Raw genomic sequence first — 131,508 nt, forward strand, 5'->3', positions numbered from 1 at the left:
GCTTACTTCTTATAATTTTAATATAATCCAACATTCAAAAGCGCGTGTCTACCACAAAAATTGCCTACATGAATAAAGAAATTTAAAATTTGGATTTGAATTTTAGCCATAGGACGTCAACTTTTGAGCATAGGCCTTCCCCATACATTTCCAGTATGACCGGTTGAAAGCGGCCTCCGTCCAAGATTTTCCAACGACTTTAACAAGGTCATCTGTCCGTCTCGTAATGCCCTATATTGCGTTTGCCGACCACACCAGAATCTTAAAGTTCCTAGCGGCCATCTATAATTGCGTGCTTCGTGGTCTGCCCACTGTCACTTTAATTGCTAAACAGCACGTTTCATAACGACAATTAAAATAAATAGCGACGTAAATTGCAGATGTGATACAAATTAAAATTAAACCAAGAAAATTACAATTAATGTAAGTTATGAAAGCAGAAATTGTATGAAATGATATTCAAACACTTAATGCAGGTCTTATCTACTAATTCCTGGGTCCTAGCGGAGGGGTCCGTGCGCATGGCTCGGCGAATGTCCCCGACGATGCAATAAATCATCACAAAGCCCCCACGCTTTTGTTTAGGAAGCACCGATATCAGCAATTCCTCTTGAGTCGCGCGCAAATCACGAGTTTTAATTAAAATTAATGGTTTTTTAACTATGTCTGTTATACTAGTTGTTCCAATTTCACTACAGCAAACATTGTTAATACATTAAGTTTCGTTTATTCTTTATGGCTTTTACAGTTTGGGCGGACACAAGGCGCGCGATTTGTGTATAAAATATGTATTATACTATATGTATATTAAATAGATTTCTTAATATGTACCCACTCGTCACGATTACTTTAGAACTATATGCATTAGAAACTAGAAATTTGGTACAAATATTGAGTTCACTGAGAGCAGCTAGAAAATAAAATTTAATATTTCTCTCTACATTTTACGCCTCGCAAAGCCGGCGACAAACACGTAGTAAATATAAATATATGTATAAATATACACACATGTATAGTAATATAATAATATTAACTCAAAACTTAGTGTGATTAATAATCATATCACATCTCGTTAATAAAAAAACTTTTTTATATATAACAATAAACTGGACGGACCCCTCCGCGAATCTCGTCCAATGATTGTTGTACAACTAAACACCATTCGTTTGCATATACTAATACATCTGCTGCTGCATAAGTATGGCAAACAAAAAGAAGTGTTTACGCAGACATATAAATAATATCAATCTTAATACATAAATAATTTAAAAAAATTAAATCGTCCGAATATTAACACAGCCATTAATACACAAAATTTATGAATGTTTTTAATACAATTAAAAACTTTTTTTTTTATTTTGACATATATTCTTTTTATATAAGGCAAACATACGACCTTTTTAAGGTCGTAGAAGATGCTAGATATAGGCCGCCTTCATCCGTTCGTTTTGGAAATCTATGGAGGAGGCTTATATCCAGTTATAAACATCATATGGCTACAATGATGATAAAGATGACATGTTTTCTAATATATAAAAATTACTAAATGACGTCGAAATAAAAAAAATATATGGAAAGTTTTTGTTTAATGTAAAACACCGGAAAAGAGCAAAAATGATTTTTACTTTCGTAAAAACATATTCTAAATAAACTAAAATGTTTAAATTTGATTATATTAGCACTTCAATTACAAACTTTTTCATAATAAACACTTACGGGGACGGGGGACTGTACGTACGGCGGTGTAAGTGAAATTTTCCAGCGTTCACTTTTAGCTTCGTACTCAAAATCTCGTAACGACAATAGCCCTTACGTTACGCTGAAACTGGCATTAAAGGAAATAATTAAAAACCTTGTTAGCGAGTGCAATAAGAGCGCGGCAAAGGAGCGAGCGCTGAAAATAAAACACCGGAGCCATGTTAGACGTCGTTTGAACCTGTATAAATGCAGCACATTTCCAGGCGTCTACCTCTTTATTGCCTGCTCGCAAAAGACAAAAGAACTAAAACACCGTCTCTAGAATATTAATAAGAATTTATCAAGCGCACCGACGCTCAGTACCTACTCTAGCGCTCGGTTTAAAATTGCAAAGCGCTGCCTTTATGAGCGATCTCGTTTTAATGTAATTTTAAGTATTCATCGTTAAAATAATACCGACCGGTAAAGAAATGTTTAGCTCGCACTGGGTGAACGGGTTTTACGGGGAAAGAGTTTGCACACCCTCGCTTCAAGCATAAACTACTGAAAACGGAAACCGCCCGATGCCCGGATATCGTCCAGGGAGACGCCCCACAGCGCTTCTAAAACTACACACTTCTACAAACTTTGTTCAAATTCACGTAGAATATCAATATTTGCCCACGAGATTCTCCGTCTGAAGTGTTTTGTTCGACGGTAACGTTTATACAAATGAAAGTATAATAAATTTCTAATACGTAAGAATAAATATCTAAAAATATATAAAATAAATGAAAAATATATATATTCTAATATATAAGAATCTATTACGTGGGATTTCCCCTTGGGGGAATCGCCAATGACCAAACAAGTGTACAATTGAAACGTTTCTAGCCTCTTAAATTTATTAAATTACGCTGATACACTTTTAATTTTACAATTACGAATCTAATATAGATTTTATTAATTGCCGCGTAGTTATTTATATACCTTATTAAGTCCCAATTAAAATTAATGACGAAAAAATAATCACATCTCAATAAAGTATAGTAATACTTGTTTAATTAAAAATTACACGAACGATCAAGAACTTATGTAATAATATAATAATGCATTGATTGTTTCAATCTTAACACAAGCATTAAAAAGTGACAGTGAAGTAAATATTTTAATGCGTTTTATATTTTGATTCATTTATTTATTTTGGTCTAAGAAACTTTTCCCAACAAGCATGTACTTAATGAATATCACACTGTAAAACGCATCACAATTTAATGCGTAACACAAAACCGAAATAAATAAATAAATGTCTTAATAAATAATATTTTTTAACTATTATGGAGAACCATGTCGAGGCTTGCGAAATAGTGCAATTACCTATTTTTATCTTGATTAAAATGGAATGTATCTATGTCAAAAAGCTTGTAGACTTAGAAAACACGAGAATAAAATTGTTGATAATTACTATTGGCTATATATTTGCATTTATATTTCTCAATTTGAAAGTCACCAACCCCAAATGAAAATATCATATCTGAGCTTAAACAAAGTAAAAATGTAAATGTATCTATTACATACGTTTGTGTCATTAATTAAACATGTTTGTAAAAGTCCGCCTCGAATATCAAACTAGGAAAAAAACGACATGTTTTCATGTTGTAATTGTTGTTAGGGTGGCTCGTCGCGATTGCTCTCAATTTGAAATGGCGTCACGCAGTCTGGCAAATGGCGTCGTGCTAAGCGGGAAAACGTTCGCCCGTCAACAAGAGATCCAGTTTACGCAAAAATATTTTCAAAATTATAAATTGTTAAGTAAATTATAACAAAAGATTTGTTTATTATTAAATCTAAAAGTAATAGCTTCTTTGTATGTCATTTAATTAGTTACTTAATAGACATGATAATGGAGTGTAGGTAATCAAAACTTTAACAACATGTAACAAACAGTTTTAATGGGTAAATCTTTTTATAGGGAACATTGAAGTAACTTAAAACCATTAATAAGCCTCTTACTCTATCCGTCTAAGTCAACATCGGGTTCAGGGAGTAGTGGGATGGGGGCGGGGGCCTCCGGGCACGTTGCCATGGCAACGCACGGGGGAGCGGACCCGAATTTTATTGATTCGGATACAGACAGCAGCCCGGCGAGCTTTTGCCTACGCTAACACGATTCAACGCCCGTGTTTGCAGATCTCGGAGGTTTAGCAGGGCTTTTACATTCACTAACACTGAGAACGCTTCTGTTTAAAAGGTTATATTCGTAGACTCTGTTCCCGACATTGCCACTACTAAGATGCTTATAGCTTTCATTAAATATTTTCAATTATATCTGTGATCAATTTAAAACTTTCTTATGCTCTTGTGGTAATCATAAACCAAATATAATCAATAGCATCTCATTTATTTATTAAAAAGATACAATTATTACGTACGCTAAGAAATATGTGAAACATTAGTGTTCATAAATGTAGTAAACGGTAATTTTATTAAAAAATTTTATCACGACGTTTGCATACCATGCATGCAATTCACGTTCACATTATATGCTGGTCATTTTATTATTAATAAATAACTAAAATAACGCGCACAAGCTCTAATGTTATAATGTAAGAAACATTTGTATCCAGTATTCGATAAAACGGAGACCAAAAAAATAGAGCAGTAGTTACAACACATCCAAAACATAACTCTCGAAGCGATTTTTGACTAGAGATAAAAGGGCCATGGGGTCGCAAAAGGGTTCTTCGGGCGAGAACTACGACCCTCTCTTTTCAAACCTCCCCCTGTGAATTGTTACCAGTTGCGCATATTTTTATTCGCGAAAACAATCCTTTATGTTCAGCAACAAAGAAACATGTTCACGTGTAGAATAAAAGTTAATATTTTTTATATAGTTTTGATAACAGAATATATCTTCATTTTACCAGAAGCAAAATCAAATTATGTATACCTAAGACTAATAAATATTTTTACGGGTAATTATTTCTGCTTTTACTATAAAATCCCAGAAAAAAACAGACATTTTTTTAAGATATAGCCCCTAAAAAATTTAAAGATTGTTTGTGTGCTGAGGGTAACTACACTGTAATTGACTTCATAGAATCTTCCACATAAGTACCAAGGTCTCAACCGCACATTGGGAATAATGTGTTCTACTCCAAGCTATTACAATATTAATTAAATATGTTATTTTTTTCATTCCTTTAAAAATGTATATGGTCGCGGTGAGTAAATCTAGTAGATGTTTCGCCTAGACTCAGGTCGGAATCATTTATTATTCGAACAGGAATTATGAATCTGTGTCGAATAAAGATTTTTCTTTTTAATTAGCATATTAAAAGAATCTTCTTATGCTTAAGAACATCAATATATGTTACGTAGTAATGTCGATAGGTATCTAAATAAAGAATTATTTTTTGTCTAGTCTAATTCTTCACTATGTAAGATTTTCATGTAATAATATTTTTTCACAAATTCGTACTAGATACCACAGAGCCCGATTAACACAATATCCTTAAAGATGTCGCTCGCAAAAAGAGGCATAAGGGGACAAAAGTCCGGGAACGTTTCTCATTGAGGCGTGGGCTGGATGCTTGGAAGGGGTGACCACCCTTCGCCCGACGCTCTCACAATATCGCGCTCTCCCACCGAGGTGTCCATAATTTATGCTTTCGAGTGGACCGCGAAGAATAAATGAGCATCAAAAATGAAAGATAAGAGGGAACATATTTTCTAAAAAAAAATACAACTGTCAAGCTTGACATCGATTCGTTTTGTTTATGTTACCAAACATTTGCTTTTGTTTTGTTTATATTACCAACATAATGTACTCAATTGTTGCATTCATATATAAGCTGTATTTACTACTTTAAATATTTAAGAACGTATTAAAGTAATTTTAAAGCACAGTTATGTTATAAAACACAAACGAACAACGTCGAAAAATAATTTACTAGAGATTATTTTTTTTTTCAAAAAATTCGTTATGACTATCAAATTAACATTGAACAACAGCAGCTTGAGCCATGTGCAAAACCGAGGGCATAAAAATTGATAATTATTGTCACCGCGAGCGTAAATGATACTTAGTTCTGCTATGTGTTTTTATAAAATAATGCAAGTGAATAAGGATGCAGTTACGAAAACGCAACGGTATTTGACGCCTAATAAACTCCTATTTTTTCGATGTTTTCAAAATCCATTTATATTGAACGATACTTTACTTGTAACCATAGACAGAATTATTAATGATAACTTAGTTCACCGATATTTTATATAAAAATGTTTCAGGACATTTTCGTTTGTTTAACGTGGCGGAAATTTTCATTCACCGAAAACACAGGCAGGTTATGTCAGAGTAAACGCCATGAGATTCTCTTTTATAGCTATAGCTTTGTCGTGTGCGTGACTATTTAAAATGTCAATAATCTTCTGTTCAAACCAAATATATAACTAGGTATTATTTATAATGTTTCAACATTATATACTTAGTGTTTCTTGCTCTTCATTAGTCCTCCCACATATGTAGAAGCAAACCAAAGCAAATCAACATACGATCAGTGTTCAATAACGCATCATAACATTGTAATAATTTGTACCAACTCTCGAACCACCCTCCCCATTGGAAGGGACGAACCCCGAACTTTTTAAGGTGCAATTAATGGAGATCCGAGTGCCTCTCCGGTGTTTTGATTCTTTGTTTACTTTTAAGAACGTACAGAACCTAATTTTAAATGCGATGTTCAAGCAAATAGAGGTCCTCGAAAAATCCGCACATTTTAAAATTTTTATAGCATCTACGTAATAGTGACCGGTATCCTAAATATTTTTAATGTCTTAAATATTAAGCACGCTGTAATATTTGCGATAAATATAAACAGATGTCATATCTGATATTCTTAATACTCCGTTTCATAAATAGGTAACACGGTGATAGACGTCTCATTAAATATAAGTGAGACCTACATAAATACTGAATATATTAATGAGAAAGGAAAAAAATCTACGGTGAGACTTTAATATTATTAAAAACGGAGATGATCTTAAATTTATTTACCCATTCATTTATAAAAAAAAATGTGAAAAATTGACCACAAAAAGGAACAGCCCCGCGGCAAAGCACTGAAACTCGCAAACTCAAGCCTCGGATTCGATTCTCGGGATACAATATTTTATAATTATTGTTGTTCGAATATTTTTTATTGATGTCATGATACAGTCTTATATAAAATTAATACTTTTATGCGTTAACTACATGGAATTGCCACTGCTCACAAGCAAGTTCCCAGAGGATAAGCAGCAGTGTCTTCTGCTATATATACCATAATATAGCAGAGGAAATATACCATAATACCACACTGCGATCACTAACCCGGCTGCCAAGCGTGGTAATTTTGGATATCTATGGTCTGAAACGACGGCAACAACCATAAAAAGACCCGTCCATTTTGTTGTGCGCTATTCTCAAATCAGGGCTCATTTGTAACTCTCATAGTTGAATGAAGTAAATATTGTTAGGAGAGAGTTTAATCTAATTCTAATTTCTAGCAATTAGGACATTGGATGTAAGTTTACAACTCGTTAAATAAATATTTAATTTACCGTACGGCTTTCAACAGCAGTAACCTGTATTCTTTAAAGAACAACAGAAGGTAAACTGAAATGACCAGGGCCGATTTGTCTTATATACGCATTATTCAAGTAATGAATTAAACTATTTCATTTGTTCTATTTCTCTGAAGCTGTATATCGGACTATGCTTCTACACTTGGCTCATGTAAATAAAAAAAATAATGCTTTTTAACATTGTCATACTCATTTTAAAACTATAAAGTGAGAAAAGTTTCATTTCAAATTACCTATGGAAATTATACCTTATATGAATGTAACATTAGAAATAGAATTTTTATTACATAATTACAGTTTTAATATCATTACTTCTACGATAATTATGAACGTGTTTTACACAGTGAAATAAGCGCGGGTAATGTAACAACACCTTTACCACTTTTGGATTTAACACTACGAGAACTTAGGTATATGACGTAATCGGCTTAGCACGTCGACACGTTAGAGCAAAGTAAATAGTTTATTGTTACCATTGAACGGTAAGCTGATTATGACGCTTTAAAGCAATATTATTTAGAAAAGATTATTCTTTTCATATTTCCTTATTCAAAAAAAGCAATTCAGTACAGAGTTTTGTAATTTGATATCCTACATGAAACTACATAAGCATTGATTATCTTTAGATCTAAAATAACGGCAAATTACTTCATTATTACACTAATTACGATAATTTCAAACTTGTGGAACGCTTTTATGTCATATTTTTACAAAAAATATTGTGTCACGATTGCGTCTAAACTTTAAAGAAATAAATGTATAACTCAGGTTATAACTAATAACCCAGTATGACGACTACGTGTGACGACTTTCTCGCCCACTTAATATCTCTGAACGAAGCATACTTATAGTCCCTGACGTCACTCTTTCAGGCGCGCTTCAAGACAGACGCTGGAAATATCGATCTGATATATTTTCTCGGAGATCTGTGTAACCTACGCCACGTATTACATTATATAAGTCAACGCCAACTGTCCTGGTTTCATTCCATCAAAGCAGTAGACAATATCCTAAACTACGTATTGATTATTAAAAAAATTACATTTAATTTCAATCCTAAACAAACAGAAATTATTTACTTCCTAAATTCTTGTTTCTTTCTCTTCCACATTGTTAATACAGTTTATGCTTTGTTTTTACCTTATGACGAGTTAAGCCTCAAGGCGTTTAATGGTCAGTAGCGTTTGAGCAGTGACTTGAAATAAAATAATGTAACCTTCTAAATTGTATTGTTTATATGTATAAATTTTTGCTGTATTTACCTATAAGAAAAATTGTAAATAATGATAAAACGCTATTGTAACTCGCAACTAGGATAAGAAAGATTCGTATCAAATAGCGGCAACCCCTTTCCCAAGTGTTTGCGCTTAGCAAAAGCAAAAAAAAAATTGTAAACAAAACACTAGTTATACAAAATAGAATTAATAAAAAAATATGACGAGTATGAAGGCCGCTATTTTGTTACTTTTTTTACGTTATTCAGAAATGTCATAAGTGTGAAGTTTAAACCGTGGATTCGGAAATTAGTAAAATTGACTTGTCATTCTTTCGTTTACAAACTACGGTTATCTACATTAAGAAGTCTTGTGTGATAAAACCGTCAATTGTATTTTTAAACATGTTATTGTAACTCTGTTTCTGCTTTTATTATTACGTGTACATTCCAAAACAGGTTCCTAAAGAAAAATTATGATGACACTAAGCAAATTCTATGCAACTTCTTGTTTAGTTATCCCTTAAATGCATATTGTTGTTTTTAAACAACGTACTAAAAACCAGAGTTAAAATTGACCTTCTTTTAATTTTTTGTTAAATTTGACAACCAGTTCTTATTTGTGAACTAATTTTGTACATTTTTTAATGTTAGCACTATCCAATGTTTATAAGCATTGAAAATAAGTTAATATCAAATGTCACTTTGAAGAAAACTTTTCTAGTGGCGCGAAACTAAGTTTTGTAGCTGTGTTTGAACTGATAAAATATCATGTAAAAGTATGTAATATATTTTTATTTGCTTGATTATATCTTCAATTAAATGTTCACGTTGTAAAACATTGAAAATCACTTGATGCTACAGTCGAATAGGGCGGAATGTGGTACGTTGTAGGAAAACTACAATGCGCAATGCCTGCTAAATAAATGCATGTTTGGTGAAGGATTTTTCTTTTGGTTTTTACCATGCTGCGATTACTAGAAAGCAAAATTACAAAGTATTTAGAAACTCTTGAAGTCTTGAACTCTTGAAACTCGCACGAGATGTTCTTCGAGACCTTGAAAATAGTGATGACGGTGAGAATGCCCAGCCTGCTGAAGTGGATGCTGATCCTCTTCTCGTTATCGACAACGATGAAAATATGCCAGACCCTCCTATTTTGGAAGCCGAAGAAGCAGCACCCCAGAGTAAGTCACAAGGGATTCCTAGACGACCTCTGGTTTGGCGAAAACGAAACCTTGTTACTGCTGAAGACAGCCTTATTTTTAGGGGAGAAACTCAGATAACAGAAGCATTTATGTCTTGTAACACGCCGTATGTTTTTTTTTACATTTTATTTTACATCAGATCTAAAAAATAAAAATGTAGAACAAAGTAGCTTATACGCAGCCCAGAAAGAAATCTACTACTGCAAATGGCGCTAAACGTGGTCGACCTAGTGGGACTTGTAATGAAGAAGTTCCGAGGACCAGCTCAAGCAATTCCTTTGAAAGACGTCAGATTGGATCAGACATGTCATTGGGCAGTTTGACTAGATAAGCAGCAGCATGTGCAAATTTCCAAAATGTTCAGGCTTTACATTCAAAATGTACCAAAAATGTCGTGTATCTTTATATGATACGAAAAAAAGCAATTATTTTTATAAATATCATAATGAAGCATAAATAAATACTTCTCAAAAACAATATCCACTCTTATTTTACCCATACTTGCAAAATCTCAATGAATGCGCAATGTAGTTTATAAACAACATTCACATTATTGCAAAAAAAGTATAGTAAATTCATGTCTAGATTTTTCAATCATTTTTCCTACGCTGTAATACATGTCTATTAACAAATATATTTTTTTCAAACGTGAAACAAAAATCGTCCATTTAAGGGTTATAAGGCATACACAAACAAACACCACACATGCACACTAATACATATAAAAACACTAATACATAGAAAATATAAATATATTGGGTAATTGTATTACTACATGTAATACAATTTTAAGGAGAATTTTCGTTATTTATGTAATACATTTGAATATATCGTTTAATAATTTAGCTATGTATAGATAATAATACTGACGCCTGTAACAGTTTTTAGTTATACAACTGCCAACGTCATATTATAATTATTTATCCTGTAATTGTATATAATAAAGAAAAGGAAAAGCAACAATATATAAATAAAGGTTTTGGCCCCTGCTATTGGAGACGTCTTGTTCCACCCCCTACTTTGTTGGTTTTGTTGGGGCAATAATTTTTTCAGTTCTCTATTTATTTTGCAGTTTCTTTTCTTTTCTTTCGCTTTTTAACATTTGCTCTATTACATTTTTCATTTATCTTTATTCCTTTTATTTCGCCATCTTATCCTCAGTCATTATAGTCTGTCTATTTTATTGTTACAATATATTACATTTTTACTTAGATTATTTATATATACATTTCTACAAGTTTATCTTTAGTTTCTTTCATTTAATATTTCATTCACATTTTGTTTTGTATCTTATTTTATATATAATCACATTTAAATTATTATTGATTATTATTCTTTATTATAATAATCGTTGTCGTAAGTCGGCTTATAAGCCGACCGTTTTAACCTAAGTTTTATTTCTTTCTTAGATATTTTCTACAAAATACCTGCAGAAACTGAGGTAAGGTGTTCTACTTTCTTCATCTGCTATTATGGAGGCAATTCTCGCCTCCTCAATCTTATAAATAAATGTTTTGACATTAAGCTCCATTGCAACATTTTTGTAAATAATCGGAGGACGTGCTAACTAACCTACGTAGACAATATAGTGTAGGCTCTTTCAAGTTTAGCTTCTGAAGTTTCTTAGTACAGATATATCGTTTTGTCAAACTCTGTTTCATCTATTTATAGTAACACATTATCTGGCTTAAAGGTCACGAGTCTTGAGCAACGTCAGAGGATGTCAGGCATGTTATTTCCCTTTTTATTTATTGTTTTTGACGATATACTGACGTATGGAATTTGATGTTTATAGATAAATGAAGTATATAAAAATGCATATGAAATTATTCGTTCAATGTTATGACTGTTCGTTCTTGAACGTGTGTCATAATGTTTTTAGAAAAACGCACAAAATTTTCTTCCAGTTCACCCTAAATTACAAAAAAATAACAGCTTTTATATGAGTATGTTTAGGATTAATTATTTTTAAATATTGAGGATTATTTTTAATTTGCTTTTCAAAACCGATATTTCAATTAGTCATTGAATCAATTTAACACTGCAAATATAGTCTGAAGGAAACATTACTATTAGCAAGAAAAATTTTAAATGGCTATTTGTACAATGAGCCTATGGAACACCAACGCACCGCAGCTCGTTCGTGGTCATGCTCTGAATAGGTCTGCTATACACACATTCTCGCACGTATATACGCGCGCCACACACACACACATGCACAGAGTGCGCGCGCGCAGCACACAAACACTCATACTACTCTCTTTATTTCATTATTTTCAATTTAATACATAGTTTATCTTGATACCTCATTTTTTAAATAGTTTTCCTAATTGCTGACCTAGTTTTTATGTCTAGTAATTTAATTAGGATTCAGGTTGTTTTATTCATGTTAATTATGTATCATCTATAGGCAATAAATATATTTTTATTTGTCCTAAATAAAATGGAAATAAAGAAAACTACCATAAATTTTATTAAAATTTTATGAGAAAGAAACATGATTGAAAATTATAACTTAATATTAAGTTCTGTTAAAAACACACTAATAAAACTTGTCGCAATTTACAGAATAATTGACATTTGCATTGTTTCTAGATAGATTATTAAAATCGACAAGAGTAATGTTGTTTACATAATTGTACAAGAACTAAGACAAAAATATAAAAAAGGAGTTAAAATATGACAAATGAAAATCCATAAAAGAATGAAAATTACTCTCTTAACCCAGAGGCAGGCTACATACCACGTAACTGATAACTGGTGCCTTGAGGTTTTGGAGTGAAGAATATTGACCGGTAAGCGCAGTGTAGGATTTCCATCTACAAGGACTGACTGCCAATAAGCATTTACTAACAAGTCCCAATGAAAATCGGGAAGACTATGTCCAGAACTGGACATCCTACAGCTGAAGTCAGGATGATGAGTTAAATCTTGTTAATTACAAAGATGAAACTCGTATACATACCGGAGCTTGCGACCATGACCTTCTACCACATGCCCCAAACGTTCGCCTAAATTTTTATTATATATTGGTAGACAAGGGATAACTTGAAGGATGCAGGCATGTAGACACTATTTATATCAGTCCAAACAGATATTAATCATATTTGATATCACCATATAGGTGGTAAATTGACGGCGTGACGTCATAGAGGTCACGACCTTCAAAATTGAGAACACTAAGAATGTGGGGTAAAATTAGGTCACAATATAATATGGACCCGAACTAACAAGCCTGTCGTAACTCAGGAATAACCTTATTAAGAAATTCGCTAAGACAGTCGAACTCTCGGTCAATGGCGACATTAAACCACAACGCGTTGTCCGCGTCAGTACCTGGCGTCGTCTCAACTTGTACGTAAGTGTATGGCGCGAACGCCAAATGACTTCGTATGTTCAACTTCGTCCCCACGTCGGGCACCGCCCGTTTTAGCTTCGCGATGGTTTGCGGATGCAATTTTCTAAATAACGAACTATCCACGTTTGAACTGAGGAAGTTGTTCCCGTATAAACACGACGTAATGTCGTTGGTGTAGGCTTTCATCTGCTTAAGCTGTTGTTCTAGGTTGACGTTTCTGTGACGAGAGCTCTTGAAGACAAAACTTTTTCTATACCTGTGAAAATAAAATAAAGTATTCTAATTTCACATTGTGATGACATACATATATTGAACCAAAATCACCGACATAGCTCGAACAACCACTCGTCTGAAGTGGCAGTGGACGGATCACATCGTTTGTGCAACCGATGGCCGTTGGTGCCGAATGATATTTGAGTGGCGACCACGAGCCATAGAAGAGGTGTGAGATCCATGCAGCCCACTAAGTGCACCATCGACATAGTTATGATCTCGGGAGTCGCTAGACCAATCATGACAATCTTTGAAGCAGACCTATGCCTTGCTGTGTGCATCTATAGGCTCAAAGGTCAGGATCAATTTGTAAAGATATTTAAATTACTTTCATATTGTGTGTCCAAATTAAAATAAAAACATGATATAACAATGTCAACAAAGGTTTGTTATACAAACTTAAGGATATAACATGCGGTTTTAAAATGTTATTTATTGCGCTACTCAAATTTAAAAATTTTTGGATTCTCGTAATCGATTACATTTGCTGCTGACGCCAAGATGAGTTTACTACCTGTACAGATGATAAATGTCACACACTTCAAAATGGGCGGAAGAAAGGTAATATTTTTTTTTAAAATTACATAATTTTTTGAAAAACTTTGAAATAGCCTGTAGCAAATAAATTAGTCCAAAAATGTGATATTTTCTATGAAGTCATTATCAATTCTACTCTTCTTAAAATATTGTTTTTTTTTCTATTCTAGCATTAGGAACTTTTTATATATCAATGTATATATTGTCTGTAGCAAAAACTATTAGGTCCAATCTTTAAAACATTTTTTTCTTCTGATTCTGATAAAATCATGACATGATTAGCCAAAACCCTCTGTCATAAGGAGACAACTAAGAAGAATTGGGAAGCAACAGTTGATATTTTGATTACTTTCGATTTTTCTCTAGACTATAATTCAGTGTTTTTTTTTACTATTATATTGAATGTTTGTGGTAATTAATGTGTTAGAGTCAATGTGTCTTTCAATGTATATTCATTTCCTCAAACCCAGACAGTGTGCAAGGAATAACTTCGGAACATATTCGATAGGCGTTAAGCGCTGTTAGCGTTTCTGGCTTTTACAACATCATCGGGCTGCAATCCTCTGTGGGACATTGTCACATGCGTGCGTCTGACACTACCGCGCTGAGCCCACGAAATACGCACGGGGCAGCGAATAGGGTACCTCATCCTATGCACTATCCCACTGTGTAGATATGGACATATTTATATGTCTACTTTCAGTAAATAGGTTCTAGAAAAAAAGAATTCTATAAGAATAAATTACAGAAGAATGAGAGCGGCAATGATGTCAATGACTGCTGCAGAGGGCGACAATAAAGGCAGGGCAAGCGACAGTTCGCGTGGAATGCAGCCTACAGGCTGCCTGCACGACAACTCTGCGCGGGCGCATCGCTCAGCCGCACATGTACTGCTGAATAACACGCACATATCTTCTGCAAAAATATAAAAATATTAATGTATTTGTGACCCAATTAAGCTTTCTTAATGGAACCCCAGGAATTGTCATATTGTCATTTATATAGTCAGCAAATAAGAGACGGCAGAGAGCATGAACCTCTACAAGACAGAAGCAAGAATAACTAGAACAATAAAACTATGTCCCAGCGAATTAGAAAGTTGAAGGCAGTGGGCAGGTGCCATGGTGCACCGAAACGTTAGCCATTAGGGTGTCGTCGGAAGACGGTATATGCGGACAGCTTCCGACTGGTATTATTTGAAATCTATGTTGAGCTATATATCCAACAGAGACATCCTACGGATGAATTGATGAACAATGATGAGAGCGGATGAATTGATGAACAATGATGAGAGCTCTGAAGACGCCTAACATAAACCACAGTTTCAGCTCGAGGGTGTCCTCAGTAGCCTTGACTCGAGTCGTCTAAATAGATTTTTTATCGAATTAAGACATAGAGCGTATACGTCACTTGGGCAGACACTGCAAAGATAGACGAGGCGAGAAGGAATCTCCGCATGTATCGAATCATTAATCCATATATCTTTGGAGTAGCATTGGTCAGGCCACATGACTCAGAACAAATGGTCTGTCTCTAACAGTGGACCTCCTACAGCTGAAATGATAAATGATGATGTAATTAACATAACGGACATACCTGGATTTATCTGTAGTCCTTTGCTGTACATATCTGTTAAGTTTTTAGCCACATTTCTTAAAATTAGTGAATAGTCTATCGAAGATTGATTCTTTGACATGAAATGACGATATTTTCGTGTACTGGAGTATACCTTAAACAAAAAATATTAAATAAACTTTCTATTTCTGTTAATTCGTCATACAAATTGAATAATATAAGGGGGACCGGAAAGTTATGTTACTTAAGTTAAATTCTCACGATTACATTTTTAACAAGTTTTTATTTGTAATCAACAATATATTCACCTTTGTTATCAACAACTTTATTCCGTCTAGAATACAAATTTTCAATGCCGAAACTGTAAAAATTAATCGGTTTTTCTGTAAAATATGTCGACAGAATCGACATTACTTTTCGGTCTCCCTAATACGTTGACAAAACAACCAGATTGAAAAATCATTGACGACTGAACAATTTAGTTAAGTTTTTTTTATATGATTTGTTTAAATAAAAGTCGTAAAAGACATAAAGTTAATTAACATAAAGTTTTTTTCAGTAATATTTACTTACCAAATTAGCATACATTGTAGATAAACTTTGAACTATTGCACACTGTTCTATAGGCTTTGCTCTATAGTATATCTTCATCAGAAATTCCATTATAGAAGTCATGTCTTCCGGACTGTCCTCACTTATCCATTCAACTAATTCCAATATCTGTAATTAAAAATTTTACCTCATTATTTCATTCCATAATTAATGTTATCCCAAAATTCAAAATAATCTATGAGTCATATTTAATAAAAGTTTCCGAAAACATATTCTCATTCCGAATTATAAGCAAACATTTTTATAGTAAATTTATCAATATTTAATTATTTTTAATTACCTTAATATATTTCTAATACCAAAAAAATATTTGACACTAATTGTTTACATAAATGTGTAATAAAGATATTTTTGGGTGCTCGTCATATTTAAATTAATGAAGAAGAAATACATTAATGAAGATAGTATCATTAATGTATCTCTTTGCCCTCAAAAAGTGGAACAACTCCCTTTTGTACATAATAAACAGTTTAGAAACAAATATTATCAAAATTCTTACAATTGTTTAAAACTAGAGAAATAAACTATATTACCTCACCGAAGAAGTCTTTTTCATTCCAAAATGGCAAAAACTGTGCAAGAAACCTGGTCACTACGGGAATTCCCTGAACAATAGTCCGCTGCAACACAGCCAGTCTGTGTAATAAATCTTGCTTCATGGCATAGTTATGTGGCGATACATCGAAGAAACCTGAAACCAAAACACATATCATTCAAGACGAATCATTTTATTAGTATAAAACTTATCATTTCATTATATGTACACAATACTTTGCAGTATCTTATTAATGCATGGAAAAAATACTATATTTTATAAACCAAATAACATAATTCAAAATACATAAATCAATTAGTTTTCTAATTTTAAGAAAAGGTAAAAGTTAATAATGAACATTTTTAATTACGACTATCATGCAAAAATATAACAAAATCACTATTTATTAAACTTTGTTGAAAAAAACTGTTCTAAAATACCATCTTTATCATAAAACAAAAACTTAACAATAAATAAAATACGTGTTCATAGTCTAGAAAAGAGAAAAAGAAGATTTAAAAGATTTATATCAAAAAGAGAGAAGAGATAGAAATAATCATAATAAGATAACAGTCACATTCTGCTAAGCAGTGCATTGTAGTTACTATCAAACAATAAAATATGTTTTACTCACTATTATATTGTGTTTTTTTGTAATCCTTAGGAATAAGCTAAGCAGAAATTTTTTTTATCAATGGTTACATTGTCAGATAAGTGAATGTTATTAAAGCAAATATCTATTAGTGATAAATAAGTTGTAAATAATTTTGTATGATTTCTTCATAATGACTGCAGCACCCATAGTCGAATAGTGGTAGCCCAGGGGTACAGGACTGAAACTTACGTACAATTCCCGTGATATAATCTTAAATAATTCACACTTTTTTAATTTAGGATTGCCCGTGATCACAAAAACAAATTTTCAGGGTATACACAGCAGCGTCCTCTAGGTACCTACGACACTGGTATTGCCAACCCGCCCGCCGCGTGTGAATATTATGGTATATGCCCCATAGATATCCCCCCCCCCCCCCCCAAGATATATTTGTAGTTTTGTGGGAGACCTATGCCTTGCAGTGGGCGTATTTGTATAATGACAATGTATAGACAAGCGAAGCGTTCATTATTTAGTAAGGAGTAGTCTTTGCCAGAAGCAGTAATATTGTTAGCAATGTCATTATTTATATGGAAATGAGTTAAAATTGTGAAATGTGCTAAAGTAGTACTATTTCACAGTGAGAGTTTCCGCCAAAGATCAAATGTACATGATATATTCCAAAAAAGAAGCCCATAAAAGAGCTGTACCGCCGCCTAGAGGGCGCTGAAACTTTTCAGAGGCGGTGACGAAAGTGCATTATCCTATTTTTAAATACCTATTTTAAATATCTCTATTTTCATGATAAAAAATTTTACCTCAAATATTTATTATTACAATGAAGTAAATAAATAATAAAACATTTAACCAATTGACCAGAAATATAGAAAGATAATTAATTTATAAACTTTAGTATAACAATAGTAAATAGAAAAAGCATTAAATTTGAATTTTATACTATGGTAGCTGTAGTTGTTATTAATATTATCCCGGTGTACACAAATGTTTATTATTAGTGAGAGTGGACAATAATGCTTGTTATTCCAACTCACAGTTTGTTAGTAGATGTTGCAAGTCGTGAGAGAAGAATTCATGGTCAGAATTGGATCCTATAGCCAACAATGTGAATCCACTGGCATTGCACAGCATTGAACGAAGTCTCGCCGGTCGTCTTGTTACATAATGGATGCTGTACTCCAGGAGCGATGTTGGACTGAAAATTTTAATAATTATTTACTAAAACACACCTTCATTTCAAAAATGTTTTCATATTTTACAAGCAAGTTAATAAATAGTATATCATACATGAACTAAATATCTATGGAAGGACCACAACCAAGGAGCCAAAGGATTAACTGGCAGCAATCACAACAATCTAATGTGCAAGCGAGGGAGACACTACTGCTTGTACTCGCATTGGCCCTGACGTCTTATAGTCCAGAAATTCAAAATATTTTAGGCATATTTTCTAATAAAGAGTCAGTTTCAATGTGGACTATGCCTAAAACCTTTAATATACTTGTACCACCTTCTTACGAAGAGGTCATACTTTCGTCATAAATTAATATCATATATCAGGGTTGGCCAAACTGCGGCTCGCGACCCACATGCGGCTCTTTGAACGATTATTTTGCTCCGATTGATTGTCAAATTACTTCAATTATTTTTATTTATATAACCCACGCCCGCTCCTGAGAATTCAAAACAAATTATTGGTGTGTATAATTATTATTATTGTTCCACCATAAAATTAGCGAAATCCAAACACCGATCATAATTAACTAACCGGCATCTTAAGTATTATTAGGAGTGCTGATATATATGTGTGCCAGTATATCTAAATTCAATGTACATATTTTGTACTTTTGTCATATAATTTCAATAAAAATATTTTTTGTAAAAAAAATATATTTGTCTGCCTTTTTTTAAAATGCGTATGAAATTACGGCTCGCGAAATATTTTAACTATAAAGAGGCTTGGCCACCCCTTTCCTATATTATAATAGCATTAATATGTAATGTTAAGAGAAATGACAGTTTAATAAACAACTCACTCTTCAAAATCGAGATAATTTTTCTGCGTCACTTTTTCAGCATACTGTTTTGAACCAATGTTGAGAAACTCCATGTTAGGCACCAATGGGTCCGTTTTTTTATTTCTTGAAAATTCCTAAAATACAGTTGCATATTTAATTATTCATATCTATTTTAGAATAAACGTGATAAAATACAGAAGAGTTCAATTTGAAAGAAACTAGAATCAAATTAAACTCCCTTATATATATAGAACTTACAAATATTTCGCGAAGAGGTTTGCAAACATACCCTGATCTGAGTATAGTCTATAACTAACTCCGAAGGGATATATATGATCACTTCCACAAATATCTTTAATACAATAGTTATGGCAATTGACCTATTATGGTTTAATATCATCTATAGGTACAAATCTGTTGCACTGTAGTAGAACGTTCTTTGTGGAGGATGTGTCTCTCTTGATTATGCTATCAGAAAGTTGGCAAGAAACGAAAGGGTGTTGCATGTTCCAGTAATACTTTATTTTGGGTCCTTTTTCTACAATCCCCCTACTTACATCCAAAATCTCTTACTATTACTATTTACATAAGCCTACCGCTTTGCTACCTTTACCAAATACAAAGATATTACTATGTTTAGCTACCACACTCCTTTAGCTTAAATACAGCCCTGGTGTGCAATGTCTTTAAGGTTTTTGCATACAATGTAATATAAATTTATTGCATGATAATACAGATACAGAGCTTTAAATGAGAGTTTACTGCAAAAACACACAATTCCCACATAGGAGATACTTATTTTTACCCATATACTATAGAATTTTTTTAAAACAAAATAATAATCATGTCCTGGTATGAAATACACACTAAATACATAAAAACTATTAAATACTTAATTGTAAATAATTTAAAAGACAACTTACACAATTAATAGGATTCATCCACAACAGGTGCTGTTTTGTGCCACAAGCATTATCTCTCTTATTCTGTAATCAAATATTTTATATTTCATAAAGGTTCTATTATTAAAGATGGAAATGTATCTGTAAATGTTAATAACTACGCTTTTTATTTTTACTACTCTGTATCATGTTTTTAGGATAGTCTATAACAGGGGTGGCCAAGTTCCATTATAGTTTAAACCATTGTTCGAAATTTGAAATCTTTTGCGAGGCACAATTTAATACACATTTAAAACACACAGAAAATTTTTTTTTTTGCAAATTTTATATTTATTAAATTTATGTGACAAAAGTACAAAATATGTTTACTGTAGTTAGATAAAATGACACATGTATATGATAGCACACCTAATAATACTTAAGATATCGGTTAGTTATTTATGATCGGTGTATGGATTTCACTAATTTTATGGTGGAATAATAATAATGATTATTCACATCAGTAATTTGTTTCGATTTGCCATAGGGTTTATAAATTTAAATATTGAACTAATTTGACAATCAATCGAAGTCAAAAAATAACTGTTCAAAGACCCGCAGTTTGGCCACCTCTGGTTTATAACATCTGATCAGTGGTAAAGAAAATGCTCTACTGTGCATTAGGCATATGCGCGGGAAGATTGGAGGAAGTACCAACCACACCATTCCATCATTTGGTGATGCTCATACTCTTATTTCCTCAGCCCTACCACCCCGCATTTTCCTACTTCCCTTTTCCTTGCACAGTAGAGGTTTCAAAAGCATTGTAGCATAGTAGTACTAATTATTTCATTTATTTAATGTATGTTAAATAATTTCTGACTAGTACATACCTTGTATATTGTAAAAAAGTGTAGTAATGTTGGATTTATTTTTTTAAAAGAGTTATGTATAGATATAGATGGAATATTTTCTGGCACAGTCTCCGGTTTGTATGATTTGAACAGACCCAAGAGAACTTGAATTTGTCGATATAAATTCTGTAAAAATATTAAAAAGCTAATGAAAACAAGGTCCATATTGTGTCTTGTGGAAATACTATAAACGTGAAAACCGTGTAGGCCTTAGGTATACGCGGGGTGAGTTGAAGGAGTTTCATATAGAATAAAGTAACTGATACATATCAGCCGCTCCATTCCGTCTGTCCGACATCAATGTTCGTGGCACAGGTGTTCATGCTTGTGTTTGCTCCACACCCTCCACGTTGCACCTTCCCAAGGCGCGGTATAGCGATTTCAATAGCAGATTATTTTTTATTATAAAATGATTATTTTATTTTATATAAATGTAAAAGAAACAAAAAATAAGTTACTTAAAAATATTGAATAAATAATTTTTGAATGGGTCTTATTACAACTACATAAGATTTTATAGAACAAAAAAAATCTTGATGTGTGTCTACAGGTGATAACATTTCTTTAGACTCTTCAGTTTTAACAATAAAAATTATGTATATGTAGTGGCAAGTCTATTGGCAAAAACCAACCATAGTTACTGCTAAGGATGCTCATAAGCATAATTAATGTGTCTTTTTAATATGTTATGCTGACTTATAATAAACGTAAACAGTTTACTTCACAGTATTGTAGTACAAAATCATGTGTTTGAGACAGTTAGGACTATATATATGTATGTATATATATGTAATAACATACACAATAAATATTTTTAGAACATTAGTTGCAAAAACCATGATATATGGGACAACATTAATAAAATTTTTTGTACCTTTTTAGCTTCTCTTTTCTTAGCATAGTCCAATAGTTCTAAAACCCTTTTCCTTGTTACATCTACAGGCTTTGTTAAATTGTACACAAGCTTCATAACATGTGCCGTCTAAAAAAACCAAAAACTTATTTTTAATATAACTTAAATTAGAATATAAAGGATAAATATGAACATTTACTATACTTACCAATGCTTCATATGCCAACATGGTATAGAATAATTCATATCCATGGTCTAATGCTTTAATATCTATTGCATAACAGTCCATAGCAGCTAAAACAAATATTTTTTAATAAATATTATTACTTAAATCTAAGACCATAAGAGTGAAACTTCTGCACAAACTTAATGATTAGTTTCAAACACAAACATGATATTCAGTTTTTTTATTATACATTTACAGATGCTATTAAACATTGGAAATAGCAACTTCACTGATTTTGAGCTGGCAGAGTGTTAAAAGTATTCCTAAACTTTTGTAGAGTAATTACGCGCAAGGTTCTTTAGCAGACACTCTTTGAAATTATTCAAGTGTACAAAGGGAAACTGAGATGATATTCTAAACTCATTTAGCATTCCAATCCGAGTGTGGAAGAAGATTAATCCATGGCTATTTTGGTTGCTATGAACAAAATACTGGCAACATGGCCTGGTCATCTAAATCTGTTAGCTAATGAATATGATTAAGTTAAAAGCTACAATTTTTAGTAAAATTTTGATTAATTTCAATTAAAAGAGAAATAAAAGTGTATACAAAACCATAACAAATTATAAAAACTGTTAAAAATAATTACCTGTCAACCAATCTAATAAAAATGCTATTTGTGAAAAATTTGACTGATTATAATAATTGGCGAGAAGCCACCGTACCGAGTACTCGATTGTACGTTCTTGGATTTTTTCTTGAGGTACCAAACAAGCGCCTAAACTTATCCATTTAGATATAGCTGTAACGAGAATATAACATATTTATTCTACAAAAACATGTTCTTCATTCCATTGCAGTCAATACTTACGAATGTTTAAGTTTAACCATATTTTAAACAAAGAATGAAACTCGTTATATTCGAGGCCTTCGTTTTCTACGATAAACGATAGTTCCTCTATTTTACTTCTAAAAAAATCCTTGTCGAATCCTCTTTTCAAAGATTTAATGTAATAGATAATGTCATACACATCACCCATCACGACCCTGAATTTATTCCTATAATTTTTAAATTAATATCAACAATAGACTAATGTACAAACAAAATTTCAAAACAAAAATCCGTTGACAAACGACAACTGACATTAGCATAGACTTACATGACATAGATATGGCATAAATTTATTACGTTGTTAGTTATGGAGTATTCATTATTATAAAATTTTATTCTGTTTTAGATTTAAAAAAAAATATTTTTATAAAGTCATTATTTTTAATAGCGAAGTATAGTAATTTAATAAAAATTAATTTCGTTAGGTTTATAAAACTATTGTTAAATATTGTCAAAAAACCAAGTTTATAAAGAACGTCATGATTTATAAAAAATAATGAAGTTAAATAAATATAATTTCCTAAAATTTCTTAATACGCAAATGTGATGGAATAAGTAATCAAAAATGTAATATTTTTTATAAATATATTAAATGTCACACTCAAAATAAATTAAAATTTAAAAATACGTAACTATTTTAATATGTGGTAACCTGCTCACATTTTGACTTCAAATTTACTTAGTTAAAATTTTTTTTCCTAGTTTTGGTAATTATTAATGACAAGACAAGACATATTGTCTTTTTTAATACCTTATTGAAAGCGCTCTTTGTAAACGCGAGACATTTGATTAATTATAATGTCTATGAAAGAACTCGTTTCAGGATAGCAAATAAATAATTTCTCCTTGAAAATAGGGAAAAGCAATAAGAACAGTTTCCGACAAAAAAAGAATTGTGTTTTTTATAGGCAAGGATTTTGGATAAATATACGAATTTTTAACGATAAAGTTATGTTGCAATTACAACATAATATGTATTATTTTATTATTATTGTCAAAGATTTCACCCGAGATCAACTTACGTTCAAAAAAATAAATTTGCGGACTACTGTTTAATGAAAGATATAGAGACTATCGTTATAGGTTTAGAATTATTCTAGACCACTATTAGCAAAAAACCTTTAACATTAATTGCTTAACACCAAACTTTAATGCTGAAGAAAAATTTTGTGTGTAGAATCTTCGCCAATTTAATGTCTCTATTCCCCGCGACCTCAAGAGCAAATACAGTCAAATTTCGACATATAGTTATGTTATGCGAAACAAAGGATATGCGATGGGAAACTTCTTACCTGGGACTAAGTAACAGATAGGCTCAAGATCTAAAGATTGTCTCACAATTGATACATCCAATGAAGGTCTTCTCAAAATCACCTACAAATCAGTCCGTCTAGAAATACCCAGTGTTAGAGAAATGAAAAGAAAAGTTAAAAAAGCCTGCTTCACGGCCACGACTGCTCTGTCAAAAACAAACCCATAAGAAGAAATTAAATAAAATAAAAAATTGTTTATATTTTTAGGCAATATTGAAAGTTTACACAGGCGTGCCTTAAAATCATAGACAAAATTCAAGCCATCCGTTATTTTTTCGCATCTCTACTTGAAATGTCAAAATGAACGAATTGTCGTTTGAAGTAAACAGTATGGATATTTGCTAGTTTAGTATTTAATAAAATATGGTCAAATTAATATAATCCAATAGCTCCCGATTAGTGAATATTTTAACAGCCGCAACATGTGGCCCATGTTATTAAATATGACCCGCGACGAATGTCGCCAGACGCTAAGGAGACTTGGTATATATTTAGTCTTATGGCATTCATTTTCCCTCCTATGATTTTCTTATATCGAACCCGCTCAATTATGTTGATTAGAAGTGATGAAATGTGTTTAAAGAGAACTTCTCGTAATATGCAGTTCATATTTTCAGAATTAGAAGCCTACTCGAAAATGATCAGTGTGTTAAGAGCACAAGGGGCATTAGAGGAGAATAGAAAAAAGTTGCTCGAGGAGCTGCGCGCGGTTTTGCACATAAGCAATGACCGCCACAGTGCGGAGGCGCGTCGCGTGTCCAACGATGAACTATTAGCAACCATTGCAGATCAGTAAGTTATATTTTAAATTTGTTTTTGCTTCTTGATTTATTTTTGTAACAATGCTTCTCAAAGTCAAAGATGGCAGATATGTTCAGTGTAACCAATTATCCTAAGTTTCATGCATCAAAATAATTTTATCTAATTCATTGGTGCTTGTTAAAAGATTTATGAAAATTTTTGACAAATATTTATTTTATTTTTTTCTCTTTGTCATTTGTTTATAGTGTAGATGTAGCTTTTTATTTATTCATGTAAGTTTTTGATAGTATGTTTTGAGGCTATCACATGAATTTTAAGGACATATTTGTCTTATTTAAATAATTATTTTTTATTCTAGTTTGACAGATAACCTAGAGAAACTAATTAACTGTACATAATTCTAAACATTATTTTTTATTCTTGTGATTACTTGATTGTAGATATGTTTCAATTCTATTAAATCTTTTTTGTACATTTATTTATTTACATAAAAGATTGATTGAGTATATTTCAAAGTTTTTAAAGAGAACCATTTTAAATAAACAAATACAATGTATTGTTAAATAAATCTAGTATTTGTTATTTAATTAAGTTACTAACCACTTTTATCATGATTATGTTCTATTTCAAACATTTCTGATTATTAATAAAACTATGAAATATTAACTTGTTATTATAATAAGTATAAGATTTGCAACTGAAGTCATTGTTTATGTTTAACTTTAAAACTTTCAAATAGTTTATTTATTTATTTTTAGGTGGTATTACAGATATTTGTTAAGGACCAAACTTTAGTGCATAAAAACTTTGTGTTTTCCGATTACATAATTTTGTCAAATCTACAAAACCTACTCTAAACTTTTTTAAATTGATTATATGGTATAGTTTGGTAGTCAGATCTATTATTGCTGATGTTGCTGTGTCTAAATTTCATTCTAGATATGGAGTTGTCAATTTATTTCCTTTTTTATAATCTACTTCTAATTCTATCTTTTGGAATAAGATGAAGATATTTTTTATTAACACCCATTTAATTCTTTTGTTTCTTAAGAGAACTTTTTTTTCTGTTACATAATTAAATTTTAGATGTGAGTAACTTACTATTATTACATATAATATTAATGTAAATAAACATGTAGTTACAATTAATGCACTTATTGTAGCAGAAAAATTAATGTTTTTATAAAATAGCATCATATAACCATTAATTAAAGTAACAGTCCAATCCTCTATAAATTATTTCACATGAAGTTTATAAGCAATGTCTTTTATTTCACAGGTTAGCCGGTCCAAATACAGGATTAGGATGGATCAGCGAAGGCAGGAGAAGGATACCATTGTTGCCACGAGGAATTCCACAAACCGCATACACAGAAATTGCAGATAAAGCGGCAGAAGCAGCTGCTTCCGAAAATAAGGAATTGCAAAGGAAATTGGAAGCTGAGAAACTTGTCGCACCAAAATCTAATGAGGAAGAACTTCCAAATCCTGAAGGTCAAACGGCTGAAAGTGCACTTTCAACAAATGAAGAAATGGACGAGTTGTTATATCCCCCTATTGCCATGGAAGATGAAACAATAAAAGTATTTTTTTGTTAATATGTCCTCCGTATTATAATAATTTAAATTTCTTGAACTACTAAATGGATAATTAAATTTTTCATTTTCAGATGTGGGAAACGGAACTGATTTGTCGGAAAAGAAAAGTTCCTGAGGGCGGTGTAATACCTGATGATGAAACTACGCCTGTCAAAAATATGAGGAACATACCAATTAATACAAATCAAAAACACCTTAACCTATCTCAAATATATTCTAAGTTCTCACAACCAGCTTCAAGTTAGTCATTTTAATTTATAGTTATTATTTATCTATGTATCTTTTTAATAACCAAAAAAATATTTTTTGCTGTCCAAATTGTTTGTTGGGATATAATACACTTAAGTTTGGGGCAACATGTGGCTCTTTAAGTTATATTTTTTGGTTTCAATTATTTGTTGAATTATTTCAATATTTAGAACTACATACTTAACAAACAGCTTTAAACAATTAATCATCAAATTTTAAAGAATTATTGATACAAGTTAAATAATATTAAATTCCATATTATACAAATTTATTTTTAAATTCAATACCCATTTTGTATTTTTGCGTATTTTTACAATAAAAATAAATAACTTTGCTTACTTATTGAACTCTATTGTCCTAAGGACATTAAGAAAGGCAGCCCCATACATGACTGCTCTGGATTGCCAATCTGTCTTGTCATGTTGTTAATTTACATTATTAATGTGTTGCAGGTAAATCTTCTGGCCAGTCAAAACACTCATATAATCAAGTAAGCAAAGTCTCAACAAGTAAATCAAATCAACCCAATACATCCAGATCATCACATAAACACAGGTCACATAAATTAAGTTCTAAGAGTGCTGTGCACGCAAAGTCTAACCAACGGAAATCGCAAGAACTACCAATGTCCCCTAACAAACAATTCAATCACAACCCGTTACAGTTGGAATACAGCGGGCCCCCCAACTCGTTTCAAGCGAGTTACGCTCAATCAGTCTTAGGTGGTAAGTCTAAATCGGAATTCGTGGATGAAATTAAACCTAAAGTTATGTCGTCACCGGGAATGGTGACCGACTCGCCGACCTTGCAACTCCTCACGCAGCCCGCGACGGTGCCGCACGAACTGGCCGTGTCCGACAACGCGCATCCGGACGACTCTGCCTCCCTACAAGCACAAAGCACTCCCGTGTCCAAACAAACCACCAGTGGAAAACCTTGCCAACTCATCATTAAAAAGCGCGGTGATGTACCCACAGATAAAAAAGTACAAATGTCAGAATTCAAAATATTACAAAAACCTTCAGAGAACGTTAAGATCTTATCCAGTCGACAAGTTGTGGTCGCTCCTAGCTCAACGCAAAAAGCCTTGAACACGGGTAAACTTGTTGCCACAAAAGTTATAGGTTCTGCAAATAAATGTAGAACGCCAAGTACACCCATAGTAACCGATAAAATGATTGTCGTGTCCAAACCGACGATGGAAAATAAAACATTAACTAATTCTAAAATAATCCTGACGTCAACTCCTAATACTCATAACAAAGATGGCCATGTTATCAGTACAAACAACGTAACGTCCAAAGTTTCCGAACATCTCACGCCCAAAGGCATCCCTGCCACAGACCTAAAGGTCTCTGCTAAAACGATCGTTTTAAATTCTAAATCCGGACAAAAAATGGTTGTGTTACCCGCCAAGGGTCGAACTAAACCCATTGGGGAAGTTCCGTTATTACAGATAAAGGGAGTACAGACTGCGATGAAATTAGTACCGGTTAGCTCCCAATCGCTTAATCAAGTCACTAAGTCAACTGCGGTGACAGTGGTATCCAAGCCCGCGACGGTCAATACGATTCCTTCCAATGCAAAAATAGTAGGCGTCGAGCCAATCAAAACGGCAAACCTTGCCGACATTGTCCCCGTGAAGGGCCTTGCTCCAGTTTCTTCCCCGAAAATAACAAACCCCATAGTACGGCCCGCGAGCTCCAAAGGCAGTTTAATAGTAGTACAAAAAGGTAGCACGATTGGCAAAGCATTAACGTTTACTAAGAATGGAAACGACATGTCCAAAATAATCATGGGCAAGAATGTCAATCAACTCTTACAAGCTTCTAAACCGGATCAAATGGAAGCAGACAAGTGTACCGGCAACGTCATAGTGCTAGAACTAAACAATGAACAGTCCGGCAGGCCAACGACCATGTCTGAAATATTAGACAGTCGCAACACCAGCTCGCCCCGTTCAACGGAATTTAAAAAAGCCCCTCATCAGCAAATTACACAAGACACCCCAGTTCTTTTCGAAAGCCACATGACGGAGGAAACCTGTAATCCTAATAGTTTAGACTCGACGACCGAGAGCATAGGAGATATGATGCCTCTGGAAGAAACCGGTCTTCCCATCATTCATAAGAGCAAAAGTAAAGCTTTCGATAAGAGCACGGAGGGCGGTAAAGACTCGTCTAGTGTGACTGACTGGGAAATGGAACTGGAGACCGTTTCCAAGGATAAAGACGAAGACGACAAACTAAATTCGCTGCATTTAGACCTCGGTATGTCCAGTGACAGCGACAGTGAGTACATTGTGGACCCCCACAAAAAGAAAAACAAACTTTCCGCCCCGGAGAGCATACAACGAGCGACACCTAGCGGTAAGTTTTGTTCTTAACATACGGTGTCGATTTTACGTAACGGGTGATGCTTTAATATTCGTGCAATTTTTAGGGGAGGGCAACGAAATGTACAGCGGGCCGGGTGCTCTGTCCCTAGCCACGCGTACTTTACTGAGTCAGTTGCAGGACGAGGGGTCTTCCAGCAACGACTCGTCGTTTGTGTCTCTCAGGTCCAAAATATCCGACAAGTTAAAAGAGTGCGATATCAAATTCGATAACACGGAGTCGGACGCGCTGACGAAAGCGAAGGAGAAGCTGTCCGAGAAAGTGGCGGATGCGAAATCGCTGCAGAAGAGGATAGATATATACAGCACAGCAATAACTACGTCCGAAATCAATTTAGACTCGTTTTCTTACTTAGACGAGAGCATGTTGGTTGGAGATGACGTGTTCTCGACGGAGAGCAAGCGCGAAAGTCGACGGACCGACGAACTGGACCAGCTCTGTCGGTTACACGCCGAAGACTCCGCCAACTCGACTGATTCGCAGAGTGTAAGTGAATGTTTGCCTTCAAATAAACCGTGAGCAATAAATTAGTATTAAAATTACATGTGGAAGTTTGGTTGAAACTGTCTATACAGTCTGAAATTAGGATAAGTAAGAACTTGTGAAGTGAAGTGTAACTTGACATAGGAGGAGCGCATCTATTTCGACTTAAGTCTAAACTGGTGAGGTTGTGGACATGTTTGTGTTATATGTTATGTTGTGTTATATGTCACGGGTGTGTTTAATGAAGAGGCTAAGAGTAGCAGCGGCTTCGATGTTAGGAGACGATTCCTGTTATGGCCCGCATGAACTAACTTGATATCCATTTTTTCAAAAGTGCATTTGTGAATCTAAACACCTTGGCATGTTTCCTCTTATTTGATACGATAATAAATTTTCTGTTTAACAACCCATATTTACTGAAGAAATAAACATCGCATTTATGTGCAATAACAGACAAATAGTACATGAAAAATGAAAATGTGTCAAAATATGTATTTTTAAAGTTTAGCTTAACTAATGAGCAAATGTATAACGGCCAATAAAAATTGCCGCTATTTAATATATTAAATTAAAATGTGTTGTAAATAGATTGTTAATGATTGTAATATTTTTTTAATAATGCTTTGTAATGTTTTTATTCTCTATAACCTTTTCATTTTAGAATATTACTTAGTTATACACACCACTGTATTTCTTTATAATTATTATAGTAGCAATATTGTTATTGATGAAATATATTTGTACACGAAGATAAAATCAAATACTGTTGACTATTAAATAAAATTATTTTGTTCTAAATTATACATAGCATTGATTCTCATAAAAAATTTACTTTCATTACATTTATGAGCTGAGTGAATAGGTGTTCTATTAAAAGATGTTATACTTTAAATTTTTACATGCAAATGAAGATGTTTGAATACTTGTTTATATCTATAATTCAATGTCACGTATTTTTATTTTGTATCAGTTTTTTAAGGTCCGGATTTTCTAGAAGTTTCAATGCATGGTTAAAATATAAAAATGTTGATAATTTGCTCGTTAGTTAAGCATTTGGTATGCACATATTTTGTATTATTTTTTATTTTACTTACATAACATTTGAATATATATATTCATATTTATAGTAAAATTTAGGCATGATTTAAAAGAACATAATACTCCCTGCAATGAATGTATGCTACAAGATTTATGGGACTATGCAAAACATTTAGTACAATAATAATTTACTTTGAAAAATTAAACAAAATCTGCTATACATTTACACAATGGTATAACTGGATTATTTTGCTTAATGGTTTCGTCCTAAGAGTAGATTTCAAGATTTAACGAATTTATAGGTGAATATGAAAATATTACTAATTGAATAATAATGACCACAGCAATGTTTAATTTGTAGTTCTATGTATATGTCGTATCAATTTAGTTTTATTTATTTAACATTATTGTATCCAACACAAGAGAATAATAATTATGAATAATTATACAATTTGGATATTTTTTTAGTGCACAAGTGTTAGGTTTATTTAATCACCTCATTGTATGTGGACATATCGAAACAATTCTAAATAGATTTATGTTCCGAATGATAATTCATTAAAATATTTTGCATAAAAATGTACAATGTGTGTGTTTAAGCTGGAAGCAAAAGTGCAATTGGAACATACAAAACTGAACTGTAATACGCTGTATAAATCGAAAGATTATTTTGAAGAGTTATTTATGTAAATTTTGAATATCAAACCAAGGGTTCTAGACACCATGACGGGCAAAGTTTTCTAACACAATGTGATGTCTAAAATATCAGAATTTACATTATTGGTTATAAGTATTGTAATAAAATTATACCTTTTAAAATATATCTAATACAATTTTTAAATGAAAATTTACAAGCACGCCGTTCAATTTATTTAATTAATGACAAATGATAAAATGTATCTCAATATTCATCAATACATCTGTTACCAAGTTGAGAAATGTGTAAATATTATCGTCTAATAACAGAAACATTTTTTGTATAAATTTGTTTTATTACTCATTACATATAAGGTATTATTTTTTAATTGATATTGCAAATATTAATAATTGTCATGTTTTAATCTATTAGTAAACAATGTTCGTACTGTGACGCACAAATCAACATAGTCGTTTGTTTCATTATTATTTTGTGTTAATTATGAATTACTTTATTAAGGTAGAATAAGATTATATTTTGCTTTAAATATGTAGTCAAATATGTTACATAGTTTTCATATATATAGCAAAGGGTTATGTAGCAGGATAATAACATAAATATATCCATTGTTATATACTAGAAAAATGCTTTGCCTTACGTACTTGCAACAATGCGACGTGTTTTACACTAAAGAACACCTATAGAGTGACTGTATATATGATACGATTTTACTTCAACATATTATCATTAAATCGTTCTTAACAACAAGCTTTGTATCTCCAATTTTTGGTGACACGCAATAACGAGGTATTTATCACAATAAAAACCTAAATCTTATCTCTATATAAACAAGGACCATAATCGTAGTGACAAATTATTTTTTAGTGTACAATTTTTATGTATGCTATTTGTTAATTATATTAATATTGCTTTCAAATTTATTTTTCAATTAGCATACGTAGCAGACAGACAGCGCGACAAGAGAGATTTCCAATGCATTTTGTCGTATTTTATTATAGTTATCCCAAGAACTAAATACTCAATTAGTGTGACGATAAATCTTTTTATGTGGTGTTTTTATGTGGGACGTATATAACGAAATACAACGTAACGTGATAATTGTAATAATTGAAAAACTATTACGGCGTCTTCCAATGAATTGGTACAAAGGTATAAGAAGTAAGTTGATGTAGTTTCTCATTAGATATTTTATTGACATTGGCCGAAAAATGACATAGAAAAATGTCATGTTTTTTGTGAAAACCTGTAAAAAACACTTTAAGGTCGTAGTAGAATCAAGTCATGCCTTTGACATGTAAACAAAGACCAAAAATCTTATTAAAAATTAGAAGAAACTAAAAACTGGCAATGAATCACAGAATAATGATTTTTTGGATAATAAAAAAATGTTGCACACCTTTTTAAAAATAGCGACGCGTAAATGCATGTTGACTTTTATCTCTAATTGTCACATCCACGTTTTAAAAAAAATTCGGTTGAAAAGCGCTATACTAACTCTGACCTACGAATATAGGGTAGCTCGGTTCATATTATGTATAAATATGAACGAAATTTCCAGTAAATGCTCTACATACTCTAGAAGGTTCCTTACTAAAAGAGCAAGTGGTTAGTATTAATTACACTTTTTTTAAATCGTGATGGAGGAAGCTATCTATTGAATACCCCAGCGGCTATTACAAGTGATAAACGTTTGTATGGCCATGGCCGGAAAAAAAGTATAGTTAACAAAAACAGTTCTCAATTTAAAATGATACGAGTGTTAAATCTGATCTTGCCTATAATGTAATTAAATTTACAAGCAGATGTTTTTTAAATGGATCATACGTGATAATTATATATCACAGGTACAGTCACCTCAAATGTAGGTGCATATTTATCTATACATTTCCACAAAAAAAATTATAAAGGCGACTTCAAAAAGTTATGCATAAATTAAAAAGGAGGTTATTTTGTGAATTCACTTGCATTTAATTGCATCCGGTGTATTTTTAAAGTGTTATTATCAACCTTATGCATCCCAAGATCCGATATGTCATAATACATGTAATTTGCATATATATGATTTTAATATGCTATTATGCTTAAAATCGCGTTAGTAGTAGCAAAGGTTATAATGAAGAAAATTTGGGTTACAATTCTTATTTGCATTATCAAGAGACCAGCTTGTAGCATGAATTTCAAATATAAATATTATCAGTTTACTTTGAATGCAAAATAATACAAAAGAAATATAGTGCTACAGAAACTGCTGTACAGGTAGCAGTATTAAAAATCGTTGAAAAACTTTACGTTATCAAATTTCATTATTTAATAAAACATGGAGGGATGACAAACGTGAAATTTATTTCATCTTTGCGTATATAATTAATGACTATGTTATGCTAACATACAACCTATGGACTGTATTTCAAATTGTGTATTATGTTAAATTTTAATTTATATACGTAATTTATTTGAATTTTTTTTGGTTAAAACATTATAATATCGCAATATTTTGTATTTCTATGTTACAATGTTATACTTTATTAAAACGAAACGATTATCGAAGTAATAATAAAAAAGGCCGTGAAAGTTCCAAAAGTCCGTATCATGTATAAATATATTTAATATTGCTGGCTGGAAAAGAAAATAAATATAATTTAGCCAGTGTTCATTAACAAAAAATGGTACATATTTCTCGTTTTGGAATGACGTTGCATTCTAAAGAAATTGTGCCATGTATAGCGTAATTATCTATGACAAATTTGTAAATATTAGAATACGGTTTTTATCAATGGCATTTATTGTCAATATATACATTATGTATTATAACATAATAAACTATAAGAAATGTACAACTCACATTGTTTTGATGTGTTGTGTATATTCTAAATAAATTTAGTTGGGTTGAATGTTATAGTTATGATTTTTGGATTCAGATGCAGGTGAATAAGTTGAAGGTTGTTATCACCGCCAGTAAACTGTGTTGCCATTATAATGGGCGTGGATATTTGTATAAATATAACATATAAAAAAATATTTTTTTAAAAGCAATGTTAACGATTGACCTGCATCATTTTATACATAGAATAAGCCATTAATTTGTTTGTCCGCTGTAAATATTTTGCGTAGAATTTAGTTCAGTCATAGAATCACCGAAAAAATGTTAATACAATTTCTGTGTTTTGGCATCAACTTTATTTTATCTACTTATTTTAACAATAAACAGTTTTAATTATACACGTTATTTTAATTATGTTCTGCCTTATTTAATGGGAGGAAAATAAAAAATCCAAATGTAATATTTACGTTTTAATTACATAAAAAATAATAACACAATTTAAAAAAAATAAAAGGTTACAAATCAAGTAACATTTATCGAAGCATAAATGGTCTAATTTATAACATTCGCATAAATACTGTACTCTTTTGTTACTAAAAGCATTATCTCTTATGATTATGGCAGTTATATTTGATATTCGATATTTCGTTTAAGAGGTCACCTTGTGTATGGCCTCGGCGATGTATTGGACATTCTTAGAGGAGATACCCGCGACAGAGATTCGTCCGTCCTTAGTCAAGTAGATATGGAACTCTTTAGTGAGACGCTCAACCTAGAAACATTAAAAGTCACTTAATGTATGCAATTATGAGACCCTTAGTTGCTTCTGATGTAAAACAAAATGTAAATAAAAGAAGAATACATAAAAAGCTTGTGATGAATTTTCTATATGCCTATTTTTGAAATCGTCAAAAACTGATTGGCTGTTGGCATTTACTGTCTTACAGAATTTAAGGTGGCAAAGACCTGGATATGTTTGGCCTTTTAACCATAATTAACATCAATGGCTGCCTCAGGAGCCTATAAGAGAACTTTGAGGAAGGCTTTTGTCCAGCAATCGACGTACAAAGAGCTGAAATAATGACGATCGTCGCTACTTAATACGAATAATAGGTAATGGAGACTGCTTTCGGCCAGGGAAATCTATACTTGCAAATGTACAAACAAAATTTTCGGACTTGATCAATAGTCTATTGATGTTATATGATAATACTTTAAAACAAGAATAATTGATAATATGGATATATAATCCTTGGTTTTCATTACGAAGGCACCTCTTAATTAACACAAGCTCTTACATAAAATTTACATAATATGGTTTGCATTGTGTTAATGTACCTAAATATCATATGCCTATAAGCATGCACAACTTCATACAAGGTAATGTGGTCAAACATACAAGTCTTTTCAGGGGTATTTTAAAAATGTGTAAATTTGGCTATGGGGTTCGGAGGTATCATTTAAATTTGGAACCTAGTCAATGCAGACACTTTGTTATAAAAAGTGGGCAACATTAATTCATTGTGAACTGAAAACCATTACCACAATAATAATTGAAAAAAAAAACAAAATTGTATTTAATTTGATTAAACATAATTTCATAGCCTTTTGAATTATACTTAACCAAGATTATTTTATTATGGCTTTGATGTGAGTGACTTAAAATCTTGAGGTAGCTGATTCAATTCCTAACTTTATACAAAATGCTTCACATTTAATATATCACATGACAACAGATAATACAAGGTGAACATGACCCTGGCATTTCATAAAATCAAATATTAGAAACATTAGTGACGTCATCGACTGTAAAGATTTAAAAAAAGAACCTGTTCGGGCTTGAGTCCGGTGAAACAGAACATTCCAATCTGGTCGGTGATGTGGTTCCACTTGTTACGGTTTCCAGCGCCCTCTATGCCTGCGCGGAGTTGTTTGCGCATCGAAATAATACGGTCGGCCATCAGTTTCACATCGGACAACCTTAAATAAAAAAAAAACAATTCTAAATTTACTAAAAGGATTAGTTATTAGAATAAAATAATATTATAAAAATACTATATGTTATTCTATGGTACTCATTACTAGGCAATTGGTTATCGGTGTTAAAAGGAGTGAATGTGTAGATCATTTGCTGTGAATTAATAATGACGTAATAATAATATAGTAAGGAAAAGCGCTTTCAAGTTTATTATTACAAATATTAATAATTGTTTACGATCTGTCCATGCACACTTTATACTGTCAGAAGTTATAGGCCGTATTAAATTCCAATAGAAAAAATAAATATTTCAGAATGATCACTTTACAGCTATGATTAGAAATAGATATAAAAGCTTTAAAAAAGTTTTGATAACAAATGAGCTAAATAATCACCCTTTCGAAGCTTTTACACCAATAACCAATCACCTCTATACTAAGTTTTCTTCTACTTGTAGCCTTTGTGAATCAAATTATTGAAATATTGTATAAACATATAAGTAGTGCTGCTAGTATAATATATTAGGACCATGAAGTAATGTCGCTTTCTTAAGTTAAATTCACATGGCTTCCATTTGAAAAGTTATTATTTCTAATCAACAATAAATTCACCTTAGTTATAAACAACCTTTTGCCATCTAGTATACAAATTTGTCTTAATATGTCGACAAAAATGACATTAAATTCCGCCTTCCCTAATATATTAATTTATTATTAAAATACTAAAGTAGAAGTAAAGTAAAAGACTAAAGTATTGACATGTAACAATCAACAATTCGCACAGAGTTAGCGTATTGTATTCGTGTGTTACTTTTTTTTATAAAAATTTCTCGTGTTGAGACATTATGAATACTAGCCGCACGCCCACAGCGATGATAGGGCGCCCACGCCAAGTATACTGGCTGGTTACCACTCGAACCTTTCGGGCCTACTGCCACTTGAGACAAGTAATTATTCGAGCTACATTGTTGACCTTAGTTTTTGATTCAATCAGCGAAGTTCCAAGCGTGGTCGCCTGTTATAATTAACAATTATTCGTATTATTCTATAAACAAACATACCATTGCTTCTTAAGTTCGGGAGTGTTGAGAATCTCTTGAACGATGCGAGCGCCGTACAGCGGCGGGTTGGAGTACATCGTGCGAATCATGATCTTTACTTGGGACATCACTTTAGCGGCTGACTGTTCGTCTCCGCATAGGAAAGTCAAGGCTCCGGCACGCTCGCCGTACAAGCCTGGAAAGATATATATTTTTATAAATAATCTATTGATTATTTCTTCAGGAAAGTATGTGGAAATTATTTTCATTGTGTAAAGTTATTCTGTTCTATGAATTAGATAGACGACTATCGAAAGATACTAGTTGCAGCCAACTTCAAAACGGTCCTATTGGAAATCTATAGTGGATGCATATGTCCAGCTGTGGACCTATCCTACGGGTGAAATGATGATTATGTTGCTAAATATTGGACACGATAAATAAAACTAATACAGATAATATATTTTAAAACTGACAAGAAAAGGCAGAAAAATAAAAAAGTAGTAAAAGAAAAAAGTGGATGGGATGTTTTAGACCATGAATAGTACACATTTGGGTTATAATGATATAATTCAAACCTAAAATTAATATAATTGTATGAAAATTATTATTATTCGATGTTAAAAAAATGTAACTAATAAACTTTTTTATCAGTTATTACTGGTAAATGAAAATTAACATAGGACTGCAATTGTTTTTTATTATATAGTCCAATTGGAACCATTGTACAGCGAGTTAGGTCAGACTAAATAGGCTATTGATTTATAAAAATATATTTTATTAACTGTTAAACGTATCTTGTGGTTTTTAAATGATCATACAAAATATAGAACTGGAAGCATATTAATAAATAGTATTACTATTTAAATATTAAGGCTTCGAGTTTATTTTTATTTGCTTATATTAAGACAAAATTAGAATATTGTCAGTAATTTGGATCAACACAAACAACACTCAAATTTGAATGGATAATTATTATTAAAATAACATTCCTAAACGTTAATTTTTAAACACGACAGATGTAAACAGCTGACGTCAACAACAGGTTAGGGTTTGATAAAAAAAGGTCAAGTCGTTATAATTTTTCCAATCGGCAATATTACGCACCATCTGGTTCGCCACAACGCTAGAACTATATTTATACTGAATTATTTACCTTGTAATCAGAAATGAGATGGTCATATGCTCATTTATTTAAAGCTCTTGTATTCGCCTAGTATAGTTAACACTACCACCATAAATGCTGGGAAAATAGCTCTTTGGGCAAATATGTATGTGATTACATTTATAAATACTATTAACATTTTTAATAGCAATGACCGTAGAACAAAAACAACAACACATTGCAAACCATAACATACATGACTAACAATTACTGCAATTAGCCCTTAATTTCTTTGTCTTATTACCCATTTAGCGACCCCTACTGTAATGATAAGAATGTGAGAAGAACCCAATTAGACTGAAACTAGAATCAGTTTGTGCCCACCTATAATGGTATCCTTCAACCTAAAGCTGCGAGGGTTTTGAACTAAAATTCTTAACAAAAAATTACAAATCCCATTGAGTTTCTCATTTCTTCACAGTAGATAGGCGATACGAAGTAATGTAAACTTAATTTTAAGCTGACGATTAAAAATGATTTTAATGATATCATATAATTAAGCTATATTGACATTGCATTCTTTACTTTTCTATTTCATTTCTTTTCTAATTAGATTCACTATATACTCTACTAGAGGTAGAACTCACCCATGTTCTTAGCGAAACTCTGTGCCAAGGTAACCTGGTGTCCGTCCTTCACGAACAGACGTACAGCCAAGGCGTCGTTATCCACGCTGCCAGTGGCGAAGCCCTGGTATGCCATGTCGAAGAACGGGAACAGCTTCCTCTGTTTTATGGCCTGTTGACATTTTAAACAACAACAAATATATTATTGCTCAAATTAGAATGTTTGAGACGAAGTGTTAATACTGGCATACACATGTAAAACATCTATACTAATTATTACACGCGCCAGAGAACACGGCTAATGTTCTTCTTGTAAAAGATAATACAATTTTTTAAAATTAAATAAGCACTAAAATAAACAATGTACAACACTTATAATTAAAACTTTACTATTTTTAAGTGATTTTTAGTGCAATGGATAAGATTTTTTAGGCGTTGAACAGTTTGCGTCTCTATGTATTTCTGCCACCGGTTCCATCATGTATTTCTCTTGACAATTCTAACAAATCGCTTAATTTAAACCTTGTTTATGTAATTTAGCTCAAGGCTGTCCTTAGGAACCTCGACTAGGGTCATTACATCTCTTGGATCGCTTAGGACAAAGTAAGAGTAAGAGAGAATTCACCTAGTGTAAAAGCTTCTGGAGGTGGACATAGACATACCGACTCATAGGCGACGAAGTTAAACCAAAAGCTTTAGCGCTGGGAAAAGTTGCAGAAGAAACTCCCGCACTTCTATCTAGAAATCTAGATGTTAGGTAGTGATCTGCTTTAAATATGAATATAATTTATTTTCTTTGACTACTTATTCTATCCCGGGCAAGTGCGATCCAAACTAATTTTTTACGTATTATAAAGTATATATAAGTAAATAATATGAATAAATGTATTTATACATATGTATCTTTGTATATACTACACTTTAACTACCCGCAAAGGACAAATACCTGTTTCCCTAGTATGGTGGTCGGGAAGATATTGTCTTGAGTGATGAAACTGTCCACTTTACTTTTTTTATACAATCCATTATTTCAAAAATTTTTGATTTTTTGCGAGTCGCAATTAAATACGGAATTGAAAGATATAAGCAAGTGTACAGAAATTACACTAATTAAATTTTTGTTATCATATAAATAAAAATACGTAATGTTTGTCTTGAATTCAAATTAAATCAAATAATTAAACACATTTATTTTACTCCTGATAATTCTTTAAAATTTCATAATTAATTTATGTTATAACAATAAAAAAATTAAAAAGTAACTTGGATACATGTATCGTGAGCCACAAATAATTACAATCCTTTACAGCCGCATATGGCTCGCAAGCCGAAGGTTGGCCACCCCTGTTATGTAATATTCGCTGTACACATTTGTGATTGTATACAATTTTCACAATGTCCCTAATCGGGGTTTAATCCTGCAACCTCCGACCGCGAGCCTATGTTCTTAATCACTAAGCTACCGCTGCTCTTTATATTATAAATATGAAGTAAATTTCATTAAATTTTATTATTTTTTATTCTTTATATAAACATACATGTTTTTAATCTTCCTGAAATATTGTAGTTCCTATTCATAAATCTTGAAATTAAGACAGCGGACTAAATTTATGTATAAAGGTAAATACGTTACCTTCATTTATTTATATCACATTGTAAGTTCACTGTCAAGGCCTGTATGTATCTTATATGAGTGATATCGAACGAAGACATTAGTCAACATGATAAAAATTCGTATGATAATGATAACACGTCATAATTTTAAAATGTTCCATTTGCCGTCGTTTTCTTGTGCCATGAAAGTTGCAACGACTTTTTTTTAACCTATAAACAGCTTTTGGACATATATGCGCGCAACGCCGGGATGACTACGGATTAGATAAGACCGAAACGAAGCAGGTTACTTTATATAGAATTACTTTAAAAATATAGTTTAAAATCGCTTGGTTTGGATGTACAACAAACTTGACAGAATCATAAACAATAAAATTTCATTCATCATTTATAAAAATCGCTACCCGACACTGACAGGCGCCATGTTTTATGGTAATAGAAAAACTAGTCGACTAGACCGACGTAGCTCAAAGAAAAAATGTCTAAAGTGGCAGTGGACTAGGCACATCGCTCGTGCTCGTGACCACGAGTCAACACGCGACGTGGGTAGGCCACCCACTACATAGACGAACGACATATTCAAGGTCACGGGAAGTCACTGGATACAGGCAGTACAACACCGGTCATCGTGACAATCTTTGAAGCTGTTCCTTGCAGTGGGCGTCTATAAACTGAAAAGAAGAGAGGAAGATATGAGAATTTTTTTTTCAAGATACTATACCGCAGACAGTTGTTCCCAGTCGCTGGGGCGCGGGTCAACACCAGTTGGATTGTGGGCGCATGCGTGAAGCAGAATAATAGCACCTTCTGGAATTTTCTGAAAAAAATCACAATTTTTTGGTAAATTTTAATCTATCGCTAACAATTTCTACTTGGAAGTTATGTTTTGGATAGAGCATGTTTCATAGCATAACAGAAAAATCATCATAGAATCTTTATTACACTATAAAATTCAATGAAAGACGTTTTTGAAATTTAGGAAAGCGTAGTATTTTTTTGTAATATTAAGAGCAATTCATTCTTAAGTATTTATTATCACCTTGAACTATGTTTTAGGTAGTTCAAAGAAATTTTAATAAGCTTTAGTTTGAACTAAATAGAAGGTACTTTCTCTATGTATCTACGTTCACTCATATCACTATAATTTTTTGGTATGACAAATACCAATCATTTTATAATTTTTATTACATAAAGTATAAAAAAGATCCCGTTTTCTTTTAATTACAATAATAAAGCCAATTTATTTGCGATTTACAATTTTCTTACATTCTATTTTATATTGAATTAAGAGAAATTAAGTCACCTACTTTAATCTTTTATATGTATATTTAACTATGAGATATGACCACGGCCTTTTTCCGTAAGTTACGTCAAATACTTAGTAGTATGTTCTTATGGAAAGAAAAAAAAATTAAAATCCAATTTTCAGAAAATATAATTACTATTGAAATATAGCGCATTGGACAGTTCGCTATGAACTTCGCGCGTTTGACAGTTCGCTATGAACTTCGTTGATGGCAATTCGCTTTGAGGTTCAAATTGATAAGCCATAGCAAAGACGGGATAAAGTTTATCGGGTTATTAAACAATTAAAAAAACTGATAGAGCACGGAAAAATTTAGATAAATCGAATAAAACTAATCAATCGCTTTACCTCCACGCTCTATCAAAGATACGTAAGCATGATAAGTAAGAACTTATTGCGTCACGTTGTCGCTGCGTGATCGTCGGATGATTGATAGTACAAGATCGGATAAACTAAGCCAATAAATGTCCTATAAACGCTTATGCAAGTGGATAGTAAAATGTTTCATAATAATAAAGTGAAAATAATAATTTTTTTATATATATATTATTATACCGACAAGCACATAGCCCAAGCCGAGGGGGCGCTTGAGCTAAATCACTCCATATACCATCGCACATATTTAATATACATGCTAAAAACGAGTAAGCATATAGTGTTACGAATAAGTTATAATAAAATAAAAGATTAGCTTCTATAGAAGTAATTATACCCGCATCAACCTGCAAATCAAACGCAAACTGAATAGGCCACACGTTCTGATGGAACTCCCTATATATATATATGTATATATATATATATATATATATATATATATATATATATACACGCTTTTGCTTTCCTATATATATAGCAAAAGCATAAAAGCAAAAGCGTGGTCGTCCTAAGCAGGCCTGTCGACGGACAATAATTGGATGATGACAGAGATGGTGTAAATAGAGAAGACGTGGTCAGAATTAAAACGCAAGGCTTAACCGAACAGGATGGCGATGCATTGAGGGTGCCCTGTGCCCCACCAGGGGAAATAAAAATATATATATATATATACAACGGGACAGCTAGTATCATATACATGAAATTGAATCTATAAATATAAATTCAAGAACACTGCCGTCGTTCTAAACTTCGAGAGGGGTTATGTGATATATTACATGACCGTTAAAGTGGATTTAGAAATGATCTATCGTATGTATATATGCAATAAGGAGTAATCCTCGACGGGCGCGTGAACTAACTCCATTATAATGAAGTAACTCCAGCAGTTCTCAAAGTCGTCGTGCCACAAGGCAAGCACTAATGAACCTAGGATAGAGTGTAAAAGGTTTTAAACATGCACTCAAAGAAGACTGCGATGTTAAAGCCGATAAGAGTCAGGCATACCTCTTTCGATTAGCATCAAAAGGGTAAAGGAGATAGAGTAATATGTGTTTTAGAATTTTTTTTATAATATAATTCCACGGTAACCGTCACACGTATTGATTGTTAAAAAACATTACAGTTCATATTACATTACACTGGGTAATTGGAAACGAGAACTATGGACTCTCGTTTGCATGTTGTGAAATCGTAGGCATAAACGGAACAATACACCATTTTCATGTAGTCTGACACTTAAGAATTTTACCCACATTTTTTTTTATTTTTCGAATATATTTATATGAGAAAAAAGTATATATATAATCACCAAACCGTAGACAAAGTTCGTTGGCGAACAAATGATAATCGTTGAAAGAAAATTTTCTATCTAAAATACCTATTCAAATAAACAATTTTATTTTTAGACCTTATAGACAGAGTAGAAATAAATATAGCCATTTTTAGCATTTGCACTCTGAGTATAGAATAAATGTGCCTTTTTCCGGTTTATTCCGGTGTTTACTGGAATCCATACATCACAGTTACTTAAGAAGTAAATAAATAGGAAAAATAATACATTTAAGTAAGGAAAACAGACAAATTTATATTAAAACTTGGACTTTACTGAATTATAATTCAAAGTTAGTTAATATTATTGTTAGTCATTGCGTTTCTTAAATCGTTACACGTAACTATTACTGCAATGATTAAACCGGTAGGATAATGTCAATTATAGTCAATATTTCATTCATAGAACGTCCACTGCTGGGCAAAAGCCTCCCTCATTTATACTAAACAGGGCCTGTCCGAAGCCGATGCTAACTTCTTCAAACAAGATCGTCTGTACACTTTGAGTGGACTACGGACGTCATACGCTACGCCCCTCGGACTGTGTTTGTGACTTGTGTTTCCCCTCCATAACCATTTCAATGTCAATTAAATAATGACAATAAAAAAATGTATAGTATGCAAAAATAATAAAAAGTATTTATTTTGTTTTTGTATTATTTCTAACGAAAGATGCTAAATCGTTACTGGTTAACATACTCCTTAAGACAGAACTCTGGGACATAATAATATAAAATAATTACTTAAATAATCTTGCACATTTATTACATAAGCTGATAAATGTTATAACTTAACGATAATAACATGTTTGGACGAAAAATACGAATGTCATTATCACAGTTTTTTTTTTTTATTTGAGTTATCAAAGACTAATTCCATGGTATCCAGATAAATGATCTGGTTTTTTGTTTATTCACTTTGACCCCACACAGCAACCTACTTACTTATCTCTGTTACATCACGCGACGTTACTGTGGCATTGTATTTACAACTCTATAATTCACGATTTAGTTTTAACTGGATTTTATAACTGCGTACTATATCTAGATTTTATTTATGACTAGCTGATCCCGCAAACGTTGTTTTGCAAAAAAATTAAAGTTTTTAATTAACAAATGTAAGATAAGGGTTGATCGTAGAGGGGTGAAAATTTAGGTTTGTATGTATTTTTGTATGCTGTATCATAATAAAATAAAAACCAAAAAAATTGTCTAAAAAATTAAAAATTAAATTTAGGGGTGGACCACCCTTATCACTTAGGGGTATGGAAAATAGATAGTAGCCGATTCTCAGACATACTGAATACGCATGTAAAATTTGGTAAAAATCGGTCAAGCCGTTTCGGAGGAGTTCAAGTTCGAACACCGTGACACGAGAATTTTATATATTATATCGTAGGTCGCGGGTTCGATTCCCGTGATAAAATCTTATATAATTCACATTTATTACATAAATTATACAGATTTGCTACTGCTCACAAACAAGTTTCTAGAGGATGGGTAGTAGCGTCCTCTGCCTACCATATCACACTGCGATCTCCAACCCGCCTGCCAAACGTGGCGATTATGTTTCATCCCCCATAGATATCTTTAGGAGAAGGTCTAGGCCTCACAGTGGGTTCTTTGGGCTGAATCAACGGCGACGACAACCAAAAATTAATATTTACGGAAATGATAAATTACGTAATACGTGAACAGTGTACACCATAATTCGAATAAGTTGTAAAAATAAATTTTCCAAACTCGTTCCTGTTCCTGTTGTAAAAATGTAAATTGCTCATAAAAAGATATTAATACATATTTAAACTCGTTGAAGTTGAATCTTAGACATAAAACATATTTTTGCTTTACTTACGCAAATGTCTTCCAAAGCGCCTTTAAGATCAAAGCCATTAGTCTTGGGGTCAAAGTAGCGGTACTTCTTGTGGGGTAGATTAAGGGTGTTACAAATCTGGGGGTGGTTACCCCACGTCGGCGACGGCATCCATACTTCCTTAGCCTTGGCGTAGTGCTTCGTAATGAATTCGAAACCGAGCCGCAGCGCTCCTGTCCCTGATAAGGTCTATGAAAACATGCAAATTTTTAAAAGTGCTTTGCCATAGACATTTATTATATTTATTATTAATTTGATAAACGCAGTTCATCATTCACAAAGTGGATACCATTATAAATAGAAAGCATGCGCAGAAACGGTTTTCAATTACAACGCAACCGAAACCGCTGTACCGCGCCTTAGGTGTGCACGTGGTAAGACGGGAGGAAATAAGGAGAGCGCCGTCCAGCGTCAACGCTTACGACGACGCTAACACTGTTTTTTTCTAATATTCGGTTCATCTGTTTTGGTAGCATTATAGAACCGTAGCAAAACTAGCAAATTATAACAATTAATTAACCAGAGGTTTGACCTCCTTGAGCACTTATAAAGTGTTTTTTTCAATAACATTTTCATTACTTATTAAACTTCTCAACACTAGCAACTTTAAACACAGATTTCTGACATTTCGATTTGGAATTCCAAGTACATATTTATTTGTAATTAAAACAATATTTTATTTTTAAATATGTTATTCATTTGATTTGGTCCGACGGCTTTCTATCTGCTACTTAAAAATAAATCTTTTTATCCGTTTTGCATTATTTAGGAACACAATTGTTGTGTTTACTTAATACGAATATCTGTATTTATGTACGGACTGTGTAGAAACTAAATCGAAAATAGTTCTTGGCGAATTGCCGTAGCCAAAATAGTGCTGAATGATCGTCAAGGCAACGAGTCGTCATAATAGATAAACGGATGCATCAATGGAGCTAATTTGACCATGTTTAATTTGTATTGGGGTAAAAGTTCATTGTCATTTATTATAAATAAACTTTTATTATTAGATGTCTTTTATTCCCGACTTGTTTTCAATGATTTACAGAGTGTCCCATAAACCAACGTCAATCCGAAATTGTTCTGATTTGCGACGAGTCGTAGATAACATCGGAAAATTAATAAGAAAAATCTATGACATGCAGTTTTATGTTGGATTAAAGTTGGGAGCAGTAATTATTTTGAGTACATAGTTTGACAAAAAAAGCTATTTTCATTGAAGTCATCACAAGTGTGAATTTTAACTGTGAATAACCCTTGTTTCATTTACAGAGAAGTCAAAAACATAACAAGATGTATTAAAACTTATTGACTACCTTCAATGGCTATAATTTAAAAAATATGTACAAGATATAGATTTTTTTTCATGACAACAATTTTTAAAAAAAATCAACCTAACCAGGCTATAGCAAGAAAGACCTTCTTCTGACATTGTCCACAGAATTTCTTTCAGAAAAAAAAAACCTTTATAAAAAATTGACATTTCTTACAAACTGGCAACTATCCAACTAACAATTTATGCACCAAAATATATACAACTTTCTCTTGACAGCATTAGGCAACACTAAAGTATCTTTTATGTAAATGTTATATTTCTGCTTCAATAACATTAAGGAGATAGAAAATACTTTTTACCATCGCTATCCTATTACAAACATGTAAATAAATATTATAAAGCTGACAATTAATTAATTTGAAAGGTAATTTTGTAGTTGTGGAGACATCTAAAGTTAATATGTTATATACTCAAATTACACTAGTTGACATATGCAGGTAAATAAAAAATATAAACTTACTTGCACAGTGCAATTTATTTTTCCCTTAAGAACAGGGCTGTCTTCTCCAAAAGCAAGTTTTGCTACTGCATCTGTATAACTTGCCTCACCTCCAATTGGTGCATATTCATGATTCAGAGCTTTCTTATAAATAACTTCCTCTGCCTGGACAAAAAATATATAAATGTTTTATGGTTTCAATTTCACCAAAAATGAGTTACCTCAACACTATGTTATGTAACACTATGCTAAAGTTCAGGAGTGCAGATTTTCTTTATGACTAGGGAATTAAAAACTGGCTACATTACTGGCTACCTTAAGATATAAATTTTAGGTAACATTCAATATTTATACCACTTCAAAAAAGTTTGTAAGTTATAGAATTATATCTATATAAAATCAGAGTTAATCTTACCTTTCTTACTGAAGGTAAAACAAATGGTTTGCCATCATCATCCCTGTATGCTCCTACACCCAAGTTCACTTTTTTTGGATTACTATCTTTTTTATAAGCTTCTGTTATACCTAAAATAACATCAGGTGGTCCCATCTGCACATTGCTCCACCAGGTGCTAACAAAAAATAAGTATTATAAAAGCAGTGTTCCAAAAACTACAAACTTAATAATTAAGATATGTTTATTATTTTTAATTTGTAAGAATAGTAGTATAATTTTGTATCGAGCTTCTAGATATGTATGTTAAACTTTAGAAATGGTTTCCAACCAAGTCTTAGTTCAAAGGTATTTGGAACTTTATTTATAACAAATAAAAAAGTTGGAAGAGTTGTAACATGTTGTACAATTAGACTTTGCAGCGCTGAAACCAATAACATACAACAAATATTTGATTATTCATTGTAGAATTAGCAAAATGCACACAGTTATACGTATACATTTTAAAAGAAAGTACTTTATTCTTATTAAGCGTTAGAAGAATTTAATAACACTGTTACGTAAATAACCAAAAACGCCGGTTCGTCACCTGTTAGCTCTGACGCCTGTAATCGCGAAAATATTTTCTACATTATTATTTTTGAGAACTTGCACTGTTAATTTCTTTAGTACTTGCGTCATTGTAATACTGTCGAACTCTCGTTAGCTACTAAAAGTATTCTGATTAGAGTACAAGATCTGCCGGATTCGTAATCTAATGGGATGGAAACGTTTTAACAACTTGACTGGCTGATAACAATAGTTGCCAGATTGTTGTCACGTCTATATCCTAAAGTATTCTATTAATTAAATATAATTTTTACATGTAAAATAATGGCTCACAATTAAATATCAAGTTATCATGTTATAGTTTCATTTGTACAGAATTTATATGAATAATTTGCTATATACGTTACGTTTTTAATGATATTTTGTTTATTAAGTTTAAATATTTATTCATCACGTAAACATTAAAAACAGAATTTATTAGTTAACAAGCAAACTGTTTTGAATTATACTCATAATTTACTAAAAATCATATCTGTCTCTCCGTATTCATAAAGAATTATAGATTACCACAAAATTAGGGTATTTTTTTATTGATGACAATATTGTGTTATTATGGATTAAAATTTACGTCAATGCGACATCGTTGTCGACTGAATTTTTGTATATTATACCTCGTTATATTTAAAGGCAGGTACATTTACATATTTTATTAATTATATACATCTCTACAATTAAATGACTATAAATATTATGCAGCTTTATGATTCTGTTTACTGAACTTTTTTTGTATACCGAACTAGTTTGTTAAACTAATTTAGTAATACCTTTTTAAGAAAAGTATTTTAAGACTGGTACATGTTTTGAGTCTACGTTTATAAAAGGTGTATGTGTGCTTTGACTTTACACAAATTTCTGAACTTCATAATATACCCACATCAAAAGTTTTAAATTTTATCGATTAGTAGAAATTTTACTTATTTACACTTTTTTTGCCCAGCTTAGCCTTGTACTATTTATTTTTTATTTTTTTGCCGACTTATATTGCCATGCATTAACTATAGAATTTTTATTAAATTCAAAAACGGATTTAGAACAGTTTTTGTAATAAATGAGAAATAAATTCCTACAAATGAAGTCAAACCCAAGTTCTAAAGCGTCAGGAAACCCTACTAAGGATATGTTACTTTTCTGTTTGCTTTTATGTTCTGATAGCTGTCCGCATTTTTTGCCTCATGATATTTTAATAACTGCTTTTTTTATTTAAAATGTATTTCCTAATGAGTAGATATCTACGTCTGTTAATTACAACAAAACATTAAGTTCGCATTTTGTACAAAAATATATTAGACGTTGACATTTGTACATATTTTATTTTTAATCTGTGTATTCATAAAACAGAACCGGAATGTCAATTTTATTATGACGTTCACCTTTTTACACTGAAAGAAGTGACGAATTGAGTGTTTATTTCTTACATTAATTTTAAAATATGGCTGCTGAAATTAAGCCTGCTCCTCGAACTCCAAACGATAGATTTTCTACAACAAAAAAACCAGCACTTTTAAGTAAATTAGAGGGTTGCACTGACGATGTTAATGCTGCAGTCGTTATACCTGGCGAAGATGGAGTTATTAGCGTTTGTGATGATAAGTAAGCATGTATTTAATTTCTTTTTTTTATTAGTAATTGGTTGGACATTTATATTATTGTTTTAAACTTTTCAAATATCTGTAAGTTTAATAAATTAAGGTGAAAATTTTTTTACCCACATGAATTTCATTATATTTTATACCGGTGGTAGTTTTTTATAAGTGTAATATTTTAGTATTATTAAGCGTTATAATATGTCATCAAAAAATTTAAAGATATCATCAAGCTGTAATGAAAATATTTTGTTTTGTAGTCTTTAAACCATGTCATATATAGATTATTTCATGATATAATCAGTTAATCTTTGTTGTTACAGGACAATCAGAGTTTGGCTGAAGCGCGATTCTGGTCAGTATTGGCCAAGCATCTGTCAGTATATGCCATCTGGTTGCACATCAATGTTTTACACGCCTGAAACCCGTCAATTGTTTATTGGGCAGGAGAATGGTACAGTTTCAGAATTTACACTAGCAACAGACTGCAATAGAATAAATCCTGTAAGTATTATTTTAGAAATTTTTGATTAATGCTTTATCTTGCTATCTTTAAAAGGCATGTTTAATTAATGAATCAAAACATTTGTATAAAACACTTTTATCAGAAGAAAAAGCAAGTATGTACAGATAAAAGCATACCTATATGTAATGATAAGGCACTGTCTGTACTTTGCTTTTTACATTTACATATACTTTGCAAATAACAGGGAGGTCTAAAATGATATTTTAAAAAAATACATTTATTTATGTTTCACACTGTTGTACTTTGAAAATTACTCTATTTCTCAAATAATATGTGAAAATAATATTGCAAAACTGCATAACCAAAAGTAAGATGTTAACTAAACCAAATTTATATTTGATTTACATAGAGTGGTTAGAAGACTACAAATTGCAATTATAGGTTGTGGGTTTGATTCTCAGGCTACAGTCTTATATAATTCACACTTTGTGCATAGATTGTATTGTAATTGCTCACAAACAAATTTCCATAGATTGGGCAGCAGCATCCTCCGTGTACAATAATACCACACATGATTATGGTATATCTTCCTATATCTTTACAGGATAGAATAAGAATACAGGAAAAGAGTATTAGACAATATATTGACATTTAGCCTTCTGCATTTATCTAAGACAATGTGGGACAATTTATAAATATATCCTTACTTTAGATTATGGTTTAACCAGGTGAAATCTCCTATATTTTGTACACAAACCTATGAGTATTCTCAATTTGTTAAAGTAAAAATGTGTACTTATTTTTATGAAATGTGAATGAGGTTATTTTAAAATTTATGGCTTCAATATTATTACACATTCTACTCTATTCTACATATGCTATAAGGTCTTTTTAACAAGAGGTTCTGTAGAAGGGTATAGATTTCTGCCACTAAGTGTAAATATTCTAACCTTTCTGAGGTTTAGTTTTAAAGATGCCCTGCTCCATGTATAATAATTGTTTTTAAGTCTCATATATAGTTGTTTACTGTAACATTGTTTTATGTAGAGAACATAGCTTACCATTAGGTAAATTTTATTAAAAATTGATTGACAATTTTTTTTGTACAGAGCCGAGAATACTTAGCACACACTGCACGTGTAACAGCTGTAGTCTTCTCCTTGAGTTGTGAGTGGGTGCTTTCCGTGAGTAGAGATAAGTTGTTCGCTTATCACTGCAGTGAAACCGGCCGTCGTGTTGGTGGTTATTCCTTTGAGGCATGGTGCACCGCTTTACAGTATCCTTTACCATAATTATTAGTTGTATGGCATTAATTAAGAGCAAATGTATCAATTAGGATAATTTTGTTGCGAGACTGTTATTAAAATTAGTATCAACATCTGTTCATCATCATCTCTTATCCAATTAATGATAGTAATATTTTTAATTTTTGGGTAAAATTTATAATGATGAGAATTTAGAGCCTAAAGTCTCTAAGTGGTCAGCAAATCTATTTCGAGTTCTTATGGGACAATTCTATTAGTGTTGGTTGACAGTAACAGCAATCAAATAGACAGAAGTATTAAGCCCAAGATTTTGGTACTTTTAACATTGTAATGGTTGATTGTTCGAAGACAGTGGAGAATGGATGTTTCTAAAGAGTCTTATTTTTTTTATACTTTTTCCCTCATCCATTTTGGGACAGAGATATGTACCTTCCTATTCTTTCTTTTTTCGCTCTTTCATCATATTTTCTATCATTCTCTCAGCATTCACCCAAATTACATTCACGCACCGGCTCCCATTAATTACATAACCTGCCACCGCAAATAAAGTGTGATGGCTTTCCTCCTCCAAACGGGAAGTGATGCTAAACTGGTTCTATTAGGAATATTTGGGAGAGGCCTATATTATGTAGACGATGTACTATGGCTGAAATGATGATGATGACCAAGCCCAAGTTGAGGTAAAAAGTGTAATGGTAATATTAGTAATGTTTGTATGTTACATTTATTATAAGTATAAATTTGATGATGTTAGAAGGATCTATCAATCAATTACAGAAATCTGATCTTTTTAATTACATTGGTTAATTTGAATTTATTAAGGAATGAAATAATTCATAAAAATGTGTTGTGATAAATTATTTCCTAAACTTGTGAATCAGATTCGACTCTCAGTCAAAATACGCATTTGTCGGTGATTATAGCGGACAGATAACAATGTTGAAATTGGACAATAATGGTGCAACTTTAGTCACTACATTAAAAGGACATACAGGGTGAGCTATTTTTAATATATGTTCTTTCCTCAAGTAATCAGTATATCACTTATCTAATTTATATAATGTAAGAAATACTTATATAGGATTGATTGTATGTGTGAACCTTAAAGGGGTAAATTCAAAACTCAATTTATAGCAAAAAGCTTTAAACTTGTGTACTTATTTCCAATCACTCTGTACAAGGTGATCACTTTGAAATATGACACATATTTTTTTTTCTCTTGGAATACGACAGGCCAATAGCCTCTGGCCTTGCAAAATCTGCAGGGGCAGATAGTAATTAATAAACATTTTTAATATGTAATAATCCAATTTTTGGTAATTCTAAAACCATTGATTTTAGGATAACACATACCATACAGTTACAGATAGCAAACGAAAATACATTCACCTTTTTAAAAGTTTTACACTTTTTACTAATCTCCCTGTATATTATTATTTAGACTGTATTTATATTTCTAATTTTATCTTTTAATTCTTTGGTTCTGTAAAAGATTAAAACAAAGCAATATATATTAACAGGCTAAGATATAAAATATATAAGATTAAAATGTACTAAATAACAAAATAACTATTGTTTTTCAGATCAGTCCGCGTTCTTAATTGGGCCCCAATACCTCAATTACTGTTTAGTGGTTCTTTTGACCAGAGTATTATTGTGTGGGATATTGGAGGACAAAAGGGAACAGCTTATGAGTTACAAGGACATAGGTTAGTTAATTTAGTATATCAATTTAATAATTATAGTTAATATTATCGTTACCATGGCAATCTTTGGGTGAGGCATATACCTTGCAGTGAAGATCTAGCCATGGTATGATGATCATATTACACAAAATACATTTAACAAGTAATTTTCGAAAGTCTATGATGTACCTTATAGATTTTATTTAAGATTTTTAATGTCAATATTATTGGTGAGAGCTAAGTGGTTACTTTCTAAAGTCTTATCCTCTGTTTTTTATAGTAATAAAGTTACGGGACTTTGGTATGTGGGCGGATGTGAGCGTCTAGTGTCTGCGGGTGAGGACGGCGCCCTGGGTGTCTGGGAGATGGGTGTGAAGAGGCGCGAGACTCCTGCATGGCGAGAGGCGGATCTCTGCCAGCTGTGTCGTGCACCATTTATATGGAACGTCCGAGCTATGATGGAAAAGAAGCAATTAGGTAACACCAAGTGCATTATATACTATACTAATAGGTGGAAGATAGAGGTGACTTTTTTACTAGTAATCTTTGCACAGGTTCTTAAAGTTATGACTTCATGCATGATTGATTATAAGTGTAATAGCTTTATGGGCTCAGTTACTTACTAATAACGTATGGTATACTCATCGGAACAACGGTTCAGAAATAATAAATAAAAAATTTTATTTTTCAGAGTGAAGAGTTTATACAGCTGATTGAAAATAGGTGTAAAAGCTTTAAAGCATTTTGCATAGAAACGGGCAATGAATTTACCTATATGCGTTTTGCAGTAGTACAAAGTATATGTGGACAAATAGTAAACAATAATTTATTTTTATTTGTAGTAATTAAATTAAATTTTGTAAACACTTTTTCTTAGTATATTATCAGTGCATTATTTATTATTTCTTAAAACCATTAATTTGATAAGGTGTACCATACATTAATTGTCTCTTGCTTTTACATCTATAACCAATCACCTGTATAAAGGGGCTTACCTTAGCCTTATCCTAAAACCCAAGATATAAGAGTTTGCAATAAAGGTGCTGTATCTCTTGCCCTATCCAGATGGCTTCTAGCAAGATAGTTCTACTACAAGTACTGCGATGCGTTGTTGGTGATGCTGGGTAGCTTCTCAAGTTAATGTGTTATATTCAGGACTTCGGCAGCACCACTGTCGCTGGTGCGGCGCTGCGGTGTGCGGTACCTGTTCCCCGCACAGGCTCCCACTGCCAGTCATGGGTTTCGAGTTCCCACAGCGTGTCTGTACTGTCTGCTATGATACACTACGCCATGAGCCGTAAGTAATACAAGAAAAATACTAACTTTATTAATTAGAGTACAATAGTTAGATTGTAAAAATATACAAAGATCTCAACACTTGTCGCCTCATCTGTATATCTTCAGTTCATTGCTAGGCAAGTTCTGAATAATGATCATACTGTTATTTATTTTCGGTTTTCCACATTTCTGATGGATCCACAAATGGATAGACTAATTTATGACATTATTTAACTTTAACTATGAAGAAAATAGAAATATAAAAACGAAACATATTAGCTACAGGTAGTGATATTAATTATGCCATAAGATAAGATACCTTGTTAAGGTCGTTTTAAGACTGGATGCAGGCGGCTTTCAATCGGTCCTATTGGAAATCTAACAAGACCTACCGCCAGCGAACGTATTACGGCGGAAGTGATGATGAGGAAGGGTATCAGTGTGACATGGAAGCGTTTCCAAACCGTAAAAATTATTTTCAGCCGCGAGTCCCTGGCTTCCTTCCACGACATGAAGCACGCTGTGGCGTCTCTGTACGTGGACGAGGCGACGGGGCGTATGTGCACGGCCGGCAAGGACCGCGTTATCAAGGTGTGGGACGTGAGTGTGCTCCTGGCGCCCGCACCCAAGCCTGGAACCAGCGACCAGTAGCCGATCCAAACCAGCTCTTATTCCTATCAAGCGAAAGGTAGAAATTCCATTGTTACGTAATTCGAGGTGATGGGGGCACACTATGTTTATGCTTTCCCAGCTAGTGCAGTTTTATATCGTTGTGATTAAAATGTTCTATTAACTGTTATTAATGTTAATTTTACCTTATTTTTTATAATTGTGGAACCTTAGCGCGTTTGGTGTGTGGTGACTACACTATAAGGGATTAGGAAAATATTATAATCGAATTATGTAAGTGTTTTAAACATAGTATGTAAAGCTGTATCTAAAATATTTGCTTATGGTGTGCCTCAACTAATAACCAATATTAACCAGCCTCGGCAAATGTTATGGCTGCTTAAAATACTTCAATTTAATTTATAAATATAGCAAAATAATTATTTGATTGGTTTCAAAATGGTATAGTGAGGATATAAGCTATAACGCGTTTTTGATTTTTCGTCCTGAAAAAAAATCTAGTTATTTTAGGCAAATGCTCATAAAATAATATGTGCTTAAATATTTAATCTTGAACTGTTGAGTCAATACATTAGCAAAACTTAGATCTGTATGATGCGTATCTAGACAAAATATACAGCTACATGTAAAATACACGACAATATTCTTTCAGAGAGATCAACTTAGTAAAGATGGTTTCAATTAACCGTCTTTATTATTGCACCCAACTCTTTTTTACAAGATACGTTTCTTACAAAAGTGTACAAAAAAAATGGTGTTTTTTTGGGATATGTTCAACAATTGCGAAATAATCATGTCAGATGCAAAAACTCATTTTTTTTTCAAAAACACCATGCAAACGAAGTTATAATGAAATCCATGTCACATAAGTATTAATAAAACAAAAACAATTCAATTTTATTACCAAAAATATAGTGGAGTGTCAAAGTTTAGTCCATAGGTAAAACAATTGAAATTGGGAACAAAAGTTAATTTTGTGAAAATGCTATTGTCAGTAAATACGTCAGCCCAACTGTTGGCTTTGAAGAACTTCGTATTCCCCCAAATATAGTTTGTTGCCGTTTAGACAAGTTTCTGTAAGCAATGTCAAAATTAGAATTAAAAAAAGAAATAAACCACCTTACTTCAAAATTGTTTAAAAGAAGAACGTGCAAAAAAGAGTTAGGTGTAAATTGTTTTCTTTTAAATGTAGTGTAATATTTATGGTCCAATGGAAGAGTTTTTGTAAGTTTAATTTTTATTCACCTATTGTATAATAAGACTGATGCTTTCAGTATAATAAATGGTAATGCTGAGATCTTAATGTTAACTCTTGTGGAGCATGTAAACCAAAAAAAATATCGCATTATTTCTTTTTGTATTATTATGAATGACACATTTATAAGCTGTCAACACTAAATGTCATATTCAAATACGGCAATAATTTCAATTGTCAAAAATTGCTGTCGTGTAATAGAATTATATGAAACAAGATTGTAAGTAGATAATTTACAAAAAAAAAATATTGATACAAAGTTTTAATTACGTTAAAAATATAAACTATACTAATGTAAAAGAGGCTTATAAGGAATATTTAATTAAAAATAAAACCGCAAGCAAGTATTGCGTGCAGTATGTTAAAGGAATTAAATTAATTTGCAAAATTTAAATGTTTAGATTCGTTCACAAACCTTATCTCGTGTATTCAAGCGTCACTTGATGTTTTATCCCAATAATTATTTAATAAATCGATTTCCTATTTCTTCTAAGCCCTGGACAATTTTTTCTTCATTTTAAATTTTCTAGGTATGTTAGTAAATTTGTTGAATGGAATGGAATCGCTGTATTTTATTTGCCATGAATAGTTTAAGTCATATATATTATTAAAATATTACATAATTCATATTTTCAAATCAAGAAATGGAATTTTGAAAATAATACATATTCCAAAAGCGACGACTTAATGTACGTGATCACGATGTAGAAATTTTGTAGAATTTATCGTTTTAATTTGCGATTAGTTGAACGAGGTCTTATGTATGTTAAAATTAATTTTGATTTTTTTTTCAAATTCTTGTTGAATTCTATTTTAACTTTATAACAAACTATATTTATGTGAAAAAAAAATAAAAAATGATACGTGTTCAGAAATATTAACTTTTTTTTTTCTTTTCAATTCAGAATTTAGTTTGTTCGTAAAACATTCATCTAAATATAAAAATATAGTAATTTGCCAATGGCAGGACATTAAATCAATAAAGGTTTGTGGATGTCAGTTTTAAATAAAAATGCCGTGTTATAATTTGATTAGCATTTAAATCACTGATTGTGGTTATAAAATTCTTGTGAAGAGAGTTCAAAGCATCCTTGATCGCAGTTTCCAAGGCGAATGTAAGAGGCTTTTCATGAATTAACCACATTTTTTGTTTTTTTGGTACATGCTTTTTTATTCTATGGACTCATTATTTGAAATATATTAAGGTTAAACGTATCCACATTCATTTAACATTTACACCTTGTACATTAAAACTGGTATAGTGTTCTTGCTAAATTGTCTTTTAACAAAATATAATGCAAATCTCACTTGTAGAGATGTGAAATGTGTATATTTTTGTATGGTATATAAAAATTAAGTATAGCGCATATCCATGAATAATGTAGTCATTGCTGCTTGCTGAAAATAAGCTTAACATACAACTATACTGTTTTAAAATTATATAAACAATTTTCGTATATATTATTTTTAAAATTTTAATTTGACTGGTATATGTTCTCGATGGTGTAAAATAGTAGCATATGATGACTACATTATAATATTGGTTTTAATTTAATGCAATACAATAAATATAATACGATCTAAATGTTTATTAATATTAGCATTGGTTTATACCTGTGTAGGTTGAAGGCAGTGTTGGCTCTGAAAAAAAAATACTATCTAATGTCGTAAAATAATAATTTATTATGGAAATTTATTTAATGTGATGTATTTCAATAAAAGCAGACATTATTTTATGGTCAAAATTTTCAACAAATTCAATTCGTACATGTATATCTTTCATTTCAGGTACATGTGTTCAATTACAGATTTAATTGGGTTATAGTTTGAAAACAACGTATTATTTCCCACGTTCGCAATGAGTGACTAGATATAGTCAGTTGTAAGTGTAATAAATTGTAAAGAACAAAGTATATCTCATATATCACTCTTATAATTTTGAATTCTTTACCTATCAGAGGAAATTTTGTTAATAATAAAAATCTTATTCACGTTTTATGTTACATAGCCAGAAGTTAACTTTCTAATATTCAAAGAATTATTTTTATATTATATTGATATTTCTCTCTTGTAATTTGTAGGATAAAACTGGCGGGAAAATATCCAGTTTCTATTGTAATTGTTATATATATGTTAAAAAATATAATGCGTCATTTCGGTCATACTAAAAAAAAATACGATTTTTGATATCTCTTAATAGATTCTTTTTCCAATTATTTCTAGGTTATACTTAAATTTAACGATAAAGCTGTATTAAAATTATTAATAAACAATATTAAATTTAATATATTATCTATATTTTGAAACTAATAGTGTATTGAATAAGCCATCAATTATTTGTTATATTAATTTTCATTAAATGTTATTTCTGGATATGTTAATAAAAATAAAGCGTTCATTTTAATATCATTTATTTATAACTTCGGAATGAAATTGTATTTTAAAATACTTAGATGTTATTAAAAGAAAATATTTTTTTATTCACCGAGCTTTATTTGTGTTTGTAAAGTTACACTGTAAGATATAGTCACTATATAAATATTAAATATGTGTTGTATCTACATATACATAGACCGCTTAAAGTTTATATGCCAATAAAGGAAATGAGAATAAACTGCTTATTATTAATGGAGTTTTGAAAATGTATTTGATTATTATTTGTTGTGAAACAATACTGCTCATAAAATATCTATGAATTTGGAAAATATCAACCAAAAAAAAAAATAATATAAAATATCATGAATGTCATTTTATTTGTTTAGAACGGTTCTATGAACATATTTTATTTAAATTTATTTATGACAAGAATATGACATTTCCTTAATAATGAGTTAATATATTTAAATTTAGTAAAGAAAAAAGAATATTGAAACTCAATTCAAAATTTAAATTTAGAAAATCAAATCTAAAAAGCGATTGTTGCGCATCAATAAGGATATATTCTTAGAAGATTAAATTAGAAATGAGCATTAGCTATTGAATAAAATCTATAATAAATGGATACTAGTTTAAAATAAAAGAAATAATTTACTTATATAAGTACAAACTAAAATGATCAAAAAGTCGACCATTGGAGGTAGATAAAATGAACTTAATTCTTATAAACTAGGTTACATTTAAATGTCTACCGTTAAGCAACGAGACAGAATCTTCTAGAAAGAATCGATGCTGCAGAAATGTTACGAATATTCACAGCCTTATAATTCAGGTACGTCGTGTTTCATATCGCGAGTCCTCTGGGCTTAGATCCACAGGTACTGTGGCGTGCACGAGAAGTCTCTGCCACAGCTGGTCTTTCATCCAGGACATGAATATTGGCTTCTTGGTACACATATTTGTCCGTTGAACACTTGTCCAGTTGGACAGTTCAAGTAAGTCCGCTCGCCGAGTACGCAGAAGTAGTATCTTTTGCATTCTGTGCCCTGTTGAACGAAGAAACCATCTTGCTCGCAGTATCTCCCGCCATTTTCAACGGTTTCCTTCCGCTGCCCGCCACACTCATGTTGAGAGGGCTCTACACACGCGTGCCCATCAAATATTTTTCCACCCAGGCATGACAGTGTTGCCAATCGATCGCCACCTTGGCAATAAAAGTATCTGTAAGTAAATAAATGAAAATTGAAATATCGTGCTTCACTTCCGAAAATCAATTAATTTGCGGCACAAGTTTATATTTAATTTAAAACATTTTAACTATAACGGTCATTAATTATTTAACTGACACAAAGCGTAATCATTAAATATATATACATATAAATAAATAGACCAGTTGTAGTGGCAGTGGGCAAACCACAGGGCTGTAATTGAAAACATGGATCTATAGGGCAGCGTAGAAACTAGTTCAGGGAGTTGGAAGACGTTGAAGGCATGCCAATTCCTACTGATTCTATTGGAAATCTTGGGGTAGAGGCATATGTTCATCAGTTCACAAGTTATGACTGAAGTGATAGTAAACATACCTGTGGCAACTGGTTTCAATCTCTGGGTGATAGCCATCGATCAGCCCTAAGCATGAATAGTCTTCAGTAGGGCATAAGTCAGGTCGCGAGGGCACACAGCTTTCGCCGTCGAACACAAAACCTACTGCGCAAGCATACACTGCTTTCTCCCCGCCGACACAGGCGTAGTAGCCGCGACATCCAGTATCTCCGGCGCGGTAGCGACCGTCCGCCCTCCCGTAGCAAGAGTCACGGTCGAGGCTGGGACATAGATACCGAGCTACCGGGGAACACCTTGCTCCATCGTAAATAAGACCATTCGGGCACTTGAGTACAGTCCTCTGCGAGCCTTCACAGTGGTAATAATTGGTGCAATTCGATTCCAGGTCCTGATAAGTCCCACTTGGCATACCCTCGCATATTTCAGACTGTACCGGTCCTTCGCATGAGAATATTTTTGAAGAAATGCACTTGACACCGTCGAAAACTAACCCAAGATCACACGACCCCCGGGCAACAACTCGTTCTCGGCGACAATCATACCAGGACATGCAATCTCGCCAGTCGCGGTACCGTCCGTCTGGTCGGTTAAAGCAAGGGCTGCGAGCCGGCGGCGGGCAGAGGGCGCGGCTCACTGGCTCACACCCGCCATTCGAGAACAACAATCCTGATTCACACACTCCTCTTCTTATTACTCGTCCGGCTTCACAAACGAAATATTCACGACAGCCCGTCGAGCGGTCCGCGTATGCGCCGTCGGCAGCCTGGTGGCACAAAGAGGAGCACACTTCGTCCGAACAGAAATCGGCGTCACCGGCCGGCAGAGGGATTGCGGCGGAACGCGGAGGTGGACACGAGTCCACGCAGGTCCCGCCCGGGCACGACACTACCGCACGCAGTTCGGCTCCGCGGCACACCATAGTCCTCCGACACTCGTGAGACGAGTCCGGGTAATCGCCGTCCGTCAGACCAGCACATAGCGGCTCGTAGCATGTCCCAGCGCCGCGCGAGCACGCTTGTCGATCGAGGTCAAACCAGGAGCCCGAGGGGCATGAGTGATCCACAGCTGTGCCATTTTCACAGCGGTAGTAGTGCCGGCAAGCAGTTCCAGGCGTAGCGTAAGCCAACGTGTCAGCAAGAGTACACACGCGACGAATGCACGGCGAGCGACGTCGAGGTACGCATGCCCCTGCCGCTTCGTTGAACACCCGTCCGGGGCCGCAGGTGTAGCGGCGTCGAACCGTTCCCGACACACATCGCACGTATTCCCTGCATCCCGCGTCGTAGTCAGCGTAAAGTCCGTCTTGAGCGCACGAGATAACTTCTGCGCCTGGAACGGAAATCAGAACAATTTACCACTTATATTAAACGTTGATTATTACCGACTAGTCTCTCACATGTATTATTTACATTCTAAAACTGAATGACTCATCATTGTGTATGGTTATTATTTAAGTAGTCGTTGTGATAGACACCTACTTAAAATTATTTTCTTGATTAAACTTCAATGTATATTCGTGATGTGTTGGAGACTTACAGAGGACAGGGTTATTTCATAATACTCACGAGCGTAGCGCGCGATCGCTGCGAGGGTTAGGACTGCGCAAAGCGCGTACACATGCGCGTGCGCAGACATGTCGGCTGCGACTGAGCCGGCGGGACGAGTGCGCATGACGCGGCCACAGGGTTCCTTGACATTCGCACGCCCCCGTCGTAACTTGATCCCTGTGGTGGCCCGGATGCAGCCTCGGAGCTAGGAATCTAGACACGCCTTGTTTTGCCGAACGCCCGCTGTTTGAGTGAAAACGTCCGCCGATGAAACGCGGTGACCCTGAACTTTACCATCGCTGTCAACTGTGAAAAGACAGCGGAAAACTGCCAACCGAATGAAATTATTTCACTTAGTAACCGGATGAAGAAGTTTAATTTTCATTTTCAAACACGTTATATCTTTACGGACACCACAAACATAATACAATACAAAGGTTATTAACTAAAGTAAATAATCTAGAATACATGTTTAATAAAATTAAGGTACGAATATACAAGGTTCCCAAATAAGGCAATGCCTATGCCTTAGGAAACTATTGCATCAATAAAAGATGAAAAAACATAAAAATATAACATATAGAAGTATCCGCTCTTGTTAAATTCTTGATCGTCCAGAGTAAGCTGACTGGTTGCTATTATCGCATAGCATTATCTGAGGGCGTATTTTAATCCGTTTGTCAGCTTTTATTTGGAACGTTAAGACGAGCTGAGTACACGCACTAGTTTTTTTTTTCATATTTATGTATAGAATTGCTCAATTACTATTCCGCTGACGCATCCGTGAGAAACTTTAGCAAAAAAACGAGAAAAAAGCCCTCATCGTATCAAAGCCAACGAGTACTTGGTATTGAGATGAAATCTCGGAGAATCAATAATGATATGTGAATGAAATAGTTCTTTATATACAGGAAAATACATAATTTTTTCCGAAGATTTTTTTAAAGTTTTTGAATAAAAGTTTCTGATATTATTTTTGATTGAATATAGGCCTCAGTATATGGTGCTACATGCTTGCCTATAAGAAACCTATTTACTCTTGACTTGAAAACTTCCAAGTTATGGTTAGATGGAAACATCGACGCCGGTAGGTTATTCCAAACCTTGGCTGTTTGCTCTATTAAAGTATTAAAACGCTCAGTACTAGAGTCGGAGAGATTTCTGCTTTGTATGGATGTCGGCAATCCGTGCGTGTTGTTATCCAATGGAAGAAAGGAGATGGAGGAATTAATTATTGTAACTCCAGCACCCACTCTTTAAAATGTAGTCTATAGAACAATGATAAACTGGCAACTTATCGCAGATGCTCCAAGCTTAAGATTTAATAAACGAAATTAGGTCTACAATCGCAAAAGATTTATACAATTTGCCAATGTTAGAATGTAATAGAACGAGATTCAAACGTGAGTCCTGTAAGGCAGAAATTTTTATATATGCAAAAAAGTTGCATGTATACTACTATGTTATGTAATAATAAAAAAATGATTAAATCCTGCAATATGTTAAGCGGGAAAATATTAATCGATTAGAAGATGACAGTACTGAATTCTGTCTGCAAAATATATTTGTAGATTCTATTTGGTTTGGACATTTCTCTAGTTACATTCTATGTAATTACTTTTTTCAATAGAGATTTGAGATAATCTGCCAGGGTGAAAGTTTCTGTATTTCTCAAAAGATATACTTTTAAATAATTATATTCTGTAGGCTCGCTATGTTTTTCTGCATCGTTTATTACCGGTGATTCATATAAAGTGCGAGCTTTTCTGGGAACGAATCAAAACAAATTTACCTGTTTCTGTTACGTAAGACAAAATTTAAACCTGTTATTAAATTTATTATTTCCGACTGTTTCTTAATTACATAACCTTTTGCAGAATCCTTTAAATAATAAAAAAATGTAACTTTTTAAAATTTTGGTATATTTTACTCATTCTTGAAAACAAAAATGTTCGGAGTCTAGTAAAGTCTAAATCGAACCCAAAAACGCATAGAATAGACTTCCATAAGAACTACACGAGACCTGTTGAGGTAATAAATACCTAAGACATGAGAAGAACAGGCAAAAGAAACTAAGCAAGAATTTTTTTTAAAAGGTTATTAGATAAAATATTTAAATATAATAAAATCATTGAAATAGCCTAGAGGCGAAAAAATCATTGTCGAAGTGTCTTCAGTTCTTTACGGTGTATTATTAAGTTTTAGCAAAGATTGGTTGACAATTATTTAAACTTAGAAGTAGGAACTTTTTTTAAATTATGTGGAATCTTATTGTAACAGAGTAATGTATAAACTGTACGTTTCTGTTTAACGAAAATATCAGTAGGTTTTTAATACAATGTCATACACGTATCGAGAAATAACAGTCGATATTTATTTTTTTTGTTTTTTCTCTGAAATACATTTTACGACTCAGTGCTACTTGTACATTAATTCCCTCAATTAGACACAAGATGAGATCCGCATTCATAGTTTTTATACTGTAAATACATTCCGTCTATGTGCGAATGTGTTTACCAGAATGACTTATCTTAATGGGATTCCACTATGGTGTATTATGTTACCTCTTATTTACTGACGATATTGCGTGTTTATTACATTTTGTTTACAAGTAACAGATAACAAATAATAATTATAGTTTAAAAAAAAATATCTGCGTACGTAATGCCAACCTTGTGCACGCAAACTGAAATATTATATAATATGATTTGCTAATATTTTATTAGCATATAGCATTTACGTACTTATTTGTACGAGTCAAATATTATTGGCAATCAGGTTAGATTTAAATAACGTTAAAAACCCAATTACACAACTAATATGCAAAGTAAACCAAATTGGTCTCGAATTCGGCGGGAATACCGGGGTTGGAAAAACCTGCGCAGAGGATATTTCGTTCTGTAGCAGTTCATTGGTTAAAAGGTCAAGATTAATTAACCACAACTCCGCAATTATAAAAATCATTTCATACAGGTATAAGCAAAAAACTTATATACTTAATTAATTAAGGTTAGTTATAATTGATTAGCAGATTAATTTGTTGGTTTAGGACTGTAACTAGTAATCTCTGTCTCGGGTTTGCATTCCGAGAGGCAGCAAACGGTAAATTTTATATCATTACTACTCTTAGAACTATATTTGGAAGATACGTATAATCTACTAATCCGTATTGGAAACGTATGGATTCTGATTCGTATTCTCGCTATAAGAAGAGGTGCTTTGTTTAGGGAAAATATTTTACAAGATACCCTCAGGGCAGAAGAAGTTTATGTAGAATTCCGAGCCACTAAAATTCCCTCGGAGGTTGTCCTATGTGTTGTTGGCGGGCCTTGGTAACTCTGCTCAAAACGTTTTGCGATGTCAAGTCATAATTTGAAAAACTTGCAAAATTTTGGAAATTATTTTCTGTTGAAAGTTTGTGGATTTCACAATTCGCTATGAACTACATGCGTTTGACAGTTCGCTTTGGTCTTCGCGCCTTCGACTTTGTCCTTTGATAGCTGTATATGTCAGTACTTATCGATCACAAAATCGATTTAATAATTTCACATTTAAACAATAAATTATGTGATTACTCTATACTATTCTAAATTGTTTTATTTTTTTATTTGGATTGCGACAGGCCTTTATCTTTTTATAGTACGTAGTTGTTCATGGCAGCTAGTATACAATAATGTGACACGACAAAGATGAAAGTGCCGGCGACCTAATTCTAGGAAAGAATTATCGTACATCATAAGTGTTGTTGGCAGATGCGACAGGCGTATAATTACATAGAGCATTGTCTATCGAACTCTAAAATTTATTAAAATAAAATATGTGTTAGTTCACTATTCGCCGAATAGTTCTTACGATCTAATATATTTCTATTAGGTCAATTACTAATAGCATTTCAAAATAATATTGTTTCACACTTGCTACTTTTTTAAATGCAACTTACGTGTCTGGCTTAATTCTATTTTGCTGCGTAAGTATATTTCACATTTCTCTCTAAAAAAGTATCAAATACAATATGCAGTAATTAGGTTTAGATTATTTTATAACATACCAGCTATTCAAAGGTTTAATAAAGTACCCGGCATTAGATTTGGCATATTGGAAATTGTAGACTTAGGTCAGATATTCGCCAAGGTTTTGTTACGTAAAGCGTTAACTTTTCCTATCGCAATTACAGATCTAAAGGAGCATTGTACCTATAGATAAAGATAAATGCTTTAATAACCTAGCAGACTTTAGCCGTAAGTCTGGTTGATGTGCCAAATCAAATGCAGGGTAAATACCGTGCTGGTACTGTCAAGTTCTTCCGTCGGATATAATATCTTTAGGTCAAATACAAGATTCAAGCAATTCATCACGTGAGCCTTGTGCGTCTAGGTAGAAGTAACAAGCTTTTTTTCTTCTAGAACATTCTGGTTATATTCTCGATATTTTTCTTCGTCGTTTGTGAGCAATTATAAAGGAACCACTTTTACGCTACCTCCTTGACAAGCTCTCGGTCCAACAATGAGCCATAGAGAAGGCTGCGCCGTGTATTTTTCCACGAGATATAATCCTGAATTAGGAAATGCGTAGATGGACGAATGTAACCGACAAAGCGTAGAAAATGTTGGCTGGCAAATTGCCACTTGTGCATTGGGCAGGTCAGATAGCGAACAGTACTATTGGCTGCTAGTGCCTTAAAGTTATGAAGTGGACGCCATGGACCGGCATGTGCAGAGGTGAACGTCCACTCACTGATGACCTTGTTCAGGTCGCCGGTAGATATTGAATACAGGCCGCTTCCATCCGGTAATAATGGTGCGGCTAAAATGATGATGATTATCAACGGTTTATTGTAGTTTCAGGTTCTTTTAGTAGTACGTAGATCTTATTAACAATTAATCAAAGAGTCGTGAATATGTGGTTCGAGATCAGGCGTGCACGCGTGCATTCTACGGCAAATACGGATAAGCCATCGACGTTTCGTACAAGGTCGTTCAACTCACGTAACTTCTTATGACAGGTAGTTAGTCAAAGTTCATAACATTGTAGTATACATTGTACGGACAAACACGTGTTATAGTATGAACAATATATGAACAAGTTTACTGTACAAATAGTATCCGTTTGTAGGTTAGTCCTGGTTAAGCGTGAAGTTACAGGTCCTAGGTTCTCAAGGCAATCGATAACGGAATGTATCTTAGTTAATTTGTATCCGTATTGCTAGCATTACATCCGAAACTGCTTCTGTATTTCCGTGAACAATGACGGAACTATTGAGTATGGAAATAGGTGTGCAGTTATTAAGCTAGTTTGTTTCATGAAGTTGGTGGTAGACCTCTATTGCAAGAGGTCGTTTATCATTAGACTAGTCTGGTTTAAGAGCAATCTTGATTTATTTTGATTCATTGTTGTTAGTGATGAATTCTTCTGAATCATGTTGATTTTGGTCGGATTTGAAGTCGCAGAGCACTGAAGTCTTATTACCTTGACCTGTTCGTTTTTATTAAACAAGGGCTCCCTTGGGAATTTCATCATCATTATCATTACAATTTCAGCCATGAGTCGTCCACAGTTGCAAGCAGTCCTCCCCCATAGGTTTCTAATGGGATCGATTGGAAGTGGCCAGCTTCCAGCGTCCTTCAACGACCTTAAAAAGGTCGTCTGTTCACTTTGTGGGTTTTCAATCCAGAACTTAGCCATAACATAAACAACCATAAATAATTCACCGGATCTGAGAGCACCTACTATAATTATAACTCTCGTTATTTGTATTGATTTAAACAGTATTTTTGTAAAAAGATTTTCAAAAGCCTCTGAAGAGGTCACTTTTATAGTTGAGTAAGGCACGTCATTTTATGATTTGAGTATGAGTTGAGTATAAGTCTCATGTATAATGTTCTCTATTCATATCGATAATTTTATTTTGTTCTCGATCAAAACATTTAACAGTGGCCTTACCTATTTTTATGAGGACGCCGTAATTTTATGTCACGAACGAAACCGAATTGGTAAATTAAATTAACAATAGAGTAGGTGGGAAGTCGAATCGGGACCGAACCTAATAAGGATGAGCATGACGTTTATATATCACAAAAATCTAGTAATTTATGTAAAGTTATAATCAATGTACCTAATAAAAATAGGATATTTTATCTATAAAAGCGGTTAAAAATATTTTTATGTTTTTAATGTCAACTGAATAAATTGACGATAAAAAAATAATTATTATATAATTACTTATTTTTATTGTAATTATAATTCTGATAATAATATGGATCATAATTGTACCACAAATATAGGATCCTTGCTGAAATAAAAACAATTTATTATTATTTATTTATAACTATGTACACGCTTATAATGTTAATTTTAATGGAACCAAGTAGACGGTTCCTTGAGAAAAATTGTGCAGTAGGTATGTAATAATCAAACTATTTTTTTTAAATGTCACTGTTAGAATAGTCCTTCGGTATATGTTATAACGGAAATGTTATTTATAGTATACGTACCAAATTAAAGTACCTACTGAGCTTAGATAGACTAATAATTTCAATGACATTGAAAGTTTAAAGCAAAAAATAGTCACCTTATACTATCTTATTATATAAATATCATTGCGAATTGAATTGATTGGATACACGGAAGTGGGTCAAAATCGATAAGTCGTTTAAAAACTGTACAACTAACGAGGCAATTCATGCTGAATTATAATATAGATTGTACAACCGGTTTGATTTACGTGCGCTTTGGTCTAATTGCTTGTTCGTAGGAACGATGGTGTTGCCCGGTGCTTAGGGTAAATAGCTTCAGAGTATATTAATCAAAAGATTATTTACGTTGTACCTCAATTGAATACGAAATGATACAGGATGGTTGGAAATAGATGCAATTATAGCTCATTTGCTGTCAATTACTGTATACACTATTCGATAAATAAATAGTTTCATAAATAACCTAATGATAACAGAAAAAGCGTTTTAAAATGTCGGATTAGCATTTATTAAATTTAATTAAAATTCAATGTAATCACTTCATAAAGGGTCATTGCAGATAGATGTAAATGCTTGTATATTTATTGAACGAGTCATATCGTTACAACTGACATAGCTTATTAGAGTATTTTATTAATATATTCATGTTACTATCAATATAATAAAATTTGATAGAAAATAGAAAAAAAAACTACGGTAGTTCCAACAGCGCCCTGGTCTGCGAACAGTAGGCTATTCAGTAATTGCGCAGACATTGTTCAATATTCGAATCCAAAATATGTAACCACGTGAACGTTGGCTACAACCTTGATATACCACTGTACCAGACCTTCTCAAGAAAAAAATCGGTAGCAGAATATTTTGTCCAGTTGACCCGGCAGACGGTCTTAAACCTCAAAGCATTTAACGGTCTATAGCGCTTGAGTAACGACTTGTATAATTTAGTAAAAGTCATCAATTACATTTTTTCATGAATCTAAATTTTAAATGTATTTGGCTATTAAAAATACCTGTAATAAAACGCTGATGTGACTCGCAGCTGGGAGAAGAAAGATTCGTATCAAATAGCGGCAATCCCTCTCCCTACAGTATTGCTTAAAACATTGTAAACAAAACACTGGAGATAAAAACTAGATTTAATAAAAAAAAATCTGAGAAGCGTCCATAAAAACTCAAGCAAGATTTTTTTATGGTCACTTTTACAATATCCTTAACACAGTAGTAAAGCAATACATTCCCAAGATTTATTATCATAATATACAACAAGTACTCATAGTTTCCAAGAGGTAGTAAAGAAAATATAAATACAAAGCTTATTATTAAGACAAGATCATAGCATTATTTTAATGGAATGTGACGTTATTGTTACTTTTATGTCAAAATGTCGAACGATTACGATGAGTCCTATTTATTTATTTTTATTTATTTACTATGAATGTCAACAACATAAACATTTATATTCAATTAACTATGATATCTCTTTTAACTAGCATTTATAATTATAACAGATATAGCTACATAACATTTGTTTATTATTTAATTTATTTTAACTGTCACAGAGTATACAATAAGAAATGTTATTAAAAGATTAAAAATAAAATCAATATTTTAATTCTTTATTAGTGTGAATCTTTAATAGAATCAGAAAATTACTTGATGCTGCTTTATAAAAAAATCTCGTATTTTTTGGAACACAACCTATTCTACTTGGCACAGTTTACGTTATTTTTATGAGTATATAAGGCAGCCACGAACATCCTTTTCTTCGCCCACTAATATAAGATAATCACAATATTATGCAACATGACGTATCATATTAATAACATTTCGAACGTGTGTCATTGAAACATTTCCAAATGTACAAGACCAACCTCATTTTATATTTATAGTAACTATAAACAACTAATATTTTTTATACGTTTATGTTTTTTCTATTATAAAGTAACATAAAAAATTCAAATTCAAATTAAATTCTAAAATCATTTATTCTTAATTGTATAGATTAACATCTGTTTTTTTACCCATACACCACTATTTAATTTTGGACTTAGGTTTACATTTTTAATATGCTGTTTATTTCTTTATTTTAAAATCGTTGTCAAATTTTTTCACAACAGATTTTTAAATTTATTACATTATCTCTCAGTTTTTTTAATGTTATAAATATTTTAAGAATACATATATTATAGACGTCACGATGAATTTATTACACTTTCAGATAATTAATAACTTAGACCTGAGAACAACACACGAAAGACACCACGGTACAATATATATATTATTTTTAAGAAAAGTTCATCTGGACACATAATTCCAAAGAGTTGCTATCTTATATGAAGTCATTTACAGTGTAATAATTAGCTTACAAACATTCTTTGCTTTTTTCAATTGGCAATTGGAGCTTTCTAAGCATTACCTTAAATGCCACTGTAAAAGCATATACATTAGGTAAAGAAAGATTTACAAGCACGACTAAGTCGGGTGTTAAACATAGGCTTCTCCTTTGATATATAATTACGAAACTGAGTTTTCAATATCATTTTATCGTATATACAGAATCGTATATTGAGAAATGTTGTTTAATCATGGAAATTTACAGTTTTACTGAGGTGAAGGTGGAAGAGTAGACACTTCACCTAACTTCTTCATAGAAACGAGGTCTTCCTGAGAAGTGATTACTTGAGCGGTAAAACTATTTATTTCACCAGATCTTGCAGGCCATGCCCTTATATATAGACGGGCGTTACATGGAGTAATTAAATTTAAAAACCTCGTTTTGGGTTAGTACAGGAAATGCAATAACGAAATACTAATTTTGTTTGGATGTCGCCCTAAAGCACCTAACCTGTGAATTTCTGTTAATAGAAACGGAACTTAAACGGACTTTACATAAATAACAAAATTGTATTAATAAAGTAGGTCTGCCATACATATAAGAGATCCACTCTATTTTATCGTCAGATTCTTAAAAAATAGAAACCAAATTATCAAATAGAATCGGTTCAATAGTCGTGAAGTTGTAAATTTTATTTTTAAAAACACCACATGTTTTATAAAAACGAACATATATTGGACCAATAGTTATTTTTGAGTTGTTTAATAATTCTAACCGACCGTCGTTGCGTCAATCAGTCTCTCCACGCCTTGCTCCATACATATAAAATCAATTTATAAAACTATCTTTAATAGCTTGATACCTACAAAAATTGATTGGATTCCGTACAAGCATTATTAATACGATTTTTTTTAAAAATAAGTAATTTAAGGAGGTGAAATAATAAAATGGTATAATCATTGTAATATTAAGACAAAAGTAAAACTGTACTTTCACATGAATAATCAGCAAATTCTTAACTAATAAATCAGTGTTCCAGTTTGAAGCCTGATATAGTTATTGAAATTACTAGTATAGTAAGATGTTCTTTGTACATCAGCTTTTTGAGAAATTTAAATTTCGAATTAACGTACATTTAAATGCTCGACTTTTCCAAATAAATTATAACTCACCAGCATTCGATACATAATTTTTTTCCCCAAAACTTTCTTTTTGGTTTGAGCAGCAAAGTCTTAATATTTATTTTTATCCTAGATAGCCTTATTTTTATTATCAAGTGAATAGCCTAACTTATCTTGTAACGTTGTTTGAATGCATAATACTAACTTCGATAATTTTTTTTATCGAAATTGCAATCTGTCATCGCGTAGGAACATTTAATGTACCCAAGTGTTTTAAAACAGGATGTGATCTTGACTTTGTTTTTGGGTCATGGGAAATGTATGCGTTAATATAATATTGCATTTGTAAATCATTCGTTAATATATCGTTGTACGGAATTCGAAACCAAGGTCCGGTTCACACGTTACCTTAATTTTGTATTAGAATTCAATCTCGCAAATTCACTCAACGGGTTGCCTTATTCTCTTTCGTGACAATGACCTTTTATAACGACCCAACGATATATCCCCAAACGTTTTACGACACAGTGTCATGATTGAACACGCTGTATCTATTTATGTTAAGTAACAGATATGTGAAGTTCAAAACTTAAGTAGAACTGTAATTATCATCGTGATGTCAGCCTATAGATGCCCACTGCAAAGGATAGGCCCCACCCAAAGATTCATCAGCGGTTTCCCGCGACTTGCTTATGTTGTCGGTTGGCCCAGTGGGCGGCCTACCTATGCCACGTCTACCGGTTCGTGGTCACTTTCGGCCCCATCGGACACCACACGAGATATTTTCGACCTTGGACGTCAGTTCAGGACGTCAGCACAGACGAGAAATTTTTCGAGCTACGTCAGATATAGATCGTAATTCCGATAAAGAAGTAAAAAAAATGTATCGATAAAATGTGACAAAATGGCAATACCGAGTAGACAGCGTCGAATTGGTTAGTCGAAATAATACGGATGTTAAGTTTTTGCGCGCATACGTATCTCATGAATATTGATGCTACACAGTTCCGCGCTATGTCCTCCGCTACTACTCTAACTTTGATCCGGGTCAAATATTATCGCGCCGTCGCTAAGTAAAAGCGATCGTCATTCTCGTGAGCAATATAACTTAATGAAATGTTAATATATATAAATTTCCATGATTTGACGATTTCAATTTTGATCGAAGTTGTCATTTTAACAAGATGGCCGATACGGATTTTTACATCTTCAACTGAACTGAGTTTAAATGGGGCAACGTGTTTAGTAAGCTATTATAAAAGAATATTACCAAAATATCACCGGTAACATTACATAAAGTCCACAAGCCCAATGTGTTACCAGTGATGACTTAAGGCACTGAAACGTGTTCTCATAGGTCACACAGTCGCTCAACGGGTCATGAAGTTTCACAACGAAATCACAACAGGGATGAGGAGATCCGTAAACGAACAAAAGAACCAGACAAAGCCTAGCTGATTGGCAATTAGTAGTGGTAGTGAGCAGGCCAATAAACGCGCAAAATAGAAGGCCGCTGGAGACTGAAGGTTCTGGAGACCACTGGTCCTACGTAGCTCTTACCGCTTCTACCCGCAAGATGGATAAACGACCTTGAAAAGGTCGTCGGAAGACAATGCTTGCACTTCTTACTTGTCCTACTGCCAATATAAGGAGGCTGTAGTCCAGCTGTGGACTTTCGTCTGGCGAAATTTTGATGATGCTATCTGGTCATATGTCCTTTTTGGTCCATTACTTCATCATTTTTTTCTTTTATATCTGTGAGCAGAATTGGTTTCATATAATTCAAAATACCGCTACTAGGGATTCGAACTCGTCAACCCACGATCGAAAGTCGTAGTTCTATCTAAACAACTATTGCTTGTGCAATACATCATATTCAGTTTAATTGCAAATTATTGCTTATAAGGTGATTTACTGAGAGTCTATTATGAGTTGTTTTTAGTTCCTGTTGTCAGTACCTAGAAGGGATATGACAAACAAAGCGTAATGAATAATAACAATGCTTTTGTTTTAAGGCGAAATCAGTATTATATAGTGTTATTGGTTGTAAGTGCAAATGGTTTAAATGGCCTATGCTAGCTAATTGTCTGTCAATTAAAGTACGGTACATCTTATTCTAAAATTAGTGTTTTCACAAATTTAATATCGCGCAATTACGATATAGTAAGAAGAAGCGTTTTCACAATACAGATTATTACAAATTAAAATTAATTATTGTTATATCTGTCCCTGATGATTTTGTACTCACAAAAGTTATTAGTCCGTCGCATTCGAAAAAAAAATCATAATTTTAAACGATCACTATACATGGTGTTAAAAAATAGGCGTAGATGGTTTTTGATGACAATGAGCTATATATACCTTTAACCTTTAAGCTTTTATAACTATAAAATGTCGTTGTTCTTTTTTAACAAAATATTACTACCCAAAAATTTTAAAATAACGTATTAACGTAATTATGTTAATAATACTAATTATAAAATCTATCCAAAAGTGGACAAATGTGGTATTAAGGTCGTCAGAAGACGCTAGTTGCAGACCGCTTCCAATCGGTTCTATTCAAACGTATTTATTTTACGATGAGGCCTATATCCGGCAATGGACCTCCTGCGGTTATAATGATAATAATCATAATTCAAAAAATTTAAAATTTCTGACCAATTCACGTTTATATTTACATCAGAACACACCACGATATAAAAATCGACACTAATGCTATTTAAAATTCAGCTTTCTATAGTTTCTGTTAGATGTCGGTGCTGTTAACCATATGGGGCTGGTAAAGCTCTGTCAGTCACAGAGCTCGAGCTAAAAGCGCTAAAGCTCGAGCTAAGAGCTAATTTTAAATTCTTCCTTTACTAGTTCTGCCCTTTTTCGTACGCCACTTAAATATTATGCGGCGTGTTTTTATGACTCGGGCACCATGTTACTTCGTCTCTTCGGGTGGAATTCGGGGAACAGTTCTCGTTCCGTAGCTATTGCTGCCGTTTTGGATCTGTTGCTCTGGGTGTAAAAATTTCCTTCTTTCTTAGATTTTGTCTTTCTGGTGGCCTTTTTGCATGGGCGTGTTTAGTTCTTGTGGTAACTCATGTCATTAGTCTCCCTGGTCTTGAGAGGCGGTTGCTTTTAACTGTTACCTTAAATAACTTTTATATCGAAAAGAACAATCATAAGGTAATATATATTGAGATCATATCGTTTTTATTTCTCGGAATAATACAGCTATATAAATAATGAACAATAACATATATCAAAAACATTTTTTTCTATTTTTCTATTTTGTATCAATAAGTAAATTTAAAAGCTCAAATTTAAGTTGTCTATGATTCAATTGTTTTGAGTATAACAATAATTTATTTATTATTTTTGTATATAATACATAAGGTCTTTCGAAGATTTGTTTGCTTTAGACAATTTATTAATATCCGAATAGGAATGGCGGATGTAATAATACCTCGTAATCCCAATAAATCTTTTCAGTAAAAACTTTAATTTTAACGAAACTTTTCAGTTACCATGAAATCGGCTTGCCCAGCCATCATAATTTTACTAACCTATTTTATTCCAGATGATGGGCACCTGCGTTCTCTGCATGCCATAATACCACTATGCGATCGCCAACCCGTTCGCTAAGTCTGTTGATTATGGTTATATACCTCCATAGATATATTTGGAAGAGATCTACACCTGGCATTGGGCGTCAATGTGACGAAACAACGATTCATCAATAAAACAATATTATTAAAACTAGTCTAGCCGCGTAAAAAATTTAACTTAATAATTTGGTATAAATTAGAGAATCCGATAACTACTCAGTTATCTAGTATTTTTTTAAAACTTGGCTCTGAAGTATATTATTTAGTACAATATGAGGTAATAAATAATTTCATATAACCGACCGAGGCGAACAATATGCGGTGCCAAGCCGGAACTAACCGCGGGAGATGCGAACTTATCGACTCATAGGTAAAGTATTCTTTATTCTCCACGCACATGGAATGTACAATACTATAAATACAACAACCAATTAATAGGCTCTCAGAAAATATTCAATAACGACATTCCTATGAATTTATGTGAAATTAAATTTTAATATTAAAATTTTGCTGTTAAACTACTTAACTTACTTAAATATCGTTAATTTATGACCTCGTGTTTTATATTTTTACCATAATTTTAAAATTTTTGTTGAGAATTTATTTATAGGCGATTAATAAAGTAGGAATTTTCAAATTGTCATTAATAAATAAATATTTTTCCTAGAGCTTTTAATTATGAAAACGAACTGTTATATTTATTCAACGTTATGATTATAAATATAAGCATTGAGATATACTTAGGAATAAAGTAGGAATATAATTTTAACTCTGAACAGTGGTAGCACAGCTGCAGGGCACTGAAACATGTGATCGTATGGCGCGGGTTCGTATCCTGGGATACCATCTTTCATTCACACTTGGTGCATTATATAGGATTGCCACTGCTCACATATATGTTTCCAGAGGATGGGCAGTGGCGTCGTGGACGTCTATGGGCTGAAACGTCAATTTAATTTTAACTTTACCACTAAGGTTATAGCTAATTTTTCCGCAGTTAACTTCGTGATTAAAGAAGTGCTGTCGCTGCTTATGATGGTTTTAGTTCACGTCATTTCAATTTTATCATATTTGTGGGTAAAAACTTTTTACGTCTAAATAACTTCATTGATGACAGCATTATATTTTTAATAGAGCATATGTAGATATCTTTAATTACAATTTGATTATGACTGATTGGTACTGATAATAAGATTAACCGGTGACAGATCTAGATTTTATACAGCTGTCTTTATATAGTACAGATTATCAAAAATGATTATAAGTACTTCTTATTACCAGTAGCCCTTACAATCAAATATATGTTAAGACTATAGTCAAAGTCGCGGGAAGTAGCTGGATGCGGGGAGAACAAGGTCGGTCATCATGGCTATCTTTGAGTCAGGAGTATTGGCTATGATGATGATAAGAATGTTCTAGAAAACCTATTTATCCTTTGAAGGTAATCAATTTTGAAGTAAATAAAAAAAAATCACGATAAAAGTGATTTAAAAAAAATATTTCGTGTATGTTATCTACGTAATAAATGTCATACAGAAAAGGAAACATGTAATTACAACGTTTTATTTATTAAAGATGAACGCGGAAGTGTGTTGACGTTTCTCATTACAATGCTAAAATTGCAGCGATGGCGGATGTCACATATTTATGAGATATGACCCGCAGTGCTCATTGACAAGAGGGTCATAATTAACATGACCAGTTTCTCATCCAACGTGAAACGTATGTTTGCTTCTTGTAATATAAAATGCGTAAGAGTTCTATAGAGACTGAAACAGGTGATAATCCGAGGGCATAAAGTTAGGGCTATATCGATGGCGAGCTATGTGGAAGCAGATGTTTTTAAAATCACAATATTACCAAAGACCACATTTAGTACTTAAAAACTTCGCAACGTACATTTGAACAAAAAATAAGTATTAAAATCCGTTATTAGCATATACTTGTATACTTCGTAAATTCTTCGACATATCATTTCATAAATTGTAGTGAAAAAATAAAATTGCTCCATATGTAATAAATCAACTTAATAATATTCAGTAACACTTTTAAGCATATTCATCATAAATAAAACTAAGGAAGATGCAAATTTTTCGACAAAAACTTGTCTTCTTTAGTAAGCAGTTTACGTATTAAACATATTATTAAATAAGTTACCTGTCTCTGAATTTTATCCACACTTATTAAAATTATGCTCAATTATTTTGTGTTTAAACTAACTGAAATGTTATTAAATAAAACTCAATAATTAATTAAAGACGAACAAATTCAATTGTTAGTTTCCATTGTGACTTTTTTTGGTATAGTACTAATAAAAAGTATTTTTTTATCACGTCATCGAAATGCTGGTTGCTTATAACACTTTGAAAACAAGCTATTGCAATATTTGCTAAGCTGTCTGTGGCCTGGTTAAGATGAAAAAGCCTTTCTTTTGTTTGAATCAGGCGATGTTTCATCTATTTATTTTTGAACCTTATCAGTAAACTGATTAAAAAAAACATGATATAAAAATTGTAAAATATTGCAAATTTATTAGGTTACTTTCATAATTCTAGTTTGGAACCTTGAAATGATTAGAGAAAATTTTAGTTTTATCATTAAAATTAAATAATGGTACCACTTTTATGCTATTTTTATGAAAAAGCATTGAAATACAAGCTAAAAAACTCCTTTCTTTGACAGGTTTTACATTTTCACTTTAATACTTGAAATTGCATATAATTTCTTCATCAAATATCGGTCATGTACAAGAACTGAAACACATATTTATAAATAAATGATAATATACAACCATCAGCAAATTTTCACGATATCGATACTAAACATGTATTACAATGAGATTTAATAAGTTAGTTAAGTGTTTATAATCTTGATTTATTATTTTTTATTTCGTTTTTAAGCTTTTTAGTAATTGTTACAACAAGATAAAACTTATTGCATCCTTTTAAGTTACGACAGCTTTTGATAATAAATCGTATGATTTTAATGTAAACAGATGTTGCACTGACCGTCGATAAAGGTTGTATATTATTTATTATACTTATAATAATCTGAAATAAGTATTACAGTATCTTAAGAGAGAATATATCTCCGTGATAAGGCTTGATACGTCAGTAAATTTTGTAAAATAACGCTATAGATTAAATCTAACTAATAACGATAGTAATACAAATTTTTAATATACAAAGTCATAACATTATTTAAAATATTTCTTTATTTAGCTTCACACATTACAAAGGTAGTTTCTTGACATACAAAGAAAAACTTCTTACTTTTGTTATGATCTTTCTTTTTAAGAGGAAAGAAGAAATTCTTTCAAGGAAAGACAATGATAAAAACCAAAAGTCAGCATGTGAATTAATAAAAATTATGCGAACTGTCCAACCATTATAGGGATTGAACGAGAGGCCTCGAAAATGGGGAACTTAAATAAAAGATTAATACGACCGTCCAAAATCGACACCAACGTACGCTATGTACGCAAATTTAACAGCATCTTGTTAGAAATTTGTAAAAACGTTGCATCTATTTATAGTTTTATATATTTAATCGTAGAAAACAATATCTTTAATACCAATCCTAGTACCTTTAAAAACAAATAAATTTAGATTATAATTTTTTTTATTTATAGAACAGTGCAACATATAAAATAACAAGTTGTTTTTCGTTTATTACATACGTTGTATATTAGACATTATATATAACGTAATAATGATATAACAAAAAGCGTTCCCAAAAATCGGATTACTATTTATTAAAATTAATTATTCTTTACTATTCGTCCCTGCAGATTTATTACTGTTTGAAGTTATTGAACTGTCGCATTGTAACAGAAAAATTAAATTAATGTACCATATTTTAGAGTATCCTTTATAAAAGGTGACAAGAAACAGGTAAAAAAGATTTTTACTGAAAAATGTGTTATATGTTCACTCGTTTAAAGCTTTTACATCTACAATCAATCCTTATATCCATTGTCGGGGTACATCTTAGATTACGCATTTATTTATTGTAAAAACTTAACCGTCTGATATTGTACTATGACTATATGTTGTACATCCTGTTAGGTTTCCTATAAATAAATAAATTTACGTACTTTAAATTCATTTGTGTTTTTCTGTTCGTTTATCTCCTAAATTAGATATTAGAAATGTTTCCACTTTAAATCAAGAAAAAGCTACCTTGGATTACCAGTAAGCATTTTCATGTGGTTTAGTTTTAATTAAATTCGTCCTTAACAATATAAATCGACTATTTCAATCTAATATAAACATGTAAATCTATCAATGTGTATTTACGACGAAACATAAAATTACAATCGAGACATAAATAACAAAGCTCACGTATAACATCGTTGACATTGGGAGAGACGAATGAATTACGACGTAACAATGAATATTCATTATCACGTTATAGTTTATCTGGTCAAGTCAATAACAAAACCTTACATTGTCTGGTCCGGATCATGAATGAAATTAAATTTTACTACAACGGAATAATATCAATCCGTGCTCACGATAGCCTATGATTTATTTAACTAGAATCTTTATTATTAATTATAGAATTCAATACAAATTTAGAGTGCCTAAGTCTCGACTTCATCCAAGTAGTAAATCTAGAAAGATTGTTTGATGCGAAATGTATACAGGATGATCTATTACGTGTAATGGCTATAATGTGGTGAATATATAGCAATTTCGTCAACATGGAGCTTTAAAGCTTTTATATCTATTTTCAATCACACTGTAAAGTGATCACTTTGAAATATTGTAAAATATATTTTTCTGTAGGATCGCGTCAGGCTAGTTACTTCTGGTGATACAAATTATGTCGGGACAGATAGTAAACAATAATTTGTTCTTGATGATATTTAACACTTCTTATGTTATTATAACGTATTTATTATTTCTAAAATCATTGATCTTATATAATATGATTTACCACACATAATTGACAGCTTATGAGGTACATGTATGTTAATCCCCTTAAAACTTTTATATCATCTACCAATCACTCCATACACCCAATATTTAACTTATCCCAGATAAAGTTTAATTTAATAAACTGCTCTTTCTAATTTTAAAAAATCAGCTACGCTACAAATGATTTGAATATAAGTTATTTAAACATGTATCAAAAACGCCATGTATGTTATATTCTCTTAAAAATACATTATATAAACCAGCTAGCTGAGTTTTGCATGATCTTTTCGGATCTGTGGCATTTATGATCCGAACAGGTAATATACTCATAATGAGTGAATAAGGGATGTAAGCCATATCTTTTTAAAAAAGCTCTCCTATTTGGAAATGAATGGAAAGCATTTGTAACATAAGATGATAATGAAGTGATCACATATCATCATACGTGGTCATAGCACATGTAGGTATTGTATATAGTTTTAGTTTTGCATAGCATTTACATCTTCGATGGACTGATGAGCAAATGTATTTTTTAAATCTAAGTGGTAACTCTATGCGATTACCGTTCTATGCATATCCGGGGTAGTTGATGTCATGTCTTACTTGAGACTTATTATATATGTAAAATCTAAACATGTAATCAGTCGCATCGTCTGTTCGAAGTTACCCTAGCATTTTAACAATACTTCAATAATAATGAGGAACTGTGTTAAATTTTTTAAGTCGCGGATCCTAAAATCCCTAAAACGATTTTAAAAGCAATAAGGCTAACTACACTGAACATTTAATCAAAATTTTATCAATGTACGATCATTTATAGTGATAAGTACGCCATGAGAAGAATGTCTTCAGAGCCCAATTTGAAGAAATCAATTAAAGTTCTTCTATAATGGCAACATTAACGAAACAAGTATTTTTGTTTTTTTACTTCTTGAGGTCGGGCCGGTAATTGAATATTCCGGATAAGAACCCGTCAAGCTATTAGATCGCTTAGACATAGGTTCTTAAGAGAGTGCAACAGTGGTTCTTCTAATTAATCGCATAACGTATGATTTACCTTACATTGACTTAAAGTTATATTCATCACTATTTCAACAATAGGACGTCCACTATTGGACATGCCTCCCCTCATAGAATTTCAATAACACCGGTAGGAAGCGGCCTGCATCCAGCGTCTACCGAGGGCCTTTAAAAAGGTTTGTCCACTTTGTGAGTGGAAGTTCTTCACTAGTCTTGCCCATTCGTAGTCTTCACTTCAAAACTATAAGACCCCAACAGCTATCAGTTCGTTGCGCTATGCAGTCTGCGAAATTTCCACTTCAACTTGCCAATCCGCTAGACAATGTCGATTAGTTTCGTACATTATATTCACTGCATTAAACTATTATTTACATGTAGTCCTAGTAGGGACACGGATAAAGAGTAATAACAATACTTAAAGCCTGCGTTAGTAGTACTGCATATGATGTGGCAATCCAAGGTGAGGTTCCTGAGTAAGTTCGAACTAGATAAACGAGGATTAGGCTAAGCACCTTCCGGTATAAGGTAACAGTGTTGAACTTGATTGAAAAACAAAATAGAGGAGATATACTTCATCGCATCTACCTGATGTGCGTCGAGGCCGTTGGCTTCATGGGTATTTACACTCTTACGCTAAGTTTGAACGTGGAGTAGGCATTGCATTGGAGATATAATAAATATCTATTTTTATTCCAACATACAGTTTCGAGATTAGTAAAGTTTTTCACTCGATAGAAGTAATACGCAGAGTTCTTTTAAAGGATAAAAAATCTTGCTAAGCATTGTGTTGACACCTAATTATTTATTTATTTCGAAAGTGCACCAGAATTAAATGCATTAAAATGTTATAAATGAGATAGTACTATAAATTCGTTTAGTATTTTCAATATTTACGGCTCTTTTCAAAAGTGAATAATAACATTTACAGAGTATTTTCCGGTATTATTTTAAATTATTTTAAATAGATATTTAATACTAGTTGATCCGATGCTTACCACTCAATATGTTTGATATCTACATTCATTTAGAAATCTGTGAAGGAGGCATTAGTCTATTAGTGGACATCTTACGGCTTAAATTAAGATGATGATGATCCAAGTATAATGTATTTTTATTAGTTCCCGGATTTTGAGGGCTTCTCGTACTTTCCCTGTCTTGAGTACATAGGGCCTATTTTTCCATAAATGATCCAAGTACATGGTTTTTTATTAGTTCCCGTTTTTTGGGGGCTTCTCGTACTTTCCCTGTCTTGAGTACATAAGGCCTATTTTTCCAAAAAATTGTATTTATAGTTAAACAACTATTAAAATACATGGTCTATGATATGCTATTTCAATGGCCGATGAACAGTTTAATAAAACATGGAAGGGGCTAGAACCATTCGTAGCTCATTTGTACCGTCTGTTTTACAACGCGAAGTATTTCGTGACGTTATTAACAGTGGACTGAGAAACTAATTGAAGAAGAAGTCGACATTGCAACAAATCTATAAAATTTCACTTCGCTACTTTATTATTTGTAACTATCGATTTTGAATTGATCTTTAAGCAAAAGATGAAAGAAAATTCAATTCTTACAATATTTTCGTTGTGATAAAAATTCTAGGTTGTTATTATTGTTCAGTTATCGTATCTATTATATATGTAATAGACGAGTTCAGAAAAAAGTTTTTATTAAGAGTACATTTGCAATATTCTAATTATTAGATCGCACAGAAAAGAACTCGTAAAAGTTGATAGTAATATAGTATACTCGACCAGTACGCAGTTGCTTGTTTCTCAAACACAATTACTTTTTTACACGTTTATTATAATAATCAATTTGTAATGTTAATATATGTGTATTGTACGTGTGCGTTTAACCATGTATTGTTTACTTAGCGCAAATCCGGGGTCTATAAAATTTGTGACTAATCTACGACCTTTATAATTCCACGAGCTATTTGAAACATCAAGCGAACATGAAAACATAGTATTCATAACCATAATTACACATTGATTTCAAATAATAAAGGTACTTCTGCGTTGCTTGCAAATTATCAACTCGAACGTCATAAGTAAGAATATAAAAAAGTAAGGCTGTACTTAACAGTGGCGTCATCTATGAACAATCATTAATATTAAATTGAAATCTGATGAACAAATATTAAATAGATGTTTGATATAAATTATAAATGTAAAGATGGAGTTATTTTAAAGTTAATCAATGTTTAACTTTGTGATTATTAACATAATATTAATATGTATTTGTTTTAAATACCGGTTAATGATGTTCGTTTTTCAACGATAAAAAATAGATGGCGCTTTTAAGTAAATCAAACAGTCTAAGGCTTTTACGCTGTCAGATAGCAGCAAGTGAATTATATTTATAGAAAATATATAGATTTAGTATTTATAAATGTTAGTAAAAATATAGGGAATTTAGTAGATATGTTATTACGGTCAATATTTTAAGTCGATGCCTCCAAAAGAGGTTGTAATAAGTATGGCGGCGGAGTCTGTCGGTAAAGCAGCGGGCTCGGTCCGGTGCGCCGTCGGGCGACACGCAAGCGCTGCAGGTAGGTTAACGTTCACGGTTCGTCGCATTTGGTGGTCCTGTATTCAGTCGCCGCGGCCCCAGCACGCTGTACCGAATGCGAACTACGAAATGCCCGAGGATCAGTGACCGGTGTCCGTGTGCAGTGATCAAACCCTGTGCTTGTACCGTGTGCTTGTGATATGAGGAGAGCAGGCGCGGACGTTTGACCGAGCCACCCGCCGCAGCGGATCTTAACGGTAAATTTAATACGTGACATTGTGACCTACGATTGTTTACTTGTGGTCAGATGACTTAAGTCACCGCATATTACCTAACGACTATTGGTCTTGATCCGATGGTTTTGTTAGCGCACGCGCACCTTCGTTCCACATTCGATCGAGATCTGTCTAGATCGCTTCCACGTAGACTCTTGCGGTGTTTACACGTGAATTATGACACTTGATAAACGTAGGTACACAAAATAAATTCCTTCCAAGGAGCCGACTACAAGCATTTTTATAATTTAATTTTTACATTAACGGTGTCATTACATTTTCTATTTACGAAATACGAGTCGAAATTTACCGTTGCACAAGAAAGTTACAGAGAGGAAAGCAAATAGTTAAGAGGCGAATTATGCGTTCAACATGATTCTAATTACACCTAATAATTATAATTATTTCCCTTATTTTAAATAACATTTTACTAACAAGTAAAATATAGAATAATAACGTAGGTTTGCCAAACGAGTTATCGGTATGTATGTATATAGCTGGCTTATGACAAACAATGGCATCCCAATTTCCCACTTCCCATAGAAAGTTGTAAACATCATCGATACTGCACGCCCATTGATTATCGACATTCACGTCAGTACCTACATTGTTAGGCATCAATGGGTCATAATTTGAAACAGGTGTAACAAAGAATGGAATTTATTAACTCCCTATCTTTGAATAGCGGCATTTGTGAAACAGTTACGTTTTTATTTTCTCTTTTAAGCGACGTACAAAACATCACTTATTATGTAGTTTTTTTTTTAAAATAATTTCAATTAATCAATCGTTTTTTACATTACAACTAAATGGTATATTAGTATGTTTCGTACGTTTCTCGGATTTCAATACATTGATGTAATTTTGCGAAGATCGGACCAACAGCAAGAATTATGAAATTTGAAGGTACTTCGGAATAATTAAGACCTAATATGGACGTCCAGAACCAACGTTACATCATTATTTTGGGTGCAACAAAGTATCCGAACATCGGGGATTTAATGGTGAAAATACACCGCGATATATAGCTATTAAAAGTATTTGTCTCTAGTAATTGTCAAATAGAAGCTGCATTCATGCCGTTTTCAACCGATTCTCTTGGAACTCTCCGGGGGTCTATGTCCAGTACTGAGCGCCTTAATTGTCTTGTTAATCTTAGTTATTATTTGTTAATATTTGTGCACAATTTTTTTGGACTGAAATTTTACAGCTGCCCAAATTGCATTGCCAGATTGAGGAATTGAAGTGGCAGGGTGTACGGAAAGCCTAGCCTAAAACCTCTTTGAAGGTAGTAAAGCTCGAGGACTTCCGAGGGAGTCTCTGCACAAGCCGCTACATACTTTTGTAAACATATTTTTTAAGCGGTTTTTAGTTATGTAAGTTTATAATTCTGCCGGTATGCAGAAGTGTACAATGATTGCTCAGTTCCGGTTTGGGGGCGCCTTAGTGACAGTACTGTGTTAATGAGATGCACCATCTCATGTTTCAATTAATGAACACAGTTTTATTATTGTGCGAAATATTGTGTTACAAAACTATGTAGTACGACATTATGATAGTATCAGGCTGATGTGTTCCTTGTTTCGTCGTTCAGTTATAGGACAGTCAGTATGTTTTTTCATTGCTTTTTATCAGTAAACTATTAATTAAAGTCGCTTCGTCCGATGAATCTACGCAAAAAATGTGTAAAAATAAAATTGAAACATATTATTTCTAGAATTTATTTAAATTAAGTAAAATAAGATCAAAGTGGGTTTTTAAAGATTTCAGGATTTATACAACTACTACAGAATTTATTTGAAAGATACACGTATGAGTAACTCGTTAATATTTCACTAAATAAATTACATAATTTTAATAAAAACATTTATCGCAAAGTTTAAAAGAGCCTTAAAGGGCAACACTTTTATAAGTAATCCCCACTTTGCGTCGTTGTTTCAGTCCATAGACACTTCCTGTAAGGTATAGGCCTAACTAAAAAAATATCTGTTGGGGGATTTACTATAATATATAATACCATACTCTAAAGACTTGTTAGCAGAAGCAATCATATATAATTACCGTACAAAGTGTTAATTGTATAAGATTATATCCTGGGAATTGAACCCTTGACATATGATCGCAAGTCTGTTCTCTATCATTGGGCCCGGCTCGACGTATTGTAATATTATTTTTGGGGGTATTTCGTATAATGTTCTTTATAGAACTTGTTCAGACAATTTTTATTCTCAATCTCTATTATTTAATTAATGGAATATTCTTACTTTACAATCATACTTTATTTAGTAAATTATCAGTTTTTAACATATTTTCATCACATTTTTGAATAAATTGCAAAACATGTGTAATTAAAGATACAGTTAAAATTTCGGTTCATCTATTTTTTTAATATGATGAACTATTTAGTGACTACTTAACTATTTGTCGTATGAGTTATATTCAGCACAATTTTATTATAATATAAGCATTAAAATTTTAAAGTAATAATTTTTCATATAAAAGACATCAACGATTACATAGCCACGTGTTATTATGTTTTGTTTTTTAAATTAATATAAGTGTGGTATATATTCGTATATTTACCCATCTTTAAAATTATTTATGGGAAACTGCGTATACTTGGATTCTAAATTATTTTTTGCCATCGGCAGAGGACTGTGATTTGCGATAGTAGGTCACAAGTTCAATCCCCAAGGTGCTTTAATTCTATAAGATTGCCACTACTTATAGGATTACATAGGATAAGCAGAAGGGTTCTCTGCGTATTATAAAACTACATACGCGTCTGCTGTCTGCCTGCGTGATGATTATGATATATCCCCTCATAGATGTCTTCAGAAGAGGCTTATGTTTTGCAGTGGGCGTCTATCGGTTGAAAATAAAGAGTATTTTTTTCTGCATCAAAATGTTTAAATTTTTAGCAAAGAGGTCATGAAGCTTTAGTTAATAATTACGTACATGGTCTTGTTACAATTTAGTTTATTTAATTATGACGGAAAAAGTAACTATGAAGTAATTATTAAACCGTATCGATTAATATATCGTCTTAAAATATATACCAGCGGTGTCCAACCTGCGGCTCTTTATAGCATGAAAATTACTTAAAATCTCTAATAATTTTTGGGTCGTTATATTTATAAAAATTGCAATCTGTATGTGTTTCAATATAGCTCTATAATAACTGTGGCATTTATATTCAATACAAACATTTTGTACTTTTATTTGTATGTTATTACAATAAACATTATTTCTGTAAACATAAAATATATTCACCATACATATTTTGCATGCACTGTAAATACCTATTTATTTGCGGTACGCGAAAAATTATAAATTTTGTTAAATTGTTGAAACTATTAAGGTTGGCTGTCCCTGATGTATACTTACCTGCTTTCGTATATACATTGCAGGGGTTAGTAACTTTACTTGACATTATACGGTTTGCTACACAAACATAACTTTACATGACCTTTATTTTTTAAGTCGCTTTCTAAATATTACATGTTTCTACGGATATAGAAAATATATATTATTCATACACTAGTAACACTACAACGATTATACTTTTTAAATATATACAACAAAAACTATTCTTCTGTCAAGTAGAAAGACAGATAATTAAAATACGAAATATTAGTAAAAATCTAACTCCATTCTTTCCGGTGCTAAAGTTCATTGAGTATTTATTGCTCTTTGTCTCCTTAACAAATACTGGTTGAGCATAGCATCTCTCGAACATATTGGAAATAAAAAAACTACATAACAGGGGTAGGGAGAGGTCAAAAAATACCTGGCCCCCAGACCCCGGCGGCTATACCCTACGGCAATAGCAGCCATGGTAACGGGTAAGTGGTTTAAATAATCTCTGGTGAGATCTCAAGGTTCTGTAACTGAGATCATCAATCCCAGCATAGAATGTGTATTAACAAGGTACACAGATGGCCTTCTTAAATTCGTTAGAAGACGCAGGAGCATGGTCATTTGTATGTATTCTTCAACAGAGAAGACCTCAGCTTTGATTGTCGTTAGGTGCGTTTAGCATTTCGCGATTAGTTTGTGTTATAAAAATATCTTGTACTTATTTAGGACGATATTTAAAAATTACTACAATATGCTCTCTGATTAGTTTGGCAGTTAAAATCGAGAAGACCAATTTCATCATCATGCCAACCCCAGGAAGTCCCCTGCTGAACATAGGCTAACACTAGTTGGAAGCAATAACCATCCACCATCTTACGGAATAATTATTCAATACCCTATACATTAAAAACACTATGCGTGGATAAATGTATGATACTCGTACAATTGTACTAACATCTTCGTATCTTTCTTCGCTATGTCTATAAGCAAATTATCGGAAAACGTAATGAGTTTTTAACAGCTTTATATTATTTCTCTTAACTCTTAATTGAATTTAAATACTTAAGGACCATTATAAGTAATTAGTCTAATTTTTTTTCTTGAAAGATTAACAGCAGAGTTGCTATGACGTTCTAGATTTTATTTTCATTTCTGTCTTTAAGTTTATTATCGTTTTAAATATTGACTAGGGTAGTTAAAATAATGTTTAGTGTTTTTATTTGCACATACAAAATGTGTTATTCATAAAAAAAGATTTAATTATTACAATCCTGTTATAAAAAGTCGTTTAAGTTTAGCCATTAGTCCATTATTATTATCATTGTTAATGTAAACATTGTAAAACATTTCCATTTATCTATTTATTATTCATGTGCAATCTATTTCAAAGTGAAAGCTCGTATAAATTCTATTTTTGTTATTCTTGCAAAAATTCCATTAACTATGCACATAATTATAAAACTTTTCATTCGCAAATTCATACAATATAAAGTGATTGCTTATTGGGGTAGAGGCTTTATTAGTAATTCACCTCTTTAAAGAATTTTAAAGCCTCGGTGACCATAATTTCCCCGTGGCATGTGGGTTGCTTCCTGCTACTTCAAATTGCCTATAACCTAATAAAAAATGAATTTAGATTATAATCAGCAACCACACACTGTAGAGCACACAATGAATGTTGATATTTATATAATGCCTTATAAAGAGTTTGTTAAGAAACCCTATAACTGTAGCTGCAACGGATATGTAAACGTAGTTATATTGTTGACGACGTTTTAACCTTTAGTTGGGTTTTATAATTTATGCCCATTTTCAATATCATAACAATATTGTATTTAGCTGTTCGACACGTACTACACGTGCAGAGACTGCTTATCCTCGTTCTATTAATTTAAATTTTACAGAATATGAAAGTCAAGTCAAAGTCAAGCTAAAAGATTTCTGGCGCATGATCCATAGAAAAATAGGGTATAACCGCCACTAAAAGAAAGCCTTGTTCACGCTGTCGCAAGAATCCTTAGGTTTTTTAATCGACAAGGCTTAAGTGGGCTGTACTTTGGCTAGATCTGTTGTTTTTTTTTTACTTTGTCAATGGACATAATGGTATGGTGATATGGTCTATTATGTGCCATTATATGTGAACTTGAAAGCAACTTTTAATTTTAAATTTATAATGTTAGTATTTTTATAATTATTTGTTGTGTATTTTATTAAGGCTATAAAAATTATCGATCAAATTTCATGGTTTATGCTCACCATAGATGGTAAAGATCTTAGTATTTAGTATGTATAAAATAAGTTGTAAACTATTGTATTTTCAGTAAATATAGTATACAGCATAAAATAACCACGTTATATCTTAGACTTTGTTAATATAATAATCGTTTAGAGTTCGTTATGTTTACAAACCATTGCTTCTTCCATTGAATAGGATTCGGTTATACAAAATTTATTTATTTTGAACAGAAATAAACGTAGCCATGTCTAACAGTGTAAACAGTTGTTTATCTTTACAGCTTAGACTTAGTGGAGCGGGTAACGGTGTCAAGGTGTTGCTCAGTGTATTCAAATTGATAATGCCGTAAAAATTTTCTCACAACGATTCTTTAATAACAAATTACGATCATTATTTACCGTAATATTAAATCATCATAAGATTACTATTCAATAATTACACGAAATCGTTTTAAAACAACCCGATTTTTTTGTTCTTACTTAAAAGTGTTGCTACCTTTGTATTCTTTTTATGTGGCAAGACTTTTCTTAAAGATAGGGAACAGACATTCACGTATGTCCAGTTCAGATTGGTGGATACCATATATCTTTTACTAAGGTGTTGAAATATGTAATGTTAAAGGCTTGAGCAAGATGGCCAGACGACCTTGTTAAGATCTTAATAAGACGTTTACAGCAGGGCATAAAACCTGCCCAATGTATTTTTAATGGGATCTTTTATCCGTAGGCTGCATCCAGCGTCTTCCAATGAAGGTCGTTTGTCTACCTTATGGGCGGAAATCCTACGCCCTTCAAGGCTCCAGAGGCCACTTGTATTACGTGCTATGTGGCTTGCCCATTGTATCACTCCACGTTCTAATACGATAAAGGTGATTAGCAGATAAAAATGATGCACTTATAATAAGAAACGCTTATCCATAAAAATATGACTCGTGTAACTGTACAAAAGGAATTTGTCTATCTCACTCGAGGTACAGGTGTGTAGCCTATTCAGTCCTTCTACCGTAACGGAAGAAATAAACGTAAGGCTTCTATATGGTTGTGTAATGTTATTTGCGTGAAAACATGGCGCACTAAGTTAACACACACCATTCGCGTTGTTACAGTGTTTATATACGATTTGCAAACTTTCAGCGTCACCTGTCGTGACAACGACAACTTTGAAAGTAATTTTTATAAGACATTGCGAATTTTAACCGTTTTAGGCAATAAAACTGCTTTTGATTGTTTAAAATTTTGAAAGCGAATCTTATTATATTATACAATATTGATACTTGAGTTTATTTTAGATTTTATTTACGTACATGCATAATCATAACTTTAGCTGAAGGACTTATTTCGCTCTCGAAGAGGATTCGAGCATAACGCATAACGCATATTCTCCATGGCTCATTTAGAGACTGAGCGTATGGCCAGAAGCGTAACCTAATTTTAAGAACAGATAAGTTACTCTATAAGGGCATCCTTTAATCTAAATTTGTGTGTTAGTTCCAAACGTAACGTAATTTGTATTTATATAAACTGATACTTTTTTAATTTCTTAACCTAATTTTATATGCCTTTAATCATAACTAATCAGCGCATAAACACATTGATATATTGCGTTTTGATTTAAGACATCGATATTTATCTTTAGCCGAGTCATTTCTAGGTACTATACATTTTAAATATTAATGATTAATGTGCACTTATTGTCGAGAGAAAAAAGCAATCTAAAGGAAATAGAGTATCTTACATTTCCGCGTATGCGTACAAACATAATAAAGACGAATGTCGGGATGCATTCGACTGTACACACTATCACACAGTATACACAGGCCACCTGTCATGCGAACAAGAAACTTCACTGACACATTAATCACGACACAAATTGAAAACTTCATGCGCTACATGTACAACGGATTGCATGTCACATGCGTTGGGTAATTAGGTCGCAGACGAAACACTTTCTTACAAAAAAAAAATCGTTTTGCTCCGCCTAGTTACATATTAAAGTATCACGATACGATGTGAATAGAAAAAAATGAGCGAAACAGTTAATGGTTTATTTTTATCTATTTACATGCTATAGTAGATAAAGAAAGACATGAGCCTCTTAAAACTCGTAGCTTGATGGATAGCTTCCGCAACACAGCCTCTGGTATCTTTCTCGAATCATCCGACCGTTGTAAGTCGTCGTCGTCGTTATCGTCGTTTCTGCCCATAGACGTCCATTGCAATAGGTCTCCCCAAAGATATCTATGGGGTATATACATATACCATAATCGCCTAGCTTAGCAGGCGAATTGGCAATCTTAATGTGATATTATGGTACGTAGAAGATGCTGCTGCCCATCCTCTAGAAAATTGTTCTGTGTGGAGTGGCAATCCTGTATAATCAATGTACAAAATGTGAATTATATCCTTATTCTTGTGTCAACCTTATGTACATCACCATTTTCTTTCATTAATTAGACAGGCTTCTAGGTTAGATTTAATATCATAATTTTTTCTTCACGAAACCTTTTTCTAACCAAGTTAAAAAGATTAGTATAATTTGACCTGAATATCACACGAATGCAATTCTTGAGTATTCAAATACTGTGTTTGCCCTCCAGGCAAGCTTGAATCTTTTACCGTACGAATAATGAACAATCAATCAACTTGATAGTCGTTGGTGACATATCCAAGCTAAGATAATCCGACTTCTGTTTCTAACCACAGAGCATTGATTTATAATTTTTGTTTACCGATTTCTAATAAGAGTCTAAGTCCGATGAAGATATAAAAACTGGAAATACAAACTTTAAACATAATCTGTACAAGTTGTAATTAATAAAGATTCTCGTTAATAAAATCTATAGCAAACTTATTTTAATTTTATGTTCACTGTATTAAATGATCGAAGTAATTACGAAATAGAGAAACTAATTGAATATTTAAAAGGACAATTCATTTTGAATAACGGCATAATTAAATCCTTTCTAATATTTACATGTGTGCGTTTAACGTTAATGTTTTACAAAATACGAGAGAACGTCTTGGCGACAGTTGTATTGCGAGGTGCAACACGTGGCCTGCAATGTGGACTTGTTTAACGCATACACGCAGTGTAGTTGCCGCCTTTCTAAGAACATCGATAACTGGATATTTAAGCGTACTGTCTCCTACCGATACTACTCTTATATTGCGCAAGTATTTTAAAGCCATCACGTACTCTTAACATTAGCAGTGATATCAATTATTAGTCTAGAACCTCACTCACAATGACAAACAATGACAGTGCTTTAATGATTTCTCAAAAGACATTTACAAGATTTTACAAATAAGGTAAGTATTGTGTAAAGAAGTGATTATTTCTATATCACGTCCGGGGCACTATCGATTCATTTAGTTTTATTTATACTCTTATAAATTATATTTACTTGTATACCATAAACTAACGCCAAGCTAGTTGTTAGGTTTGGTAGTGGTCAGTCCGAAAAAAATTATAAAAAAAAAGTTTTTCAAAGTTTGACAATAAATGCTATTTTGTTTTAAAATCAGGCATTTGTATTAATTTTTTCTGTCTGTAATAGAAGAGCAATATGGCACCCTTGACGTATGTTGTCTGTTATGTATTAACTTTACTAATTGCTATAAATTAAACCAAAAGGATAAATCATGTTCATTATCCATCATATATATTTATTCTAAATTTTCTATACCTTAAGAATCATTAGTTATAATTAGTGTATTTTTCAAACCCTTCGCCGCCATCTTTAATCTACTAACAATTTAATCTAATAAAAATACTGTCTAGTAATAAACATTACTTATTTGTGTAGTAAAGTACATTTATATGTAAGGAAAACAAATATCATGTCATAATATCGTCTCTAATTTATTAAAATTTTGCAACGTAACATCTCTCTAGAGAAACTTGAGCAGTAATTATATGTATCTCGATAATTTACGTTTAATGTAGACGCCGGTTTACATTTCAATATTGATATAAATTCAAATTAGCCTGTATATTCTGATGGTTTTTGCATTTGTTAATAAATGGGACATCGTTGAGGCGAAGGCAATTTAACCTTGATGGTCGTCATTAAAATAAATTATATATTTATCGATTTCTTGTACTTACGCGAATCCTCTATTAATAAAGTACTGTTTTTTACACGATCAAGTAATTCATACAAGGAAAAGCCACGAACTAAACAGGTTTCGCGGGAGTCAATTAAAGTATTTAAACGAACTATGTTGCGCAGTACTGAATGCGCATCTAACGATGCTTGCATTTTTCTACTTTAATATGTATACATATATGTATATATAAATAATTGTATTGGTTGATATAAAATGTAATAGATTTTATTATTCATTAAATCATGTACAATGTTGTCTCTCACTCTGAATCGCATTGGCAATGTCACAGTCGCTCAAAGAGCCATGTAGACGCTTTTGCTAAAGTTTTCTCTACGAGATTAAATCAGAAATAGGGTGATATTTTGACTAACAAAAGCCGATAGAATCTAGTAGGTGGGCAAGTTGAAGTTGTAGTGGGCAAGTCATATAGAACGTAAATCAGATGGCCGATGGGTCCTGATGGTTCTGGAGTGGAAACCATAGAACAGCAGGCACAGCCCAGAAAGACGTTAGATGTAACCTGTTGTCCACCTGTCCTATTGTAAATCTAAGGGCGAACAGTGTCTTTCAGCTGAAATGACCCTAATAATAACGTGTAAATATTAAAAGCAGATTTAAATAAAATATTGTTTATGAAAGTATAAAGTATATTTACCTTTGCCTTGCATTTTATTATTTATGGGTAGAATTTTTCATTTATTTTTTAAAAAATAACAAATATTAAAGGCTGAGTTAGTGGTTGTCTGTCGCTAAACTAATGATATTTACGAATTTACTTACTTCATTGTATGTTAGGTGTTATATGTTTTATATTAGATTAACTTATTGCATATTTAACGCTTATGACATTTTTTGTGATTTGGTGAAAGTGTCGATCAACTTATTCTTATTTACATAAATTATTTCGTCATTTATATTTAAATTATATCAGACTTTGTTAATTTGTTCATTATGTCAATAAATGCTTTACCATTATACAAAAGAAGAAATAATATTTTAGTTTAAATAATACGATGTCGATTTTAAAATCGATTTTAATTGGAGCTCGAAGTCTTTGTGCACGAATTATTCTGGATAAACATACTAGAATTTTTTGCTAACTAATTATTAAGAAAAAGTTTGTTAATGCTGTCAATCTTGTTACAGTAACGTGTATTTATTTCAATGGTACAAATCAACTGTAATTACTAGTCGTGTAAGTAACAAGAAATCCATAGTTTTTTTTTTATACGGATAATTGTATTTATTTAGATATTTTTTACTTTAAATGTAAATGTGTATTATTTCGGAAAAATTATTTAATAGATATTATATATAATTATTACATAAACAAACGCTCAAACGTTGTATGTCTGCTTTTAGATGGTACGACAATAGGAACAAATTACTTCCTACTCTATTTGAAATGTACACTATTACATGATCTACGATTAAGTCTTAGTTCTCTTCCGGGGCAACTACTGATGAATGAATTGCTTTGCCATTGAATAAAGGATGTTATGAAAATGACCACAAAAATTACTTTTATTTATAAACATCAGTGGTACTTTTAAATTGCTTTCTTTTTAAAGGAACTTACTCATACATGTGGCGTAGATTGTGATTTAAGCAAATTGTTATTTGCTCTTTAATCATTTATATATATATACAAATAAGATATACGGACAACTAACGGGTTTTTGATTGCGTCGTATAGATAAAAGTTATTTTTTTATAACACAGATGTAAATAAAAAGAAACTTATCATTAAATTGTGTTACATACGTCAAGTTTATTTGAAAAATTTGCATTATTTTTATAATCGTTATTAATATAGTATAATTAAACATTAATATTATTTCTATTTAAAAAAAAGAAATCTTTTTATAAAGACTACTTTTCTATCTGTGCATCTTTTTAAGCGGGTTATGTAACTCAACGCATTATTTTCAAAGAAATTAAAACAAAAGAAATTCATTCACATATCGGATTCGAAATGCCAGACAAGGCATCTATTGAATAAGCATCCATTGACTTCCGCAGGAGGCTAAAACGCGCGACAACTTTGATACCTCACGTCCGAATGTACGTGTTGGCATTTTTATTTGTGTTTCGTAATTTCTTCGTTTTATCTTTCTTCGAAAGCTTACGTACGTACTGAGAATATAATTCAAGACACATTCATGGTTAGTTAGTTGCAGTTTACAAAAAAAAAATAATATACAGACTAATATCGATTACTATCCTTGAAGTTAGTATTTATCAAATACAAAAATGTTTTAGGATTTATTCACTAATGGTCATTAACAGTACTAAGTTATGTATCTTTGTCATGAAAAGAATACCAAAAGAGTTCAATTTGATAAAAACTATGATCAGATTGAACTTCCATATAGTGGTATTCTTCAAGTTAAAGTTAAGAAGATTCTAAGTACGCCCTGATCAGACAAGAGCCTACAACAAATTCAGACAAGATTTATTTTTACTCACTTTTATTTTATCAAAAAATTCATAAAGCAATTAATAAATTGCTTTATGAATTTTTTTGGAAAATGAATTTTTGGGAATACCCAAGCTTTATTTTTACCTAAAAATTGTTCATACTGTGATGGCAATGTTTCATAAATTTTTGTTTAATACATTTTTCGAAATTAACACGCGAGCAGTAGTAGCCCCGTGATAGAGAACTGAGACTTGTGATCGTAGGTTGCGGGTTCGTTTCCCAGATACAGTCTTACTATAATTCAAACTTTGTGCTTTAATTGTACAGGATTGTCACTTGTCACAAACAAGATTCTAGAAAATGGGCATCGGCGTCCTCTGCGTATCATAATACAACACGGCGATTACCAAAACTCCTGTTAAGCGTGGCCATCATCACACTCACACATTTACACTACAGTTACTAATTTCATAAAGTTTAAAGAAACGTGAAAAGAACTTATCTTTATTTTAGTGAAAACCGTATGTACATCGCTGATTTTCTTATATCTATTAATATCCTTTTGCACATACACAGCCTAAGCTATCACACACGTATATATATACACACACTCACACATATACATATATACATCTCTTTAGTTCTGATATTACAGATTGCAAGAAGAGCTATCCCTTAAAGACAATTTCGGGCAAGATCTAGCGATGGATTGCTTTTCTTTCCTAAAAAAACAAAGTTTACCAACATGTAAATTTATCTATAATATAATGTCTGAGTGAGAATTTCCGGTAAATCTTTTCATTATGTTTAAGAGCAAACTTTTGTTCAAATAAATTTTAGTCCAGATATTGAATGTCTTGCATAGGATAAATGATGGTGTAATTATCCAAATGTATTTACAATAAATTACTACCAATCATGATATATATTTTCCGTGACACGGTCTAAATGTTCATTGTAATAGTTTACTGTCTCTGTATATCTTCAGACATAACACGTGACATACCGCTGACGCATCAATCTTATCTTTCAGAAAACGATGTTAATGCAAGTTGGTGTTTTAATAAAGAATTGAAATGTAACTCACCAGGCCATAACACATAATTTTTGTCCTGAATCCGGAGCGATAAATTTTAAACGTGTTGTCACCCTTGCGGATTAGTTTCTTCATCTTTTTAACTCTATAATACTGCTACTATTACGTTCATATAACTATCTGATTTCAAATTTATTAAGCGTCCGTTAAAGCTCGATGACCTGTAATCTCTTCATAAATAAACGGCTCTACGAAAACGGTGACAATCAGTCCAAATTGTCCGAATTATTTGTTATAAGTTATGGTCACAATAAGAAAAATATCATATAGACTTTGGTCAGCGGAAATTTGAACGTTCAAGTTATGCGGTCAACCAGAACAATACCTTCGTATTGAGAATATTAAATACGTCCATAGATTCGAGTAATGTCCCGTGCTTACGATATGTTATTGATAACCAAATACACCATGAATATTTGTTTATCATTAATAAGTTACTTTCGTGAGCGTTCACTGACAGCTGTAGAAAGTACGTGAGAAATATAGTACGCGTAGTACAACGCAGCGAGAGATGAACGGCCTTAAATAAAGGACTTCCGGCGCATTTAGTTCCGCCGAACATTGGCCAGTGAATGCGCATGCGTAACTGCTTCACCGCTAGGAATACCACGATCGCTTTTTTATAAGACAAAACGACCATAATTTTTATAAATACGCTAATGTTCTCTCCAACAATTACTTGTAAATTACAATGAAATATTTCAAACTAGTTGTTCCTCGCTTGCTTCGCGTGACACGCACTGCCTTTTGAAGGGGTATTAATATAATAGTAATATCATACAATCTATTCTTGATATTTTTGAACAAACCCAAAATAAAGTTAGTTATAAAGTTTTATTTATCTATAACATATATAATTCGAAATTATGCCATTTTTATGAAAGCCCTTCAACCCCCTTGCGGGAGAAATTTCGTGAAATCTATTCTTAGGTAACATTTACTTGCGAAAGGAACATTCCTATAATTTTTCAAGTCTCTAACTTATGGTTCCAAATCAGTACATAAGTGAAAACTCCATGGAGCATCTGTCTAAGCTATTTAAGAGTTTTTGGACTTCTCCATACTATGAAATAAACGCAATGGAGGAGCGGAAACTCCTGACATTACTCTCTTAGTTACTTCCCGTAAAGAGGTCTAGACTCAGTACCTCTAGGCCTCTCTGTCAAGTCGAACCCATAGCAATCGTATAAGTATACATGTAAATTAATTTTATGGTTGTTGATGACAAAATAATCAGACAAAATTTTAGTGTATTTTCAAAAAACATTTTGAATCGCAATTTTAACAAATAAATTATTGTAAATCGAAAGCAAAGAGGTTTTGACTGCGCAAACAAATTGAGAACTTTATTAAATTAAATCGAAGACAAATCAAACATTTTCCACCAGACGAAAACATAACAAAAAAGATTCACAGTAAAAAACCTTTTAAAGCAGCCTACATTGTTCTTGCAAATGCGTACGCCATTTTAATTATCGTCCGAGAATTGTGTTACGATGTAAAACGAAACCTTAAACGGTTTCCTCGCATATGTACGGGGGAAACCAAACAATGCGCTGTTAACACCTGCATTTGTTTACACTGCGGCAACTTATGTGACCCCTGCGCGCTCTTTCTTTTACTCCTTTTAACATCAGTTAAGCCACGCTATTTTATTTCAGGGTATGACTGTTACGTATAACATATGTAAATGACATATAAATACTTTTGACTATGGCTTCTTTATGGTTGTTCACTGCCAAATTATTGTATTTTATACATATGTAAAACAAAAAATTACAACATTCACCGTAACAACAATTTTAACTGGCTGGTTAAAATGAAGTTTTTTTTTAGTTTATTTCAACAACAGCACGATAAGCTTTCTGGCTGGAGACAATGGAGTTGTGAAATTAAAAATATTATCACGAGATTGATGGCCTCCTTAGGTCGGACTGTTTCGGTCGCGGAATGCATTCCGAAGCTGTTCTCACGACTTTAGCTGAGCATCGTATCTTATTGACACTAAAGTTTTTTTTTATGAAATTTAATTTTTAATAAGAATTTTTGTATAGTATTTCTTATTGCCTAAAAATGAATTCAGTTCAAAATATTTTTTTCAATTTAAAAGATGAACGAAACCTATGAAGTCGTTCTCAATCTATGGCATGACCTAGGGACATAGAAGTTAACTTTTATTTATATAGATTGAATACGATTCTTATTTTTGTCGATTGATTATTTGAAAAAACTGGTTTTGTTTCAGATCGGGCTGGTGACCACATGTCGACATCATAATGGTCATCGTTACCAGAGTAAGTGATATTCGATAATCTTATTTTGTAAACAACACATCGACATGTATGTATGTGTTTATGCCTACTTGAACGGTAGTTAAACATAACAAATGACAGTGCAATCTTATAATATACTATGTATTGTTTATAGAATTGTATTTTAGTATGACAGACTGTTATAATAAGTATATTATAATCTTGGTAAAAACGAAACTATGTTGGATTTTCTCATCATCATATCTGTTGATTGGCTTCTTTATGGCATAGGCATTCCTCAAAGATTGCCACGATGGCTTCATTGCCCGCATCCAGCGACTTGATTATGTCGTTTGTCCATCAAGTGGAGGGTCCATCCACGCCGCGTCTGCCGGCTTGTGATCGTCTTTCCACAACCTTTCGGCTCTCTCATGAACTCTCAAATCTAAATGCGCTTGTCCAAAGTCACACGATCAAGTTTTCTTTTAAGCGATCAGAGCTTGGCAGTTTATCAAACTGGTTTAATAAAAAACATAATAGCCTCAACCGAGGGTGCCCTGAAGTGTACTAACTGTAAAACGCCTTTCGCGCTCGATCACCCTAAACCTGTTTTAAATATGAACATGTAAAATATATTTTTTAAACATAAAATGCATTAGTTGTTAGTACATGTTTCACAGAATTGTTATAAATAAAATATTCAATTCACGACCAAAATATATTTGTAAGCAAAAAATCTAAACATTGTTTGAATCATAACATATCACCGAATACATATATTAATTCGTTTAATATCAGTAATAATAATCCAAGAATCCGTAAGATTTCACATCTAAAAATAAATAAACTCTAAAAGTGTTACATTAAATATGTTTTGTCTCATACGGTACTAGCTGTTCCTTATTCGCTTCACGTGACACGCACTGTTTTAAGTCGGTGTAAATTTATAAAGTCCATTCTTGGTAACGCCTATAAGAGATGTTGTTAGAAATAATGCCTTTTTAATGAACAACCAATCCACTACTATTAGGGGTAGATTTTCGTGAAATCCCTTCTTAGCTAACATCTACTCGGCGCAAGGAATATTCTTAACAAATTTTTAGTCTTGTAGCCTTATGGTTCCTGAGATGTCGAGAGTAAATACACGGTAATACTTTACAAGATATATACATATATAAACGCATATACTAGTACAGCACTCTGTCTTCCTAAACGAGATTATTATTCATGATATATTGTAATAACTCATTAATCATAATACGTAAGTCGTAACAAAAACTCATGGTTAATAGGATTTTTTTGTAAGCGCTTTAAAACTCACGCAAGTTTAATATCCCTAAGAAAATCAACAGATTGATGAGCATTATTCATTAATAATTATAACTCTTGAACAAGTCGTCTTTATTAAAATTAAAATACTATAAACAACTTTTTTGGTTTATACTATATAAAGACTTTCCTTACACGAGGTTTTAGCAGAAATCTGAATGTGAAAATTTCTCTGGTGATATAGGGTAATGAGACAACAAAATTAGTTTAAGTCACTATCACGAACCTGTAGACCTGGAAAGGATAGGCCTTCCAGTAGGTGGACCGAAGACATAGTTAAGGCTGTGGGGAATCGCTGGATGCAGGGAGTACAAGACCTTTTATCGCGGTGATCTTTTCAGGAGACCTATGTTTAATATTTCAGAAAATTAATTTAAAAGGGCCAATGCTAAAGTGAAAATGTGATTTTGAAAGCCAACATATAGCAAAGATTGGGCAACATCGTTTAGATTTTACATCGTTCTTGCTATCGTAAGACCGTATATGCGAAGGCCGCCCATGTAAAACAAAAAAAATGACTTGAGCGCACTTCTTCAAACGTGCACGGTATTATATTACCTTATTGTTTTGTCTCCATCAGTAATAGTCGGTAAGATGACGTTTACCTCCACAAAGATTACGTTATCTCTAATCGAGTAACATTTCATGTTTACCATTCTGTTTTATTCTATTGTTTTAAACACAAAGGCTAATTCTTCCGTGTTATGACCGTCTATCATAAGATCATTCTAAATTAAAACATCACGTAAGGACGTAAAATAGCATAAATATGGAAACTTGAACTTATGTTATATAATTTGATTAGTTGCATACTTTAAAGTGGTGAATATCTACTGCATAATAGCTATTAATTAGTGTATGGTACACCCAAGCCAATAATCAATGGTTTGAGAAATAATTAACATGATGTTAATAGTGACAAATAGCGTTTCCATATTCGGAATACTACCCATTAAAAATAATTATATTTTACTACCCGCTGATTTTATATTGCCAGTAATTATTGGCTTCTCGAATTCCAACAGAAAAATTAATATTTCAGAGAGATCACTTTATACAGTGTGATTGGAAATAGATATAAAGAATAGATATTTTGCACACAAATTAGCTATATATTCATCGGGTAAAGCTTCTACAACTAATCACTAATAAATACATAATTAATCATAGTGTATAAAATTTTAAATAAAATTTTAAATTATTATTTCTAGTAACAGTAGCAAAAAGCACTGGAGCTTGCAAAGAATTATAAAGATATTATATTCTATAGATACAAAAGAATTCGAGCACAAAAAACTTAACTATTTATACTCTTCCTGCTAAAAAGTTTTTTTTTTAATTTCCCGCCATAATCTCTGACAACGTTTATTTCCCGCCAATATCCGAGAATAACACATTATATAGAAATAATTGTAACATTATTTACATAACACGTTTTTACGTAATTTCGTAATGTAAACATAGAATCTTTATACTTAGTTCTAGACGTATTGAAGATTGCGTCGCCCTATTAGGGTTGCAAACAATATTGTGTTCAGTAAATGATATAATAATGGTTATATAAAAATAAGGACTTCACATAACAATTCGCTAGCAACAACGAATTCATATGGTTAGATAAATTATGGCAATTGAGTAATATTAAAATGATTCTGATCACTTATTATGTTAAATATTCAAAATATAATCCTTTTCTTCGCGTCGTAATTGTCATTGCTTAACGTCGTACCTCCCATAGGGAGGAATTTATTGAGAATTTGGTGTCCTTCTGCTGACAGACTTTACCTAATTAAAATTTCATCGAAATATTAACGCGATTACCAATTATAATGTTTGAGTTAAAAAATTAGCAAAAATTAAATCTTGTTAAGTTTTCCTTATAGCATTATAAATGGGTTATTAAATAAAGTTTTAGTGTATTGGCACCCCTGTGCATCGTACTTCGTGACTGAAGTATCGCAAGTTCAAGGTTCGAGGCTTTACTGGCTAACTTGCCTTGAATTACATTACTTTGCGCCCTCATACAAGACTCGTATTACATAGACATCGATAATCAAGATAGGTGTAAGTTTACATTACCTATGTTCATTTATGCAGGTTTATTACCACGAAATAAAAAAAGTAAAAAAGAACTGTATAAGTTTTTCTCTTTATCCAACCTCTTTGGATAAAGAGTTGTTGGCTCTGGAGGCGAGACCACGGCAAACGCGGCGTTAGACGTTCATGTATAAGCTGGACTTTGTTAAGATCGTCGGACGACACAGGATGCAGGCTTCTTCCAACCGGTCCACAAGTGGACTTAGGCCTTTCGTGAAAATTTGCTTTAATAAAATCGATTCAGATGAATCGATTTTATTAAAGCAAATTTTCATCTCGTATCTACGAGAAGGACATTTCATAAATAAAAATAAATAACAAACAAGAATGAATGTTGATGAAGAAATCTTCACCAACATGGTCTATACTCTAAGACTCTTTCCTGTATCTTCCATAGGTATTTTGATAGACAGAGACAGCCTTAAAAGATCTATCGATAACATTTACCTTTCAGTAATCTTTTACATTATTTTATCTTCACCAAGTCTATTACTTTTGGTTCAACGCACAGAGCCCATATGTCTGACAAATAGAAAGCAAGTCTTTCTTACTTTAGACAACGAGGAATTTGCATGGTAATGATGTGTCAGTGCTTCACAATATTCGCGTCGTCCAGTTTTATGTCTTTCGACCACATTAAATGACATTTCATAAACACTTTTTTATAAGTTACACAAAACAGGACATAGCCAAAGTACAGTAACTGTCAGCTGCATATATATATATTAAGTGGTGAACGCATCGCCAATAATATGTACCAAGCAAAAACAAACATAATGGAAAACACGACATATTATATTTTACGTAAATTATGTTCAACGAATCAAAATATAAATTAATATCAATAAGATGCGCTAAATCCCTGTCGGCATTTAAAAAGATTATAAAAGAGCACTTCCTTGGCGTCTTAAATAATATAGGATATTTGTTACTTATTCGCATTTATGTAATATCGTTTTCACTTAAATACGAGTATATTTATTCAAGTCTTTCATCTCCATCCAAAGGTTGTCTGGTATAAATTGTATTGAGGTAACTATGTAAATTGTTTCTTTTTTTTAGTTTTTATCTAATAATGTAGAATAAAGTGTGAATAAATAATATGTTTATTAAACAATTAATATTCGGGGTAAAATATTGTTATCAATATTATAGTATTTATAATAATAGTGTATAACAAATTAACGTACGTGTACTGCAACATAGCTTAGGTTTACTTACTGTTTCAAGAGAGCTAAATAGGCATTTCCAAATTACAATTATTTTTATTATTATAGTAATAATAGAATCGAAGAGACACTCCTTTCATATAATGCAAAGCTTATGTATTAGAATGTTTATCACCGATATTGCGTCACCGATTCTTAAGTTAAAATAAATAAGATAGTTATTTCCGAGTAACTGCTAAATCCACTTATTAAGTATTAGTTTCATAATGACATAAGCATGAAATTTTGTAAGACATTTTCATATTCCTTCTGCGTGTGCGACGTAGTGCCACACTAGCCGGCAACTCAAACCGATTACATTAACTAACTTCCGAAATTAACCGAGCTTTCGAATGTTTATTCGAACAAGACATCAGTTGTTAGTATTGATGGTCAAATTCCAGTGATATGTGTCACTAGACTTTTTTCAAAACTTAGTAATGATGTTTTGATATTATTCAGTTTAAGTCCTCAGTCAACGGTTTTTAAAACATTTTATTCAATATGTTTATTATAATAATGAAAGCATAATTTTTGCTTCAAATTTACATATACATATATTAAATTGTTTCATTTGCTTTCATAGCTTTTTTGTTGTATTATCGAAACGTATCGCCATTTAAATCCCTTTCGTGGTAGAGCTGCGAGTAAATTCTAATTCTGATCAGTTTAAATTACTGGTAACATGGCGCTGTACATTTTTTTAGACTCTTTAGCTATGATACTGCATTATTCAGCGTTAAAATTGTACAAAATGTAATCGGCGTAAAAAGAAAAAAGACTTTTAGACTTCTTTTTGACACAGATTATCTCTTTTTACATTGATAACTACACCAAGTTTTTGGTAGTAGAGCTACCTCTTTATATATTTGGACGGTCTATAGGTCCGGACAAGGTGCTGGACCTTAACTTATGGCTGCATCTCAGTACGTAAGCAAGTCCATGGCCTGAAAGAGGCGAACAAGTGCTGGATCAGGTCTGCGCTAAAGATAGACGTGAAGATTTTCGTATAACGCGTTATATACTTATAATTCATATTTTTCATAATTAAGGAGACTTAAATAATAAAAAAGAAACAGTACTTCATAATATACCGGTTTAGTTGCGTTTTATTATATAAAACAAGTCGTTACATACTTCACATTACAGTGATATAACATGGGAAGTCTCGCGTTATAAGGGGCGAAAGACTTGTTATACGAGAATAAAGAAATTCGTATTTTAAAGTACGGTGTTACAGTGAGAATAACTGTATTTGTAGTTATGGGATTACTGTTTGTAAATTCGTACGATGGTAGGTTCAAATAAAGATCGGACAGGACAATTCTTTAGTAAATATTAAGCAACATTTGTCTATAGACTATATATAAAAGGAACTTTCTTTTAAATTGTCAGTATTTCAATTGCTTTTAATATATAGTTAATTTCTATAAATAAATGTATATAATTTATCTAACATGATATTTTACATCTTCAAGGAGTCAAAACCATGCCAAAGCAAAAACAGATCGATGTTACTGATAATTTATATAACAAAAACAATTCTGAAACAATGGAAATTGTTACTCGCAAACAAGCTCGGTCTAGCCATTCCGCCACTATCGCGGACACGATTTCAACACAAATCGAAGTGAGTAAGCCTAAAGCGGTACATTTTCCAGGCGGTTTCCGATCGGTGCGTTTGGCAAGAGTACATTCCGTCAGAATGTAGCCGCTACTGGGGCATTGAACTCTACAACATTCGTTTTGCAGTTATCGTATCCTAGTACGATGGTTATTCATTAATTTAACACGATAGCGACGGGCATGGATCCTAGTATTGGCGATCTTACAACAGTATCCGTATTCTTAAAGGGTCCTTCGCTGAGTCATCATTCGCTGAGTCCACTGCTAGACATAGACTTCCCCCATAGAGTTAAAATAGGAGCGATGGAAGTAAAGCCAGGGTCTTCCGACGACCTTGACAACGTCATCTGTCCACGTTTATTATTGATGGACCTTCTACTCTGCGCACACCACGGTTTCTCCTCCAGAACCTTGAGGCCCTAGTGGCTATCTTTTGCGCGCCATGTGGCTCACAACCTGCCACTTCAACATGTCTATGTCTGTTACTTTCGTTCGTCTTAAGCATCATTCTACGCCTCATTCCTTTTACAATAAAAATATGACTTCTTTGTAATTTCCTTTTTCAACAACATCCAATTCTATTTACTCTAAATCATTCGTTTATTTTGTTATCAAACGAAGATAGCTTATTCGAATAAGATAGATATTGGGAAACAGGTTTATCGTGTTTCCTGGTCATGGATGGTTGTAACTGTCGAACGCGTTTACAAAGGTCATTAAAGAAACTGTCTTTGTGATTGTCTTTTATTAGATGATTTTCATTTCTCCTTAAAGATGCTTAGTTGTAAATTTATGTGTTGAATTATTTTAACCTTTCTTGTTAATTCCCTTTATGTTTATTTATATTATGAAATATTTTAATTAAATTTCAACATATTTTCCAAAAAAAAAAATGGTAAAGTCCGTAGCATACAAACTAAAGTAAACAAGTAATACTTAATAATTCTTTTTATTAAAGTAAGTATTTGCCTAAATCTAAGAAGCCAAAAATCTCTGTGCTCGGGCTTGTAAGACGTACCATCATATCAAGTTTAAAGTTGTTATTTCTGAGGAGAGATTTTGTAGTACTAAATAACACACGACACCATTACCGGCAGGCTGTATTATACCCCATCAGATAAACTTATTGCTCATTCCGACACATTATAATATTAATAAAAAAAAACAAAATTGAATTAATTATTACTATCATGTATAGGTCGTTAATTTATAACTAGCAAATACATCTTACGGTTATCTAAGTTAATTATAATGTATCACCATCGCCAACTAAGTTTGAACATCGAAAATAGTTATATTAAAGTAAAAGGTTTAGCAAACATAACTTCATGTACATAAAAGAAAGACGAAATTTCTTATGGAGTAGAATAAATTAAAAATACTGCAATTAAAATATTAGTAATATATTTTTGCGGAAAATTGGTAGTATAGTCAAGTGACAATATATTATTATACTAAATGTATTAACGTGTTGCGATTGCATGAGCGGACCATTACCAAAATGAGAGCGAAAGTTGACCGCCTCCACTTACCAGCTAAGTGTAGGAGGAAACCTAGAAGCGGTCAAGTTTCCTTTATAAGGATGACTTACTTCGACAAATAATTGAACAGACTAACTTGAACATTTTAGTTGAAATGATTAAACAGTATTACTATTTTACATTTCGCTTATCCTCGATTAAACAATAAAAATATATTTTACAGACTACTGTAGAGGTTGTTGTGGCTAAATACTAATACTGATGATTGGTTTAAAGTGTACAAGCTTTAAAAGTGTACGTATAGCCTTTGCTAACAATTAATAAAATTCAGCATATCCAAAAGTATATGGTTGAAAAAAAAGAACTGCAATAATAATATAGTAAGAAACATCGATTACAAAACTAGGATTACTACAAATTAAAATAAATAACTATTTACTATTTATCCCTGAAGACCGTACATCCAGAAATTACTGGCCTGACGCTTTCTAATAAAAAAAATAATAATGTTATATATTTCAGAGTGATTACTATACATGGAATGATTGACTGGTGAGGTTAATTACAATTCATACAATTGTAGTTTCATTGTATAAACTATTAGGAGAACCGGAAAGTAATTCGCTTTTTTAAGTTAAATTTAAACGACTATATTTTAACAAGTTTTTATTTCTAATCAATAATATATTCACCTTCGTTATCAACAACATTTTGCTATCTAGTATACAAACTCTCAAAGTCGGAGCAGTGAAAATCATTCGGTATTTCTGTAAAACATGTCGACAGAAACGACATTGCTTTCTGGTCCCCATAATATTATATCGATCAAACTCAAATCCTATCTGAAATAAAATTTAATATTAAAATATATTCGTAGGTATACAAGGTTTCTGTTAAGTCACGTAAATTATAAGAAATATCAATTTATTATTGTCACGTAACGGTATAATTTGACAAAAAAATATATTTGTTAAAACTTTTTACCGCGGAGTTTACATTTTTTACCCATATTGATTTAATAGATTGAATAGTAACCTTATTGCTTTCGTCTCGTTTTTATTCTGTTGTTTATGAAAAGAATATTGCAATATTAAAAAGTTTGTGTACAATGAATTTAAAATAGTTAAAAACATAATAATAGATTTCAGTGAATTGCGTTTCTTTTTCGTGAAGTTAAATAATGTTTATGTTAGCGTGCGTTTTGTTTTTCCAAAGTAAACATTTAGAATTTTACTTCTTATGCTTTCACTGGTAAACACTATAATTTTGAGTTATTGTCAGTTGTTTAGAAAGTCCATTTGCGTATGTACACGCCGCGTATAGGTGGACCGGTATTGAAAGTTCACGAAAATATTCAATCTATTAACACACATTCCCAATGCATACGTTTATCGATGAATTGGAAACGTATATTTTTCTATTAATAAATATAATCAAAATAACGAATTTCTGGCATGTTCCATTTTTAAAATTACGTAAAACGTGTAATTTAAGTTACTTTATAATGATTTAAATATCATTTTGTAATTATTTTATAAATATTGTCTTAGCGAAGACATTAACATCATGTCAACGAATAGACGCCCACTGCATAGACATAAGCCTACCCACGCCTCGTCTACAGGCTCGTGATCGCGCCTCAGGAACCTTTCAGACCCAAAGGCCGTGAGAAGCACGAGTGATGTGCCCTGCTCGTTGCCCCTTTAAATAAGCAATTCTTCGATCTACGTCCGTGTCTTTGGTTATGTAAATCTCTTTATATCCGGTTAGATCTTAGAGCGAAGCTCCGACCCTCGCCATTGCTTTATGGGTTACCTTGAGCCTTCTTATATGGACCATCGTAAACGGCTACGTCTAAGAAACAATAAGGAGTTAAATACATAGTAGGTTCTTATGCTATATTATATTTATGCTATTACTTTAAATGTGTGTGTTCCGTCAGATTGCGTGCGTGGTTGCCATTTTACCGTTTGTTCAACGTATCAACACCTACCTGACTCAGAACACGTAATTAGTGTAAATATAACGAGTTTTTGTGTAACACTTCCAGAAAATAGGCGAGATTCGACATTCGTTGCTAGTTTTCTACGAAATAAAAATTGTTGTATGCGTTTATTTAAATTGTAATGACGTGCAATCGATTACTTTATGGTATAATTAATGCATTTCAAAACCAAATGTATACTTGTTTTTATTCTTCTTCTACAATTGTCATGTTTTTAATTGATAATGACGTGTAGTTTAATTAGCGTAATTTATTTATTAATGTTTATACATAGTTATGTATGAATATGTCACCTGTGACAGGCCTTTAAATAAATTATTTAATTTGTGCTGATAATAGTTATATTTAAGTTAAGAATACGCAGTTTGTATTCAGTCAACCTAAAAGAAATGACAGAATGAAAATATATGCCATAGAACCAATTTTATTTAAAATATATATTACATCGTCAAAGGTTTTACGTCTATGACCAATAACCTTGTGTAAAGTGGTCACTCTGAAATATGTTACATTTGATATGCGTTATTTTCAAAACGCTTTTCTTCAATTTTTAAAACTCTCTTTTCATTTCTGAAACGATTATTTTTTGGATAAAGTCTACTATGCATTAATAAACAGCAAACTAGCTTTGCCTTTAAAGCTTTTTACACCTATAACCAATCAAACACGCTTATTATTGAAAATATACGCTGCCGTGTTAAACATTTAGTTGTAGTAGTTGTTTAATTATTAATAAAATATCTCATGTATCTCAACAATATGAATGAAGATAACGTACTATGTCAATTAATAACTCTCGACCTCAAGTACCAGCGCTGTCAATTTTTATATTGATAAAAGTTATCGGAAACAATAATATACCTTCTATGTCAGTTGTACATACCATCGCACTGAGATGCCATTATTTATACTTATTATTTAAATGTGAAACTGTAATTAAACTTAATAGACACTCGTTAGAAGTGATAATGTGCAATGTTTGCCACTTTTGAGGTACGTAACCATCTAGAAAAAAATATTTAATGTTTGTGTACACGTTATGATGTTTGCTGTAAGATTTTACGAGCGAAGTCGCTTGTTGCAGGTTAGAATGTTTGCAGCTTTCTAGAGTATACACAGCTGATTAAATTAGAACGTATTTAATAACAGCTATTGACTGCAACGTGTAATATATGTGAATATAACATGTTTTGTGGTCTTTGAAGTTTTCATTTACTGTGTTTAGTATTAATGTTAATTAAAAGAATGGAAAGCACATACTAAGCAAGCAACAGACGTGAAAGGTGACAGATGACGTCTATTGTCAAAAGTCAATTTGACATATAACTATAGACTGCCACAGATAACATAATTTTGACTAGACTTTAGTAAATGTAAGTAGTAATGTAATATGTGTAACACACTACATAATATTAATAATTTTTTTAAGGTTCGTCTAAATAGATGCGAACGGCCCCTATCTCACGGTTCCTAAAACATTTTTGATCGCTTTACAGTTTAAAAAGCTAAAATAACTTTAAGATTTTTTATTAATGAAAAGCATGAGAAACGCTGTATTGTTATGAAGAAGCTGTTTTACTAACCAATTGAACACCATGGCTACGCCAAGCTTTTACAACAATGGGTTGAAGTAATAAAGTAAAAATTTAATTTAGTAAATTTTAATTGTATTATAATATAACTACTAGTATTTATACGGTAAATAATAAAATATAACGTAAAGTATATTATTTATGCTAGGACCTTTAGTTTATATACCTATATATGTTTCATCTGAATAAACTACTGCCAAACGACTAGAGATAACTGGTAAATGATTGGTCAGTACTAAAAATCAACAAAATACAGTATTCTCGCATAAAAACATTCTTTACTTGTTTGACTCATATCTGAATTTATAACAACTCATAACAAAATACGTTTTGATACAAAAAAAATAATTCTTGATGAAACAATTTAAAGTTCTTTGGACGCGAACTTTCAATATTATAATAGCAGTCTAATGGCAGTAGCGGTGACACAATCAAATGAGACAGGACTAGAGTCTAAGAATGTACCTCATTAGTATTCGATACGAAGTCTCACTTTCACCTAGTTCGAGATAATTATCCTCCGTGCGTTCAACAGTCAAATGTATAAGGATTCGAACTTTCTAGAAAACTTATTGACAGCTCCGTCGAACACATCCTGTCTTATAAACTATTACGCAACATTCTGTTACGTTTTTAAACGATTTCAAACGTGTATTGTGTAAGAATTATTAAATAAGAAAATATTTGTAACAATTTAATTTGGTAATAAAAAAAATCAATAAATAAACAACACTAGTAATTAGGGATAGATGAAACTTTATGTTAGTGATGTTATATAATAAATGTATTATTGCACATTCATTAAATGCTTAAGAAACTGCATATCGTAAAAGAATAAGTTGCATCTTCGTGACAATTATTATTATTTTATAAACTCATTCGGTTTCCACTTCATACACAGAGTAGCTAAAACCGATAGTGTTAATTAAAGAGATTTATTTCCGATGTGCCTAATTAAGTGCCGGGTACTATAACTGATACATAGGCATCGTTGTACATTTACCATAGACTTTATATACCTCTTTATTAATTTGTAATGACTTGAAAAGGATTAAAACTTTTAAAATACAGTATAAATGATTATTAGTGGTAAAATAGATTGGGAACGAATAACTCTATTATCTTATTTTATTATGTTAATAAAAGAGGAAATTGTTTGTAACAGTAATTAAAACAATGACTAAGTTTGTTGTAGGCAGCTTTATTTTAAGTTACAAGATACCATTAATTATCTCTTCTGGCGGCATTTTTATCAGAACTTGAGTTTACATTGTAAATGATCTAAAGTGAAAAGTTATTTGAATAAATATATGTATCAATGACTGATATAGACAAATTTGTTGGTTTCCAGGGTGATTACATATGGATCGAGCCGGTGTCGGGCCGGGAGTTCGACGTCGCGATCGGAGCGCGCGTGCTCGCAGCCGAGGGCCGTCGCATCCGCGTGCGCGACGACGACGGTCAGGAGCAATGGCTGCCGCCCGAGCGCCGCATCAAGGCGATGCACGCAACCTCCGTGCACGGCGTCGAGGACATGATCTCACTCGGCGACCTCCACGAGGCCGGCATTCTGAGGAATCTTCTCATACGTTACAATGAAAATCTCATTTACGTTAGTTTCTCTTTTATATACTTTTTTATCTCATAGAACAGATAATCTTTTAGCCTTATTATTTTGGAGTGAAGATCCAATAGGAAATGCAGAGATTCGTAGACAAATGAAACTAACCCACATGGCCCAGCGAATTGGCAAGTTCAAGTGGCTTTGGACAAACCACATAACAGATGGCCACTGGGACCTTATGGTTCCAGAGTTGAGACCCGGAACCGGCAAGCGTAGCGTAAAACTAACACCCACAAGGTGGACACACGACCTGGACAAGTTCATTAGAAAATGTTGAATCCTTCTCAAACCTGTCTTATTAAAACTATGGCGGAGGCATATGTCAAGTAGTGGGCGATTTACACCTAAAATAATGATGACGTATGTGTAGTAGCACGAGGACGAACTCAGAACAAGATAGATAACATACGAGTCATGCGTATTTTTTGTTTTAAACTATTCAAAATGAATCAAAATATTTCGTAAATAAAGTTATAACTTGTATGGAAATTGAAAGAGATATTTTTACTATATGAATGTATAAATTAACATTTTTCTTATTTACCGGTATTACAGACAATCTACAAAGAACATCTTTATATATTTTGGACTGTTCTTTAAATTCCTTTCTAATTATTTATAGTAAAATAACACTCGGCCGCGTTTTTCATTACAGACATATACGGGTTCTATATTGGTAGCTGTAAATCCTTACCAAATACTACCGATATACACAGCAGACCAAATAAAATTATACAAAGAGAGGAAAATCGGCGAATTGCCTCCACACATATTCGCGATCGGCGATAATGCGTACGCACACATGCGCCGCTACAGCCAGGATCAGTGCATCGTCATCAGCGGGGAATCCGGCGCAGGGAAGACTGAGTCCACCAAGCTGATCCTGCAGTACCTTGCCGCTATCAGTGGCAAGCACTCTTGGATAGAACAGCAGGTGGGTGGTGACTCTTATCAATAATGAACGCTTAATTTTTTAACCATGAGGATAATTGGTTCGATTCAAACAATATGATTATTTAACATTTAATTAAATCTAAAGTTTACTATGAAACAACTTTTACTCCGATATCCGTCAATGGCTTTAAACGAAGTTATAAGACCAATGTATTTCCAAATGAGTTTATCACGGCCCAGTCTTTCGGTTCTGATATTACACGAGGTTGAGGTTGAGATCCGAAAGAAGTAAACATAGCCCAGGGGATTAGCAAGTTGAAGTGATAATGGGCAGGCAACATAACGCGCAGAAAAGATAGCCTTTGGGGTCGGAGTAAGGTTCTGCAGTGAAAATTACGGTCCGGTTAAAGCTCCGTAAGACATCCACTAATAAGGTGGACATACGATCCAGTTAAAGTCTTCGGAAGACACTAGACGCAGGCCATTTGCAACCGGTCCAATTCTACAGCTGAAAGAATGATGATAAAAAGAAATGTCTAGTAAAATGTTAATTTGACTGTTCAAGACTGACGCATTATAATTGTCAAATTAACCCTTTCCACTCCAAGGCTGTTATGTAGCATCGATAAAATTTGATTGAATTATAGTATCTTGCGATTCTAGAATATGTTTCATTCATTCGTGATTCAAACATTTTAGTAACAAAAATCTTTCCTGTTTTAAAATTTTCCGCAAAAAGAAGTATTACACCATGTCGAGTATCAGTCGACAGTGGAGCTTGTGGAACAAAATCAGTGTCGAGTGACACTCGACATTGGAGTGGAAAGGGTTAATACTATAGAATTTATTTTTTTGTGATAATTTTTTGTTATAAATGGCTTCATGTCAGATAAGTCAGGCATAATTCTTACGTAAGTTACGTAAATATTTTACACCAATCTTGAATTTGTTAGTTAAAATAAAAACGTACTTGTCTATTATTATGACGATTAAAGATAAATACCATTGATTTTGTAAAAACAATTTGATTGTTTGTCATTTAATTATTTGAATGTCTTCATTTGCGGATTTTCCATGTTACAGATCTTAGAAGCGAATCCTATCCTAGAAGCATTTGGAAATGCTAAAACTGTTAGAAACGACAATTCATCAAGATTCGGAAAATACATAGATATACATTTTAATAGTAATGGAGTTATAGAAGGTGCTAAAATAGAACAATACTTATTAGAAAAATCTAGAATTGTATTTCAAGGCACAGAAGAAAGAAATTATCACGTATTTTACTGTTTGTTGGCTGGATTATCCAAAGATGAGAAAAAGAAGCTCGAATTGGGAGAGCCGACTGAATATAGATACTTATCTGCAGTGAGTAAATATTTAATTAGATTTTAAAAATAAAAAAAAATATTGTAAAAAGAATTCTGAATTATAAAATTATACAAATATAATATTTATTTAACTTAATTTTACTGACTTACTCATTTTACATTTCCAGGGTGGCAATTTTAGCTGCGAGGGCAGAGACGATGCCGCTGAATTCGCAGACATTAGATCTGCTATGAAAGTTTTATTATTTACAGAACCTGAAATATGGGAAATATTAAAATTACTTGCAGCTGTCTTGCACTGCGGTAATATCAAGTATGAAGCCACGGTTGTTGATAATTTAGACGCAACAGAGATAATAGAGCAAGCGAACGTCAGAAGAGTCGCAACGTTGTTAGGAGTACCCACCCAATCTCTTATAGGCGCGCTCACTAGAAAAACACTTTTTGCGCACGGCGAAACGGTCGTGTCAACGTTAAGTAAAAACCAATCTGTAGATATAAGAGATGCTTTTGTAAAAGGTATCTACGGAAGACTTTTCGTGACAATCGTAAAAAAAATCAACGCCGCTATTTATAAACCAAAATCCACAACAAGAACAGCAATAGGTGTATTGGATATATTCGGATTTGAAAACTTCGATCACAACAGCTTTGAACAGTTTTGTATTAACTTTGCCAACGAGAATCTCCAACAGTTCTTTGTCCGCCATATATTTAAATTGGAACAAGAGGAGTATAACCATGAAGGTATAAACTGGCAACACATAGAGTTCGTAGACAATCAAGATGCTTTAGATTTAATCGCTTTAAAACAATTAAATATTATGGCTTTGATCGATGAAGAATCAAAGTTCCCTAAGGGTACCGACCAAACTATGCTGGCCAAGCTACATAAAACTCATGGCCTTCATAGAAATTATCTCAAACCAAAGTCAGACATAAATACGAGCTTTGGATTGAATCATTTCGCAGGCATTGTCTTTTACGATACTCGTGGATTCCTTGAGAAAAATCGTGATACGTTCAGCGCAGATTTACTTCAGCTCATTCATATATCGACGAATAAATTCCTGAAGCAAATTTTCCAAGAGGACATCGTCATGGGTTCGGAAACACGGAAAAGAGCACCAACGCTTTCTACTCAATTTAAAAAGTCACTAGATTTATTGATGCGTACGTTGGGTACATGTCAGCCTTTCTTTATTCGGTGTATTAAGCCTAATGAATTCAAGAAACCGATGATGTTCGACCGTGGTCTTTGCTGTCGTCAGCTGCGGTACTCGGGAATGATGGAAACTATTCGTATCAGGAGAGCAGGATATCCAATTAGACATAGCTTTAAAGAATTCGTTGAGAGGTATAGGTTTTTAATATCTGGTGTCCCTCCGGCGCATAAGACTGACTGTCGTGCTGCAACGGCAAAAATTTGTGCCACTGTTCTCGGTAAATCGGACTATCAACTAGGTCACACTAAGGTGTTTTTGAAGGATGCTCATGACTTGTTCTTAGAACAAGAAAGAGACAGAGTACTTACTAGAAAAATACTAATCCTACAGAGGTCAATTAGGGGTTGGGTATATAGGAGACGCTTCTTGAAGATGAGAGCCGCAGCGATATTAATTCAGCGTCACTGGCGAGGAAAGTTGCAGAGAATCCGATATAACAAAATGAAAGTTGGATATGCGAGACTGCAGGCATTGATTCGCGCAAGAGTTTTGGCTCATAGATTTAGACATTTACGCGGCCATATTGTTTCATTGCAAGTAAGTATCTATTAAATTTGTTTTCTGTAACCCTTGCTTACCTTTTTAATTTTTCCTAAGGAACATAAGCAGTGATCGGTTAGTAGCATTCTGTAATATTATGGAAAAATTACGAAGAGAAAGTAAGAAGACAAGCACATGTACAAGAAGGGACTTCGAAAATAGTTCAATTTCTTAATTTATTTATAAGTAACTCATCAAAGTAGTCTCCATATTATCTCTGATTATCTGGTCTATGGAGATAAACTTCCTCTCCAGTTAAGGGTACGATTGGTTATCAACCAAGCGGGTCTATTGCGGATTGGCAAAAATTGTGTCATGAATTTTTGTTTCTAAAGCATTTCGATTTTAGGATGTTGTCATTCATTTTTAAAAATAAAAATATAAGTGCGCCTCCTGTGTCTGAAGTTCTTAACCATTGCACACCTCTGTTTGTCTAAATTGAAATTTTTGGTTTATTTTTCGCCTCGTGGGTCCGCAATTCTTAAACATTTAATAACCATAGATCAAATTTATGTTTCTTTATACAAAAACTGAATTTAAAATATTTACTTTATTCCTGGTAACGTAGTTCTCTTTATATCATTTAAAATTATTTTATTTGGCAAATCAGACTCTTTCTTACCATATACCATATCCAGGCCGCAGCACGTGGATATCTAGTCCGTCGTTCATACGGGCACAAGATGTGGGCGATTGTGAAGATCCAGAGCCACGTGAGACGTCTGATTGCTATGAGACGCTTCAGACGAATAAAACAGGAGACAATCGCACACAATGAGGCTTTGCGGTTGAGAAAGCAAGAGGAACAGAGATTACAGCACCAGGGCAACACGCGAGCCAAGGAAATAGCAGAACAGAACTATAGGGTAAGTAAATGAATCTGTTTATAAACATTTAGTTTTATAGTCGTTAATAACAACTTTTCTTAACACAAAAATAGTTCAAAATGAAAGTTGGAGACGCTTAACGGCAATATTGGCATAATTGATACATAGTGATTGATACAAAATACAATATTACTTATCTGCTGTCAATGTATGGTGAACCGTATCCAAAAATCAATGGCTTCAGAAACAACAAATAATTAAATGCTAATATAGTAAGAAAAAACGTTTTTAAAATTCGAATTACTACATATTATAATTAATTAATGTTTATTATCAGTCCCTTGCCTAACATGGGGGGCTCTTCTGGCATTTTTGTCATGACGTAATCGTGCGATAAATGATCAAAAGTAAATAATTATATGAATAACTGAAAAAGTCGTACTTATATAATAGTCATTTATGAAAAAATGTAGTTTATGTTTACTTTTCATACATATAGATATTTACACAATTGCGAATTGATTATCTCTGCCCGATTCTAGGTTGACTGGTAAAGAATGTTCATAAGACATATAGTCTGCCATTACATAATGTAGTTTGAAAGAAAAAATGTTGTTTATGATTGATAATAACAAATGAAACTTAAACACGTCAGATTGTATAATGTACATTGCGATAATATCATAGTACTGGTCCCGATTATCAAATAATTAAGGCTCATTTCTTGTTCCTATTTTTTTTGTATTCGTGTAATGAAAAGTTAGAAATTGTTGTGTTTTTTATATAAAAAGTATTAACATAAAAATACTATGGTTTTGTTAAAAAAATAAAAAAAATAAAAAACTAATATTATAAACAAAAAAATGATCAGTACAAGAGAGACATTAATTACATTAAAATTAAAAAGGTGATCGGATTATTTAATCGATATCTAGTGAAAACCTCATTAATCATAACCGATGGAAAAGACATTGGACTTCGTAGTTTTTGCATGGAAGCCTTAAAATTAATATTTTAAGCAAATAATAGTAAAATTTGTACAAGTTGAACGAAAGGCATACACGTAACTTTGAAAATAACCATAACCACACGTGTTAACTATATATATATAACATTATAATACGGATATTACTTTTCTATTAAAACATTGCCCGAGGTTTTTTAATGGGCGTTTAAAACAACTTCCTCCTGCTTGACCGCAGAACCTACTTCAATCCATTCAATCATTTGTCTTCTAGTAAGAAACTGAAGAAATTTGTTATTCACGCAATTACTTAAAAATCTAAAATAACTAAACGAATATGTAGTAAAATATCCGTTCTCAGGATATAAAAGTATACGTATAGTATATATAAGTAAAGTAGCATTATTTGTACCAGAACGTAATTTCACAATAACAATATTAGTCCTCTTTTTCGAGTCGTAATCCTCGTTGCTGAGGATCGGGACCCTTTCGGTTCTCTGTCTCCTTGACAAATCTACACCATCGGTTGCGATTGTTGGCTACGGGGTATCGTAAACCATGTCTTGAGTGGTGCATGTTTGATTTGTCGTACACATTGAACTTCTGCTCCCTCATTTTTTACTTTTATCTTGCCTGTAACGATAAGCTTCTCAAGGTTCACACCTTTTTGGTGGATAATGTGATCAAAACAATTAATACTAACATCCGTATAAACTGCGCCTTAAAATAAGTGTATTTAAAGCAAGACGTGACGCTTACATAAATACGTAAAATTGGGCCTAAAGACATTACTAATGTTAGCATCAAGCTGACACGAGATATGATTGTATTATCCAATGTAGATCAATATTTAGTTAATCTATCGACATTGATCTTAAAGATATGATTAATACATTACCTAGATTGTCACTGTGGTTAGATTTTGCCGCAATCTGGGTAGATCGTATCTAAAGACAAAGAAATTGAATTAACTATTCCGATTTTGGACAGAATATACGCATTTTTTAACAGTGTAAATTTGTTCAGGCAAACCTAAGCGTTCGTACAAAAATAAAGTAGGTAAACATTAAAATTCATATTTTAATAAACTAAATTTGATAGATCAACTTGATTTAACTGAAATTAATAAATATATAGAGAAAATAAGATTTACAGTTAATGATTCATAAAAAATTACATAAATTTAAAACTAGAGTAAAATTGTCCTTGAAAGTCTATATAAAAATACACATTTTTCTTGATATACCAGTATGTGCTTTGTGAAATGTGATTACGATGTATGTTAAGCAATAGTGGTTGTGCGATAATGAATCGACAGCCACTCAACCGCCCCTGTAAACCTTCATTATTTTAAACTTAATTACATGAAACGGTGTAATTGAACGCGTTCAAGCACAGTGCATTGGTGCATGCACTTATGCAACGAGATTCGAACCTGCAAGTCTCGCTTCGCTAGCCTTTGTATACTCGTACGGCGTCGTAACAACAGTGCAGTCAGTGGGGCTACAATGCGAACTATTTCCAAATTCGGTCGTGTTATTAAAACTGCAAAAAGGAAAATGAGTGTGTGGACAAAGTGCATATGTGACGAAGACTTGGAATTTCCGTACTGTGTCAGTTTACATTTTTTGACTTTACCATTCAAGCATTTAAAAATTCTACGTAAATGTAAACGTATCATTAATAAGAATTTTTTTAAATTATAATATTTTTATATCGCAAATAAAATATGTATAGCGTGAAAATCTACGTACAATCTTACTTTCAATACATCTCTTCAATTTCATAACAACTATTTCTTCATGAACACTGCTTGCACCAGTAGGTAATTGGTAATTATTGGTAAACATTTAAATCATGTAAAAACTGTAGGGAATTTCTTTATATCCGTTCTGCTTGTTAATTATTAATTGTACAATAGATCACGTATCACGAAATTAATTAATATGCCTGAACTGAACGATCGTTATGTGAAATTTAAATGTAAATTCCTTATTATGACTAAACGTTGCATATATGTCTATTATCAGGAGCGTATGTATGAACTGGAGAGACGCGAAGCTGAACTGGCATTAGAAGAGAAACGCCAATTGGAAGCAAAGAGGACGTTACTTCAAGAAGCAGCTCGTAAGCAAGACGAACCGGTCGATGACAGCAAGCTGGTAGAAGCAATGTTCGACTTTCTACCAGATTCAAGCAGCGAGGCTCCAGCTCCTAAGGACACATCGGTGTTTAGTGATTTACCACAGCAAAGAGCTGATCAGCAGGAGGTAATTTACACAAATGTTCATTCGTCCATTCATGTCAACCGACAGACGACCACTACAAGATATAGGAACTATAAACATCGCTACAATGATCCGTTTCGCACTGCGATCCAGCGATTTTTGCGAGCTTAATTATGTCGTCGGTCCATTTAGTGGAAGGCTTATCCACGTCAAGTCTACGGGTTCGTGGAACCGCTCGAGAACCTTTGGGACCCAACGGTTGTCGGACGCATGGGCGGTGTGTCTCGCCCACTACCATTTCAGACGAGCAACTGTTCAAGCTGCCTTAAATTCTAATTAATATTTCATTATTATACGCTCGATTTTGAGGTAAATTAAATCATTTGTAACAAACAGATGGTGACTCCAATGCAGACAACGTCTGAAGATGAGGAGGATTTGTCTGAATTTAAATTCCAAAAATTCGCTGCCACGTACTTCCAAGGCAATGTTACACACCAATATTCTAGGAAGCCTCTGAAACATCCGTTACTGCCGTTACACACTCAAGGCGATCAATTGGTAAGTGTTATTAAAACAAATTAAATTCTAATTAATTTTCAAACTATGATTGCAGTTGCAGCAATAAATCATACTGAAAACTTCTCGTAAATCCTTACGTTTATTAGAATAAGGTATTTAAAGTGTAATCAATTCTTTCAGGCTGCCCAAGCGTTATGGGTAACAATATTACGATTCACAGGAGATCTTCCCGAACCTCGATATCATACAATGGACAGAGATAACACATCTGTCATGTCTAAAGTAACTGCAACACTTGGCAGGAATTTCATTCGATCCAAAGAATTTCAAGAAGCGCAAATGATGGGCGTTGATCCCGAATCATATCTAAATAAACAAAAACCGAGATCTATAAGACACAAATTAGTTTCGTTGACTTTGAAAAGGAAGAACAAACTCGGTGAAGATGTTAGAAGAAAACTTCAGGTATTATTATTCAAATTTTATTAAATATTATATTTAGATGGTTTACATCTTAGACATAGATTGATACGAAATTCATGCATTTTAAATACAGAGTCAAAGAGACAATTTTATAGAATATATGTTTGTCCACTTTGTTACCAAATTTAAATCGATTACTTTTCATTTCAGGATGAAGAATACACAGCGGATAGTTATCAATCCTGGCTGGAGTCACGACCAACGTCAAACTTAGAAAAACTTCACTTCATAATAGGTCACGGTATACTCCGCGCTGAACTCCGAGACGAAATATACTGCCAAATATGTAAACAGCTGACAAATAATCCATCAAAATCGTCGCATGCACGAGGATGGATATTACTTTCTTTATGTGTTGGTTGCTTTGCACCAAGTGAGAAATTCGTTAACTATCTTCGAGCGTTTATAAGGGAAGGACCACCCGGTTATGCCCCATATTGTGAAGATAGATTAAAAAGAACTTTCAATAATGGTACAAGAAACCAGCCTCCTTCCTGGCTAGAGTTACAAGCTACAAAATCGAAGAAACCTATAATGTTACCTATAACATTCATGGATGGCAACACTAAGACACTATTAGCAGATTCAGCGACCACAGCACGAGAACTTTGCAACCAATTATCTGATAAAATTGGACTACGTGATCAATTCGGATTCTCTCTATACATCGCATTATTTGACAAAGTTAGTTCTCTTGGAAGTGGCGGAGATCACGTTATGGATGCGATATCTCAATGCGAACAATATGCTAAGGAACAGGGAGCCCAAGAAAGAAATGCACCTTGGAGATTATTCTTTAGAAAAGAAATCTTTGCTCCGTGGCACGACCCGACTGAAGATCAAGTAGCCACTAATCTGATATACCAGCAGGTTGTTAGAGGAGTCAAATTTGGCGAGTATAGATGTGACAAAGAAGAGGACTTGGCAATGATAGCAGCACAACAATACTACATCGAATATGGGCAAGACATGAATACAGAACGTCTGTTTACGCTACTGCCTAATTATATCCCAGATTACTGTTTAACTGGTGTTGAAAAAGCAGTAGACCGATGGGGTGCGTTAGTGGTTCAAGCATATAAAAAGAGTTACTACGTCAAAGAAAAAGTTGCAGCTTATAGAGTTAAAGAAGATGTTGTGAGTTACGCGAAATTCAAATGGCCTCTGTTATTTTCAAGATTCTATGAAGCATACAGAAACTCAGGACCTAACTTGCCTAAAAACGACGTTATTATAGCTGTAAACTGGACAGGAGTGTATGTGGTGGACGATCAAGAACAAGTACTGTTAGAATTATCATTTCCAGAGATAACAACCGTCTCAAGCCAAAAGACTAATAAAGTATTTACACAAACCTTCAGTTTATCAACTGTACGAGGAGAGGAATTCACATTCCAAAGTCCAAACGCGGAAGACATCAGAGACTTGGTTGTGTATTTCCTCGAAGGACTAAAGAAGCGGTCGAAATACGTCATAGCTTTACAAGATTATAAAGCGCCTGGGGAAGGTTCCAGTTTTCTAACCTTCCAGAAAGGAGATCTGATTATTTTAGAAGAAGATAGCACTGGTGAATCTGTACTCAACAATGGTTGGTGTATAGGCAGGTGTGAAAGGACAATGGAGCGAGGTGATTTTCCAGCAGAAACTGTGTACGTTTTACCCGCATTAACTAAGCCCCCGCCAGATATACTGTCGTTGTTCTGTCAGGAAGGAGCGCAACACGGTCGCCGAGTGCCTACCAGTACATTTAACGGAACCGAAACTAGGGATAAACCACATACGTTGTTAGAGTATGCATTAGACCACTTTAGACTGCCTCCAAAACGAACAGTATCTAAGGCACTTACGCTTTCAACAGCGAAGAGAGGTGGCTCAGAAGAGTTATGGAGACATTCTCGTGAGCCCATAAAACTGCCTCTTCTAAAGAAACTTCAAGCTAAAGAGGAGTTGGCAGAGGAAGCTTGTTTCGCTTTCACTGCGATATTAAAATACATGGGAGATTTACCGTCGAAGCGACCCCGCATTGGTAATGAGTACACTGATCACATTTTCGATGGTCCTTTAAAACATGAGATTTTAAGGGACGAGATATATTGTCAAGTTATGAAACAATTGACGGATAATAGAAATAGAATGTCTGAAGAAAGAGGATGGGAATTGATGTGGTTAGCGACCGGACTGTTCGCTTGCAGTCAAGGTTTGCTAAGAGAACTAACTTTATTCCTAAGAACTAGGCGATATCCAATAGCTCAAGACTCTCTCCAAAGACTTCAAAAGACATTAAGAAATGGTCAAAGAAAGTATCCTCCACATCAAGTAGAAGTTGAAGCGATACAGCACAAGACAACTCAAATATTCCATAAAGTGTACTTCCCAGACGACACGGACGAAGCGTTCGAGGTTGACTCTTCGACGCGGGCGAAAGACTTTTGCCAGAATATAGCACAGAGACTGAATCTCAGATCTAGTGAAGGCTTTAGTTTGTTCGTTAAGATAGCTGATAAGGTCATATCGGTGCCGGAAGGCGATTTCTTTTTCGACTTTGTACGTCATCTGACTGACTGGATCAAGAAGGCGCGGCCTACCCGAGATGGCATAACACCGCAATTTACGTATCAAGTAAGATTTCAAATCGCTAAAATAAAATGTTTTTGTGTTTTTTTTTAGTTAAAATTTAATTAGTTATGTGAATATACTTAGCAGACTATTGTAGAGAGCGACTGTGAGCTTGACAATGAGAGCCGAAGTCAGAGATCGAGCATTATTTCAACTTCGTCATCATTATGTCAGCCGATAGATGCTCTTCCAAAGATCACCACAATGACTGATTTTGCGATACCCACATCGAGCGATTTCCAGCAACCTTGACTATGTCGATCCACCTAGTTATGGTCTAGCAACGCCCTGTTTGCCAGCTTGTTCATTCTGGTATTATTTATTAATTATTAATAAGAAAATAATTGTAGGTGTTCTTCATGAAGAAACTTTGGACAAACACGGTGCCGGGTAAAGACCGCGCGGCGGACGTCATCTTCCACTTCCACCAGGAGTTGCCGAAGCTGCTGCGAGGGTACCACCGCTGCGGTCGCGAGGAGGCAGCCCGCTTAGCCGCACTGGCCTACCGCGCGCGCTTTGGTGACAACAAACAGGAGTTGCAAGCAATACCGTAAGCATTGTCACATGTTATTAATACTGGTACTAAATTTGTACCCGTAAACATAGTTTATGTTGACACAGCTGCTGCATTACCGTGTTAAGGTTAATCAAATATTATCATCATCTTTTTAACAGTAAGGCGGTTACTACTAGACACAGGCCTATTCCAGAGACTTTTAATAGAACCAGTTGAAGGCCTGAATTCAGCGAGTTTCAAATAACTATTATTTATGCCCTACGAGGGCTAGAATAAATGCGGAGTTGCGCTGGATTGTTTATTTAAATCCTTTCGCAATTCGATAAATGCGCAATGTGTGACTGTAAATATACATATATTTATATATATGATAATTTGATCTACGTTCAGAAGAATATTAATAAATACAAAAAAAAATTACGCAAGTTTAGCAACGCAAGTACGCTTCATAGAATTAATAAACCTTACGTGAGCTACAGTTTATTAATAACACACTTCTTTTCAGCCAATAAACGCCCACTGCAAGTCATAGGCCTAATCTAAAAATCGCCGCCATGACCGGTCTTGCGCTTTCCGCATCGAACGACATCCCGCGACTATAACTACGTCGTCGGCCCACCTATTGGAGACCTATCTACTAGGTGGACAATATACAACACACTACCGTAGAATAATTATTTTTAAAGTGAAAAAGATCAAAGACATTGTAAAAGTGACCAAAAAAACCGTTTTAGTTTGTTAGCAGCTCGACTTAAATCAGGACGTGTTTAGAACCCCCGTTGTGTAAGGTTTCCATAATGGCGGGGCTCAATATGATTCTAGTTTCTATCAAGTTGTCTTCTTCTGGTATTCTTATCGTGAAGTTCACAATGATTCTACGTAGATACTAGTATGATCAAAATCAGTCGACCTATTAGGACGATTACTAATCAAAAAGATATTTTTGTATGCTTAACAATACTTTTTTATTCGAAGCCAAAAATCTTATAAAATTTTTACATGACAGACTCGTGTAACTCTATATATACACGGAATTCTAATAATAATATATTTTAGTATATTACAATATTAACAGTAATAAAATTTTTATGTAATTAAAATTACATTTATTCCAGACAAATGCTCCGCGAACTGGTACCAGCTGATTTGATAAAACTACAGAGCTCTGCAGATTGGAAGCGCGCTATTGTCGCATCCTACAACCAGGACGCCGGCATGACGCCTGAGGACGCGAAAATCACCTTCCTCAAGGTCATCTACCGATGGCCCACGTTCGGCTCAGCTTTCTTCGAAGTGAAGCAAACAACTGAACCCAACTACCCGGAGCTCCTCCTCATAGCTATTAACAAGCACGGCGTTAGTCTGATTCATCCACAATCGAAGGTGAGTTTTATCTAGACTTGATGAGACGTCTACCTAAAAGATCTAAGAACTGAGCGGCTTTCCCAACCCGGTGATGTTGAATGTAGCGGACCCAGGTAGTCATCGAGCTTCGCTACCTTAAAATAGGTTTAAGGTTAAGCCTTCCTGCGCCCTATCCTCAATCAACGTCAGAATCTGCAATTGCCACTTGGTGAGCAGTGAAAACCAGGTCCAAAAGAAACTAAGATTTCCAAGTAAATACTAATTACTGAAACCTTAAAACAGCATAATTGGTTAAATTTGCTATCGCTTTTGTCGGCTTAATACTTTGAAGAAAAAGTGCGTAAAAGAGTATTTCAAATCATTTTCGTCATTTTCCATTTCCTTTGTTTAACTATTTATACCTAAATTTTTACGTTAGTCTTGATTTATATTTTACAATAGATTTTCGTTCGCTTCTTATTTTTAGATATTAAAATTTCAAACACACCAGTTTTTATTTTTATGGTTGTTTTAGCATATAAATACTGACACTAAACATCAACTTTATATAAAGGATTGGTTATAGGTGTAGAAGCTTTAAAGCCTTTTGCTAATAAATGAGCTGTACATTCGCCCTTTCAAAGTAATTACACCTATATTCAAATATCCTATGTAACCAAAAATTGGATATTCAGATTCATATTTATATACAATTCAAGTGCTGGCTTAGTGTGGAAAACATTCGTGTATTGAAAAATTATGGTATTTCAGCACAAGAATAAACAACAACTTACGCTTGTAGAGACTATGAAAATAGTTTCTTTTATTTATGCACACTTTTTATACATTATGTAATAGCGGACGTAATACCGTATAAGTATTTTCAATTTATCGTCTATACCTATGTCCAGCTGTTGACCACCATATTTTAAACGATTTAACTTGTTTTAAATCTAATTTAAATAATGATTTTTTTCCAGGATATACTGGTAACGCATCCATTCACAAGAATTTCAAACTGGTCCTCTGGCAACACGTATTTCCACATGACGATCGGGAATCTAGTGCGAGGATCCAAACTCCTTTGTGAAACATCGCTGGGCTACAAGATGGACGATCTGCTTACCTCCTACATTTCTCTTATGCTCACCAATATGAACAAGCAACGTTCCATGCGGGTCAAATAACTTAATCACCGTTCAATAAATCAGTGAAATATAATAATGAATCTATATATCTGCTTAGGATTCTTTTACGAAAATCTCATTTGAGTAGCATTAATAATTATTACGTGCTTCGTTTTAATAATAGTGAATTAAAATATCTTTTCACGTGCGATCTTTTTACAGCGAATTATTTGCTTGATTTAGAAATTCTTTTTTTAAAACACAGCCATACGCAAAATTTTACACTCGTAAAATTCGTTATAATTTTTAATAGTTCGGGTGCATATGGGAACAAATGTTTTTAAAAATATTTACATTTATAGAGTATATAAATGAACTGCGTTATTAGTAGTATGATAAAAATAGCTATTTCTATATTCAAAGACAAAAGAATCATTAAGTAAAAATGAACAAATAAAATCATCAATCATCTATATTTAATATAGATTGATTATTTTCAAATAATTCTCGCCGTCACAAATACCAAACGTGAATAATAATGTTATATTCAATAGAATTGCACAACGTTGTAAATTAGCATTAGATAAAACGTTATTATCAACGTTAATAAAATTCGCTTTAAGAAACTACGGTAGGTGTTAAAAATAGCTCCGTCCATAAAACGTTTCAAATATTTATAGTATGCATGTTTATTACAAAATCGCTTAATACAATATTAAAAATTATTAACCTATTTATAAATGAAATATATTTTATATATAAGTACAATTTATATATTGCTTTCTATTTTTATTATTAATATCAATAATAGTCATTAAAATATAACAAATTGAAAATCATCGAAAATGTATTTTGAGGGAAAGAACTTATAATAGCTATTTAAATCGCATGCTATATATACTGCATTTTAATAGTCAGGTGCTATCATAATGCAGAGTATATTCCCTGCTATACGTCATATTAAGACGGAAAAAGATCTGCAATTTTACAATTATTTATAAAAAGGTGATCGGTAGAGACGCTTTGCGGTCAGGAAAGACAAAATAGTGTCTAATAAGTGCCTAAATATTTAACTAATATAAAATATTTAATGAAGGACTAATTAGGTTAGCATGTCGCATTGTAATTCAAATATCGTTGATTCAAGTATGATACAGACCGGTACAAAATGGTCTAAAACTAAGTCTTAAGATTGAATGGAAGTTTTCAATCGTTGTCTTTTTTGGCTTAGGGGAAACTATCGATATATATAAAATATGTTGAGTGTTTTATGTTAATAATACTTTTTCAATGCGCTACTAAATGATGTATTTATTTAAACAAGTCTAAGTAACGTGTAGAAGTTTTTTTTTTTATCTACGTTATGCCATGTCCCGAGAAAAAAAAATTGTTTTTATTTTTGCTTTTAATTCTTATGAAGTTGCATTTGTGAGTGGTTGTAAACATGAGTCACAATGATATATGTAGTTTTATTTATTATTCCTGATACGTTGAAAAATGTAATTAATTCTATATACGTCATACTGAGTTAATATAGCGCTCTTTTAAGAACAGTGAAACTGACGAATGACATGAGTGTCAACAATTGTCAAAAAATTTAAAGATGTGTTTACGTGTTCCTTATATTTTAAAAGATGCGTACTACATATTTCCTTAGATAAATAATAACATTTCCAATCAACGTTGTATTCCATGCACAATATATTAAAATAACAAGTATAATAGAAATCAGTAAAAAAAAAAAACAAATAAAATGGTAAGCAAGAACGATCAACGTTAGCAAGAGAACGCGACCGCGCCATGCTAAATGCAGATTTAGACTGACATGCCAGTTAACGGATTTTTGTTTCTATATCACTCGGTACTGTAGTGCTACCGAAAGCGTACTGCGGTTTAGGCAAGAGCAGCAAGATGGGGTTGATAAAGGAGTATAAAGCGTCGCCACCGTGAACGTTAACGGCAGACTGAAGAAACGCTCTCGCTGCGAGCATATGTTAGTACGTGGTACAGGGCTTCAATAGCACTAATTCTGTTCGACGAACACAGTACTACCACCGTGCAATTTGAACGGATATAATAGAGGTCCGCAAAGCACTTTTCGGTAGAAGCTGAAATTGTAGTGTTTATTACTCATCAATAAGCGATCAAGTTTTAGGAGTGTTAATAAAAATCGACGATATGTATAAAAAATGCGGCAGTTATTTGCACGCAAAACAGGACGATGCCATGCGTTGTCTTTTAAAGGAATCGACGTATGCATATTTACTTTTATATACATTGATTTTAGGCAAATTCTTTTGACTAATGATCGAGCTCTATATAAAAAATTAATACACCAAAACAGGTAGCATTGTATTTTTTTAATAATTACAATGATACCGAAACCGCTGTACCGCGCCATAGATATACGTTCAGCGACGCGGGGGAAGGAAGAGGGCCGCTCCGTCAGTCCGTCGTAAACGCTCGCAGTGGCCGCTACCATGTTTCTTTATCCTCAGTCCGTATTGTATTGTATATAAGTTTTTGCTGTTAGCCCTAAGGCTTTTATAGCTTCATCAGAAATGAGTTCACGAAACGGAAGGGTCGGTGAACTATACATCCTCAGTGCTTACTTCGCTGCGCTTTTATAAGGCACGCGGCACTGCAGTTTTAGTAGTTCTGTAAATAAATAGTTTTGCCTCCAACGCTGCCACATCTTTATTGTAATGTAACTGCATAAACCTCTTTGGCAACTACAAAATGTTAAACAGCCCTTTATCATTATCAAAACTTCAATTGTAAAAGGTCACCCGCTGATTAGGGGTCCTTGCGTCCCGTCTTCTGTATTTGTTCCACCGCCTAGGCGGAGATCTTTGAGCCCCTCTAATCTTGTGAAAAATCTTAAGGAATGGCCTAAATGATAGCTTCCGTGAAAATATTTAATGAATTTAGCAACGTCTTGTTTTATTTCGTTTCCAATTTGCATCGTTGTTACCTTATTAGCATTTCCAGCCTCTGCATGCTTGAAGGGACAGAGCCACGCTTAAGCTTAAACTCGTTTACGCAACTCAGCTTGAAGGCTTTATCAAGAAGCTCGGTACGTGCCTTTACATCACCGATCCGTTATATTACCGGATAAGGAAGCTGACGAGCTCTTAGATCGCTTTAGCAGGCAGTTCTTGGTGCAAAAACCCTCGAGATGGCTGAGCCGACTTGGTTCGAATGGCTGATTGAAGCTGGAGAAATAATGAAAATTAAGAGAATTTGATGAGGAATATTGTTTATTGTAACCCTACATGGTGGCAGCTTTTAACAATCATGGTTTTTATCGCTTTTAAAATAAAATTTGTTATTGAAATTATGTTATTATCATTACCAATGCTGCCATAGATTTCCAATACGACCGGCAGCGTTTGTCAACGATCAAAACAAGGTTGTCTTGAGGGCGGATGACGTACGCTGTGCGCTACGGTTTGTAGTCTCCATTCCAGAACCTTAGGGCTCCAGCGCCCATCTGTTTTGCGTATTATGGGGCCTGCCCGCAGCCACTTTCACTTCCTTAATATTAGAAAATAGAGCGTTCTTATTTGAGTCGAATCATTAAATATGAATTGTGGGTGCCATAACTAGAAATAAGACTAAAATCAAATGAAATTATAGCGATTTAAATTTCGGCGCACTCGCAGCATGGACAATTAAGGTAAAAGCGGGCTATTACAAAAACTGTTAATTAGACCAAACAAAAAATATGTATCCGCAATAAGGTCGTGAGAGTCTCCCACGGCAGCGCGCTCTGTTCTTGCGATCCGAGGAATAATGATGGCTCCATTGTAACCAGCAGCAGGAAGTCATTTATCTAACATCAAGAATATGACTGTTTAGAGCAATTTCGTGTCTGATTTCTCATCCTAAAGTGTGCAATTTAGAGTGGCGCGTCGCTATGTGAAGTGTCAACCAACTCTGATTATGACGAAGCATTTTGTTTTGGCTAAACACGATATCTTGTTTGACTTCGCATTGATAGCGATCAATCTTCCAATTCTCACGGTAAAATTTATAGTTTTGGGTAAATCATAACATTTATGTGACATGGTACAGTTAACCTGTCAATAAATTGAATATCAATTTTTAGATTTAACTACGTGCTCAAGTGATTTTCGTAAAAGCGGAAGATACATCTTTTGTTTACCAATTTTAGCATAAAAGCTAATGTTTATATTATATTGCTTTTTAAGAATGTTTTCTTTAAAACTTCTGTTGCATTGGCAGATTTTTA

At 32.9% G+C, this 131,508-nt stretch overlaps 6 protein-coding genes across 7 annotated transcripts; 3 read left to right on the forward strand and 3 right to left on the reverse strand.

Moving 5' to 3' along the window:
* Positions 1–12,190: 12,190 nt before the first annotated feature.
* Positions 12,191–23,146, reverse strand: LOC137922184 (uncharacterized). The gene is made up of 13 exons (XM_068765098.1): positions 22,930–23,146; positions 22,708–22,860; positions 22,101–22,186; positions 21,914–22,021; positions 21,019–21,165; positions 20,168–20,230; positions 19,263–19,378; positions 18,261–18,421; positions 16,612–16,769; positions 16,040–16,186; positions 15,488–15,620; positions 14,638–14,806; positions 12,191–13,337 (listed from the first exon to the last, which is right to left on the reverse strand). Exons 1-13 carry the CDS (start codon positions 23,096–23,098, stop codon positions 12,950–12,952), a joined length of 1,998 nt encoding a protein of 665 aa, XP_068621199.1. The 5' UTR covers positions 23,099–23,146; the 3' UTR covers positions 12,191–12,949.
* Positions 23,147–24,574: 1,428 nt separating this feature from the next.
* On the forward strand, positions 24,575–31,787 carry LOC137922007 (BRCA2-interacting transcriptional repressor EMSY). Its single transcript, XM_068764825.1, has 6 exons — positions 24,575–24,746; positions 24,881–25,055; positions 26,305–26,608; positions 26,695–26,863; positions 27,325–29,241; positions 29,315–31,787. The coding sequence occupies exons 1-6, from the start codon at positions 24,686–24,688 to the stop codon at positions 29,785–29,787; spliced, it is 3,099 nt and encodes a 1,032-aa protein (XP_068620926.1). The 5' UTR covers positions 24,575–24,685; the 3' UTR covers positions 29,788–31,787.
* A 2,938-nt stretch (positions 31,788–34,725) lies between these two features.
* Got2 (glutamate oxaloacetate transaminase 2) lies at positions 34,726–48,470 on the reverse strand. The gene is made up of 9 exons (XM_068764698.1): positions 48,271–48,470; positions 47,703–47,859; positions 47,309–47,452; positions 45,495–45,701; positions 41,352–41,447; positions 39,038–39,188; positions 37,307–37,481; positions 36,098–36,248; positions 34,726–35,040 (listed from the first exon to the last, which is right to left on the reverse strand). The coding sequence occupies exons 1-9, from the start codon at positions 48,360–48,362 to the stop codon at positions 34,918–34,920; spliced, it is 1,296 nt and encodes a 431-aa protein (XP_068620799.1). The 5' UTR covers positions 48,363–48,470; the 3' UTR covers positions 34,726–34,917.
* A 1,177-nt stretch (positions 48,471–49,647) lies between these two features.
* Positions 49,648–58,927, forward strand: Wdfy2 (WD repeat and FYVE domain containing 2). Of its 2 annotated transcripts, XM_068764737.1 has the most exons (9): positions 49,648–49,880; positions 50,197–50,377; positions 51,449–51,615; positions 52,486–52,599; positions 53,188–53,313; positions 53,570–53,766; positions 54,445–54,586; positions 55,050–55,255; positions 58,241–58,927. In XM_068764737.1, exons 1-8 carry the CDS (start codon positions 49,720–49,722, stop codon positions 55,216–55,218), a joined length of 1,257 nt encoding a protein of 418 aa, XP_068620838.1. In that variant the 5' UTR covers positions 49,648–49,719; the 3' UTR covers positions 55,219–55,255; positions 58,241–58,927. The 2 variants fall into 2 exon arrangements, with proteins under 2 accessions (XP_068620838.1, XP_068620837.1); XM_068764736.1 differs by lacking the exon at positions 58,241–58,927 and having other exon boundaries at positions 55,050–55,935.
* Positions 58,928–59,522: 595 nt separating this feature from the next.
* LOC137921962 (zonadhesin-like) lies at positions 59,523–62,026 on the reverse strand. The gene is made up of 3 exons (XM_068764768.1): positions 61,957–62,026; positions 60,412–61,720; positions 59,523–60,049 (listed from the first exon to the last, which is right to left on the reverse strand). Exons 1-3 carry the CDS (start codon positions 62,024–62,026, stop codon positions 59,749–59,751), a joined length of 1,680 nt encoding a protein of 559 aa, XP_068620869.1. The 3' UTR covers positions 59,523–59,748.
* Positions 62,027–83,967: 21,941 nt separating this feature from the next.
* On the forward strand, positions 83,968–128,694 carry ck (myosin-VIIa ck). The gene is made up of 14 exons (XM_068765432.1): positions 83,968–84,179; positions 99,666–99,714; positions 112,362–112,622; positions 113,290–113,568; positions 114,612–114,896; positions 115,027–116,622; positions 117,264–117,491; positions 120,447–120,686; positions 121,041–121,205; positions 121,347–121,631; positions 121,800–124,268; positions 124,616–124,815; positions 125,898–126,165; positions 127,107–128,694. Exons 2-14 carry the CDS (start codon positions 99,697–99,699, stop codon positions 127,311–127,313), a joined length of 6,501 nt encoding a protein of 2,166 aa, XP_068621533.1. The 5' UTR covers positions 83,968–84,179; positions 99,666–99,696; the 3' UTR covers positions 127,314–128,694.
* Positions 128,695–131,508: the final 2,814 nt, after the last annotated feature.

Source organism: Battus philenor, unplaced genomic scaffold, assembly GCF_028537555.1.
Source record: "Battus philenor isolate CCGP_79_NKW_IND1 unplaced genomic scaffold, ilBatPhil1.0.hap1 SCAF_2, whole genome shotgun sequence".
Taxonomy (NCBI): domain Eukaryota; kingdom Metazoa; phylum Arthropoda; class Insecta; order Lepidoptera; family Papilionidae; genus Battus; species Battus philenor.

What these genes read in the sequence shown, in the direction of transcription:
- LOC137922184 (XM_068765098.1), bottom strand. Translation starts at nt 23,098, where the DNA reads ATGGGTGATGTGTATGACATTATCTATTACATTAAATCTTTGAAAAGA. An exon ending in AGAAAAGAGAAGCTAAAAAG is followed by an intron (nt 21,166 to 21,913) that starts GTACAAAAAATT and finishes ATATTTTTACAG; the next exon opens with AATTTATATCGACAAATTCA. An exon ending in GGATGAATCCTATTAATTGT is followed by an intron (nt 19,379 to 20,167) that starts GTAAGTTGTCTT and finishes ACTGTATTTTAG; the next exon opens with GAATTTTCAAGAAATAAAAA.
- LOC137922007 (XM_068764825.1), top strand. Translation starts at nt 24,686, where the DNA reads ATGTGGCCCATGTTATTAAATATGACCCGCGACGAATGTCGCCAGACG. An exon ending in TGGAAGATGAAACAATAAAA is followed by an intron (nt 26,609 to 26,694) that starts GTATTTTTTTGT and finishes TTTCATTTTCAG; the next exon opens with ATGTGGGAAACGGAACTGAT. An exon ending in GTTCTCACAACCAGCTTCAA is followed by an intron (nt 26,864 to 27,324) that starts GTTAGTCATTTT and finishes AATGTGTTGCAG; the next exon opens with GTAAATCTTCTGGCCAGTCA.
- Got2 (XM_068764698.1), bottom strand. Translation starts at nt 48,362, where the DNA reads ATGACGCAAGTACTAAAGAAATTAACAGTGCAAGTTCTCAAAAATAAT. An exon ending in AAATAAATTGCACTGTGCAA is followed by an intron (nt 45,702 to 47,308) that starts GTAAGTTTATAT and finishes ATGTTTTCATAG; the next exon opens with ACCTTATCAGGGACAGGAGC. An exon ending in GAGTTTCGCTAAGAACATGG is followed by an intron (nt 37,482 to 39,037) that starts GTGAGTTCTACC and finishes ATATCTTTCCAG; the next exon opens with GCTTGTACGGCGAGCGTGCC.
- Wdfy2 (XM_068764737.1), top strand. Translation starts at nt 49,720, where the DNA reads ATGGCTGCTGAAATTAAGCCTGCTCCTCGAACTCCAAACGATAGATTT. An exon ending in ACTGCAATAGAATAAATCCT is followed by an intron (nt 50,378 to 51,448) that starts GTAAGTATTATT and finishes TTTTTTGTACAG; the next exon opens with AGCCGAGAATACTTAGCACA. An exon ending in GATGGAAAAGAAGCAATTAG is followed by an intron (nt 53,767 to 54,444) that starts GTAACACCAAGT and finishes TGTTATATTCAG; the next exon opens with GACTTCGGCAGCACCACTGT.
- LOC137921962 (XM_068764768.1), bottom strand. Translation starts at nt 62,026, where the DNA reads ATGTCTGCGCACGCGCATGTGTACGCGCTTTGCGCAGTCCTAACCCTC. An exon ending in AGCGATCGCGCGCTACGCTC is followed by an intron (nt 61,721 to 61,956) that starts GTGAGTATTATG and finishes TTTCCGTTCCAG; the next exon opens with GCGCAGAAGTTATCTCGTGC. An exon ending in ATTGAAACCAGTTGCCACAG is followed by an intron (nt 60,050 to 60,411) that starts GTATGTTTACTA and finishes ATTTACTTACAG; the next exon opens with ATACTTTTATTGCCAAGGTG.
- ck (XM_068765432.1), top strand. An exon ending in TAGCAGAACAGAACTATAGG is followed by an intron (nt 117,492 to 120,446) that starts GTAAGTAAATGA and finishes GTCTATTATCAG; the next exon opens with GAGCGTATGTATGAACTGGA. An exon ending in ACACTCAAGGCGATCAATTG is followed by an intron (nt 121,206 to 121,346) that starts GTAAGTGTTATT and finishes CAATTCTTTCAG; the next exon opens with GCTGCCCAAGCGTTATGGGT.